This window comes from Sphaeramia orbicularis, chromosome 1 (genome assembly GCF_902148855.1).
Source record: "Sphaeramia orbicularis chromosome 1, fSphaOr1.1, whole genome shotgun sequence".
Taxonomy (NCBI): Eukaryota; Metazoa; Chordata; class Actinopteri; order Kurtiformes; family Apogonidae; genus Sphaeramia; species Sphaeramia orbicularis.
Window position 1 is genome coordinate 45,706,985 of NC_043957.1, and position 144,179 is coordinate 45,851,163.

General features: G+C 37.5%; 2 protein-coding genes and 1 long non-coding RNA gene across 3 annotated transcripts; 1 reads left to right on the forward strand and 2 right to left on the reverse strand.

Moving 5' to 3' along the window:
- Positions 1-4,036: 4,036 nt before the first annotated feature.
- fbxo41 (F-box protein 41) lies at positions 4,037-108,756 on the reverse strand. The gene is made up of 14 exons (XM_030145186.1): positions 108,656-108,756; positions 84,860-85,660; positions 83,554-83,783; positions 57,298-57,505; positions 40,017-40,090; positions 28,912-29,300; positions 16,125-16,360; positions 15,902-16,017; positions 14,183-14,335; positions 13,102-13,197; positions 12,818-12,936; positions 11,586-11,744; positions 11,189-11,304; positions 4,037-8,462 (listed from the first exon to the last, which is right to left on the reverse strand). Exons 2-14 carry the CDS (start codon positions 85,406-85,408, stop codon positions 8,400-8,402), a joined length of 2,508 nt encoding a protein of 835 aa, XP_030001046.1. The 5' UTR covers positions 85,409-85,660; positions 108,656-108,756; the 3' UTR covers positions 4,037-8,399.
- Positions 24,239-44,446, forward strand: LOC115426926 (uncharacterized). The gene is made up of 3 exons (XR_003936405.1): positions 24,239-24,386; positions 42,276-42,285; positions 44,430-44,446. It is a non-coding gene; the product is annotated as an uncharacterized LOC115426926 (long non-coding RNA).
- Positions 108,757-139,114: 30,358 nt separating the features above from the next.
- On the reverse strand, positions 139,115-141,058 carry LOC115427130 (E3 SUMO-protein ligase EGR2). The gene is made up of 2 exons (XM_030145547.1): positions 140,704-141,058; positions 139,115-140,452 (listed from the first exon to the last, which is right to left on the reverse strand). The coding sequence occupies exons 1-2, from the start codon at positions 140,858-140,860 to the stop codon at positions 139,131-139,133; spliced, it is 1,479 nt and encodes a 492-aa protein (XP_030001407.1). The 5' UTR covers positions 140,861-141,058; the 3' UTR covers positions 139,115-139,130.
- Between the last annotated feature and the right edge of the window lie 3,121 nt (positions 141,059-144,179).

The window sequence follows — 144,179 nt, forward strand, 5'->3', positions numbered from 1 at the left end:
GACCGAAACCACTCACTGATTTATAGACTAGTTGCATCACTTTATAATCTATTCAACATAATCAACAGGAGGCCATTCTAAAGATTTTAGACCTGGTGTTATGTTATGAGTTTAGAATGAGCTGCAGAGGTTGAATGTGGCTGAGTGTGTTTTATGTGTTTTCAGTGTGGATGTATGGCTGAAATCTGTATTTTCTGTAACCTGCTTTATCCCAATGGTGAGGTGAGGTGAGGTGAGGTGAGGTGAGGTGAGGTGAGGTGAGGTGAGGTGAGGTGAGGTGAGGATAGATAGATAGATAGATAGATAGATAGATAGATAGATAGATAGATAGATAGATAGATAGATAGATAGATAGATAGATAGATAGATAGATAGATAGATAGATAGATAGATAGATAGATAGATAGATAGATAGATAGATAAAAAAAAGAACAGATGTCTCTCTCTGAGTTTTCAAAGTGAGGTAATCAAACACGGTTATCATGATAATTAGAATTTAAACAGTTATACAAACCGCTGGGAATTTTACCGCGGTTTATCATTATACCGGTAATCGTTACATCCTTAACCCCTACTACTGTCTTTTCAGGTTCAGACAGTGTAGTTCACACTTTAATGGTGTTTACAATGAAATGAACTAAACTAAATTAACGGAGGCTGTGGAATGACCAGGTAAATGGTAGCTTCCATTTCCACACCTTTGTGGTAGCTTCTATGTACATGTATTTCATTAGTTAACTTAAATGCATAAAAAATGGGGCTGGTTTTAATGGACAGAAAGTCCAGTCTGTTATTTGGATAAAATAATACTTAGTGACTGGATCTGGTGAATCAGAGATGCCAGGGGCTGGATACAGATGCTTCAGTGTGTTGTGTAGTAACTGACTTTGTCATTCAGTTGCTTTCAGTTCTTTGTGTTGTGTCTTGTGTAGTGGGCCAGTGTGTGTGTCCATCTGGGTCCAGTCCAGTCTGTCTGGTTACAGGTTTATCGTCCATGTTTAACCTGAAACGGTGTCATCAATGATGGTATTCTATAAAACTAACAACTATCTTTATTTGTTTACCTATTCTGACATCTAACGGTAGAACGAGACAGTTTTATTCTGTATTTCATGCATCTTGCCCATTAGCTTTCACCCGTTTCTACAAATAGCAAACAAGAAAATTTCACTACTGGTGTTCAAAGTAGATGGAAAGAAACTGAGGTGTTTGCATTTGTTTTTTGTTTTAGTAGCTTTTCCACATTGTACTATATTGTACAACACCATTATGTGACCTCTGTGTACTTGTATAACATTAACTAAATGGAAGGGGCTGGTTTTAATGGATGGTAGCTCCAGTGAACCGTGACTGAAAACCCAAGGTTAATGTTCGTATGTAATTTTTATATGCTTTTTCCAACACTACATGTAAGTGTTTGTACAATGTGTTCTTTTAAATCACCCACATTATACTGTTACTGCATCCTGTGTTCAGTGCAGCCTAAGAATTAGCCCAATAACCCAGATAACTTTTATTCTAGAACAGGCATGTCAAAAGTCCGGCCCGGGGGCCAATCACGGCCCGCGGTCAGATTTTATACGGCCCACAGCTTCGGTTTTATATTATATTATTTATGGCCCGTTTGGACTGTTGAACAGACTACATGAATCATAAAAGGTTCAAAATGCAGTTTCTCCTTTCACCTCATGGTGGCAGCACCACTAACTCTATCTGGCTTTGTGACTTTGCCGTGAACCTTTTTCGCTAATTTCTAACCATGGCGCCTGTAAATAAAAAAACGAAAGTTGACAGTGAGGGCCGCCGCTTCCAGGAGAGATGGGAATTACAAATTTTTTTTTCACTGAAAATCGAGGTGATTGTGTTTGCCTAATTTGTCAAGAGACTGTTGTCTTGTTTAAGGAATTCAATGTAAAGAGACAGGAGCAGACAAAACATGCTAACGCATATGACAAGCTAGCAGGGAGTGAGCGCTCTGAAAAAGTGAAGCAAATTCAAGCTGCTTTAAACTCACAACAGTGACTCTTCATGTGAACCTGGGAGTTCAATGAATTCACCACCAAGGCAGGCTACCAAGTTGCCAGGTTAGTTGCCTGTAACTGCTGGTGTTATGTACTTGTAGATGTGACACAGAATATTACTTTCTGAATGATTTTGTGAAAGACAAGAGTAAGAGTCATATGTTTTCATCTTAAACGTTAACAGACTTTGTATTACTGAGTAATATATGAGTAATGATTACTCATATAAGTCATGTTTAAAATGAATGTGGGGTTAAGATTTTTATCAACTTGGAAGTTTAAGATACTCTATACAGTTTGCTCTATGTTATCTGACTCCAGATGTGAAAGGAAGGCAGAACTGTTTTGTTTTGTTTTTTTAATTTGTTCACACCTGAGTGGCTTAGATTTGGTTACATTGCCATTTTAAAAAATGATATTGTGACAATGAAAATAAAATTGTTGTAGAACAGCGCATTTATATGTAATTTTTACTGTTTAAAAAATGTCTGAAGGGACCACTGGCCCCTGGCAATGTCCACATTATCAGATCCGGCCCTCTTGAAAAAAAGTTTGGACACCCCTGTTCTAGAATGATCGTGCAGGGGGCCAGAGCTATGTTCAACTCTGGCTCAGTGCCAACAATGTGGAGATAGGTCTGGATTACAGGTTAGGTTCTGTTTAATGTCGGTTTTAAAATGCATCTTGAAAGGTTTGAACACCAGTGAACTGCTGAAAAATATTCTCACCCATTCAGCTGTCATGCATGTAAAAGGAAGTTTTTCCTCACTACTATCACCAGTCACAAGTGTTTGCTCCTGGAGGATTCTGTTGGGTTCTGTAAATTGGCTTGAGAGTCTGGTTTGGACCAGCTGTACATGTTAAGGGTCATGAGATAACTTTTGTTATGATTTGGCGCTATATAAATAAAATTAGATTGATGTGTACATTGATGTGTTCCTGCTTTTGTTGATGCTTATTTCACTTCAGAAGGTATGCACAGTTAGCTCCATCAGTCTGTCTCCACAGAGAGGGTACCTAAGAAAATAAAAATGTTTTCCATATCTAATATACATGTATGTCTATTCAATAGTTAGCCTGTTAGTAGCATTAGCATCCTGTCACCAAAACAGCTAAGTGCAGTGAAATAATTGACCAATAACTGACTCTACTGAAGATGATGGCATGGATAAGCATCTTCGTCATCTTTTTGGAACAAAAAAAAAAAACAAACAAAACTCCTACATGTGGATTAAACTACTATTATATAAAACAGCTGAAATGAGTTTAACCCTAAACATATACTGCAGTAAAATGAGTCCAGAAACATCATTATAGAACCATTTCATAGCCCAGTGAGTATTTTTACCTTTTATGCTACACTGGACTTAGTAAGGTTTTAAATGTACTTTTACCAGAGTATTTACAAGGTAGTTTCACTTAATAAAGGATCTGAAAACTTTTTCCACCTCTGACAATGAAATGTTCAATCCTGTTATTAGATTTCATCATTCACTCTTCCCTGTTTTGGTTTCTACTGTTATTCACTCTAAAGGTCTGCTGTTTATTAGGATTATAAGTGCTAAAATCGGCCCAACAACTAAGAAGTTTTAACAGTGTGAGTAGAAACTTAAAAACAATAAGTGAATATGGTTAAAATAAGATGAATATTGATTAGTGGATTTTTCTTCAAAAAATCCTCAGTTGCATTAATTGAGGAAAAAGCTTGTTCTGCGTGTTGAGTGTTTGCTCAAAGCTGTGCTGTTCAGACCCCGTGTACTCACCCTCCTCCCTCATTCAGACAGTTGGGAAGCAGAGAGGGAAACATGGGGACAAAGTTTTGGCCGGAGTCCCGGTCCAGCAGGAACACGTGAGGCCACAGAGGCAGAAGACTTAACTACTCAGATACAGATAACAAGGAGCAGTAGAGTAAGCTGAAGTCATTGGATTCACTGAAGGAAACAATATGTGAAAGGAGATAGGAGTATTACCACAGGTGTTTAAAAAAAGAAAAAGCAGCTGAATGCAGAAGAAAATACAATTTAAAGCAGTTTTATTGATGACAACAAATGAGTGAAAATGAGTAGTAAAACATTTCCATCTATTGCAGTCATCAGAGAAGGCTGATCGTCTTTTGGGAAGGTTTTCTCAGCAACAAAATCTGTTTTGTCGTAGTAGCAACATGGATGAAGTTCAATTGGCATACCTGTTGATGTCAAAAATGAATGAAAAAATTACAAACTACACACTTAATTGCCCAGATAAGTGTTGAGGTAATGTGTAAAATACTATTCAGATGAATGGGCAGAGTACAATCATTCATACATAAACTCTGTACAGAGAGGTACATCAACACTCAGACACTGCTTTTCAATATGACACACAAAGAAGGAACGCAAGTGGATTAAAAGACCAAACAAACATGTTACAGATGAACCGCATTGGTATAATCGATATATAAATCAGATGTGCGTTAAGATTAAGAGAGACAAAGATGTAGACGTTGAGCCAAAAATGTTTCTGGCGTAATTGACTCCTCTAATCTGTAGTTTCAGAGCTGTGAAACATCTTCAACAGGTCCATTTTCACAATAAAGCAAATGTACTGTTGGTATGAGGAGATAATCTAGAAATAATTAAAAAGAAAAAAAAAAAATTAACACAGATACAAAGGTGAGCATAAGGTCATATTGGCAACCAACCTAAAAAGCACTTGAATGCAAAAGAATCAGGTTCAGTATTTAACCTCCGAAACCAAAGAGACACAGATGACAGATGTGGTGTAAGAGAAAAGAGGCTAATTGGAATTCTGTTCTCTCATTGAAGTTCATATGCAACCACCGTGTTTTCCCAACCTTCATTTGTTAAACCAACAGAAGTACTCTGTCCGTTTTTCTTTCTACAGCAGAAAACGCCAAGCGCCTCACAGGCAGAAACCCAGCGTCGTTTCGGGCTTTTAATGATGACCGACAGGCCGATAAAAGTGTTCCAGAAAAAAGTGCATCATATTTTGTCAAATACTGAGAAATAGCTGAACATTAAAAACAACACTCTTATAATAAACATCTGAAATATCTTTTTTTTTTTTCTCACTAGTGCAACAACAGACTTGATCAAATAAGGAGAAACGTTATTAACCTGCAGGCAATCAAAGCTTTTTAACATCTAATAATTTTCTTGCCACAGTAGCAGAACAGTTAAGAAGGCAACTTAATGATTGATGCTTGAACACAAACATGCCAACATTATACACATCGCTCTTTTTTTATAGAAATAAATAGCTGAATTATCATCTTTATCCTCTTCTTAAATAATTTCCATCTCTATATGACTCTGATGCACATTTAATATAAAGTATCTAATACACAACTGCAATTTCAACACTACTGTTATACATAATATAATTCTCTATGTTTATCTTTCATTCAACTTTGGAGAAAATGCTTACAGAATGACAACCTGTAAACTTCAACTTGTTCCACTCAGAATAATATTAATATTATATAACATCAAACGTTCTTTTTTTGGTGTTTTTTTTGTTTGTTTGTTAATTTTTTTTTACAAATGTTATGTACAGAGGGGCTGATAGCGAAGGCAGGATTGTCTAAAACAAAATCAATAAGTGCATTATGTTTTCTCTATTGTGTCAGCAAAGTTGTACACCTTTTTCATGACACCCCCCCCTTCTCTCTCTTCCAAACCTCAGTGGACAATCTGTGCCTGTTAAGATAATAATATGCAGTACTGGAAGAACATGAAGAAATGGACAGCCACAACTGTTCTCACGTTGAACACACACGTCATTATAACAATATGCAGCTACACGAGTCCTTGGGACATTTGGATGATGAAGCAGAGTCTGAACAATCTCTCCTCATCCTCATCCTCCTCAGTGGATTGTAAATGTCCTGGAAACAGCCACCTTGCTCTGTTGCACACCCCGCCCATGAAATGTCAAGATGTGTTATAGAGGCTACGCTAGTCACCCTGTGGCGAGTAAGGAGTCCGAGGTAAAAATGAGCAACCTGTGAAAAAATGTTGTGTTGTGTGGGATCAATTTCCAGACAAGTTTACCAACTGTTTGCAGTATTAGTTTACATCGAGGTGACAGCAGGGGTCCAGTAGTAGAGTGTTTAAAGGGGTCCTCCATATTGCACTTTAGTCAACGTGTGAGAATTTGATTTATAATAATAACAAAAGGGTGGATCCAAACTCCAGGAATGAAACTAAATTCTTCAAAACATCCCAGTTCCACACACATATCCACACCCACTGTTAAAGCATAATTTCCTGTTAAAAGTAAACTTTAAAGCGAGGCTAAACTAATGAAATAACAACAAAAAAAAAAAAAAAGGAAAAAACACCGTCTAGTTTCTGGCTTTGTCATTTTAGAAGCTAAGACCTTTGGGTTTTACTTCTTACTTCTAAACATCTTAAGCTTAGCCAGTTTTATGTCAGAACAGTGCATTATGTCAGTGTTTGTGTTGCCATTCTGTCCAGGTCTGACATCATGGAGATTAAAGTCAAGCACTCAAGTTTCATATGGGGTTACTTACTCTCTTCATATTACCACAAAAAGTCTGCCACTTACGTCAAAACTAATAAAGACTAAAACAAAATTAAGATCGACTCAAGTAGAAAACCAGCTTTAAAATCAAATAAAAACCGCAATTGAAAGCAAAAAGTCAAAACAAAATAACTAATGAAAAGTTAAAAAACAAAAAAAACAAAACAAAACCATAACAACCGTGGTTACAGGCTATAATTGTTTTAGATGTCAAGAAGCTCCTCCAGAGTCGCTGTGTTGTACAGGCTGAATAGTACTCTGTTTTTTGTTGTGAAACTTCAGTGGAGCTCCTCTTTACGTTATTTGCAGCACAGTGGAGTGTACACTAAATGTCCCCACTTTGTCTGTTAGTATTGCTACTCATACTTTTTGTCTGATCCTGCATTGTATTCTAAATTGAATGAAGCTTTCAACATAAAGGTGAAAGTGAACACTGACCCCTCGGTAATTGGTGCTCGGTCTATGCTGGAGTCGGTCAGTCAGGGTGTCGTGTCACACCGTGCTGTGTAGTTGCCTGGAAACACCAACAGAGGGAGCCGGTGGATGAAAAAACTGGGATGCCATGACAAGCCCATTGAATGGCACCGTTAGTGTGACTAAGTATGAAATTCACATGATAGATAAACACCACACTTGTATACACCCAGAGACTAGTTTCCATACTAAACATGACACCTTATGTGATGTAAGATTTGCTATAAATCCACCTCATATGGTCCCTCTTCTCCCATTAATGGCACATTGGAGAAAACGCTCGCTGGAATGCAGACACACACTGTTACAAATGGCACCAGTATTGACAGAAATGCATTATGGGTCATTTTCCAGCTTTGTTTAAGAGTAAATACTGCATCCGGTTCTCAAAGACAACAGAGCTAGAGATACAACGACAATCAAAGAACCAGGAGAGTCAAAGCCCAGATTTTTGACATGATCGTTTTAACCTTTTCACATTGGAAGCAGAGGATGGTAGAAGCATCGCTGCCATGCAGTGGCAATATAGATGGTCAGTCTTCGAGGCTGTCTTTGCTCTCTACACTGTGTCTGGAGCTGGTACAGCATGTTTTTGTACTGAGTGGAAGCAGTATGTGTGTCTTCTAAGAGCTGAAAGTTGTCTTTTGTCCAGTTTCAATGTAGTGCAGGGAAGTCTGGATGAAAACCACTTATTCAGTCTAATTCTGAGAAAAAAACAGTGTCTCCTTAGATAAGAGAACTCACAATTCGATTCCCCACCAATTTCAAAGCCCTGCCAGTGTTTTAAGTTAATCTTTGTGGAAAATATATGCGGTATAATGAGCTCCTGCACATAAGCGGTTGGTATTGTAGGTTCCAGGTAACGTCAAGCATATGTATGTAAGATGCAGACGGGTAAATACAGCGCTGTCACCTGGCTCCAGGTGTTTCGACAAAGAGGTCTGGCTCAGTGCAGGATCCAATCTTATGGTGAAAGCAAAAAGACAGCTGAGAAAGAGGAATATGATAGGTTTGGGTAGTTTGTAAAGTTTGTGAAGTGTGAAACGGGCCCTTTGTCTGATATATAGTGCCACTGTCAAAATCCTCACAGGCAAAATGAGCCTTTGAAAGATTTTCATGTCTTTCCGACATTAAGAGGATATTGATTCTCCTACTGGAACAGTAAATGACTTGTTGTTGATTATGCACATTGAGCCTTGGTCCTTGTTCGTCATTGCAATCTGCTGTGGTTTCTGTTGCAGCTGAAGGCAGATTAAACCCCTGTGGAGTGGGCTCAAAACAGCTGGGTCGTTTCATTTTTGAGTGACGGCAGCCAAGATGGCGCCTCTCCAAGACGTGAAACAAGCAGCACAAAAGACGTTAGCAGAGGCTGTCTGCCTTCACATGAAGGATTTTTGAGAAGCCAGGTCTCTTCTTCAGAGCCTAAAAGAAAAGTGAGGAAGAGAGGTCAGAAATGACTTTTTCCAAAATAACCTGTGCATGAAATATCTGAATTATATGATGTTATGTGCAGTTGCTAACCCTAAAGCAGAGGAGCAGCAGGTTAAAGCTGACTGTCTAGCTTAGAAAACTTCACCCCTACATATCTTGTTTTAAAAATGTGTTAATTTAACATGAAAGAATTGCTTGTGCCTCTGTTTTTCACAGCAAACTCATAAATGAAGGGATAAAAATAAACCAGAGCTGTTTGCAGCTTTTGGAGAGGTTATCTAACCAAAGTGAGCAGCCTCACCATCCTGAGAGTAAAATCAAAGAAGAACACACTGTAGACTGAGTCATAAAAACAAAACATAAATAAAACCTGGGATTTCACAGCTTTTTATACCTCTGTTTGTGTGTGGTCAGCTACAAATGACCCAGGCCTCTCACAATAAGCCTCTGCTTGAGTGAGTTAGCACCAACACATCTACAAACAACCAATGTGGAGACTTTGCAGATTGACTCACAGTTTAAATGGTGTGTAGTTGTGATAAAAATAGACACATATTACTGTTTGTACTAAAAAATCTATTGGTTAAACTGTAGCTGTGTGTATGTAGTTATATAAAACACCAGGGACATACCAGCTAAAAATAGAAACAAAGTATGGGTTTCGGTTGGTTCGCTTTGCTAGCCTTTAAACACAGTCAGTTATACAGTAGGAAATAAGTAACCAGAGAGTGATGATGCATGTACAAAACAATGAACTAGATTTACGCAATAAATATTAACATGTTCATGTGCCAACAAAAGACCGTGAAATATTTCATCTGATATTTGGTCTGATGAGGACATTGTTTCCGTAAGTTATGTTTTATTAGTGGAAATATGTATTATAGCTTAAAATATTGAGAGGTTCAGTATTTCTACTTTTCATGTGATGGTACAAAAAAAGAAGAAAAAAGAAAGAAGAAACAAAACAAAAATAACATAGAAGCAAAAAATGAACCTCAGTGTTGTTATTTTATGCTATGTATTTGTATGTTGTTATTCTTTTACTCATTTGTATCTTCTGTAACCTGAAAAGTGCTCTAAAATATGTATCATTGATTTTAATATTTAACAAAAGTATGTATTAGACATCTTTTGCTACAAAACTACAGTGTGATATCAGTCAGACAAGTATAAATATCACCTCTTTGTTAAATGATGACAAATATGATCACTACCTCCTGCATGTAGATATTTGACAGACTGAGGTAGTGATTTCCTAGCAAGGAGTCTTCTGTGAAGTGCAAAAAGAATTAAAACGCTAATGATGTCTGTTTCTTTAGTGCCATGTATGGTTTGGTTGTCAGTCCAGAAGAGGGCATAGTTGTACACTGACCTCTAGAAATGTAGGTAGAATACAGAACCCCCCTGTAGCGTGGCTCACCTTGTAAACTTAATAATAAGGCTAGTCGAAAAAAAACAAAAAAAAGATGGAGGTCTTCCTTTTAAGGCTTTTTTATTCCAGTTCTCCCCAACAGTGACAGCTATTCACGAGTTAACGGAAAAAGGAAAACAAAAGTCAAAACCTCTTTGTAGCCTGACAAACACCCACAATGTGCTGTCAACTCTATCAGACTCACTCAACAAAGCCAAAATGGCTGACATATATAGGGAAAAGCCCCTCCCACTGGGCATAACCCACAGCAATCAATTACACAAACATGATTTTTCCTCAGAAAATCACAAGAAGAAGACACATCAGAACACAAGGGAAATAACGAAAAATACCCTCTTTAACATTTCCACTCTATATTTATCATAAACCACTCTCTACCAGAGAGAAATAACCCTAATAAGTGAAAATCACTAATTAAATAGTCAGGTCACCATTTTCCTGCCCAGCACCCCCTTTATTAGACGGCGGTGCTAGCTATGCCCCTGTTTGGCTGGCTCGGGGTCAGTCTGCAGGAAGTAGAGCGTGTGGTGAGTACCAAGCATGAATGTGTTGAATGTGTGTGTATGCTGGTGTGTAGAACGGACAAGTGTGCACCCTCGTACGAACTACAGGAAACTGTGTGTGTGTGCGCAATGTGTACTTGTTGTGCATGTGTGTGGCGTGTACCTGTGCAACACGCATTGTGTGGCGTGTACTTATGTGGCGTGTATTGTGTGTGTATATGTGTGGCGTGTATTGTGTGTGTATATGTGTGGCATGTATTGTGTGTGTACATGTGTGTCGTGTAGTGTGTGTGGCGTGTACATGTGCATCGTGTAGTGTGTGTGAGCATGTGTGTGAGTGCGCACTGTTCGCACTCAGCAAAGGGGATGCTCCGCTACACCCCCCAAAAAAAAAACACAGCATCAAAAACAAAAGACACAATACATTCAGAGTCATGATCTGGAAATATGTAAGCTAAACTACATCTTATGAACAAGTTTAAGTCTGACTGATGTTATGGTTTTCACCCTATTCAGTGCATCTACCACATCTGACTTTCAAAGCTCCGACTCAGCTCTGTTCGTTTTAATTGTAGTTTGTACATTTTGGAGGTCTGTCCTGCCTCTGTTACATGAGATGTTTGGGTATGATGAAAAATATTTCTGCATAAAAAGACAGATTATGCGACTACATGCCTCATTCTCTTGTTTGCTTTGTTTTGTCTGTGAACTGTACTGTGTGTTTCATGAGCCATTTTCCAGTGTCTTAGAGGACATTTGAGCTACAGATGTGTTCTTACCTGCAGCTTGTTGACCATCTCATCGAATAGTTTTCTAGCTTCAGGACTGTTGGGATCCTCAAAGTAGTCTTCTATACCAATCTGAACCACAATGGACTTGAGGTTGCGGCAAACGCCTACACGGGGACGAAGGAAGCATCCTCATATGAAAATCATACTTGAGGACGTGAAAAGTATCGTCTGAATTTCTATCGTAGTCGACCATTTCAAGAGACTTTCGATGTCTTACCGTGGCCTCGTAAATGACCGGATTAACTAAAACTGCGACGATGCCTGAACGTGTGAGATTACAGCTCATACACTACACATCAGACCTATATGATAACAATATTGCAGATTATAATGAACCATAACACAGTAATCCGTCTCTAATAAGATTAGAAATGCTGAAACTCACTGTTGAAGTGCAGCAGGGCTTTGGGGGTCACCGGTGTCGATGTGAGGACCAGCATCTCCAGGCCCTTCAGTCCCTCTCTGCAAACCTCTGCTGCCACCTCCTGGTTAATTTCACTCACATGGTCCAGCTCCAGCACCTGCAGACGCATGCAGTTCCTCGCTGGAGAAACATAAGAAACATTAACAATAACACTCATATATTCAATAATTCATCAGTGTTTTATTAACACAAACAATTTGCTATTTGTTTTGTTTTAATGCTGCATGCCACAAAGTTTGGCATTTTTTCACTTTACATATTAATGTCATATAAAATGTATAGTACTCTCAAATTGCAATTGAGAGTACATAAGATACCGGTACATACTCTAAGATAGCATAAAAGTTTCAGTAGTTATCTAAATGTAATGTATAAGTGTATCATTTAACAAGACAAGTAGCACAAATGCTACAAACAGTTAAATTAATGAATTATTGAAAAAGAATCTGACAATAATGATGAAATAAATAGCAAAATGTATGAATAACACTGGTCTACATGTAAAATACTTACAGAATAAAAGCAGTAAACTTTACTAAGTTTGAGTCACTAATAAAGAACAATTAAGTCAAAAATGCTGGTTGGCTGTAGTTTCCAAGATACAGTCTTAGGTCAGAATGTGAGATTCTGACAATTAATGAGAGAATGGGTTTTACTCAAAAGGAGTGTTTGTCTCAGAGCTACATCAAAACACTGTCTGCACATTAAAATACATTCACTGGACAGGTTCTATCGATGATAACGGAAGATTTATAAATCTATTATATAAATGTACATGAATCAATATATATGTGTAGTAACACTTCATCATTTACATTGAAAACATGAACTTGGCATTTGTTTTTCCAATTCATCTCATTAAAGTATGTAAAATTCAGCTAATTTAATCTCTGAGGCAGATTATTTATTTTAAAAAATTGTAGACCAGTGTAATTAGCTAAAATAGAAGGCAAATGGTAATAGTGGGTTTGCATGAAAAATACTCTAGCAAAAGACCCATTTTGCATAATTATTCTACACATATTATCATCCATTTGCAAAGAATTGAGCAGGTCAGTTAAAAGGTTCTTGTGCTTCTGAATGTACAACAGATAAAATTGGAAGGATTAAGATCCACTAATTCACGCGTCTGAAATGTCTGAAATCTCAACATGTAACTACAACCTGAATTACAACTTCTTTTACAACATTACCCAGTGAGGCGAGTCCCTGAATACCACATCCAGCCCCGCCCACTCCCAGAGCCCGAAGGTGTGGCCAACATCGCCCGATGGTCTGAAGGCATCGGTTACTGAAGCGAGCAGGTTGTTGGCTGAAAGAGAGGAAACTTAGTTCATATCAACTTATCTAAACCCAAAAAAGAAAAGGACATGACAGGATGATGAATAGAGGACAGATATTAAGTTACATATTGAGTTACATAATTTGAGTTATAGAAGAGATAGAGAGCAGAGATGAGTATGTTTCTGTATATTACCATGGATGTAGTGGTGCCACCTGGAGGGAGATAATGTCTCTACAACCTGCTCCAAGAGCCCAGATCACCTCCTGGCCAACTGGGTCTGTGGCGCTTCTGTAACACAACAAACACACAGCTTATGTCGATTGTATATTCACACCATCTGTACGGCTGCAAAAGTGCACTATGAAAATGTGAGTGTTTTGCTCATTAACCCTTAGGGGTCCACAGTCATGGCCCCATGACTGAATCACATGACATTTTCAACATGTCGTAGCAACGGAAGTCGGTCACGTAGACCACTGGGGATAATTGCATTTGAACTCTCCCACTTTTTAATTTGATGTTGATAGAGTAAATACAACCGGAGATATGCCATTTTGAACCCGGAGCCAACAAATGTGAGTAAAACTATGAAAATGAGGTGGTGGTGGTGGTGGTGGGGGCTTATATTTCTGACCATATCTTCGTCATTTTTTTATCCTTTTTCAAAACGGAAAAAACTGGTGAAATCTGCGGCTTCTAATCCATAGACTGCATTAGCATTAAAGGTAAGGGTGAGGATGACCCCCACCTGAACCAGATGCGGATCCCGGGAGGACCAGGGATGGAGTGGTGGGGGGAGATTTGAGAAAACTGGAGAAAACACCTATGTAAAGATACGCTTTTATGCCAAATATTTGAGTATAGTTTTAATTTATTACAATTTTGATTTTATATACATAGTATTTGGAACCAATAATCACTTTTAAAGTCTCTGAAAAGGTTCGTTAAGCATCTTTGTGTTATTTATGCAATAAATTATATACATTTTTCAAATGGGATTTTATATTTTTTGTGTGTTTTTAGGCCTTTTGTGTTGATATAGTAGATTAAAGTGAAAAACTAATAGGCAGATGAGATATATGAAGTTGTGCTGAAAAAAAAAAAAAGATACCAAACATGGATATAGTAAACACTTCTTTATATAGTATATAAAGGCAAAACCAAAGTACTCAAAAACCGCCATAATAGGTTCAGACCCCTAAGGGTTAACTGTATTTCTAAGGGACACTGGTGCTCTGGGTCGGTGCTGTTCGATGGTTGAGCTGTGGCCTACCTGTAGGTTACAGCCTGCAGCGCTCGGCAGTAGCAGCTGGCCAGCCAGAGGGAGCGATCAGTCAGCAGGTTGGGGCAGTGTGAAATCTTCAGTATCAGCAGGTTACTTCCTGTGGCCTTTAACAATGCCTCCAGACCCTCCTCTAGACAGCCACTAAGACAGAGATGTAAGAGAAGGTGAATGAAAAGGACAGACCTTTTATAGCACAAGCCAAAGTGTGTCAGTAACTGCACACACGACTTGCAATATCCTTTGTGCAGGCTGTGAAAGGCAGTGCAACACAAGAGTCAATAGCTGATTTTGATTATTCTATGGGAAAAGTAGCCCAATGCACTGGTGTAACTCTAACATCTGCAGTTATGGTGCATTACGGTAATAATAACAAATAGTCAAGCAGGAGCATCCATCTCATGTTATTCCTATAAAGCTCCTCCTTCCAAACTACCTTAAATATCCTTCATAAACACACATATGTTGCCAGATCTGTTGTAACACTATTTAATTTTAACCCCTAAATCTAATGATTCATTATTTCTTTCTTTGTATTTTTTGTTCTGATTAAGAAAGTGAATGTCCTGGATTAATAAAGTGCATCTGTATCTGTATTGAACTGAGCTGACTTGAATCTTCCATTTACCTTGAATATTTTAAAACTTTATTATTAGATATTTTTAATGATTCTTGTGTGTGTTTCCATTAAATCCATTGCATAGCTGTGTTGTTTCTATCAGCTGACTGAAGCTTTTTGCATGTTTCTTGTTTTATAGGAGCCCTGCTGTGCAAAACTGTTTTTACTTGTATTTTTTGAAATATGCTAGGTCCATAGGTGTTTGTGTTATGTAGTGAATTTGAAAATGAACCTCTGTCTGCTATTGCCACTGAAAAGAAATAAGTGGAAAAATCAGGTCAATTATTAAAGCTAGTCAGTGTGACGTGTTAACACATGAGCTCATTACTATTCATGAGACCACGCCCACAGAATTTGTCTAACTCAGTGACAGTTTTTATATACAGCAAGTTGGGGTGTCATAAAGGGGGGGGTTAACATGACAAATTCATGGGGCCCAGCATTCCTGGGGGGCCCATAGAGCAGTGCAGGGGGCCTAGTGGATACAGGTTAGAAGTTGTGAAAATTCCGTGTAAGATCCATCGTACAAGAGAGGCACAGAAGCCAGGAGTCAGACGTTCAAAGCATGTTAAGTTTCACTTTTGTTTCCGTCAGTTCCTCTACTTGTTGCGCAGGTAAAAGGATGCTGAAAAGCCAGGCTGTCATTGGCTAGCTGTTAGCCAATCACAGTCAAGCAGATTAGCATGTTGGATATTCATGAGAACTAGAGTCTTCCCGCAGGCTTTCTATACCACGTTAGAATGGCTTCAAACCTCCTAAACAAGGCATTTTTTTCCACAAAAAATGTCAGAGTCCATGGTAGAACTTCAGACATTACCACAAAAGTAATGAAATATGTGTGGCAGGGCACCTTTATGGTCTAAAAGAGGTTTTAATCTCAGTGAGACTGCCTGATTGAATTAAGATTACATAAACGTTATACAGTTGATGAGAGTATGCGTTCACAAGCACCAGAAAGAAAAGGTGTTATAGTGAGAGCAAACTGAATGATCTGTATTTTATTGGTATGTCTTTATTTTTGGGGCGTACAAGTCACTCTTTGAGGTTATAAATACATCTGTGCGCAAGTGTGTACTATGTTTAATTCTCACCGTGTGCTTTTAAGGTAGTCCTCCTTCGTTTCCTTTTTTCCCCTCTGTCTCGGTTTGAGGTTTTGCAGGATGAGGGAGTGCGTTTGAGTGCACCACTGAGACAATGTGCTCAAAAACTAAGAGGTAAACATAGGTACAAATCTTCATGTTAACCACAAAGCAAACAGATATAAGCACACAACATCCTGCAGCCACTGAAGCGCTACTAGGCTGTAATATACACCTTGGAAGAAATGCGTGCGTTTTCCAGCAGCACTCGCGTCCACACCGCTGGGTGACGAGCTACAAACTTCCAGTCGCGGCAGACCTCCGCGGCTCTCAGCAAGGTTTTAGTGTCCAGGTAGGTGAAGATACAGAACAGGGCTGCTCGCATCTTCAGGATCTCCGGACTGATCACCTCGTTGGACTTGGATGGGCTCTTCTCATGGCGACACGGCTTGTAGACACCTTCAGACCGACCTGTGAAGAGAAAACGTCAGAGACTGTAACTGTCGATGAAGAACCTAGGAAGATGATACACAGCCTGGCCAAAAAAAAAAAAAAAAAAAAAAACAACACTGATGTTATGTTGGAATGCTGTTGTCCTCTTTTGTGGATAATTTTTCCTGCCCTTAGTGGTAACAAAAGCAAACCAGATGAATTAGCGAAAAACAAGATGGCTGCTATCTCAGTCAAGACGTTCTATAATCATTAGAGGGGAGCGGACAGGGTACATAACCTCTCAATTTATTTTTTTTTGTTGAATTGTATTTATGAGTCCAATCAAGTGATAGCACGTGGACACATTTCGTGCTCAACCATCTCTGTCATGTAAGCAGAGTAACTTATATGCATGTATTATACAGGGTGGGAAAGCAAAATTTACAATATTTTGAGACAGGGATTGAAAGACAGTGTATGACCAATTAGTTTATTGAAAGTCATGAGAATTTATTTGCCACAAGAAAATTTACATAATAGAAAATGTTTTTATTCAATGTGTCCTCCTTCTTTCTCAATAACTGCCTTCACACGCTTCCTGAAACTTGCGCAAGTGTTCCTCAAATATTCGGGTGACAACTTCTCCCATTCTTCTTTAATAGTATCTTCCAGACTTTCTCGTAATAGTTTTGCTCATAGTCATTCTCTTCTTTACATTATAAACAGTCTTTATGGACACTCCAACTATTTTGAAATCTCCTTTGGTGTGACGAGTGCATTCAGCAAATCACACACTCTTGACGTTTGCTTTCCTGATTACTCATATGGGCAAAAGTTTCTGAAAAGGTAAGGATAATAGTGTTAGGTATGATTATGACATCAATATATGTTTGGTTTCAAAACAATTGACGTAGTGCCTGCTGAGAAAAAACAACTAAATGTTCATTGTAAATTTTGCTTCCCCACCCTGTACATATTTGAGTAGGTATTTATAAGCACTTTAATGTTATGTATAACAAAATTTAGGGAGACAAAAGTTTTAGGTGAAAAATGTCAAATTACTGCTCGGTAACACGTGGACTTGAAACGGACATCAATTTTTTAAGCTTAACGCAAACATTCAAAACATGCAGTTCTCGACACAAATTGATATCAAGTAGGACAAAACCTTTTAGATATGATGTTCAACTATACTGAAAATAAATTTTGGAGTAAAATACTGAAAAGGCATGAGAATGTGGTAACAGGTGGACAGGCTGCCTTAGTAACACGTGGACGACTCTTTACCATTGTATGCATCACCCAAAATGTTGATTTATTTTTTAAAACAACAAGCCAGATATAATCACAATGCTTTATTGAATGTATTTAATACTAACAAAGTGTTATTTACAACATGTGGTGGTCCATACTGATATAGGTAAATTACAAATAAAGAGTCATTTCTCAATAGCAGTTCACAGATAGTCTTTTTAAATGTGACCAGTGTATGAATTCATAAACTTCATTATTCAGAATTTAAATTTGTCAAAGTAATAGACAGACTTTTGCGTGTCTTTTTGTTAATTTAATGCAGCCTAGCAGAAGGTTCGGAACTTCTCCTGTACTGTGTAAGTGGTATTTTAAAAAGGAAAATAGTTCCATAAAATATAGATCTTTAGCTAAAAAATGAGCCCACTTGATTTGTGTGCAAATTTACTTTTTCATGCTGATGTTCACTTTATAACATTTGTAGTTTGATATGGCATTAAAAGTTGATTAGAAATACCAATAGTAATAAGCCACGATGCTGCTAAAGATGAAGCACTCATTTGAGGACCTTGGGGTTTTGTTACCATAAATAAATGTTAAAAGTGCAAAAGTCAGATGAGGTAGGTCGGTGATGTTTTGGGAGTAAATGAACAGTTTATAAGCGTATTCAAACAGTTTTTCCAACGTGATACTAATTGGTCTACATTAATTTTTATTTTTAAAAATGTTTTGTGAAACATTACAGGGCATATTTCTCTATCAGGAGCAGAAGGTTTGCTGAATGCAATTATAGGAAGTGTATCAAGGAGTAGATTCACTGACTTCACAAGCTCAGGCAGCAGAGACATTGGGTTTGGCAGCCTTGATCATTGAGCTTCTGGCTAGAACAGTGGTTCCCAACTTTTTTTGGCTCGTGACCCCATTTTAACATCACAAATTTCTGGCGACCCCATCCACTCAAAATTGAGACTTTTTTTTTTTCTAAAATTCATTTGATTTGATCATGCAATAGTTTGCTATACTATATTGCAAATAAATATTCATTTTAGACAACATTTAGTCTATATAATGTATATTATTATGGACAGAGGCAGAAAAGCCAGGTGTAGATTACTGCACAAAGTGAAAATTTGATTTTCCTTGGTCAGGATATGTACAGTCAGTCCAGCTTGGATTTACAAGGCTGACAATTAATACTGAACAAACAAGAACTCAAACTATGAATTATGAAAGAGCTGCAGCATCTGAAACCGACCACAATGAACATTTGAAAGATAAAGAGAAAACAGTACCACAGTGCTTCAGTTTCAGCTTCAGAGTTTGTCATGTCTTTTGTGTATTGTGATTGTCTCTCTCAACTCACCATGTATTTTTAGTAGCATTTTTTTTTTTTTTTTTTTATCAATTACTAGAAATTTCAGGCGACCCCATTTGAATTCCAGGTGACCCCACGTGGGGTCCTGACCCCAAGCTTGAAAAGCACTGAGCTAGAACCTTGTCTCCTGGTATGAAAGTAAACTGGGATCAGTTCTTCTTAAGTGTGAAAGGTGTGGATCAAATGCTGGAGAAGCAAAACTGAATGGTACAGTCATGAAGATTCAACTCACTAAAGCACTGCAGAAGCTACAAAGCAACCAAACCATGAGACGGAAAGGAAGAGGAGCCTCAGCATCAGTTACCAAGGGAGACGGAAAGGTTTGTGTGGTGAAATGGCATGACAACAAACCAGTGTTGATGCTGTTCACTATTTGTGCTGAACATCCAGAAGACACCTGCCCGTAATGGTCTAAGACAAATGATATGTGACTGTCACATGATCCAACTCCAACATGGTTAGGGTTAACTTGGTAGTCAGGAAGAGTTACTACAGAATGAGTGTCCAAACCAAAAAGTTCAATCAGGACAATTAGGATACTGATGCACTTCACTGATCTGGCTTTAGCTAACAGTTGGCTATTGTATCACCAAGACAACACTGGATGTGGTACACCAAGAAAAGACATGGTGCATTTCACATGACAGTGGCTCAGGCATTCTTGAGCAGGTCCGACACTGACATTGAACACACACACGGAGAGAATGCACCCCTTTCCCAACAAGGCCAATCACCAAGACAAGACACTCTGGTTTCTCACGTCTCAGTTCTCAAAACCACTGTTGTTGTACATCTTCCAGAGATGGTCAGCCTGACAAACCTGATGCATTGCAGGGTAAAAGGCTGCTCTGGGAAATCTTGTGTGTGATGTGTGACCTGTTACATGATGTTCCTATACTTACAATCTGAATGGAAAAGTTACTCAGCCTTTCACTCAGACCAATACACGTGACAGACTGAATTAGTAGACCAAAGGAGAAATGTGGTTTGGAGAATGGAGCAAAATCTGTTTGCAAATTTAATTTCTGCACAGCCACAATTAAGCACTGAAAAAGCAGTTTTATTCTTAAAGGACCAGTTTTATATCTTACGTATTTCCATCTTTGAAAAGTAATGTGTACTTGTGTGAGCCAGCTGACCACAACTGTTACAAAGTATTTCATATAAGCCAATAGACATGACAGACAGCAATAGACAAATGGAGATAAAAGAGTATGGAGGAAAAAATCAGCAATTCAGTTGTTGCAAATACAGTTATTCTTGTATAGCAATTTTCAGGAAAATTAAGTGTTTTATACTTTGTTAAACAGTCGTGACTTTATTGGGTTAAATAAACCCATTGTCCCCATATGGCGACATCATTTTTTCAAAAAGTACTTCCTGTGTAACGATAATACTTAGTTAGGGCTGCATCGATACCACTTTTTTCCAGACAAGTACAAGTACTTACATTTGATTACTTGTCAATACCGAGTACCAATATGAGTTCTTCATAATGCCAGTACAGTTCTTAGTTACTTTTGAAAATGTGCTTTATTGTCATTGTCATTAGTCTGACTGTAACAAAGTGCTGCTTCTGACATTTAATGCGTTGGAATGAGCGTTTCTCAATCAATCCACCAGAGGGCGCTGCTTTTAATTAACCATACTTGCTGAACGCCACGAAGAACAGCAAAGTTTTTTGAGAAAAAGAAGAAGAAAGTCATAACAATCACAATCAATCACAGTCAATAACAAATATGGCGATGAAAGAGGAGGTAATACTAAAGTGGATGCTGATGATGAAGTTGATATTGATGAGGGTAACTGGCATAAATATAACAGTAGTTTTTCACTAACTCACATAGTTGCTCTTTGAAAAGATCCGTCTGTGTCTTTACCGTAACTTGCAGTCACCCTAACTCTTGTCATCGTCGTTGATTTTGAAAAATTTCCACACTGCTGACATTACTGTGAACGTCACGCTGGCATAAAATGGTATCGGTGTGATCGTATCGGAGCACTTTTACGAGTACGAGTAGGAGTACACATGCTCACTATCGGACCGATACGCGATACTGGTATCAGTATCGGTGCATCCCTATACATAGTTTTTATTAGCTTACCGGCTGATAGGCTGTGAGATATTGCCGTCATGTGGTGTCCGTCGTCGTCGTCGTCGTCTGTTACAAAACTTTCAATCGTCTTCTTCTCCGAAACTACAATTCTGATTGACTTCAAACTTGGTATACAGCTTCTTTATGATGATGTCAACAAAAGTTAGTGAAATTATTTGGATCCGGATCTGATTCTGGATTTGGTGCAACTTTGAATAATTTCCCCATTATAAGAGATAGGAAGTGGATGGATGCAATAACTCAGTAAATATAAATGATATCCAGTGTAAATTTCTACAGTCCAGCCCTGATGGGGAGATGACCAAAACATTATGTTCACATGCTGATCAGGATCTTCTTCTGGATCCGGGAACTTACGGAAAATTTAACATGGGCTTTTATGGGGAAAAAATTTCAATCATCTTCTTCTCCGAAACTACAGTTCTGATTGACTTCAAACTTGGTATACAGCTTCTGTATGATGATGTCAGCACAAGATATTGAAATTATTTCGATCTGGATCTGATTCTGGATTTGGTGCGACTTTGAAAAATTTTCCCATTATAAGAAGTGGATTGATCCAATAAATCAGTATCAATGATATCAAGCTGGAATTTGAATTTTTTACAGATCTGATTGGAATATGACCAAAACATGGGCTATTTCTGTAACAGAATAAATACAAATATCTAGGTCAGGGGTGTCCAAACTTTTTTTAAAGAGGGCCAGATCTGATAATGTGGAGATTGCCAGGGGCCAGTGGTCCCTTCAGACGTTTTTTAAACAGTAAAAATTACATATAAAAGCGATAATTTTAAAAACAACTTTATTTTCATTGTCAAAATATCATTTTTTTTAAATGCCAATGTAACCAAATCTAAGCCACTCAGGTGTGAACAAATTAAAAAAAACCAAAACATTTCTGCCTTCCTTTCACATCTGGAGTCAGATAACATAGAACAAACCATGTGGAGTATCTTAAACGTCCAAGAAGTTGATAAAAATCTTAACCCCACATTCATTTTAAACATGACTTGTATGAGTAATCATTACTCATATATTACTCAGTAATGTAAAGTCTGTTAGCGTTTAAGATGAAAACATATGACTCTTACTCTTGTCTTTCACAAAATCATTCAGAAAGTAATATTTTGTGTCACATCTACAAGTACATAACACCAGCAGTTATAGGCAACTAACCTGGCAACTTGGTAGCCTGCCTTGGTGGTGAATTCATTGAACTCCCAGGTTCACATGAAGAGTCACTGTTGTGAGTTTAAAGCAGCTTGAATTTGCTTCACTTTTTCGGAACGCTCACTCCCTGCTAGCTTGTCGTATGTGTTAGCATGTTTTGTCTGCTAGTGTGTCTTTACGTTGAATTCCTTAAACAAGGCAACAGTCTGTTGACAAATTAGGCAAACACAATCACCTCGATTTTCAGTGAAAAAAATTTGTAATTCCCATCTCTCCTGGAAGCGGCGGCCCTCACTGTCAACTTTCGTTTTTTATTTACAGGCACCATGGTTAGAAATTAGCGAAAAGGGTTCACGGCAAGGTCACAGAGCCAGATAGAGTTAGAGTGGTGCTGCCACCATGAGGTGAAAGGAGAAACTGCATTTTGAACCTTTTATGATTCATGTACTCGGTTCAACAGTCCAAGTGGGCCATAAATAATATAATATAAAACCGAAGCTGTGGGCCGTATAAAATCTGACCGCGGGCCGTGATTGGCCCCCGGGCCGGACTTTGGACATGCCTGATCTAGGTGATAATAAATGGCATCTGGATACATTTCCCAAAGCTTTTAATATGGCCAGTAAGCTACAGGGCCATTGGTCCTATTTTTATATTTATCAGGTCCACCTGATCCCAAGTAGCTAGGCAAAATGAAAAAATGCATCCCAAACAAGCGCCTGGGTCTCAGGGGGTTAAATCATCCATCAGTTACTCATCAATGACTCATTGAAGCTTTAGGTTTCATAATAATTTCACACAACACTGGCAGTCTGACTCTTGTAATATAAAGTCCTTATTGAAATTCATTAAGGATTAAAAATGTTAAAATTACAGGCTGCATATTTGATAATTTTTTACTTAACTCTCACAAATTGCAAGTATAGAACATGTTTAGAGAGATGGTCTATATTTCCTCCTTTCCTCCAATTTTCTAAAGTGAATTTCTAAAGAGGATATAAAAGTAGATGCCTCTTAAGCAGCATTAAACAGACACTCTGTCACATGGTGGCGCCAACCTTCAACGAGTCACTAAAAAAAGATTATATAAATGCCTTACTTCTTTTCATCTTTTTAGTCTGTCTATTGCTTTATATTGGCTGATACCATACATCCAATCCAAGCCTAGCTTATTCCTCTCAGCGAGATTGCTCCTAGATGAGTCACTTCATCTCTGGCCTTGGAAGGTGTCCGCTTGAAACCATCAGGGCTATGAACCATTGCTTACACTCTCTCTTCCTCTTTTTCATTTTCTCCTCTTCTCTCACACACACCACCTACGCTCAAGACTGCCAGATGAACTAAAAAAGCAGAGCTGTGTGTTACATGCTGCGAAAAAGACTGTGCCTGTAGATACATACCATCTGATCGAACTTGGCAGAGAATCTCCCAATAAGGAGAATGACGTCAGAGCTGAGGAATGCCAGTAACATGTTGTGTGTTACATGAAGAAAAAAAAACTTTTAGATAACGGGGCAATCACTGCGGTTCATACAAATATGTCATAGGGCTTTGGCCCAGTTTTGCTCCTTCCCAGACTGCATGGGTCCTCATAGTACATGCTGCATGAACAAGCCTAACAGCAGGTGGAGGGAAATGGAAGGCAGCAGCAGTGAGTTTAAGGATCTTGGCAGAATGGGACATTGCAGGAAGAGAGACGTACAATCTGTGAAAGATCTGAAAAAACTGTGTGGCTTAAACTGGTATTCTAACTTGGCTCCCTTATGAAAGTACAAATCCACGAGGAGAAGCTGAGATGAAATAACAAGCAAACAGTGCTCTTCTAAATAAAAATAATTCCTCCTTAAGACACAGAGAGAGATAGAGGAGGACTAATATGTGACTTTGTTTACACAATTTACTCAGGCCATATATTGGAAAGAATCTAGAGATGAAATAGCACAATATCGAGGTTGCAAAACTATATGTAGCGATACTCTCAACTAAACGTGGATGAAACACTGAAAATAGGGCTGGGTGATAAAACAATAACGACATATATCACGAAATAACTTTTCCGCGATAGAAATACGAGACATGCTTGATACAATTGCGATAGAATTCATTCGTCCATGTTTTGACAGACAAAAGAACAGCCAATCATAATTAAGTACCACCGCACAGAACCAATCACGCTAGAGCCACAGCAAGTTAGGTTGAGGTACATGGAACAGGCGCAAGGGCAGCCACAATACACACACTAGAGCAGTGATTTTCAATCCTGGGGTCAGGACCCCATGTGGGGTCGCCTGCAGTTCAAATGGGGTCACCTGAAATTTCTAGTAATTGATGAAAATAAAAAAATAAATAAAAAAATACTAATAAAAGATATAGGGGGACTTGAGAGAGACAATCACAATACATAAAATGACAAACTGTGAAGCTGAAACTGAAGCACTGTGGTACTGTTTATCTTTCAAATGTTCATTGTGGTCGGTTTCAGATGCTGCAGCTCTTTCATAATTCATAGTTTGAGTTATTGTTCGTTCAGTATTAAGTGTCAGCCTTGTAAATAAAAGCTGGACTGACTGTACATATCCTGACCAAGGAAAATAAAATTCTCACTTTGTGCAGTAATCTACACCTGGCTTTTCTGCCTCCGTCCATAATAATATACATTATATTGACTAAAGGTCATCTAAAATTAACATTTATTTGCAACATAGTATAGCAAACTATTACATGGTCAAAAACAAATTAATTTTAGCAAAAAAAAAAAAGTCTCACTTTTGAGTGGATGGGGTCGCCAGAAATTTGTGATGTTAAAATGGGGTCACGAGCCAGAAAAGGTTGGAAACCACTGCGCTAACGTTTGGGCAGCAGAAGGAGATAATGAGTGTTCCCTTGGGAGAAAATCTGACCGAGAATTCAGTTAACCAGGCTACTGAAAAGTAGGATGCGGTATAGAAGCCCGGAGTTGGATGTTCAAAGCGTGTTAAGTTTCATTTTCGGGTTACGCCAGTTACAGCAGTTAAGGAACGCACCCCCACGTACATACCCTCGGCATTGTTTGACGAAGATGGTCTGTTTTGTTTGTGTTCTCTTTTAAAACTTGAAAGCTTTTACCTGCTGGTCAGATTTTTAGTTTAGTTTTAAATATATGTACCTGTTTTATGTATCTGAAACAGTTGTATTATATTCTTCAGCACATCTGTCATGTTCAACCTCTGACAGAAAATAAATCCCATTTAAATGAAAAATAACCTTCTGATGTCTTCACAACGAACTTATGAGTAACAGAAAATTTAGGCTTGACAAAAATAGTGATCCGATTTATATCGTGATACATATTGATATCATCTGATATGAAAAAAAAAAGTATATCGTGATATGATTTTTTTCCATATCACCCAGCCCAAACTGAAACTATATTATGCATGTCTGAAATGGACTATATTTCACTTTAATAAAAATGAAAGGAATAGTTTAAATAATACACACCTAAATAAATGAACACTGAACTGAAAGTAATTAATAAATAAGGGGGAACCTTCACATCAAATTAACTAAAAAAAACCTTAAGTGGTAGCGATTAATCATCCAGAAAAATTGTCTTGGTATAAAGATAGTGGATCATTAAATACAATTTATTCAAGTTCTTGACCTTCACTCAGTTTTTTTCCTTCTCCCAGCAATCTAGAAAAACCATGAACCAAACACATTTTTTTAATATCGCTTTTCTTCTTTCTAAACCAAGTATGAAAATAACCAAATTCAATGTCAGTGATCTCTCCCATCACAGGTAGGAAATCCACCGCTGTACCACATGACTGTCATTAATAGTAGGAGTGTTTGGTGGCATCAGGGACTGATACGATTGGCTCACAGCGATACACATGACTGAAGCTTAATCTTAAACTACAGGTTATCTGGAATGTTTTCATCAACAGGTAAACCAACCAGATTGCAACCTTTCATCTTAAGTCTCAATATCTTTAGTGTCTACATAGAATAAAGATCACAGTATCACCATCAGTAGAAAAATGTGATCGTGTTTACAGTTAAATGGCTGAGGATAAATTAAAGGAGTGATGTTTTGCTTTTTTAAATGGAATTATTCATTTTAAAACATTTCCCTGTGGTCTACATAAACTGTAAATGCTATGTTTGGGTCTGAATTCTTCATTAATTCAACTCCACAGGTCCAGCTTCAACCCTATTTCTGAGTAATGACACCAGAAAGGTCATTTTGAGCGCTGGCCTTTTAAATGCACATGAGCCACTTCACACCCCATCCCCTCCAGGTTGTGTGCTGCTCTGTCCCGTTCAGCCACTCGTGTTCCTTAATACAACCAACAACTGAACATTTTAGGTAATTAGCTCGAAGTTTGGACATATTCTCAGTTTTTACTACACCCGCTGCTGCTGACAAACAATTATGGCGTACTCAGAGAAATATTCGTCAGAAGTCTTGACCTTATATGTGCAAATATCGAGATGTAACTAGTTATAAAATGTAACAAATTAAGCAAGAATTGAAACAGGTTGTAGAAATCCACTCCATTTTTGCCGGAAGGAATATAAAGATAGCTTTGCAGCACCTGGAGGGTTCAAATTCAAACTTTATGAACTGTTAGGGTCTAAATACACAAATAAATGTACCAAAGACTAATAAAAGTGGGTTTAGCAAAATATGACCCCTTTAAAACACTGTTACCTAGTGTTCTGGAGACTTAAGGACAAAACGAAGTGATTCTGCTGGATGCAAACTATTAATTAAAAATCAGTAAGATCAGGTGTTTTTGAGAATCAGTACAGTCAAATAAACCATATCACTCCTGCTTATACAACACGCATTCTGACAGTTTAACACTTCTGTGGACCACAATTGCTTTAAAGAGTTAGATGTATTGACCTTATCTACCCTGCTACGCATACACCAAAAACAACAACATCAACAACAAAAAACATAACCTGCACATTTCAGATCAAATGTTGGGTTTGACCGAGAGCCACTTCTATTCCTTTCAGATGCTGACACATTTCATGTCCTTCACATGATAACAAATAAGCCATCTCCATGACAACCAGTCTTCTGGGTGTGGATCATAAATCCGCTGGGTTTTACAGTCGAGCTGCACCATTAATCTAATCACAACTGGGATGTCAGCTGGTGCCGTTATAACAGCAAAAGGCTGCAAATGAATTTCATAAAAATGTATATGTGTGAACATGTCATCCTACACTCTGTTTGTGGGCAGTTTGATTATCATCACATAATGAAGATGACATGACCTCTTAGTCTTAGTTTAGGCAGATGTGTGTGTGATGTGTGTTGACAATAACACTCAACTGATGGGAAAAGTGATGGTATATGATGATATTTTGGATTCGGTTTCACTGAGCTGAGAGGTACTGTGTAAAACATGCAAAGTGAAAGCTATTACATCATGCAAACACATGGTAATTTTTTTTCTTGTTTTAGATTTTTTTTACAGCTAGTTAAAATTCAGTCTGTTCATTTTTCTTGATAACAAGCAAGTAGCCAAATAATACTGTTAATTTATGTTATCACAAATCCCATTATTCCCCACAATAATTCATTAAAAACATGAGTTTTTCACCAAATATTTTAGACTTACACAGTACATCCTAATTACAACACTATGTATATTTGATTTAGAGAGGGGAAAAGCTGAATAATAATATTTGTATTCTGTTATTCAATGTTTGTAAATGTGGTGAGTTTAAGTCATTTTTCAGGAAATGTTTACACCCCTGTGCTACACACTGCAGTAGATGAGAGGCCTGTTTTGTCCCTAAACAGCAGGGGTGCCAAATTCATTTTAGTTCAGGGGCCACAATGTGACCTGAAGTGGGCTGGACCAGTAAAATAATAACAGTGGAAAAAAGTAAAATTACATTATAATAATGTTACGTCTACAAAGCTTCATTAAAAATGTGAATAACATGAACAACCTGAAATGTCTTAAGAAATATAAGTGCAATTTTAACAGTATTATGCCTCTGTTTACCATTTACACACGTACATTGCAACTTACAGATCACAGTGGATCTACAAATACACAAAACATTTAATAACAGGCAGAACATTGTTAAAATTGCACTTTCTTCTCTTAAGACATTTCTGGTTGTTCATATTTGTTCAGGTTATTGCCAATTTTTTTGAAAGGACAGTTTATAAATGTACACATTTTCATGTAATTTCACTTTTTTATACTAAAATGAAGAGAAAATTAAGAATTGCCATTATTTATGGGTTATTATGATAGTACTTTACTGGTCCGACCCACTTTAGATCATATTAGTCTGTATGTGGAACCTGAACTAAAACTATTTTAACATCCTTGATTGTTAATATCTTCAATGTAATTTTTGAATTTCACAAATTCATCCCATGGGTCAGATTGGATCCTTTGGCGGGCTGGATTTGGCCCGCGGGCCGCATGTTTGTCACCTGTGGTATACAGTATGGTTTTGACTGAACCGTTGTCAGTTTGTACAGAGAGCTTTGGTCAGAAACGAGGCTCCTACAAATCAGCCTGACATACATCCACACAGCCACGTCATTTCTCAGAGACGTTTCAAGGCCTTAATTCTGTGCTGGATGTTAGATCAGAATCTGCAGGAGTGTGTCTGATACAGTGAGTAGAGGCGCTCGGGTCTGACCTCACCTGAGTTTGGGTGGTACGCGGCTCTGCCATGGTGAGGATAGGGTGCGGCAGACTGCTGAACTTCAGCCACAGCTCTCCTCTCTTGCTCCCACATTTCCACCTCGGACTCAGTGGTCCGAGAGCCCACGTCCGACACGTCCCCCTCCTCCCCTTCAGTACTGTTCCTGTATGGCCGTCGCTGCCAATTCTGAATAGCTTGCTTACGAAGACCCCAGTTCCTTGATCCACCGCCGCCGCAGCCAGGGGAGCGCTCGTATCCCCCCTCTCCCAGTCTGCACTGCATGTGATAGTACTGAGCCTCGGGACAGTCCTCCATTGGATGCATCTCAACGCTGTCACTGTCGTAACCCCCAGACCCCTGGGACACAGACTTGATCCGCCCTGATGCACTGCAGCAGAAATAGAGGAACGGAATAATTAGTGACATACGTTAACAATTATGACTGAATGAATTCTGTTTGTTTATTATCACACAACAGAATCTAACAGTACAAAAATGATACAAACTTCTACATCAATTTTAGGAGAAAATTAAAATACATGTTATGTTACAAATCTTTAATGTAATTTATCAACTCATTTAAATTTTTCTACAATATTTCTGTCTATGTCCAGTAGCTGCTGTTCATATTTAATACTATTAGCATAGTTTTAATACAACTTGACCTCTGTGACCTGGAAATTAACCCCCATGTCTATGTTCCATGCAGCACAGTGCACAGGGTAAGCAAAGTCAGATTTTTCCTCAAATGTACTGACATTATTCCATGGATCTGATGTCAAGGCTCACGACTCACAGATAACTATTGAGCCTGTTCAGAGATAGAAAAATGTTCCTTACTGTCGCTGTCATGTATGTTATTCATCTCATCATCTTTTGAGATGTCACTTTTCTGAAGGGTTTAACTTTGCTCTTTTAGTCAATATCCACGCTATATCTCATCATGAGCCCCCTGAATTTCCATCTAAAACCCCTTTAAAACTCTCCTGTATCATCAGCCTATATTCTCCACCAGGATTAAAACATGTGGGCCAGAAACAAGTCATGCTGTAAAATGCACTAAATCACAGAAATTTCAGTTTACACCAGACTAATATTATCTCAGTTGTTTACGTTCACTGAGCTAGGATAGGTGTTTTTTAAAATTATTTTTTATGTTACAATTTACAACATATTGTAACAGATTCAGACAAGATTAAGATCACTGATGACCACTGGAGTTACTACAAATTACCAGAGGCCCACAGGTAGGTCTAGTCCTGTGTGAATCAGCCCAAAGACTTAGTTTAACAAGAGTTGTACTGTTTTTAAAGTTACTTGTTGCAACATTATTTCTTCATTCAATGAAGACATTTCTGAGACAAAATCAGAACTTTTTTCAAAGTTTATATTCTTTTAGTTTCTCAAAACATCAGACTTCTTATCCTTTATCCATCCATTGTATATGGAGAGTTTTTGCAAAATATTGGTGTTTATTACCCTGCCCCCCAAAGGGGAGGTATTGTTTATGGTTTGGTTTGTTTGTTTGTTTGCAGCAAAACTATTGGTTGAATTCATACCAAATTTGGTTTATAGATTGCCAGTGACCCAGAATGGCTCTCATTACATTTTGGGAAAAGTAGGTCAAAGTTAAAATTTTTTATGAATTTTTAAAATCTTTTTTGTTTCCAGTTACTTATAATGGGCAAAAATTCACGTCTATAGGAGCAAAACTATTGGTTGAATTCATACCAAATTGACTTTATAGATTGCCAGTGACCCAGAATGGATCATTACTTTTTGGGAACAGTAGGTCAAAGTTCAAATTTTTATGAATTGTTTTAAATCTTTCCATTTACTTACAATGGGTGAAATATGCGTGAGAGGTGGGGTTTGTTGTGCCTGGCAGCACTTGTTTAATACAGGAAAGCAAAACTGGATCGAAACATATTGTTCATGTTTTGCAACCATTGATTATATTTCTGGGAACCAATCAGACCTACTCTACCTTTATTTAGTCCTCTTTCTTTATAAATACTTGATTTTTCTCATCACATACTACCAGATCAAGTGTGGGGTTTTTTTTTATACGTTTCCATCTACTTCAGAAGAAGAATTAAATTAACCCAGTCTTAACCCAGCACACCACCACACACTGCAAACTAGGAGCAGTGGGCTGCCATGTCAGGCACCCAGGGAGCAAATGGGGAGTTAGTGCCTTGCTCAAAGGCACATCAGCCAACCTTCTACACCATTACTGCCCCATTAACGTTTTGATAAATATGCAAGTGCCTTCTGTTGTTATAGTTCACTTTATTCATTTGTAAATGGTCATATTAAGACATAAACCCTCTAAAGCTTTCACATACAAATCCACAAATGTTCAAGCCAGGTGATATTGTTGCACCTGACTCTTTGCTTCAGTGAAAAGTTCTTCTGCGTTGTGTAAAATCCAGTGAGCAAATATCTGTGTTGATATTTCATTTGCTTGGAAGATAATGCCCTGAGCCACTTCCCAAACTAAAATGAATCACAAATAGGTACTGGCAAGGAACAGTGGCATTTCAGAGGATTAATAGTAGAATGAGGGCAGCTATTGTACATACACACTGTAATGGTACTAAAATAACCTCTCAGCCAACACAAGTAATGAGCAGTTACAAATATGAGCCTCACAAAAACTGGGACATTCTTCTTATTCTCCCTGCTTCTTCAGTCTCAGTGCTCAGTCTTTCTCTCAGCATAATAAAAACGAGTACATGAATCTGCATAAAACACTTCGCAAATAAAAATGAGATGCAGGTTGACTCCCGTCTGTGCAGTAAAGTGAGAAGTATGCACAAAAGATAGGAAGCATTTCAACGGACTAACCTGGGACCATGACAACACCGAGGCTCACTACAGACTAATTGGAAGGTTGTAAAGTTAATAAAAACTACAGCAGTATTTTAATGTTCTGTTGACATTAAATTAAAAGCAAAGCACCATGTGAAAGGCGTAATGATACGAAGTCATCTCCATCACAAGCAGCTCGTGAGCAGCAACTGCTAATTAATGATCTAAGTATGTGTTCAGGAAGAAAGTAATGACAGATACTAAATATAAAACACATTAATAATCAGTGGATGCACTTCTTCCTACATCATCTCACTGCTACTGGCTTTTCCTGCTGTATAAACATTAACCCATAAAGACCCAGTGGTACTTTTGTGACAGTTCCCTAATGAATTTTTCTCTTTTAGGACTATTAGTAGGATATTATTGTCTTACATGAATAATTTACTGGCACACTCATGCAGTTGATGGTGGGTTTTTCTGGCCCATATATAATTAAAAAAAAAAAAAAAAAATCATTTATCATGTCATTTTATTTTAAAAAGGTTGAAAAGATCCAGTGCTACTTTTTTGGCACTTCCAAAATTTATATTTTTCTCTACATTTGACTTTTCTTAAGTGATTTATCATCATTTATTGTACTATTATCTTCTGTATTTCGTAGATGCATTAGATGTGAGGCCTGTTTTGTCCATATACAGCAGGGGTGTATATGGACCATTAGTGCTAATTTTGTTTACACTGCCATCTACTATTTCAGAATGAGCTTGTAATTTCACTTCAACATCATCATTTTCTTTTATTCCATTTCTTTTAAATGTTCCAGGGGATGTGAGAGGATGCGTATCAATAGGAATAAAAAAAAAAGGAATATGTCTGGAAACAAAAATTATTCCAACTGTATTCCGACTCATAAATACTCATTTTAAACTACAAGTAACCATCTGGTTTCTTCAACTGTCAGTCTGGAAGAAAAATCAACTTCACAGAAATATCAGTTCAACTTTTAGTGTGATAATTATTGACAACTGGCACAAGTGTTTTTGTAACAGTAATTTTTCAGATCAGTAGAACTGGGAAGTTCTGTAAGTTGTAGGTGTGATGTGGTTCAATACATTTGCCCATTGAGTGAATACCATCACAGGTAGGGAACTGTAGTTGCTGAATTGTTGAAGGGTAAGGTTGGTTGCAAGCACTATGAACTTAATTTTTTGTCTGCGTTTTCTTTATGTTGAAAATTAAAGGTGGGGTATGAGATTATAGAAAAACAGTTCGAGCAAGCTACATTTTGAAAATACTCAATTCAAAAGTCCAAACCCCTTTCTTCAGACATCCCCCTGAAGCCACGCCTCCAGAGTACTGGCACGCGCAATGCTTGTTCTCGAGGGTACACGAGCGCTGCACAGCAACAATTTGGCCCAGCTCTAGTGGCCCTGGCGGCTCCAATAACCCCAGCCCTGGCAGCACTGGCGGCCCCAGCAGCCCCGGCGGCTCCAGTGGCCCCAGTCCTGGCAGCCCCGGCTCCGATCCATGCATACCTCATTCAGTCTCCTCCAACACCCCCGCTCTTACAGAACAGCCCCAGTTCATACCTATCTGAATTAATGTTACATTCCCTCGTGATTTATGTTTGTGACCAAACAGTTTGCTGGTGAACTTTCCCTCCTAATATAACTAATACAGCCAAGCTCTGGTTCTGGCTTCGTTTCCAGTACCAGTGCTCCAAGCCTCTGAGAACGCAGGATTCATGCACAAAGAGGAGTATGCACAGAGGGGGGAGGGACAAATGGCAGTTGAGTTTGACAGACACATCACCGTTCAATCCTTTCAATTGGGCGCTTAAAATGATTGGATGGTGTTTTTTCAGTCCTGTCCGTTCCACAGGTGGCTACATTTTTTTTTTTTAATTTTTGTGTTAGAGTATTTAATTAATTTGTTGTAATCGGGGTGTGAAGGGGATTTTAAGCAATACAGTAAAAAAGGCTCAAGGAAAACATCTCGCACCCCACATTGAAGAGATTTTATGCCCACACTCAAACTGTTGTGTATGTGGAAGGATCATTAATTTGCATTTGAGGGCCATAAGCCGATATTCACATATTTTTATGAAATAAAGAGTTTGGATGGGTGACTATTGTATTTCTGATTGGCTCATATCCAGGGTTCCTACAGATTTCTACAAGTTAGATCTAAAGCTTTTAAGACCTTTTTAAGACTACTTAGAACAGAATTTAATGCCTATTTTACAGCCATACTGGCAAAAATTTGTGTCTCCTAGAATTTAGAAAAATGTATGTATTTAATCCAACACCTTGATTCCCACCATTCCATGTCATTTCTCACTGGGGTAAAGTTAGCAACAATTGTTTCCTTATTTAAAAATAAATTGTTGGGTTGGAACGTGTAGAACTGAGTAGACTAACGTTACTTCTTCTGCAGTTTGCACATTTCCCAGACACATTTATTGCAGTTTATGGAACATAATTTAAGACCTACTGTATCAAATGTAATACCTTTTAAAGACTTTTATAGGTTATTAAATACAGATTTGTAAATTCAAGACTTTTAAGACTTTTTACAACCCCACAGGAACCCTGACATAGTATTATTTAGTGCGTCTAGTGCATGTCGACTACTAAATGATGCATATATTAGGTGATTATAAACACATGATGAACACAGTTGTGTACTTTTCCTACACTTTGATGTGATCTCCAATTAAAAGCTTTTAATAAGCCCTGACAGAAGGCACCAAGGGTTGTGTGTCATGCAGTGATTCAGTGGGGAAGGCCTGACAGATCCTCTGTGACGTCACGTTAGGAAACACATTCACATACCAACTGATGGGATGGCAGCTGTGTTAGTCATAGTACCAGGGCATGTCCATGTGCCTGAAATCTCCAGCAGAGGACCCAGAAATACTTCACTCACACCTCATGCAGAGAGACGTCCAACCTGCACCTCACTGCTGCTGAACGAGCCTCAGCCTGCGATGGGATCTGTTCTAACGCTGCAAATGCACCTACGTACGGGCTCTTTATATTCTATGGAGGAGGATGTGAATATTAAAGAGACAACACGACATATCTGGCAGATTCACGTTTGGTTCAGTTCAGTTTAGGGACACAGGCAAATAATGGATTAGCTGATTAATAATAAGCCCCGTTGACATGTTTTTTTTAAGACTCAACTTAACTTGGAGTGGGAGAGGATTTATGTTTCACTTCACTGAGATGTGGAACTAATGTTTGTGGAAGAAATGAAATAGTAGACGGTGTTTCAGAAACTGAAACAACAGAAACTGCTCCAAACAATTCTGTGCAAAAAAATCGTACTCATCTGTACACATGTCTATACATATAATTATGTGTGTAGATATGTGTATATAGGTGTCCGTATGAGTATCTGCCCTATCTCCTCTATCCAACCTGTGGCATGTACAGCATGTCCACAGCTGTCAATAGTATTTATAGCTTTTTTAATTTGTCTTTATTTTTGATTTTGTTCTTTTTTGCTCTTGTGTGCTTTGTTTGTGCTCCACTCTTGCTGCTGTAAATCTGGAATTTCCCCTTGTGGGACTAATAAAGGAATATCTTATCTTATCTTATCTTATCTTATCTTATCTTATCTTATCTCATCTCATCTTATCTTCTCTTATCTTATCTTGCATGGAAATCTGTACATAGCAGTCAGGAGCTCCTCCAAACTGAATGCATGAAAAAATTAATCATCAATGTTCAGAAAGTAAGTGTTGCCAAAGTAAGACAGCCTGAAAAAAGTCAGAGCCTATTTTACCATGTCAGGACATCCCCAGACAAAGACTAAGTGGTACAATGATGTCCCTAAAGGTAATAAAGGACTTTTATTTTTTGATCAGAGTGCCCTATACTTGTATATTGCTGTTGTATGTTTGCTTCACTTACTTTCTACTTACTTACTTTTTTTCCCCCCTTTTCAAATGTTTATGACACTGTTTTCAGTTAGGTGTTGCATGTGCTAAGTCTGAAAAATTGTGTAAAGTCTTACTTATTATTCTTTCAGTTTGGGTACAGGGCATGAATCAACAGTGTCCTCACGACTACTTGACTTAAACTGGATCTACTGTATTAAAACACCCGTCCCTAGTTCAGTTCCACACTTACCTTTCCCATAATGTTTCCTTTCTTTGCATTTTACTTTCAAATAAAAGCAAAGAAATCAACATACATCATCTGACTCTAATATTACATATTAATGGACTTCAGCAGACAAACTGTATTATATGATACAATGTAAAATTAGCTCATATTATATATAGTTCATATTTAGGTTATCAATTAGGTTATAAACTCTATAAATGTTCTTTTCAACTTGAAACAAAAAAACATCAATTTTGTGCATGACTTTTCATCTATGAAAATACTGTCTAAAGCAGTCTTCTGTTTCTTCTTGCTCTTATTTTTGTTTTTTTTTCATCTCGCCTTTTTTGCATGTGCTAGTTTCTGTTGTCGTCTCATCAGCATTTTAGCCAGTTGTCATCATCTGATACATACTCTACCCCAATGTTGGGCAGTAGCATCACTACTTGTAGCGAAGGGACTGAGTTTTATTCTTTTTTTAAGTGGCCTCTTATATATTACCTAATTAACAGACAGCGTTCTATGTATGTCACTATTCATCTATTGCCAAAGCCTTTTTGCCTGAAATGATTCACAAGTACCATATATTGTATATATCAGTTGTTTGTGTTTTCCCAAAAACTAGAAAATATGACTTATGCCAATAGTTTAATAGGATGACGATATTTAAATAAACTTTAAAGGAATAATTTTTGTATTGAATTTATCTTGTTTTACATAGCATTACAGTTAATGAGATCAAAATGTTCTGTTTTACTTCAATAATCACTGGCACAATTTACCCTAGAGTATTCTCCCTCTGCACCACATCCTGAAATCTATGTACATACTTACGTTTGGAGGCATTACTGTCATGGCCTCACTTTAAGGTCACCCTGAGTAAAAACTGGCACAATTTACCCCACTCTCCCCTACTGGCCACAGACGCAGACCGCATGAATGTAAATGAATTCAACATGAGGAAAACATGGTGTTTCAGTTATTTGTTGAACATTTATTTAACTAAAATACCTAAATCTGAAGTTGACAATGCATCCTTGTTCATATTTCACCTTAGATAAATCATTTTCTTCCACACATCAAAACCAATCAGATAAACTCAAAAGTGCACTGTCTGTGATGTGCACGATGTGGTGATGCAGGACGTAGAGCCCCGCCCCCTGGGTGAAACACCTGGCTTTTAGTGAGTCCCCTGTCTGCACCATAGACATATATACATAGATGCCACATTGACTGCTATTGATAAATAGTAAAGCTTCTTGTAGTAATAGTGAAGCTTCTTTCATGGCAGAGTAACTGGTTGCTTAGCTCACTACAGTGTCCAAGTATCTTGCACAACATTGCATTTAACATGAGTGGACACGATGGGTTACACACGAAACCTGGAATGAGATTACCGATTCATGAAAAACCTGCATGTCTGGATTAGAAAAACCACTACGATCATCAAATTTAACACAGTGTCTTTATTTATAGTGGTATATAAGACCATTTCAAGCCATGCGTTCCAGATCAAATGCACTGACACCTAGGTAGCTTTTCCTGTCCCAATTTTGGTCCTATTTTTGGCTCCAACATTTTATCAAATTTCATTAATCTTGGGATGGCTCAGAGCAAGAGTATAATTTTTTTGTATTAATCTGAGGTCATCATTAGGTACATCCTGGGGGAAATATGTATAAATGTCTCTTTTATTATTGGGTCTAAAAAGCTGGCAAAGTACCAGGTACCAAAATGAACTCAGTTTCATAGAAGCACCTATTTATAAAGGTATTCTTATTGTAAAGCAGTGACAAAATCCCCTGTGAAAAAAACTCAGCCTCCTGAATTGGATAAAACACAAATTTAAAAAAAAAAAGGTTGTCACTGTAGTCTTTTCAGTTTTTACTACTGTTTCTCTGAGGTACTGTAACTCCACTGCCGTGTTCGCAGACATTTCTACACAGGACTGACACGTAGCCCTGAAGGCCGGGGGCAGTGAGCGTGGTGGAGGGCGGTTAAAGGCTCAGAGGCTCCAGGGGGCTCCGCTGTGTTTCCACATAACTGACAGATTGTGTTTCACTACAGCAGCTCTCAATAGGTAAGAAAGATGAGGTCCACTCAATTCATTTGACAGCCGAGAGCCACAAAATCTCCAGCTGGACCAGCAAACCACAAAACTGCTTTCTTTACAAATAAAAAGCCAGATTACCAGACAATACAAGATGAAAAGGCAGAAAAACTACTGAGTGCACTGTAAAGCTCCCTAAACAGCTGAGTCTGAATTAATCTATCGCTAAATCTTGAGTTCAGCAAAGAGTTCAGACAATCCTCACTTTAACCCATAAAGACCCAAACAGCCACCAGCAACCACAAGCGTCTACTGATGCAAACTGTTAAATACCTGTTGATCCACTAATCCTATCAATACATGTAAATAACTGGTGTAAAATACAGTTTGTCATCTTCTCATGGTCATCAGATATGACCCATTTGAACGTTCAGAGGCTTCGTTGTGAACGTGGAAACACCGTCATCTTCTACAACATTGATTCACCAATAAAATCCATGGAGTTGGATAAATGACAGTGGATGGAGACACTTGGTTTCAGTTGATAGATTTTAGTGAAAAATCCCTTTTTCTTCAGTTTTCTCTGTTTTTGATACATTAGCCCTCAACTTTGCTGTGAGCTTTTATGAAAATCTACATGATCAGTGAATTAAATAAAGGAAAATACATGATTTTCACTGAAAAAACTAAAAATACACAGGATAATATTATAATAAATGGTGATAGGTTGCTTAAGAAAAGTCAAGTATAGAGAGAAAAAAAACTATTTTGGAAGTGTCACAAAAACAGCACTGGGTCTTTTCAACTTTTTAAAAATAAAATGACATGATAAATGATAAACATATATATATATACAGGGCGGGGAAGCAAAATTTACAATATTTTGAGGCAGGGATTGAAAGACAGTGTATGACCAATTAGTTTATTGAAAGTCATGAGAATTTATTTGCCACAAGAAAATTGACATAATAGAAAATGTTTTTATTCTATGTGTCCTCCTTCTTTCTCAATAACTGCCTTCACACGCTTCCTGAAACTTGCGCAAGTGTTCCTCAAATATTCCGGTGACAACTTCTCCCATTCTTCTTTAATAGTATCTTCCAGACTTTCTTGTAATAGTTTTGCTCATAGTCATTCTCTTCTTTACATTATAAACAGTCTTCATGGACACTCCAACTATTTTTGAAATCTCCTTTGGTATGATGAGTGCATTCAGCAAATCACACACTCTGACTTTCCTGATTACTCATATGGGCAAAAGTTTCTGAAAAGGTATGTATAATAGTGTTAGGTATGATTATGACATCAATATATGTTTGGTTTCAAAACAATTGACGTAGTGCCTGCTGAGAAAAAACAACTAAATGTTCATTGTAAATTTTGCTTCCCCACCCTGTATATATATATATATATATATATATATATATATATATATATATATATATATATATATATATATATATATATAGGCCAGAAAAACCCACCAAAAACTGCACGCATGCCAGTAAATTATTCACATAAGACAATCATATCCTACGAATAGTCCTACGTCAGTTTTTCCTACAGACGTTATTGTTAAGGAAATAAAAACTCCATCTCCATCATAGAATCAAGAACAGTTTTGACCAAAAAGCAAGAGCAAAACAAATAAAACAACCACAAATATTTATATAATCCAAGAGGAAATGGGCCAGTTTTCAACAACAAAAGTCATCTCATATCCTGTTCGTGTCCATGTTTTTTTCATTCTTCATGGGAGCTGTTCCACCTTTAGTTGTGATGCGGTGATATTTGGCCATTACCTCTTAGTTGATATTTACTTTCTCGTTCTTTATATCTTTACTTTATTGCTGTGTACATGAATTGAAGAAAGTCAACCATAACTGTAAACTTTAGTGCTTGACGTTCAATAAAGACATGATTTGCTGGTTCTATGCAAGTGTTTTTTCAATTTTATAGCTCTTTTTGTGAGTAAAATCTGGGTCTTATACAGTGTAAATTGTACTTGTATCATATAAAAACCCACTTAAACAAGTTCCTGACTGCAGGTGAAAGACTGCATTAGCGTGTGAGGGTGTGAGAACCTCATTGAACATTGAACAGAGGCATTGTGCTGACTTACCCTGTGCTTGGAGAGGAACGTCTGTCTGACACTTGGTACATGCCCCTTGTGCTCCCAGAGATGCTGGAGTTTCTCTGAGGGGAGACACAAACATGTGGATTAGACGGGACAGAAAGTCAATGCAGTCAGGAAAAGAATGCAGACGTAAAATGTACCTGTGTCATTCTACTCAGATGGAATAGCAGGGGGTAGTGTATGTAAATGGGGTAATTTTTAATGAAAGAAACACGTCTGTTTATGTGATAACTTATCACAATCCACCTAGAGTTAAAACACAGCATCTTTTGCATAAAACTGTTATCATGATTATTCAGCGTTATGTTACTTACATAATTGCTTGTTGATAAAAACACAGAGAAAACAACCAAAAGTAACTCTAACTGCAGCCTGTTTCATTATCATCATGGAGGATTATTTATTAATGCATATATTTAATGCAGCAATATTTGCCTTTTTAAACGGAATTATGCATGTTAAATCATTTCCCTGTAGTCTACATAAACTGTAAATCCTCTGCTTGGGTCTGAATTCTTCATTAATTCAACTCCACAGGTCCATCTTCAACCTTATTTTTGAGTAATGACACCAGAAAGGTCATTTTGAGCGCTGGCCCTTTAAATGCAAATGAGCCACTTCACACCCCACCCCTTTCAGGTTGTTGGCTGTGTTGCTCTGTCCCGTTCAACCAACAACTAAACATTTTAGGTAATCAGCTCGAAGTTTGGACATATTTTCAGTTATTACTACAACCGCTGCTGCTAAACAATTATGGCGTATTTGGAGAAATGTTCGTGGGAAGTCTTGACCTTATATGTGCAAATGTTGTGACGTAACTAGTTAAAGATGCAATAAATTAAGAAGGAATTAAAACAGGTTGTAGAAATCCACTTGATTTTTGCCAAAATGAAAATAAAGATAGTTTTGCAGCTAGGGATGCATCGATACCACTTTTTTCCAGACCGAGTACGAGTACTTACATTTGAGTATTTGAGTACTTGCCGATACCGAGTACCGATACGAGTGCTTAATAATCCCATTCCAGTTCTTAGTTCCTTTTGTAAATGTGCTTTATTGTCATTGTCATTAGTCTGACTGTAACAAGGTGCTGCTACTGACATTTAAAGTGTTGGAATGCGCGTTTGTCAATTAATCCACCGGGGGCACCGCTCTTAATTAACCATACTGGTCAAATACCACGAAGAAGAGTAAAGTTTTTTGAGAAGAAGAAGAAGAAAGTCAGTAATAACAAACATGGAGACGACAGAGGTAACACTAATGTGATACTAATATTGCAGCGTTTTCGCAAGTCAGGTTTAAAAGCTTAGCTTCAGGAGGTGGGGAAAAGATAAATGAGCGATAAGTTTCATTTTCACTTCTGCCGGCAGTGGTCCGCACTGCTCCTTACCCTCGGCCCAGGCCTGGGTAGTTGTCATAAATCTGTCAGTAGTTTTTCTCTAACTCACACAGTGGCTCTTTGAACAGATCCTCTACCTCCACAGTTCCCGCTGGTATTCTCTGTCTGGGTACGCATCCGCCAGCCCCTGGAAAACGGATGGAATGTACACAGAGGACGAACAGAACGCTGCGGCCGTATCTATCTGTGTCTTTAACGTTACTTGCAGTCAGCGTTGCTTTTATCACCGTCATTTATTTTTAAAAATCACACTCCCCACACAGTATTCCACCGCCGCGTACCTGCTGCACTGAACTGTGAATGTCACACAGCCCTAAGTGGTATCGGTGCATTTGTATCGGATTACTTTTATGAGTACGAATACGAGTACACATACTGAGTATCGGAGCTGATGCCCAATACTGGTATCGGATTGGTGCATCCCTATTTGCAGCACCTGGAGGGTTCAAATTCAAATTTTTGAACTATTAGGGTCCAAATACACAAATAAATGAACCAAAGACTAATAAAAGTGGGTTTAGCAAAATATGACCCCTTTAATATGGGCTCTAGGATGTTTGGGTAATGGAGAGCAAATAATAACAATCCATATTCAGATTAGGAATACATCAATCTCACTTTTTCACTTTTTCATCCAATGACTAGTAGCAAATCAGAATCAGAACCAGAATCAGAGTACTTTATTAATCCCAGAGGTAAACTTGTACATCTGTACATGAACCAATACCAGTGTTTAATTCATAAGTTGTTCTCAGTAACCCCCACCCCTCATATCACACCATCTGCATGTGCAACCACAATGTAAATATATTTAAATTTATAACTAATTTTACATAAATACTTAGATAAATAGCAGTTTTTTTCCTTCTCTTTACAAGTGTATATTTTCTGTTTTCTGTCTTCCCTGCACTTTACTTTTGTATTTGCTGCTGTCAACTGTGCAATTTCCACATGGTAGGATCAATAGTGGTCCCACATTGCAGAACCGAGAACGATGCAGTGATGGTTGTTGTCTTTATAGTGCCTGTGTCTGAAATTTAGTTTGACCATCGCATGGTGTGACTGCTGCTACGACTCTTAACAGAAATTAAACAAACAGGAAGTCCGCATGAAATCATGGAACGATCATCACTGATCACATAGGTTTATGCAGCTGAAGACACTAGCCTCAGCTGTTTTTGCAAAATTGTCGTCCTAAGTTTCCCCGTTTTCCCGAGTCCTGAGCACTCATTCTTCTCATCCCTATTGACTCTGGAGGTTTTTACTGTATAAATAAATCCCATGTTTGTAACAGCACAATCAATAGCTTAGCTTTATTCTTTTCAACTAGGTTTCTATTACCTTAGAGGATCAAGAGAAATATACTCCCTGCTTTGGGACTTTAGGAATTCTGTCAAAATCTATTAAAGATGTAGCAAATATCTCCAAAAAAGCAGACCCTTTGTTGATACTGTAAGAAGAGATATATTTTTATGGCTCAGAACACTTAAGTAATTTAATGAGATACATATTTTAACAAGGCTTATGCTGTCGGGGACCGACAGAAAGGGTATATCCCCAAAATCCCCCCGATCCTCTGCTCCCTCAACCATTTGTAAAAAACACCTGGTGTCAATATATGACATCATGTAAACTCAAGGTAGTGGCAAGAAGAAAGATAATTGTACAATCGATATGAACTCAATTTGAGCTACATCAACCCGATAGTGGCAGAATAATGGTCAGAGAACCAATTTTTCCCCAAAAATCTCCACCTAGTGAATGAAAATGACACCATATAAACTCTTCATGGTAGCCTGAAAATGGACATTTGTAAGACGATCAATATGAAGCAAATTTCATGTCAATCAGCCTATTATTGCTTGATTTATGTCCAAAAAACTGATTTTCGACTAAAGCGCCCCCCTTTGGATGACTTTTAATACTCATAGAGAAGCTGAAATCAATCAGGTTCTTCCACTAGGGGTCCCCTATGTTGGTTATCAAGGGAGAAGAAATCCAACCAGATCTGTCCTAGTTATCGTGTTCACACAAAGGATATCCGGCAGTGGCGGATCTGGCGGCAGATCTGGTGGTGGCGTTCAGGGTATAACCAGTATATGCCTGAAACTCCATTTCGGGGGTATAAATGTTGGTGATTAGCAGATTTTATGAGATGGGATATTATAGTTTTTAGTGTGTAGATTGTTGTAGTCATGTAGATAAACATAAAATTAAACTGAATAGACTGTCCTATGTAGAGCTGAAATAATTAATTGATTAATCGACTTGAATCGATTTTAAAAATTATTCAAGTGCAGTTTTCCTAAATCAAAGCTTTGTTTACTTAATTTCACTGCAGCTAAAACATTGGTTCCATTGTTGTGTTTCACACGGACACTTATTGTGATGCACATGACACCAGGATCAACACAAACAAAATGGAGTGTAGCTCAGAAGAGACGAGGACAAAAAGGCAGAAAATGTCTATATGTTCAATGTTCTTCATTGGAACCATCACTTACTCCTTTAAACTTTCAAGCTTTCACACAAACATTACAAATACTTGGATTTATCTTTTTTAAGTTGTATTGTTAGCAAGAAATGGAAGAAATGTGTTGAAGACTGCAGTGCACATATTGTAGATAGATGAGATAGAAGATAGATAGATAGATAGATGAGATAGAAGATAGATAGATAGATAAGATAGATGAGATAGAAGATAGATAGATGAGATAGATGAGATAGATGAGATAGATAGATAGATAGATAGATAGATAGATAGATAGATAGATAGATAGATAGATAGATAGATAGATAGATAGATAGATAGATAGATAGATAGATAGATAGATCGATCTTTTATACTGTTGTTATTTCTATACAGATATTTTTATGTACCCTTTTACTTTTATACTTCTTGTGGTTGTTGTCTCATCTGGTTCTGGAATAAAGGACAAGTTGTCACTTTCACACGTCTGTTTCACATTACTATTTTTTTTCACTGAATCGAATCAAAGAAAATAATAATAATAATGATGACAAAAATAATTGATAGCTGCAGCTCTGGTCTCATGGATGGGAGTTACTGTTAGTGATACCTCCGGCTGTTTGGGTCAGTATCAGACCAATATCTGATACCAGTATAGGATCAATGCATCCCTACTTCAAATACAGACATTTGGCACTTAGTTTGTGTAGTTTGTGTTCTGCATCTCACTTTAGCTAAATATGACCATGTTGGACTGAGGAAAAGTCTAATAAATGATAAATAGCACTGACTGACTTTTAAATAAAGTATAAAAAAGGTTACAGACAAGAAGAAACTAGCTTTTTACAGGTTGCACAAAAAGCGCGGTTTCTGTTTTATGTGAATGAATACTGTGAGCTTTGTGAGCCTTCATGCCTTTGAATGACAAAGTTATCTGTATGTTGGTGTTAGAAAAAGAGCTAGAAATGTCTGCAATCTGAACAGTGTGAAACTAGGGCTCAACTTGGATCACCATTCAAATAAATTTAAAAAAATGTTTGTCAGTGGATCTTGAAAAATCTTGTAGGTACCTTTTTGGTATTTGGCATTTGGTTTTTGGTATGATACTGCATAACATAACGCTAAAGATCAGGATATTAAAACATTATTCACTAGGAACTATGAAAATCTAAACCAAATGTCCTGGTGTCTGGGTTTTACTTATCCGGATATTTCTTTCTGATCAGTCTCAGATGGAAGGAATATGTGATGAACCAACATCAGTGCAAAAAGCCTTTACATTTATGCAGTATAAGCTGTTCTGCTCCAGATCCATGGGTGATATTGTATATTTTGCTTACAGCTATGCAGTGTGACTCTCGCTTTTTCCTTTTTCCTGGAGGCTAAATCCTCCCAGTCACTCTTTCATACACCACTCAAAGCTGTCTGTGCATGTAGGTATACGCTGGGTAGTCCTGCATTAGTCTGTATATCTATATGTGTCAGGTGGAACTGTGTGTACCAGACGGGCAATGTGCCACTGAAGGAAAATTGCACAATCACAGACCCAGTCACTCCTTTCCTCTCTCTCTGTCACCGCTTGAGTTTGGTTATTTGCCAGTAAAAATGGACCAGGAAGGAAACGGCAAACATTGTGTGTACAAGACTCCTATCTCTAAAGGCCGAAAAGGCACAGATGTAACAGAAAACAGTGAAACACAATGAATTCATGAGAAGGGACTGTAAAAGTTATTCTTTGACTGAGGTCCTTCTCTTTTCCTTTATTTCCCTCCTGTATTTATGGTCTAAAGCTGTTCAAAAAGGGGCAAAGACATGGGTGAAAAGTTCAAAAGTATTATGACAAAACATTTTCATCATTTGAGATCGATAATTATCATGATAAATATCAAACTTATTCTTTTTCAGTTTTAATGCTTTTTTTTCCTGACTGAAAAAGGGGTTAGGCCTTTTTTGTGCTTTTAAGTTACATTAGAAACCAGCTCATTGACCCATGGGGATCCACGGGTTCAAGATGTGGTAGTTTTTATGCTGTTGTGTATTCATGTATGCTGTACCACATTTGTCCAGCAGTCACCGCCAAAGCATTCTGGGTATAGCAACGTGATTGTAAGACTAATACATTCCAAAATCACTAATATCTCCCAAAATATTGGCCCTATCAACTTCTTGTTTTTGCTTGTCTGTTCTTTGACAAAAAAAAAATAAGTATGCCAAATTGCAGCATTCAGCTCTTACCGGATTTTATGTGAATCCTGAGACACACACACGCACACAGAGGCCACTCGGCTTTTATAATATGGATAATTATAACAAAAAGAATAAATGATGAGTCAAAAATTATATAAAAGACAGGCCAAGACAATCATGACAAAAGATGAAACAAGATGGATCAAGACCATTTTATAATATATTATTATTATTATTATTATTATTATTATTGTTGTTGTTGTTGTTGTTTTATTTTAAAATCAAAATAAAGAAAATAAAAAATCTATGTAAAGGATGGTTGTTTGTAACTCACTACTTAAACTATAGTATCCCTTCAAAAAAAAAAAAAAAAAAGGCCTCCTTTTCTTGGGTCGCACATGCTTCCAGCTCCTGCATTGTGTCAACTTTACATTTCTGATATTTGAGCAAATGTGTACACTGGTCAACCTGGACTTCAAACAGTAAACAGTTAAATCATTGCACTGGAGAATTGCTACAGTTATTATTCTTATGTTTCAGCTGCAACAAATTGTTAACCATAACTGATGCAGTAGTTTCTCATTTCTTAAACATCCATCAGTTTGATAGAGAGCTCTAAGATTGGACTGTGTTTCAATAGATAAAGGTCATGTGGTCTGATGAGTCCAGACTGAACCTCTTCCAGAGTGTTGGATACATCAAGGGTGAGAAGAGAAGTGGATGAAGTTATTACCCATCATGCCTAGCATGTACAGTACAAGCCTGTGGGAGTTAGTGTTATGATCTGGGGCTGGTTTAGTCTGTCACTTCAGTGACATTATGTGTCAAAAACATGACACAAATAAATGCTGTGATATTAAATAAGCTAATTGATGCATTGATGATGCTGTGGCAAATGCCTAAAGGTGGTTCCATTAACTATTTGAGTGTGGGACTTTTATTTGGTCAGAATACGACAAACACATAACAAACAACAGAACATTTCAAGAGACAGAATGTTGAAAGCTATAATAATAATATAATCTATGTTCAACACCAAAATATACCCGTTTAGAGGTGTTTTAAGTGAGACTGTCTACCAAATACACTCTAAAGATAATACAAACATTTATATAATGATAATAAAATATGAAAATAGCATTATTGTGATATACATTATATGCTAGAATTAATTATCTTATCGCCCAGTCCCTTTATCTTGCACTTCCTCTACAGACAGCCATCAGCTTTAGCTTAGACCGAAACATAGAGTGAACAGGAAACGATCCACTCATCCTGTCTCTCCCTTACTGTCAGTCTGAAAATATCTCAGTGCCTCTAAAAACCTGTCTCCTAGGAGATAAGGCTGACCTTGATGGTGCCATGACATACAGAGATGGAGATTGAGGTTGTAGAGATGTGTGGTTGGGTGACATCTCTGGGCTTCCCTTAGCAGTGTAACAAGGTGCCAACCGGTCTGTGACTCCAAACTTGTACTTGTCATGTTGATTATTCACAGCCTTGCAATGATATATGAACACAGAGACATGAGACTGGGTGATGTTTAAATACGGAAAGAACGTCTAAATACAGATGAAGTAGCTCCTTTACAGGTCAAACATGGGTGAGCAGGCTCATTAATAAAGCTTAGATGTAGAACTATGTATGTACGGTACTTCTTTAACGTTGGAAAAATAAAAGCCAGGGGTGTCAAACTCCTGTTAGTTCAGAGCCACATGCAGCCCATTTTGGTCCCAAGTGGGCTGGACCTGTAAAGTAATAGCATAAATAAAAGTAGAAATAATGACAAGTCCAATTTTTTTTTCTTTGTTATAATGCAATAATTAAATTACCAAAATGTTTATATTTACAAACCATCCTTTCACAAAAATGTGAATAACCTGAACAACCACAAACGACCTCTTAAAACAATTTCTTAAGAAAAATATGTTTCTTTTAACAATACTATCCCTCAGTTTATCATTTCCACATATGCATTTCAGCTCAGTGATCATAGTGGAAACACAAAGACACAAAACATTTAATAACAAGCAGAATATTATTAAAATTGAACTTATTTTTCTTAAGACATTTCAGGATGTTCATATATCTTCAGTTTAGTTTGATATTTTCATGCAATTTAACTTTTTTGCACTGAAAGACAAATTTGGAGTGGTTATTATTTATATGTTTATGTGCTATTATTTCACTGGTCTGGCCCATTTGAGCTTTATGAAGTGAAATAACTTTAATTGTTAATATCTTGAGTGTAATTTTTGCACTTTGCAAATTCAACCCACGGGCCGGATTGAACGTGCTGGTGGTCAGGTTTTGGTCCATGGGCCATGTGTTTATCACCTCTGGCCTAAGCCTTATTTTGCTTTGGATGAATGTAGAATATTCAATTACCTTTACAACAGGCCACTTCACTGATTAATGAGACATTTACTGCATGGCTTTATATGATGTGAATGAGCTGGGGATGCCAACAATATCTTTGCCCACACAGATGATCTGAGAGGAGTATTTATTTATTTATTTATCTATTTTTACAGAGAACCACTTAAATAATGAGTGAAAATGAAACAGTGCGTTTGTCTCAGTCAGATCTATGCTACGTTACATCTGATCCAAAATCTTGTTGGAACCTTGAACAGGAATAAGGAGCGGTTACCATGGCAGCGAACAGATCTGTGCTGCGAAACAGGTCGCCTCTTCGCCGTGCAATCTCAGAATAATTTGAATAAGTGACATTTTTAACAGAGATTGTCGGCTGAAACATTTTTATCAGCACATAATGAGGTAAAGTAGAGAGGAAAAGTACATCAAACAAACACCTGGTTTCACCTTCTTGGAGCCTGAGGAAGGTTTTTACATAATAATAAACTTGCTGATCAGAATATAGCCTACAGTTCTACCTCTATATCTGGTAATCCTATGGTGAATCAGCATCAGTTCTTTGCAAGACTAAAAGGCGCACATACATACACCATACCAGTGGTTCCCAACCTTCCTACTGTCATTTCATTTCATTTATTAAGATCCCCATTAGCAACTGACACATCAGTTACTATTCTTCCTGGGGTCTCCTCTACATTACAAGTTTAATTATTTACATTAATTTTACACCATTCACACCCATACACAAACACATAATAACATATGATACAACAGCCCAATGTAATAAAAATTAATAAACAAAACATCTGCTATACATTTATACTCATTCACCAAGCAATAGCTGTCTGATACAAATCATCACACATATTTCAATATTATCAATACTCTTTCAATATCATGTCTATTGTGTGAAGAAGAAAAGTTTTAATTTCTTTTGAAAACATTCTCCATTATTTTCCAACACCAGAAACCCTGGCAATTTATTCCATGCAACCATGGCCCGATAAAAAACTGATTTGTTCTGCCTTTACACCATGTTTCACTGGTTTGTCTAACAATAATTATGTTGATCAGTAAAAAAAAAATGACTGTTTTCTGGAAATAATTTATGGAGTTTTTGTTGCTATAATATTATAAATAAATGATAGTAAAAAATAATTCAATCTATGTTTTACAGTTAACCATGCCAAACTGTGTCAAAATCATGACAAGGCCCCCTGTGTGTCAAATAAAAAATTCCAGGGTCTCCCGTGTATAACAAAGACGATTCCCTGTCTGTTTACATGCAAACTAAAACTCTGATTTCTGGAGTTATCAGATTATTCAAGTGATCATATAAAAGCATAATCGGATACGAAAAATCAGACCACAGCAGTTATCTAATTATGAGAAATCAAATGAACACACCTGGATTTCTCCCCATTACTCCGATGTGTTCATGCATGTACACCCGTTAATCTGACTTATTTCATTCTTTTACATCTGTCCATGTGTCAAAAAAAGAAATCCTAGAAAAAAGAAGTGATGTAGTCCAACATGAATACAATAACAGAAAATTTGAGTCTGCTGTCATCATTACCATCATTACATAATAATAGCAAAAAAAAATCTGATAATGGACTGAAACATCAAAACCAGGTTTTATCGATTATTGCATTTCTGAAGTGCGTATAATGCGTCATATCCAATTATTACAGCTTTCTGATTACTCTCAGTTATCAGATTTTTATGGTCATTGTCAATCATTTCCCCTGGGCTTAATAAAGTATTCTGATTCGGATGTAAACGGGTTTAGTAATAACAAAAGTGCGTTCTTTCAAACTAACATTTATTTAAGTGCATACTAGGGATGTAACGATTACCAGTATAATGATAAACCGCAGTAAAATTCCTGATGGTTAGTATTACCGTTTAAATTCTAATTATCATGATAACCATGTTTGATTATGGCACTTTGAGAATGAGAGAGAGAGGCCCTGAAACAACTCAAACTTTATATGGTAAAAATGGTCAAACAATGGCCATAAGGTGCCATTTTTAATGCACATTTGTATGTTTGATATTTACATGTTAATATTTAAATGTTTCTGCCACAGAAAGTACATTGTGCCTTTTACACTGGTCTACAAGGAAAATGCTTCCAGAATAAAAGTAATGAAATTTTACCACATGAGAGTCACTGATAAAGAAAAATCAAGTCAAAAATGCTGGTTAGCTGAACTTTCCAAGATACAGCCTCGGGTCAAAATGTGAAATTCAAGAATTAACGAGAGAATGGGTTTGACTCAAAAGGAATATTTGTCTCAGAGCTACAAGATCTACTTCAAAACACTGTCTGCACATTAGAATACATTCACTTTACAGGTTCTATTTCGTGGAAGATTTATAAAACTATTATATAAATGTACATAAACCAATATATATGTGTAATAACACTTAATCATATACCTTGAAAACATCAGCAAACCGGCACTTTTGTCATTTATTTTCCGATTAATCTTATTAAAATACGTAACATTTAGCACATTTAATCTCTGAAGCAAATCATTTCTAAAAAATTGTAGACCAGTGTTATTTTATTTGATTTTTTAGTTGTTTTTTTTTTTTTTTCAAAATATAACTTTATTAAATTATTTCACTGTGTGTATAAGTACTTTTTGAACATTTTGAGGACATTTCAACAATACCGTGATAATAATGATAACCGTGATAATTTTGGTCACAATAACTGTGATATGAAATTTTCATATCGTTACATCCCTAGTGCTTACTTAAAGTGCACCTGTACTGGTCACATGCTTAGGACTTTAAATGTGCTTTGTGTATTACTTATAAGTGAAAGAGGTGAAAATTCAGCCAAGCATGCATCACACTGAACCTTTTAATCATGTGAATTATGCGCAGGGGTAGAACCCTCATTGTTCCACCGATCATCGTTCCCGGGTGATCGAGTGCGAGTAAACAAGCAGTAGTCAGTGAGCCAGATTGAGTGGAAAGCATGTGTTCACGCTTGTTGTTTGTGCAGCCGTAAGCTTTGCACTCCACCATTGTCCTAGAAACCTAGCACTGGTTGATAATGTGTCATCTTAGACCGGTGTCTGCTGCACTGGGTCAGTGACCAGTCCATCACAACCCAGGTTATTGGACAATACAACTCTGTGTCATTACCAGTACTGGAACAGCCCGTGAAGGAGGCAACTTGTCACTGACCATGACTGACTGATGGAGCAGTGACTATGACGGCCTATGACAGAAGTTACCTGTCGAAACCACTAGTATTATACGTGATCTTTTGAAATAGCTAGCAATGAAAATTCACTACAGGTACCCTTCAAAACAAATTCCATCTGTAGGAAAAGCACAGCAACAGTAGTGTAGGCAAACACTGTGGAGCTGATGGAGTTGAGTGAAACCACCCCAGGGAAATACATGTGATCCTAGTGTTGAAGTCTTTGCTGCACCAGAGTCATTTAAGCACTTCATTATTTTTATTTAAGTACACAATGGGAGAAAATTCAGAGGTCCTGATGACAGGGACCTGAATGGTGTGCACAGTTAGGCTGCTGCCCAACACTGCATTTTGATCTATCTATCTATCTATCTATCTATCTATCTATCTATCTATCTATCTATCTATCTATCTATCTATCTATCTATCTATCTATCTATCTATCTATCTACAGGGTGGGGAAGCAAAATTTACAATATTTTGAGGCAGGGATTGAAAGACAATGTATGACCAATTAGTTTATTGAAAGTCATGAGAATTTATTTGCCACAAGAAAATTTACATAATAGAAAATGTTTTTATTCTATGTGTCCTTCTTTCTCAATAACTGCCTTCACACGCTTCCTGAAACTTGCGCAAATGTTCCTCAAATATTCGGGTGACAACTTCTCCCATTCTTCTTTAACAGTATCTTCCAGACTTTCTCGTAATAGTTTTGCTCATAGTCATTCTCTTCTTTACATTATAAACAGTCTTTATGGACACTCCAACTATTTTTGAAATCTCCTTTGGTGTGACGAGTGCATTCAGCAAATCACACACTCTTTGACGTTTGCTTTCCTGATTACTCATATGGGCAAAAGTTTCTGAAAAGGTATGGATAATAGTGTTAGGTATGATTATGACATCAATATATGTTTGGTTTCAAAACAATTGACGTAGTGCCTGCTGAGAAAAACAACTAAATGTTCATTGTAAATTTTGCTTCCCCACCCTCTATCTATCTATCTATCTATCTATCTATCTATCTATCTATCTATCTATCTATCTATCTATCTATCTATCTATCTATCTATCTATCTATCTATCTATCTATCTATCTATCTTTATTTCAGACTCAAAGGTCCATATAACAAACATAAGAAAACCACCACACACATACAGTAAAATGTAAGCTTACAGTACATATAAGCACCATCTCCAGTGCCTCCATAGTCCAGATGTGTACCTGACACTGCTCTCCCCAGGTCTGACCACTGTATTTCTAATTTTATTCTGCAACAGCTCCAGTCTGCCCATAAATATGTAACTCAAGTTTCTGATCACAGCATTAAGAGTGGGAACAGTATTTTGTACAAACAGCTGACTGGCACTCACCCACAGTGGGACCTTCAATAGTAAGTGCAGCGGGTCATTGTATGTAACCTGCAGCTTCTTGAATGTGGTTCTGCTGTAGTTCCACCACAAGTGGGCAGTGTACAGTGGGACACAGTAGGCTTTGAACAAAGTTACTTTTATTTTATTCGTACACAAGCTAAAATTACGTGCCAGCACAATTGCTTGGGGCATGCAATTTATAATATTGCCTTTGTATATCCTCATCATCCCAAAGATCCCTCCTTATGACACGACCAAGATATTTAACTAACTATTATTGGGTTGGACAGTTATTTTATGCAAATAAAGCTATGACTATTACTATTTTGTCAAGTTGATAAATGTTTTTCTTGTTATTTTGAATATTTTTCTGTATTTTTCTGAGAGACATTCGTAGCCATCTCAGGGCCCCCCTTGCAGCTCTCTGAGCCCCCCTAGTGGGTCGCCGTCCCCCTGTTAAGAACCGCTGCTCTATACTGTTCCTAAATGAGCTCTATACACAGCTCTACTACCTCCTGAACTTCAGGAAGCAGCAGACACACCTGGGTTAATCAGTGTGTCCAAGAATGAAAGACAGGAAATAAAGGAGCCACTTGAAGTTAAGGAAGTAGTGGGGCTGTGCACAAAACCCATTGTGCTTTATCAGGCTTGGGTATGGAAATGTTTAGAACATTAATTTTGAGCACCCATTCCTGTTTCAATATGTTGGTATTAAGTCAACAGAAATAATTCTAGTAGTTTTTTTGTTGAAGAATTGGAAAAAAAAAATCTTGGCTCCTCTTAACAAGACATTGTTTACCCTAAAGACATGACTGAAAATTTTCTTCATCTCTAAATAACAGTATGCTATTTTTTTTTTTTTTTTAACCATGCATTCCCTATTTTTCTATATCCTCGTCATCATGGATCATGCATTAAATCCAGCCGTTACTGATGCATGATTCATATATGAGGATGATTCATAGCAAATACACTTTAAACCTGCCAGAGCGGAAATCAGAAGGGAAAAAAAAAAACAAAAAACAAAAACAGCAGAAGAAATAAAAATAAACAATCTAAGCGCAAGGGCAGATTAACCAAAGCCAGAGGTGTTTTCCAGATCACAAACAGCTGATACAACATGTAAAGAATTTCATTTTCCTTAATGTCCTTAAAAACAGAAAAAGGAGAAGATTTTTGTCAATAATTTTGTCGTCATTTTCTCAGTGACAATCTTCACATGTATTTTGTGGTTAGTATTATTTATGAGGAAAATGATCAATAAACATCATATCGAGTCCATGATTCTGTAACTGGTACATCCACATATAGTGGAGAAAAGTGAGCTCCTCAGAGAACATTTGTACAGTTTGGACACTACACACACTGTAAGCCCACACACTGAACACACACATATTTAATTTAATTGGACTTCTTTTATTGTCATTACGCCTTCTGTTTTTGTTTGCTTTTCTGTGATATGATGCAGTATTTTTACTGCTTCTACCAAATTTATTTATCCGTTATTTTGATTTTATTAAGTTCTCAATCTTCTTGTTTACATCATCTGCTGTACATTTTTAAATTTTTATCATCTTGATTTTAACTTTATCATTTCTGACTTGAAATTGTTTGACCATAGTTAAAGCTTTCTGTTGTTAAGTTACCTTCTGAGTTTCTAATTTTTGCTTTGTCCATCAAAGCACTTCAAGAATGTTTATTGTTTTGTACAATTATTATTATTATTATTATTGTTGTTGTAGTAATAATAATAAGAAGAAGAAGAAGAAGAAGAAGAAGAATGCCAATTTGTAAAGGTTTATAATGTATTAACGTTAGTTTATCCCATAAAGACCCAGTGCTACTTTTAGGGCAGTTCCCAAAATAATTTTTCTCTATATTTAACCGTTCTTAAGTGATTTATTATATTGATAATGTAATATTATCTTCCTTATTTAGCATTTTTTCAGTGAAAATCATGTATTTTCCTATATTTAATTTACTTATCATGTAGATGTTTGTTAAAGATCAGAGTAAAGTTGAGGGCTATCAAAACCAGAGAAAACTGAAGAAAGAGTGATTTGTTCAGCTAAGATATCAGTAACTGAACATAAAAACAAGTCTCTCCATCCACTGTCAGAGATTCAGCTCCATGGGTTTTACTGGTGAATCAATGTTGTAGAAGATGACGGTGTTTCCACGGTAACTACGGAGCCTTTGAACATCCAAATAGGTCATATCTGATGACCATGAAAAGATGACAAACTGTATTTTACTCCAATTATTTACATGTATTGATAGAATTAGTGGATCAGAAGTTATTAAACATTTTAGATCAGTAGATAGTTTTAGTTGCCGGTGGATGTTTTGGGTCTTTAGGGGTTAAACTGATCATTTTATGATTATATTGCCATACTTCTATATTTTTGTTAGACAAACACTTAAAATGCACACAAAACCTCAAAGACAAACTCCTCTTAAATAAATGGCGATATTCTGAGGTAATTCCACTTTCCGGTCGGTGTGTGAAAACATGAGCGAGTCCTGGAAAGTCACTAATGTGGAGCTCTTTAAAGTAGAGTAGATTTGTTGTGTCAGGACTCTGAAAGTCTATTATGAGTTCGACCTGTGGTGCATTGCAGGGACATTACTCAATATAATCAATGCTTATGCACTATTCAAAAGCAAAACACTATTCTGTGAAGGACGGCTGGAAAGAACCACTCTGTGTAGTTGTGAAGTGACTGGCTAATAAAAGAAAAATATGCTTTTCATGGTTGTAAAGAGAATGAAATGTGAAAATATCAATCAAATGAATTATGGTGTGTGGCTCTAAAATGGCTGTTTGATGAGAGACTTTTATGAGGTAACGCATTATAATGGTCATAAATATGAGTGTTAAAACCCTTCACATGTACAGATACTAAATTACTTACATTTTGAATGTGTGATAACAGGAAATGTCTTATATCCAGGGTTCCTACAGGTTTCTACAAGTTAAATTTAAGTCTTTTTAGGACCTTTTTAAGACTACTTTGGACAGAATTTAAGGCCCATTTCACAGCCTATTTCACGGCTATACTGGCAAAAATTTGTGACTTCTAGAATTTAGGAAAACTCGTATCAACCAGGTGGAGAATGATCTTTTCTTTTCCAACCAGGTATTATTACATTTACACTTCCTCATGGTTATTTTTCACTTGGGAGCCGTCCCTTAAAGTTCCCTAAGTCAGCTTTCTCTGGCGACACGTGCCATTAACAACTGCATGTGTGTTTCGGACTGAATGTTCTGTGATCATTTCTCACCGAAGGCAAAGTTAGCGATAATTGGTTCCTAATTTCAACATAAATTGTCAGGTTGGAACGGGTGGAACTGAGTCGACTAATGTTATTTTCTTTGAAACTTGGACATTTCCCAGACACGTTTAAATCCATTACAGCCAATAAGTTTATGACAACAAAACTTAAGACCTTCCATATCACATTTAATACCTTTTGAAGACACTTTCAAGGTATTAAATGCAGATTTGTAAATTCAAGAGTTTTTAAAGGAGTGATATTTTGCTTTTTTAAATGGAATTATACATTTTAAAACATTTCCCTGTGGTCTACATAAACTGTAAATGCTATACTTGGGTCTGAATTCTTCATTAATTCAACTCCACAGGTCCATCTTCAACTTTATTTCTAAGTAATGACACCAGAAAGGTCGTTTTGAGCACTGGCCCTTTAAATGCAAATGAGCCACTTCTCGCCCCACCCCTTCCAGGTTGTTGACTGTACTGCTCTGTCCCGTTCAGCCACTTGTGTTGAAAAACTGAACATTTTAGGTAATCAGCTCGAAGTTTGGATATATTTTCAGTATGGACTACAACCACTGCTGCTGACAAACAATTATGTCGTAGTCTGAGAAATGTTTGTCGCAAGTCTTGACCTTATATGTGCAAATGTCACGATATAACTAGTAATAAACGTAACAGATTTAGAAGGAATTAAAACTGGTTGTAGAAGTCCACTCGATTTTTGCTGGAATGAATATAAAGATAGCTTTGCAGCACCTGGAGGGTTCAAATTCACACTTTATGAACTGTTAAGGTCCAAATACACAAATAAATGAACCAAAGACTAATAAAAGTGGGTTTAGCAAAATATGACGCCTTTAAGACTTATTAAGACCCTGTGTGAACCCTGTACATCCCTTACATCTCAGCAGCTTCAGTGCATCCAGCGGTGTGTTTTGACTCACCTGTCGTCCGTTGCCTTTGGACGCCTGGAGGCTGCAGCGCCCCAGGCTGCCGTTGGGGCTGGTCCCACAGCTGCTGATGATCTGCAACTGTTTTTCGGCGCGGTCGGCTCTGTCCAGCAGCTCCTCGATAAACTGTTGTAAGCGCACCTTGGCGTTGGCCTCTCGTGCCGCCGTCTCCTGAAGAAACTGGTCAATCTGGGCAACTTCCCTGGACACACACAAAAAAAAAAACAGAAGATAAAGGAGAGCAGGGTTAATAGGACATTTATTTTATTTCCCTTTGACTCACTTTTCATGCTCTGTCTGAATTAAACATCTGTCTCAGTGAGCTGCAGGACCTCTGCTTGGGCGATCTGTTCTGCTCACACCCTTGTGTATTAAACAAACTGTCCTTTTGTGACTGAAGGACACATTTTTTGCATGTCTCTCACATACAGACCAGCTGCTGCCTTGTCCTTTTTCCATGCAGACACCCGGCTCTACTGCCAAAGATAAATACACAATATAAATACAGAGCATAAAAAAGGAAGAGGGGGATAGAGGGTGAGAGAGCAGCTGGATATTCATACCACTGCAGGCTCAGCGGGTTCTTGTCATTTCTTCAAGAATGTGTTACCCAGATACAGACACAAACAAGCCAGGAATTATTTGCAGCGTTACTTCTAGCTTTACCTGCAGTTAACCTTTTCAGTGTTATCCAATGAAAATATGCTAGGAATGAGAATAAATTATACACAAGGCCGTAGCGCTAGTGATGTCCCGATCTGGATTTTTTTGCTTCTGATCAGATCCGATCTTTTTTTAGGATTAGTTTTGCCGATACCGATCTGATACTGACCCAATACAGACTTTTTACAACTAAATTTTGGTTTAAATTTGGAGTCATTATTTATAGGTTATACTATGGTTTTACTTGAGATCACAATTGGGCTGAATGGAACCTGAACTAAAACAAGTATGACACCTTGGACTCTTAATAACTTCAGTATAATTTTTGCACTTTCAAAATTCACACTGTGGGACAAATTAGAATCTTTGGGCTGTATGTTTGCCACTGCTGTAGCCGGTCTATAGACAGGTGTGTGTGTGTGTGTGTGTGTGTGTGTGTGCATATACATATATTAGTGCTGGGCAGCGATTAAAATTTTTAATTGCAATTAACTGCATGGATTTCTGCGATTAATCACGATTAATCGCAGAGTTATATTGGTGGGTGGGTGGGGGGTGGGGGGTGTTGCCAGCATCAACAGCATGTATTGCCTTTAAGTGATATTTCAGACTCGAAGTACTCCGGTGATAAAAAATAATTCCACACTGCAGTGCCTTCAAACAACTGTGTCCTTCTCAACCCCACCATCTGAAGACATTTAAAATGAAAATGTCCATGTAAAAGACCGGTACTTTTCTCCATGTTTATGTCCCCACCAGTTTATTTCCGGTTGTGAGTGACTGACAGGAGTCTTAAGCCCACTAATAAGTACTAATACTAATAAGCCTAATAATATGTAATGTTCAGTTGTTAAAAGCAAGCAAAGGGGGCCCTCTAGTGGTCAGAATAAGTTGCACTAACGTATGTTTTGTCCTTTCGGTGTTACCGTAGCCAGTTCGGACATAAGAAGGAACTAACAGACACGTCTCTTTCACTCTGTTCGTATGGCCCCAAAAATGTTTGCCTGTGAGTATTTTATGTTCAGCTGTTGTGGGAATGGATAGTATAAAATATCTCTGATGTGAACCTTTGTTGCTGGATAAAAAGACGTTGTAAATCTTAAATTAATCTGTAAATGCTAATCATTAGCGTGTCTATGGATTTTCCCATTCAAGTTAGCTTTGAGCTAGTGGTCTTTTTCCCATTCATTTAAATGTATAATGCCATGTAAATGTACTAAGGTAATGAACAGAACTGTGACATATTTTGTATGTATGTTGCAGTTTTACAGCGAGTCTCAAGTAAAAGATTTGGACAGAAGTTTTGGGCGTCCGGCTTTTCTTGGGCTTTTCTTGGGAAACCTGTTGTTTATCTGCCGAGCTAATCGCTACACGCACACAAGCAGGGCAGAAGAATATGAGTTATAATAAAACGGCATTAACATGTGATAAAAAAAAATTGTCGGCGTTATTTAATGAATGCGTTAATGTGGTAATATCGCATTAACTTGCCCAGCCCTAATATATATATGAACAATATTATTAGCCAGTATCAACACTGAACACTGACACTGGTGATCAACATCTTACCGGGGATGTCAAACTCATTTTCTTTCAGGGGCCACATTCAGCCCAATCTGATCTCAAGTGGGACAGACTGATAAAATAAAAACATAATAGCCCAAAAATAATGACAATTCCACTCTTTTGTCCTTGTTTCAGTGCAAAAAAAAATGACATTAAATAATTTAAATATTTACATTTACAAGCTATCCAAACAAAAAAGGTGTGAATAATCTGAAAAAACTGACATTTCTTAAGAAAAATAAGTGCAATTTTAACTATATGGTCTGTATGTGGCCCTTGAACTAAAATGAGTTCGACACAATTGACTGTTAATATCTTCAATGTAATTGTTGCACTATGCAAAGTCAACCTACGGGCCACATTGGAACCTTCAGTGGGCCGGTTTTGGGCCACGGGCCGCATGTTTGTCACCCCTGATCTAAACAGACATTTGACAGATGGAAGTTTGAATTTGTGGTCAACATTTAAGTAATTTTTATACAATAAATATTTCTTTGCTTTCCTGACACCAAAGGGAGAATAAAAAAGGTAAAATAACAAAGGTAGTGGCATCAGAAAATGGGTCAGTATCAGAATTTCACAGAGGGTGCATGAAAAGCTTTAATTGTGGAATCAGTGAGCATTAGATATATCTGTTAATAAACCACTAAAATGATCACAATCCAAACTTTGATCCAATCTTTTTCTAATCATTTCTGCAGTACTTTCGAAATACAGACAAATGTTTTCATTTCTGAATCTCCTGCCACTCCTCCGCAAAGCTTTCCTCTTTGTTTTGATGCATGTTAACGTGGAACTGTGTCGCTGTAGGACTTGTGCAATTCCCAGAGGCTGCAGACGTGCCTTTTTTCCATCTTCAAACATCTCTGTTTTTGTATTTATAAACCGCTGAAGCATCTACTGTCTAAACAGTGCAGTCAGGAGGGCTTAACAAGGCAGTTGAGCCATCTAACCTTGAAAAGCCAATGGAACCCATAAAGGCTGAGACTGCAGCAGACAGAAAACAAGCACACAATACAGTATGAGGATCCATTTGTTTTTCAAGAAGATTGGTCTCTCTCACACTGCAAACATCTCACACTTTAATGGCTGAAAATTCAATAACTACCCATTATATAATCCAGATTCCATTTCACAACAGCACAGACCATCACTGTGAATACTCTTAAAATGGGGTCATTGTGAGATAAAAATAGTTTGGTGTCTGGCACAGTTCAATTTTCTTATCTTTAGGCAAAGAATCCAGAAATATGACTCCAAACTTAGTCAAGGTGCAGAGGTGAAATGAGCAAAGATATGCTAAGAAAACCATGAACAAATAATCAGTGGATGAGTTAATGACCAGAAAATAAAGTGGCCTTTCTTCACACTGGGTTATAATTGACGCTTTAGTATTAGTTTTTCTCTTGGCAATTCTCCGTAATGTGAGATAAAATGATTATTATCAGCATCAGGCTCATGGGCCATATTCAAACTGACTGAATGAGATGCATTACTGTGAGATCTAAACACACACAATGAATGCCTTCAAACCCCAGTTACAAACTTTACATGCCATTTATATTTCTCGTTCTCCAGGTGCAGTACATGTGATCCCAAACTGGATCTTTATGGATTCCCCCGATATAGAAAACAACTGGAGACATGGAGCTGAATAGGGCTGGACGATATTGGAAAAAACTGACACTGCGATTTTTTTTTAACCCTGTGATATATATTGCGATATGAAAAACTATTCAGGAGGATATAATAGCCGTGTGGCGCCGACGTAAATGGTCAAACAAATTAGTTGTGTTTCCTCTTGTTGTGGCGACAGGTGCAAGGCACTGCCGGCACAGAACACGCGTTTCAGTATCATCCTTCTTGTAGCCAAAATAATTCCAGTTAACTGAAGTTGGATTTCTTTTTGCCACCAAGTCTTAGTTTTCGGTGATTTTCTCTTGTAGGTTGCACATTTTTCAATGTTGTTACCAGTGGCTCTGAAATATTATTTTAACCCTTTCATGCATAGTGGTCACTACAGTGGACAGTTACTCTACAGCTTTAATCTTGTATATTCATGGGTTTTGTTGTTTTAGTTCCATATCAACCAACACAGTGGACACTTATGCATCATCTCATAAACTGCAATTCATACCATTATTGTAACTTTGCTGTTCTTGATTGGTTCTTGAGTGGAAATCAATTGTTAATATTTATTTTTTGCATATTATCTCCATGAAGTGAGTAATAACTAGTATTAGAACATGTTAAAATGTGAGAAAACATCAGATTAGCTGCATTAAACATGGTTTCATTTCACTGTTTGCATATCACTTTATGATATTGGGTTTTAAATACATGTTTCTTTGCTTCAAGAATAAAATTCATGGTGTAGCTGAGTGGACATTTTTGTAACTCCATGAAAAACAGGTTGATTTAAAAAAAAAAAAATTCAATCACATTGGGGGTTTTTTCCATGCCTAAAGAGGAAGAAAAACACTCAGGAAAAAAATCTTGATTAAGGTTCTCATAATTCATGCATGAAAGGGTTAATTTAGATAGTTGAATTCTTAAATTTAATCACATATTAGTCAGTATTAGGATTCTTTTGTGTCACTGGTTAGTGTTAAACTTCCTTAGACAGGTCACATCTTAGTCACATACTTTACCTTAGGCACACTTTTAAATACACATGCCCACAGACGATCGTAAACAACTAGAGATTAATTGGTAAACACTAAATAGGGGGTTTTTACATTGAGTTGAGGTATTACATCTGCTTGACTTTAGAGTCAGATGATACCAGTCCATGTTCTATGACCCAGCCCACCTAGCACAAGGGGGTCAGCCCATAGTTTGGAGATCAGTTTAAAAGGATTATAAAAGTGATGTGCATTGGAATGTCTTGATCCATTTCCCTGCTCAGGGTGTGGATCCTCAGCTGAGTTATAGTTTGTTTGTGATCAGATCAAGTCAATAATAAATTTATAAAAATGAGACCAAAAAGAATCCGGATTTATTCTTGGAACTTCCAACAAAAGAACATGTCAACAGCTCCCTCTATGTGCAGGGGTGTGGTCTGCTTCGGTAAACTGATTAAGAACGATTGTGATTGGTGGATCGCTGTGCGCAGTGTGTGTCAGGTACCCAGGTTGAAATTAGATGAGAACACGTTGAGTTCATTTGCCTCCTACATTGCAGGACCTGAGATGTGACTATTGCGCACACGTACATTGCGATGACGATGCTCAAACGATATATTATGCGGCTCTAGAGCTGAGTCAATTCTCCCATTGGACTCCAATCAAACAGATGGGCCTCTGATTGAGGACCCTAAGGCTGGTTAAGGTTAAAGGTTAAAGGTCAACTCACGTTATTATTCCCATAAGAAATTGTCTTAACATTGGAATCTTGTATCTTTTGTCTGAAATGAATTGTTCTGGATGCACTGAGGGAGGATTAATGCACTTTTTAGAACTGATTTTCCTTAGTCACGAGGGTCAAAGACCTGTTGGTAGTAATTAGGGGGCGGAGCTAGATGTTTTGCCTTGAATATAATTAGTTCTAATTTGCTGCATCACAAGATAAGGACTTTCTATTTGTCTATTTTTGCCTGGAGGCCACACTGAGGTGGGGACACTAGAGAATGGGCAAATATGACAAATGGGCAAAACAGATTACAGACTATATTATTTAGAACAGTGTTGAGAAAGAAAGAGGTTTTAAACTTATCTTTCTTGTTTATGCCTTGTAACTTAATTATTTCCAGACATGCGTTTCCATCACACATAAATCTGAGGTCAAACATTACCCTCCAAATGCACTTCAACAACTACTGGATGTATCGGTATGATATTTGATACAGGTATCCATGTCTTAATACTATAAGATCCACTTGTGTTGCAGTGGTCATGTGACTGCATAAGGAAATTACATTTCTGCTTAATCCTATACAATGCATTTTACATCAGTGCACAAATAAGAATGAATTATTTGGATCTAATGACTGGAGCTGTATCTAATATGATGTATGATTAAGCAGCCTGAAGCGGAAGTTTACTCTCATTATTCATGTTAATAAAAGAATGTGACAGTGTTTGAGCATTGTTCATTAGTTTGTCTTTCAGTGGGGTAATATATAGCTATCTGAGGATTGCTATAAATAGTGTGGTGAGTTTGGGTTGTATGTAGCTTAGATTTAGCTTAGATTTTGCATCCAAATTTAGTTATGTGACAAATCACCATTAAAACCCTTGTAGTCTGACAAATAACAGTGCTTGTGGATGCTTTTTTAGGTTCATTTAATTATACGTTTTGCTTGAAAAGTCCATTTTCTTCGATTTTCTCTGTTTTATACAATAAACTTTGAATTTACTTAGAGCTTTTATAAACATCTTCATTGTCAGTAAATGACATAAAGGAAAATGTCTGATTTCCACGCCCCCCAAAAAATGCAGAAGATAATAGTATCATTAATTGTGTCAAAGAAGAGATAGATAGATAGATCTATAGATAGATAGATCTATAGATAGATAGATCGATAGATCGATAGATAGATAGATAGATAGACAGATAGATAGATAGACAGATAGATAGATAAAGCCCATTGACAGACAGACAGATAGACAGATAAAGCCCACAGACAGACAGATAGACAGATAAAGCCCATAGATAGATAGACAGATAAAGCCCATAGATAGACAGATAAAGCCCATAGACAGACAGACAGACAGACAGACAGACAGACAGACAGACAGACAGATAGATAGATAGATAGACAGATAGATAGATAAAGCCCATTGACAGACAGACAGATAGACAGATAAAGCCCATAGATAGATAGACAGATAAAGCCCATAGATAGATAGACAGATAAAGCCCATAGACAGATAGACAGACAGACAGATAGATAGACAGACAGATAGATAGATAGATAGATAGATAGATAGATAAAGCCCATTACAACCAACTTGGAAAATACATAGAAGAGTGTATCCCTCTGTTTCTCTGTGTTGGGAAGTAATGCACTGATGCATCACACCACCTGGCTGTCGACATACTCAGCTGAGGAAACCTCACTCACTGGAGTGACTAAAGAGAAAGATGGGGGGAGGGGGTGATACTGTGGACTGTGAAGAGGAGAAAGAAAATAGAAACTGGATTGCATGGCATGGGAGAAAGGGCTAGGACCTTAAAGAAAGAACAGAGAGATGCAAAACCAAAAGCACAAAAAATAAAAATAAAAAATGCAGAGCAGCAATGCAACAGACATCCAACAGAAATCTGCAGTCAAGTAGAAGCAGAAAACACAGGGGCTTTGACAGAGAAGAGGAGAAATGGGACAAGGCTGCTTCCTGTTGTCAATCCTAATTTTTACACACACACACACACATACACACACACACACACACCAACATACTCCCTCTCTCACAGCATGACTCACACCAACACTTTAGAAACAAAGCCTCAAGGTGACAAACATGCCCGCGTGTTTATCCAGACGCCGGGGGAGCTGGGAAGGCAGACCGCCATCTTTTCTGGGTGATGATGAGCATGCAGGTTGTAAGTCTACGACACGATTCAGAAAAAAACGAGCTACTCACTGCCATCTTCATAATACAGATTCATGTTTGTGGGTGAGGAGGAACAATTTGTGACCCCATGTTCATTGTGTACTGACAGTGAAACAGAGCCTTTCCATCTTTTTCCAATCTCAGGCTCATTCTTATGCTCAGCAGTCAGACAGACTTAAGAGTTTTTGCCACATTTACAGCATCCAGTTTCATCCAGTTTCAGAAGCTGACGTTTTTCACCATTATGTGATTAGGGATGTAACGATTACCGGTATAACAATAAACCGGGTAAAATTCCAGACGGTTAGTATTGCCGTTTAAATTCTAATTATCATCATAATCGTGTTTGATTACCGCACTTTTCCAGAGAAAATGCCTATGTAAAGATCTGCTTTTATGTCAAATATTTGAGTATAGTTTTAATTTATTACAATTTTAATTTTCTATGCCTAATATTTGGAACCAATATTCACTTTTAAAGTCTTTGAAAAGGTTCATTAAGCATCTTTTGTTATGTATGCAATAAATTATATACATTTTTCAAATCGGATTTAATTTTTTTTGTGTGTTTTCTGTCCTTTTATGTTTTTATAGTAGGTTAAAGTGAAAAAATAATAGACAGATGATATAGACGAAGTTGTGCTGAAAAAAACCAAACAAACATGGGTATAGTTAACATTTCTTTATATAGTATATAAAGACAAAATCAAAAGTACTAAAAAACGGACAAAATAGGCTCAGACCCCTAAGGGTTAATATCTGAATGTTTCTGCAACAGAAGGTACATTGTGCCAATTATTTATTTATTTTTTTTCAAAATACAACTTAAATTATTTCAGTGTGTGTATAAGTACTTTTTGATCATTTTGAGCACAATTTCAATAATACCGCGCTAATAATGATAACCGTGATAATTTTGGTCACAGTAACCGTGATATGAAATTTTCATATCGTTACATCCCTATATGTGATATTTGATTAAAAAAAAACTGAGAACTGAACTGTGGGAGGATAAGCATATGTTTTACGACAGTTTTAGGCTTAAGAGATGAAGAATGACGGAACCAAATGCAATACTTGTATCTAAGGACTTTGGCTCCAAAATGAAGCCAAACAGAAGAAGTATGTTAACCCTTTCATGCAAGAATTATGACAACCATAGTCAAGATTTTTTTCTTTCTTCTTGTTTTTATCCCCCCTTAGGTATGAAAAAAAAGCAATTGAGTTTTTTTTTAATGAAGTTACAAAAATGTCCATGCGTTTAATTTTTGAAGTAAAGAAACGTGTTTAAAACCCAATATCAGAAAGCGAGATAAAAACAAATGAAAAGATTTTAGTCCTACTAATCTGATGTTTTCTCACATTTTAATGTATTCTACTGCTAGTTATTTCTCACTTCATGGAGGTAACATGCAAAAAAAAAAAAAAAACTTTTTGTCTAACAAATAACAATTGATTTACACTAAAACATGTTACCGCAGATCAGGTTTATCAAGAACAGCAAAGTTACAGCAATGGGATGAATTGCAGTTTATGGGATGATGTATAAGCGTCCACTGTGTTGGCTGATATGAACTAAAACAACAAAACCCATGAATATACAAGAGAACAGCTGTAGAATAGCTGTCCACTGTAGTGACCACTATGCATGAAAGGGTTAAAGTTGTAAAATAATTGGCGACTCCAAAATACAGCCTGGCACTCACAGACTTACATTGAACTTCTTCCTAAAAATACACAGTGAATAATTCTTTCACTGGAGTCATTCTGCTTTTTGTTTTAGTTGGGACATCTAGTAAGTAAGTATTGCTCTGTAAATAAGATCTCAACTAAAAAGTTTTAATGCGTGTTGTGTCAGGCTTTGGTCAGCTCGCTGACCTGTTTATTATTTAAAGGGGTCATATTTTGCTAAACCTGCTTTTATTAGTCTTGGGTTCATTTATTTATGTATTTGGACCCTAATAGTTCATTAAGTTTGAATTTGAACCCTCCAGGTGCTGCAAAGCTATCTTTATATTAATTTTGGCAAAAATCAAGTGGATTTCTTCCTGCTTAATTTGTCACGTATATAATTACTTACGTTACAACATTTGCACATATAAGGTGAAGACTTTCGACAAACATTTCTCAGAATACGCCATAATTGTTTGTCAGCGGCAGCGGTAGTAATCCATACTGAAAATATGCCCAAACTTCATGCAGATTACCTAAAATGTTCAGTTGTTGGTTGAACAGGACAGAGCAGCACAGTCAACAACCTGGAGGGGGTGGGGCATGAAGTGACTCATTTGCATTTAAAGGGCCAGCGCTCAAAACCACCTTTCTCATGGGGGAAATAAGGTTGAAGATGGACCTGTAGAGTTGAATTAATGAAGAATTCAGACCCAAGTATAGCATTTACAGTTTATGTAGACCACAGGGAAATGTTTTAAAATGCATAATTCCATTTAAGAAAGCAAAATATCTCTCCTTTAATAAACCATATTTCTTCCTTAGAGATGGCTTGATTGTAGTTGTACTTAACAGGCTGCACTAACATGACAGTAACATGATTTTTTTTTTTTTTACACTGTGCTTTGTGAAGTTTACAGTTTTATTCACATTAAGTTACCTAGCATTTAACATTAGCTTATCACTTACCCCTTGAATACAGCTCTGACCCCTCATGCTCCAACAAATATGATCACTTTTGACCCCAAAAATTCCATATGGAGATAGTTAAATCACAAACTCTAGCTTCAGAACAGCAGTTCAGTACCCAGTATGGAGCATTGTTCCAGTTCCTCCATCCATTAATCCACTAATAACATACAGTACATACACTACCAGTCAAAAGTTTGGACTCACCTTCTCATTTAATGACATTAGATGGACCACAGATGGCCAACAAGTGCTCAGGATCACTGGGAACTCCTTCAAGACTTTTGGAGAACATTTCAGGTGACTACCTCATGAAGCTCATCGAGAGAAGGCCAAGAATGTGCAAAGCAGTAATAAAAGCAAAATGGGGCTGTTTTGAAGAATCTAAAATATAAAGCATGCATGCAAATTCATAGTTTTGTTGCCTTCAGTAAGAATTGACAACGTAAATAGTCATGAAAATAAAGAAAAACCAGATGAGCCCAAACTTTTGACTGGTAGTGTATGCTTTTATCTTTTTATCTATACAGCCCTTATTAAGGCTCATTTATGCTCACTTTATGTACGTAAATGGGTACTTCCGTTTCAAACGTTGTCAGACGTCACTGCCTTCATACTTCCGTGCATCCAGTGCGTTGGAATGAATGTTTCGCAATCACTCCACCAGAGGGCGCTGCGCTTAATTAACATACTGGCCAAATGCCACGAAGAAGAGTAAAGCTTTTTGAGAAAAAGAAGAAAGTCAATAATAACAAACATGGTGATGACAGAGGAGGTATTACTAATGTGGATACTAATGTTGATATTGAGAAAGTAGTTGTTATAAATATGTTGGTAGTTTTTCACTAACTCATACAGTCACCCTTTGAAAGCTATTTATGGAAATGATTCTCTTCAAATCTCAACACTGCCTCCATGGTTCCCAGTAAATGGGAACCATATTCTCAATCTGGGTACGCATCCGTAAGCTCCCGGAAAACTGACAGAAATACATATGTGACGTCCATGTCACATATGTGCGTCCATGTCTTTAACATAGATCATAAATGAGTCCTTAGACATTCACTGCCCTATATAATATCTACAGGGGTTGGACAAAATAATGGAAACACCTTAAAGCATCAACAAAATATAATTTAATATGGTGTAGGTCCGCCTTTTGCGGCAATTACAGCCTCAATTCTCCCAGGTATTGATTCATACAACTTGTGAATTGTTTCCAAAGGAATTTTAAGCCATTCTTCAGTTAGAATACCCTCCAACTCTTTTAGAGATGATGGCAGTGGAAATTGACGTCTTACTTGAATCTCTAAAACTGACCATAAATGCTCAATAATGTTGAGGTCTGGGGACTGTGCCGGCCATACGAGATGCTCAACTTCATTAGAATGTTCCTCATGCCATTCTTTAACAATTCTAGCTGTATGGATTGGGGCATTATCATCTTGAGGTGAAGGTGTTCCCATTATTTTGTCCAACCCCTGTATGCTCAGCTGAAATAACAGGACCTTACAACATTACCTCAACTAACCCTCTCATACTTGAACTCAGGATTACAAACCCCTTCACAACAGTGAGTCTGTTTTAACTGACTTCAGTCTTGCTTTGAACTGTTTTAATTGTATTTCAGCATCTTAGAAAATAAAGGAAACTTCAATGATCTGCATGTCTTCAGTAAAGAGCTGAATCAATGAATTACATGAAGGTGTTGTAATACTAATGGTGACTACATACAAGTATTTAGGTGTTATTGTCTTTTAAGACACATATTGGGGGTTAACTGAAACTACTTCTTCAGGAACAAATCATGTTTTTCCTCCCTGGTAAGAAAACATCTAATCTCTGCAACTTCCTTACCCTTGTTGGATTCCAGTAATGTGCTCTTTATGAATGCACCTGAACAGCATCTAAAGAAGTTGGAACTTTTATCACTGCTGCAGAAATTGTGTTCACTACTGTATTCTGTTGGCTGCTGCTGCCCTCTTCTTCATGGATGAAGGACCTGAAACTGTCAGAACTTGTAACTTTGGGGGTATTTAAGTCTATCTTAAAGGAAGAGAAAATGCTTAGTCAGTGTTGTTGCTTCTAAATTTAAAATAAAATCATTCTCAAACACTATTTATGTTGGTCTTTTACTGTATTTAACTAGATAATGTATTTTATTTATTTGTAGTGTATGAAAGTTGTTGGTTTGCTGTGTCTTTGTTGTATGTCTATGCTGCTGTCTTGGCCAGGTCTCTCTTAGAGTAAAAGAGAAAATTTAGAAGAGAAAAATAAGACAATAAGACAAATAATAAGACAGATAAATCTCATCTGTGTGGATAAATCCCAGAGTATCACATATTCTTGCATCTAACAATAAGTTAAAAATTTAAAATAGTATTATTTTAGAACAAAAGCCTAATACCCTATGAGATTAAAAAAAAAACAAAAAACTAAGATCTGACCTAAAACTTCATATGTTACAGCACAATTTAACAGCGCACTTGGGAATGATACTGTTATCACATAAGGGATTATGTTTGTTTGAGAAACATTTACAATCTGATGGTTTCTGTCGCTATAATCTCTAGGATATTAAAATAACACAATACCGTCAGTCTAGTCTTTATGTCTTATATGTATCTACAGCCGACACTCTATGCTATTATTTCAGCAAATTATACATCAAATGGTTCGTAATGACAACTGATGTCTCATGCTACTACTTCATGTGCATAGAGGTTTAATGAATAGTTAACCGTGTTTAATTTTCGTGCCACTTAACAGCCATCACAAACAGACGGCTTAGCAAAGACATCCAGCTGTACCAGGCATGATTAATAAGGCATGATCTTCTGAAGGATTCTGTTTAAATGTTAATTACAATCACTGGTCAGCTTCCTTTCAGAATTGTCATCATCCCTGGCCATTAATTCAGAATTATTCCTCATTAATATTTAAGAGCAGAGATGATTGACTGAAAGGCCTGCATGAGGAAGCTGCTGCATGAATACAAGATTTCTCTGGCTGAACAAAGACCAGCTGCTTGTGCGTCATTCTGTTGTGAAACCTGTATCAAATAGTGTTTTTTTTTGCAGTGAGACACATTAAGTGGATTGTATTGTCTCAGATTGTATGCATAGCAAATGGAAACACAATGGAAAAGAAGCAGAAGAAGAAGAAGAAGAAGAAGAAGAAGAAGAGGAAGAAGAGGAGCTGTGTAGAAAGCATAACAACATGAGAGGAGATGTGAGACAGACAAGGATAAAAGGGTGAGAAAAAAGGCATGATGAAAGACACACAGGCTGAAATGGACCACTTTCAAAGCCTCTTAGAAAAAAAAAAAGCATGACAGGTTTCTCGAGAAACCACTAATCCAGGTCTTGGCTCTGATCAATTACGGGAAAGTAAATATTTTATTGTGGCCAGACTAGTCTTTTAAAATTCTAAGTCCTGTTACAAATTACACACAGTTGAGTCACCCTGAAAATGCACAGTAAGATGAAAATGTGGAGCATCTCAACAAGCATGAGGAGAGTAAATTCCTCTTCGCACAGGACTTGTATTTCCTGTGGACCTCAGGTAATTTGTTAAAAACTGTGCAGGTTGTCTGATCTTAGTCTTGTGTGAACCTGCCATGTCTGTAATTTATAAAGTAAAAATTCTACTGCAAATTACCTGCCATATTTCAGCAAAAAACAGATGTCCTGTGATAATACTGATTCCATGCAAATCAGTATCACTGTAATTTACATTTACACATTTGGCAGACGCTTTTTTCTGAAGCGACTTACAGGAGAAAACCAAAATTTAAAATAAATAAATAAATACATACATACATACATACATAAAAAAAGAAAAAAGAAAATACTACAAATTTAGTGGTATATGCACTGTTTTTTTGTTTCTGCTGTGCATTTATTCAGCCTATTTCCTGATAGAGGATAATAGAGACAGCACTGGAGAGGAAAAACAAACGTTCAGGATACTTATACTGTATTGTAAAATGACCTGGATGTTCACCGCAGTAAACAGCAAACAGAAAACTTATCTTTCAGCAGAGGGACATCTGGAAAGATGGATGCCATGTACGACAGCTACAATTACAATAACAATTCTGTCTTTCAGTAGTTATCTGTAAGTAGAAGCTGCCCTTAACATCAGGATCAGAGAACAATGTCAGTGAATTTGAGTAAAAATCTGATCCTGTGTGAATGCGCTGCATAAATCACCAATGTGAAGGGTTGATTTCCAAAGGTCCACAGGTTATACAAGTCCTATAGAGCTTCAGACTGAGGTTATTTTCAGCGCTGATCAATCTGTAGATGATTTTTATGATTATCAATGAATCAATTCTAGTGCTGGGTGTTATTTCTGTCAGCCAGAGGTCACGTGTTCATGTTGTCTTTGTCATTTAAACAATAATGCCAGACCCTGTTAGCAAACGAAAAAATATTTCTTCCCATTTCATTCTGTGAATTTAGCTTTTTTCAGTTCCTTAATTAATCAGCTAATCAGCTTTCAGCTCTACAGGAGATTTATTATAGAAAAAGGACAAAATGACAAATGACAAAAATTAACTTGTCCTTAAATACAACAAGGAAAATAATTCTAAAAGTAACTGGAAAGAATTACAGGCTAAAACAGTTTCCATGAATACTAGTGTGAAACAGTGCTGGGTTCAGACTATTTCATTCAGCCTCAAGGACATAATAGTCACTGTCTTTCTTGTAATGATAGACACCTACAGTCTTGTGCTCATAAATCCTGCTCAAACTGAGAGCTAACATTCACACATCATCCATGCACTTCAATATGGCTTATCTTATTATATGTAGAATCTCTTTTTTCACTGTGATATGATAATGTCACAGCTGGAAACCTGAGTACATAGTCTGTGTTTAACGTATCGGCTAAATATAGAGTCACAAGTGTCTGGTCTGTAGCTCAGCTGAAGTAAAATACAGAATGTACGCTTGATTAAGTATGTAAAAATGTAGAAACTACTAAGGGCCGGCTCTACTAAGATCCCAATTTGCTTGTACTAATTGGGTGTGCAATTTAGAATTTTGAGTGCGGGGTTGAACCACAGTTTGCGGGTGATTTACTAAGATTGCTTGAGCAAATAACAACAGGTGCAAAGTGCTGGAGACCACCTTATTTAAATGAGGATTTTGTGTGCGCTGCTGGTTGTCGTCATGGAGACATTACACTGTAAAAACAGCTCTGGGATACACCAGCAGTAATGGCAACAGTGCGCTGAAATGATCCAGAGGCAAGGAAATGTAATGTTGGAGGAGTTTTGTCATAGGAGGTATTGCATGACTCCTCCTTGTGACTGGCCCCAAATCATCCCCGTGTTCATCTAGAAGTTCTAAAATCGCATTGCTGGGTAGCGGCGCCAGATTCATTTTAGAGGTGGCGGGGGGGGCATGGGGGTTGTTGAATTGAATGACTGTCAGGCACACATAATATTGTCACACTGTAGCCTAATGTCAGTGCATATTTTCAATCACAATCATCAGATCAAGTGGAAAAGTAGCCTTTACAAGAGTCCTGTAAAGTGTGTGTGTGTGTGTGTGTGTGTGTGTGGTGGTGGTGGTGGGGGGGTGTGTGAAAAATGTGTTCTCTGCATCTTGTTTCATCGTTTCCATGTCTCCTTCTGGTGTAAATAACTGCAGCCATGTGTGCGCAATTACACATACAAACCGTTTGCACCTCCCTTTGAAATGTGTTAAATACAGACGCAATTTCTATAAGCAAAATTGCTTTCAGGTTTCATAAATCACTTTGCATGTGTTAAATTAATACATTTATATTATTTTCTCAACCCCCGCAACATGCACAATTGCGTGTAAATGTCCCATATTGCATATTCACTGCGGCAAACATACTAACTGGACACAGACGCGCTATTTTGCACCTTTGAAAGACGCAACCCTTAGTGCGCACTGTTAGTAAATCAGTTTGTACATTTTTTTGTGTGTGCAATGAGTTTGCACATGTTTTAATACACACAAACCTTTAGTAGATCCAGCCCAAAATGTGCAAATTCTTTAACACTGCATAGCAACTGAGCTTGACACAAAGTCTCTACAGAGTCCATGCCTGCATTTTTTATAATACAAGTGTTTGACATTAGTACAACGATGCTTTTTCAGTTATCCAAACAATTTACTGGCTTGAAGACATCTGTGCATTCATGGTTTTGGCTAAAGTAAAGTGTCTTTTGTTTTAATGCTGTATTTGACATATTCTACTTCTGAACTGAAAATTGTAGTTAAAATCCAAGCTGGCCTTTATTCGATCTATGTTAGTGGCAGGTGCCAAAGTCATTTTCAAGTCGATATTGGTCACACTCTCTCATGCTCCTTCTCAGATATCATTACATTAGAAAGCTTTCAGATGTCCCACTTTGCTTATACCACATGCTCCTCTTTCTCAGACACAACAGTTAATGAGGCAAGTTCTCTTTCTGACCTGACAGCATCACTTTGCATTCCAGATTGGTGCTCGGTGAAAAACAAGCTTGTTTTTGAGGGAGAGGCAGTGACGGTAACAGAAAGACTTCTGCTTCTATGTGCTGTGGTGCCTTCAGATGCTGCACAGGGCACTCATACTTTATCATAGCTTGTTGTAGGAATAAATCAAGCCTCCGGGTTAAATCCTACTGCAGCAACTGTACACTATGTGCACTGAATATGATATGAAAATGTGACAAGAGTTTTCTCTGTACTGCTTGCCTCGCTCTTTTATATAGAGAGCAGAGAGAAGGTCTGTCCCTCCTGTGTTTGTACATATATAAGAAAAAAAAAAAATCTATGCCACAAAACTACCAATTGCTTATGATCATCTTACCACCACAGTCTTTTTAACAGTAAGTAATGCAGTAATATGTGTTCTGAGTTTGCCCCACCAACAAAGATTATTATTAAAATGGGCTATAAACCATCCAAAACCAACCAAAAATAGGACCAGTAGCCCTGTACCTCACTGAGAAGAATCAGGAATCAATCACAAGTTGAATTTTAGGTTGTCAGGTTCTGCTGCTATGTTTGAGAGGATCAATCTCCTAATAGAAGTGTGTGGTACATATATGACTTTTATCAGTGTTCAGTAGCAACTATGTTGATATCTGGAACCATTTCCATCAAAATATGGCCCATTATAAGTAAAGGCAAATTTTTAATACTTCAAAGATTCGTCAAAAATGAACATTTCTCAAAACTCTTAACAAACCTTATAGACATTGCCCCAAGGAAGCTACATATAAAACAGTAGTTTCATTAGAGAAGATGTTTGAAGAAATTACTAATGAAGATGATGACAAAGACTAAGACGACAACAAAGACAACGATGAAGACGACAAGAAGACAACGACAACAAAGAAGATGATGACTAAGACGACAATGATGAAGACGACACCGGACACTGCGCTTTCACAATAGCTCATGGCCTATCAGCCGGTGAGCTATAAACCACCAAATACAAAAGTTCAGTTTCAAAATCATGAAATAATGACCTGTGTTCTCTGCTCTGAATGAGTGAAACCCTAACCCAACTACACGAAAGGTGCAGCCCCTCTTACATGTCAAATACCACTATGACCTGAATATGGATGCATGAGGGACTGATCCATCATCAGTAGTTTTAGAGAAACCAACTGAAGAACTGGTGAAGCAAAGCTGTGAACTAGAGGTCGACAGATGGTGGAAGTTAAAAGGCTGATATAACAATGATTGCTTGGAAAGGACAAAAGCTGGTGATCAGAGTAGTCAGCTGACATAACACCCCCCCCACTCACACTCACATGCACACGCACACACACACACACACACACACACACAAAAAACATGACAATGAAAAATCATTAAGCATGTCTAACATTAATGATTTTTCACTTCATTATGAAATGAATGAACTGTTAAAGTCTAAATTACATTTAAATTAATGAATATTAATCACTGAACATCAGAGTAATTAAAACCCTGTGTATGACTTTGGCTATTTTCCCTCAGAGTCAGTATTTCCTGTTCAGAAGTCAACTTCTGATGGCTGTGATGATGTATAGATGTTCTATACAAGTGCTGCTGGAGTTCTTAACCTGCTGTTAGCTTCTCATTCTCCATCCATCTTTGGAACAAGTTGTGCCAGAACCTTTTACTTTGATTCCACATCTGACAGGCCTTTTTAACTGGAAGCTGAAGGTGTTAGACCACCTATGTATTACAGCTATCTGTCTCAAGTTAATATATCATCATTAAAACTACCAAATATCTCTGATAAAACATGATAAATGTGTTAACTAATATATTGATACACCTGCCACCCCATCTATACTAACCAACTGAGGAAGCAACAAGCCAGCAATGTCCATGTTTTACAAGATAAAATTACTTCAGTTTCATTCCAAAAAAGGGCTGTCTGAGTAAAGTAAAGCACTGAAGACATTATAAATACTGACAAACTGAAAAGTATGTTTTTCTGCTGCACGTTGATACTCCTGTCTCCTGAAACTGGAGACATCCTGACATGCATGAAGAGCGCAGCCTCTCACTTGTGTCAAATCTATACCAGTGACTGGCATCACCTAGTCATAATCGAGCGGGAGAACAGAGTACTTTTGATAGCATTATGGGAGGAGTTGTGTTGAGTATAGCTCTACAGTGTATCACCGAGCTACCATTTTAAAAATACCAGAAAATCTTAAATACAAAAATGATGTGAAACAGTTCAGTATATTTTATAATACAGTATCTATAATACACTGCCCTGCCAAAAAAAGTCGCACATGCAATTATTTGACTGTACCACCTTTGGTTTTGATTACAGGAGACATTCACTGTGACATATTTTTTGCCACATAAATGTAGTGTCACAATAAGGTTCATTATATTTTTTTTACATCCATAGTTGCATTAATTTTTGATTATTGATTTTGGAGAATTGGGAACAGCTGTACAGGGCTGTAGCTGTAACAGGACACATTATTAACCACTGCAGTACTTACCGATGGAAGAATCTGAATTATTTTCTTAGTTAAATCCAGGCAGTTACTTTTTTTTTGTCCAGGCGGTTTATTTGACTCTAACTGATGCAGTCAGTAGCCTCTCATGTCTTGTCTTAGGACTGATCAGGGTCATCAGGCTTGTGACAGAATGGTTCAGGGAGAATGAGACATCATTTACACACATGGATTATCCTCCATAAATTCCAGACTCTAATTTGAGATGTGATGAAGACTTGATGCAGCAGTCCAATTCTCCATCATCAGCAGTCAAAAATTAATGCAACTAAGGATGGAAAAAATATAATGAACCTTATTGTGACACAACGTAAACATTATGTGGCAAAAAAGATGTCACAGTGAATGTCTCCTCTAATCAAAACCAAAGGTGGTGCAGTCAAATATAGCATGTGTGACTTTTTTTTTTGGCCGGGCAGTGTATATTTCAAAGCAAATCTGTGAATATATTTTACAGACTTCAACATTACTGTTTTACAAGCAAATATTTATCATGAGAGGTCTAGAGGGATGATGTATCCACCTTCTGGCCTTCTTATATAAACTTTTGAACAGAAAAAGAGGACAGTTGTCTATTATAAAAGAGCAATGGTTGGCTTGTTCTGCTGCATACTGTGTCGCCCAGCAGGAGGACTAAAAGAGAGCAGCAATTAAACCGATCACTATGTGAACTGCTGCATTATATTGCTGACAGAGATCAAAGTTAATGAGAAGTAGCTCCGCAAAATTATCTTTTGGAACAATAATATGACTGTTGGCCTATTAACACTTGAAATAATTTCACTACAACGAAATACACCTTACAGGATGTCATCAAGTAATTATTAATGCCTGGAAAAATTTCAAGAATACTCAACATATTTCTGTGAAGGACACAAAATGAGGCTGCTTTTCTAAATTGAGTCTATCTGAAATGATACACACTGCAATGATGGAGATAATCATCCCACCATTTTTCATTTCTCCTCAGGCGCCAGTTTCTGCTGATTACTGGTGCTCTCATTTAATCCAGCAGCTGCTATTTAACCACTTAACAGCCATGCTTGAGGGACTCTTGTTCAGTCAGTTTTGACTTCCACAGTGTGGTGTGACATTTATCATTATGTATTTTCACAGATACTCTGAGTTTTTGTGTATACTGTTGTTTGTGAATGGATTCTGCTCCAAACTAAACAGCTATGAGATAATAAAAAAGGCTGAACTGTACCTGAGGCATTTTGTATGCTTTTCGTAATTATTTAGAGGGATTTCAAGTATGGAATAAATTAATATGCTGGTGTCACAACTTTATGCCTAATACTGCTAGCAGTGAAAACCAGTTGAGAGAACATTTCTGTAGTTGCATAGCAACTCAAATTTAGCCGGCTCGCCTTTGACACCACTGATGGTATCTCCTTAAAATCACAAACACTCCATAGTCAGCTTTAGAGTCAGCTGAGTGAATAGGATTGTTAGGCAGCCATGTTAAACCAATAAGCCGCTCTGTGTCTGTTAACTACTGCTTAGTCATCAGCTCGGCTAACATTCACCGACTGTGATGCTCTTTTTCCACCTCGGAGCTACTCGGTATTTTAGAGTCTGAATGAGCTTTCTGTTTAACTGCCAGCTTTTCCTCTGAGATGGGGAGAAAAAAAAGGGAGTGAAAGAGAGACTGGTCTGCTGGCATGGCTGTGAGGCAGCTACACAGCAGGCAGTGCCTTTAAGACTGTGACCTTCCAAGTTTGATACTCACAGGTTTGGGACGCATGACGACAGCTAATGTAAGATTTACAACAGCCGGAGAAAAAAAACAGATATTCCTATCACATCAGCCGTGTCAACAGTTATTAGAAGTTTCTTTCCCTGTCTAGTAAGTCTCTCTGTTAAGAATTTTAAACAATAAAATAATAGAGCCATGTCATACAAAGAGAGCATTGTGAATGGAAGCACTGGTATCAGTACTGGTTTTAGGACTTTTCAGTTTTAATGCCTGGTTTAAAACATCCGCTACAAAATGAATCAAAATATAAGAAATTACATTTACTTATGTCGAGAGTTACATTACTTACTGTATTTTAACAGAGGAACTAGTGCTCACAACTTGTAACAAAATATACAAATCATCATCAGCAAATTTTATTAACTAACAAGTGGTGCCAGGCCCTCTTATCCCCAGCCCTCGCATTTATTTAGCCCATTATAAGTAAATGGGAAGATTTTTAAAAAATCATAAAAAAATTTTAACTTTGACCGACTTTTCCCAAAATGTAATGAGATCTATTCTGGGTCACTGGCAATCTATAAACCCAATTTGGTATGAATTGAACAATAGTTTTGCTGCTTAAGTGTTAAACAAAGAAACACAGAAACAAACAAACCAAACCAAAAACAATACTCCTTGCCTCCCCTTGGGGGGGCGGGGAAATCAACAACAATTCTGCTATTCAATTACAAGTTATTATAAAGCCTATTATAAAGGACATTACAAAAACAATGCATCAGCTGCTTTGTTAGATGTTAACTTTGGTTATAAAAATTTTGTTACACTATTTATCCCCCTTTATGACTCCAGTTTGGCTATTAAATGGTCAATGCGTTAGTTACATAAATTATGTGCCATTCAAACCTTAAAAAATAAAATTGAATCACTTGAAGATGAAGGCACTCACATGCAGTGCAGTGATGTGTGCAGTGTGTGTTTGGTAATGAGATTAGAGGTTGTCTGTCTCCAACTGACTGTTGACATTCTGACCTGATAAGGAGACCAAAGAAAAGTGATAATAAACCAAGCGGAAGATAAAAAGGCCGGCCATTCTGACTGATAAAGGCAAAGCTCAGATACTGCAGGACTTTAATATATGCCCTGAATGATACTTGTCAACATTTGTTGATCATATAAACAGAGAAATATATACAAATAAAGACATGGATACAAAAGCCAAAGAAAATTACAAGTGATAGTATCTACTATGTGATAACTAAATCATAATTGACATAAATAACAAATTGCATAGCCTCATTTTCCTATTATTATCTATATTATAAAAGGGAAGTGGACTCTGTGTGTGTGTGTTTTGGGCATCACACAAAATCTGGAAAGAGCTGACTGCTGCAATTTGGCATATTTATGTATTTTTGGTCAAGGAAGAGACTAACAAAAAGGGCAAGTGGATAGGACCAATATTTTGGGAGATATTAGTAATTTTGGAATACAATAGCCTTACAATCACATATGCCCAGAATCATAGAATCATCATTGAAGTGGGTTACCTAGCAACAGATAAACAATAGGGTCATATTGCCATGGTATCAAATGTCATGTGCTGAAACAGACATGCCAGCTGAGAGGCTTTTCAACTGAAAATGACAGTGGAATTTACCAAGAAAGTAAAGGAATGAACTGTATCAGAGGATCTAGAGCCCGTGGTTCCTCACAGGTCAACGCGTTAGTATTGTCACATAATGTTTCATGCCTACAGACCAATCAACAGTACATAAACACATTATTTTCCTATGAATTTGTAAAAATAAATAAATAAATAAATAATAAAATAAAATTAGAAAGAATAAAAAAGGGAATTTTACGTAGAATAGTGCAAGAAGACGCATTATTTCATCTTGTTAGTATACATTCTAAAATAGACTTGTAGTGAACGTTTTATACATTGCTCATTACCGCTCAGAAATAAAAATAACAACACAGTTTCAACACAATGATAAACTACTGTGGGATCAATTTCAATAAAAGTTAAGCATAAAAACAAAGCCTGGTTTTGCTCACACTTTGTGACATGTGTGAGAGTCTGCACTATGTTTATCAGACCCGGAGCCAGCGATAACTTGCTGATTTATAGCCAAGTTCTATTTACAGCAGGCAGCCATACTTTATAAACTTCATAAGACAGCATGGCAGCTTTATAGAGGTACTGGTCAGAGAGAAAGGCAGGGGCCAGTGAGAGCAACTAAACACACCACTGCTCATCCAACAGACACTACACAACCCTGCATTCAGCATGAGCAGCTACCCACCCTGAAGGGCTCTCACATATGGAGACAGCAGGAGGACAGATGTAGATGACATCTGGTGGGTGGATATGATGGAAAATTACACCATCAAGGGAGAGGTAGAGGTGAAGGAGAGGAGGATAGAAGACATTGTGTGTTATCAAAGGAGGAGTAAAAACAGGTTAAAAACTGACTACATTGAGGTCAAGCGTAGAAAAATTGATATCTGTCCATTTTTCCACCCACCCAAAGGGCAACAACTTGAAACACAGCTTGAAATTGAAGCCAAAGCTTAAGTTCAATAAAAGAAATGGACACTAAATGCCAGCTCTAAATGACTCCCATTCAAGAGATGATGATTTCTCTCTAAAAATACTAAGTCAGTAGTTTTATCCAGGAGTCTTTCTGGTCTCACTTACTTTACTTGGACCCTCTGATAAGTGCACTAGTGGTCCTTGTGTAAATTATTATATCATTAATATGGTTTTTGGCAAATACAATGTTTTAATATCTTTACTTTCAAATGTCTCTCTTTACTGAACTTTTTTTTTCCCCTAACATACAGTTATGCTATGGATGTGAATAAGACGTTACATTGTCAAGACCATCAGATTCTGTCAGGGAACTGTTTCACCAAGTTACAATAAAATACCAAAAAAAATATAACACTGTACCAGCAATGTTAGCATAACAGTACATTAGCTAGTGTTAGCTTTAACTGAGTATTGCCTTAAATTATCTGACAACTAGCTAATCTGTGTGTTTATACAATGTCAGAAACACACCTGTATGTGTGAACTGCCATTTAACATTTCCTGGTCATCACTGAAGTCAGTCAATGTTTTAGGGCATTTTCACACAGCGTACTTGAGTCTGTATCCAAGTATACTGGACCCCGAAGTCCGCTTAATTTTATCCATGTGAATGCAACCATTCTGTACTGGAGTACCGTGCCTGATGTCCAGGTGAGAAGGTAGTACTGGGTCCGGACTGCCCGTACTCCAGCACAGTACGTTGCAGTGTGAATGCAACCCAGAAGGGACCTAATCACCACTCCGACAACAGAAGTGGGTTAATCACCATAAGACCATAGACGGCGCTCCTGTTGTCTCCTGAAAAATCTTCGGATCCGCGCAGCACAGGCTTGCTTTATCAACCAAACCACTCTGTGTTATATATGAGGGACAACAAAGGTCGCTCTTCTTCTCTCTGCCTCAAACAGGTTAAAGGTGGGGTCTGAGATCTTAGAAAAATGGTTCGAGCAAGCTACATTTTGAAAATACACAATTCAAAAGTCCAAACCCCTTTCTTCAGACGTCCCTCCGAAGCCACACCTCCAGAGTAGTGGCACGTGCAATGCTTGTTCCCGAGGGTTCACGAGCGCTGCACAGTGCACAGCAACAGTTCACTGGCTGAGGCTCTGCTCTGTCCCCGGGTTACGCTCCAACACTGTCTACGGTCCGGTCCGGCCCGGCCGAACAGTCTCCGACACCAGCTGAGGCTCCGTCCCCTGCTCCGGTCCCATACGCCTCAGACTTCTACCCCGACTATGGCCCCAGCTGAGCCTCCGGCTGGCGCATCCATGCATACCTCATTCAGTTTCCTCTAACACACCCGCTCTTCCAGAACAGCCCTAGTTCAGACCTATGTGACTAATGTCACATTTCCTAGTGATTTATGTTAGTGACAAAACAGTTTGCCAGTGAACTTTCCATCCTAATATGACTAATATAGCCAGGTTCTGGCTGCGCTTCCTGTACAAGCGCTTCTAGCCTCTGGGAACGTGCAATTCATGTACGAAGAGGGGTACGCGCAGAGGGGGGAAGGGGGGAGGGGTGAATGGCAGTTGAGTTTGATAGACATATCACCATTCAATCATTTCGAGTGGGCGCTCAAAATGATTGGATGGTATTTTTTCAGTCCTGTCTGTTCCACAGGTGACTGATTTTTTTAATTTTTGTGTTAGAGCAGGGGTGCCCAACTCCGGTCCTCGAGGGCTACTATCCTGCATGTTTTAGATGTATCCCTCTTCCAACCCACCTGATTCAAATGATAGGCCAATCATCAGGCTCTGCAGAAGCCTGATAATGACCGTCAGGTGTGCTGGGAGAGGGATACATCTAAAACATGCAGGATAGTAGCCCTCGAGGACCAGGGTTGGGCACCCCTGTGTTAGAGCATTTAATTAATTAGTTGTAATCGGGGTGTGAAGGGGATTTTAAGGAATATAGCAAAACATACTCCAGAAAACATCTCAGACCCCACCTTTAACAAATAAATAAGGATTTGTCTTCTTCTGACTTCTGTGTTCGTAGGATAGTGACAGAATTCCTTCCATACTGCCACCAACTGCTTTGGCCCTGTAACACCCATTCGTACTCGGGCATGGGCCATGGTACGTCCTTGTGAACACAACATCTGCGGTGTGAACGTATCCAAGTACAGTACAGACTCGAGTACGTTGTATGAAAACGCACTTAGTGCAGGTTAGTGTGGTGTTTGCTTGGTTAGTTTCACTCATCACCTTTCACATTTCTATATCTCCTTCCTCTTGTCCAAATATAGTCACTTCCAGGCTGCAAAAAGCCAATATGATGTCCGCCAAAATGCATGTTCATCGCTTTAAACACTAAATACACAGACCAATGAGCGATGCCATCATGGCTTTTAATCTATGGCTTAGAACATTCGACTCCTCTACAGGATCAACCAACAGACTTCACCTCAATACCAACAGGCCCTGACAATAATAATGTGACAGATGTACATAAGCACAGCAAAACTAAATCCACGGTACATTCACAGACAAGAACAAACAAAGGTACAAACACTTACTGCTGTTTGTGGGTGAGCTCCGTCTCCTTGTTCACCAGGTCCTGTTTGAGGTTAGCGAGCATCTCCACTGAGACGTCCACCTGCCGAGACAGTTCGGACGCTTTGTCCTCCAGGTCTTGTTTCTCCTGGCTCAGCCGCTCACTCTCCTGCTTGGCTCGCTCTAATTCTGAACTCTTCCTCTCCAGCTCCGCCTGAAGACGACCTACACGGGCCGCTATTTTTTGTTCCACCTACAAGACAAAAGGGACTTGATTGATTGTGCCATTGAGATCATTGACTAATACAAAATAATTACAACATTAAACACATAGCATACAATTTTTGCCACAAGATGCCCCTGTATCAGGAAAAAATGATGATGATGATGATGATGATGATGATGATGTGAAGCACCAAGGGATCTTGTTGTTTCATGATGTCACTCATGAAATTATGTTTACAGACAAGCCTTACTGAGATGTTGAAAAGTGGTATGCAAATAACAAAAATATACAGTTTGGCCAAAATACCAATGCATTTCAATTATAAATGTTTACTGTGCTTTTTCAGAATTGGAATATGATGATCAAATTAATTCTTCTATCACAGTGACTACAATCACCTGATCTGGATCTAAATCATGTTTGAAATATCTGATACATGTGTACAAGTTAATAATGACAGCCTTGTAATTTGAAGATATTTTGATGTGTAAATATTGAATATTGTACCTTTAAAGAGGTTCTTGTCTGCAAACCCTAAATATCTATTGTTGGTGCAACATCTATCAAACTCCTTAAGTCCTTAAATTTCATACGTGGAAGGAGTATTGTCAGTGCAACCAAACTTCCTTCAACCTACAACCCTCTGACATATAAATAGTTTAATGTCAGTCAGTCATCTAAACCACTTTATTCTTGAGATGGTCACAGGGGTGCTGGAGCTATCCCAGCTACCTACAGGCGAAGGAGGGGTTACACCTTGGACATGTCGCTAGTTCATCACAGGGCTGACATATAAAGATGAACAACCAATCACTCTCACACCTATGGGCAATTTAGCTTAAACAATTCGTTATTAGTACATGTCTTTGGATGGTAGAAGGAAGTAGAATACCCACGCAAACACGGGGAGAACATGCAAACTCCACACAGAAAGGTCTTGGTGTTGGAATTGAACCCTGGACCTTCTTGCTGTGAGGCAACAGTGCTATCCACTGCACCACCATGCCGCCCCACTTCAGTGTTATTGTACAAATATCAATTACACTTGTTTGAAAGAGGATCAGTAGTCTCTAATCACATCCTAGGAGTAATGGTCTTTTTACCTCCTCAGACAGTTTCTCCAGCCTCTCATCCAGCTCTAGCCGCTCAAAGGCCCGTGCTTTAAGCCTGGCCAGGCCTTCTTCATAGGCTGCCTCCACTGCGCTGGCTGCTACATTAGCTGCCACTGCTACAGCTGTGCTGGGGTTACCATGGGGACCCGGGTCTGTGGATGTCATAGCTTTCTTCATGAAAATCTCCCCCAAGGGAAACTCCACATTGGGAAGATACCGGGCTGCAGTGTTGGAGTTTGCTGGGGTTAAACTCAGGTCGTCTGCACAAGGAAGTTCACGGCAAGGGAAACGTCTCTCCTTTAAAGCAGAAGGTCGCAATGGCTCAAAGGGGTCGTTGTTGTTGGCAGGGGTGAGGAGAGCTCCCTCGGCCACTAGGGGCAGCAGAGCAGCGGCGTCACATACACTGTTGGATTTGGAGAGGACGTAGAGGGTCTCGTACGTGTGGTTGTACTCCAGATGAGCGCGTAAAGACGACAGGCTTCGGAAGCGCTTGTGCTCCCCGCAGCGAGGACAGCGGTATGGCAGGTCCAGAGAGGCCATTCCGTGCAGTAACTGCCGGAAGAGAGGGGGCGCTCACGCAACGCAACGGTAGCGCCAGTATGAGGGCACAGAGGTCGAGCACCTGACAGATCCTCTCATGGTGAAATCTACCGGGCAACTAGATCAAATCAGTAGGAGGAAGAAAGATCCCATGTGCTTTAGAAGAGCCCAGCTCAGTCACATGACCACACATAGTGGCAACATTCAGGACCCCCTTTCACTTCATCACTTATGGTTCCCCTGCCTGAGGTCCTAAAACAGAGAAGAAAGCACAAGTTAGAGATTAGCTACTACATATTTCCAAAGAAAGTGTACATAATCAATTTAAAAAACAGAAGATTATACGCATGTACGCATGTAAAATACAACACTGAGGAAGATGTGCCTGTGAGCCCTTTTCTATAACTGTATACAAACATATACAATATACAAAACAGCAAATAAATCCTGTAATCTTAACTACTTCAGCTGCTGACTGAAATTAATAGGTATCTTTGATTTATGTAGAAATTGTTAACCATTATGAAGTTGTAAAAAAAGAAAATAAACCAAACGAGCATTTATTTGCAACAACTAAATCTAACTAAAATCTGTCTTTAATAATTATATAACACCATTACCTTCCAAAAAAGCCCTTTCTTTTGTCCTATTTGGACTAAAATGCCGTAAATGGATTGCAAAATAAGGTGTGTGGACTGAATCTTAACGCACTACTCCATCTCTCTGGATGCACAGTCAGCACAGCCCATTCTGTCTGAATTGTCTGAGCAGAAATATTGATCATAAGTTTAGTGGTCAAGAAACATGAAACCTACGAGTGAGTAAAGGTTAAGTAGCAAACTCCACTTAGATCAGAACCATGAAAGACTCTAAGAGAGACTAGAGGTAGAGTGGGAAAACGGAAAATGGATCCATTAGTGAGAGTGTTTGTGAGAGCCAGTGCGGCTTTCTGAAGCCTACGAGGTCAGACTGGACAATGGTCTTAAACCTTTACAAGGGGATCTGGGAACCCACAGTAAGACAAACTCCACTATCCTTTATCTGAGTTGGATCTTAATGCAACTTTTACTTTTTTGCTCATTTATTTAGTAATAGTTTGCATTAAAAAAATAGAAAAGCAAGAAAAAAGCACAACAGGTGACACCAAAAACCCCATGAGGTTTATAAAATTACCTCACATAAATGAACATAAACAAGACAATAACCTAAGAGGGTCATTATAATCCTTTAGTCCTGCAATATTTAGATGGTACTACTTTAATTTTCCAACTAAAAACAGTGTCATCTTTTACTGTTTTCTATTTAATGTTGTGTTTTATTACCACCAAATTGTAAAAAAACAAACAAACAAAAAACAATACAAAGCATCACTTTTTTTTTTATAAGCTGGGAAGTCTCAAATGTTTAACACTGTTTAGCTGAGTGAAAAGCTTAGCAAATGAGGAATGTGAGCAGTGGTGTTCCTAAATCTACAGAATATGCAGTACAGGCGGAGAGAAGGGAGTCTGCAGGTATGTGCACCACCACACACTGACAGTGGGTCCAAAATTACCATTGAAACGGTTAAAGGTTAACTCACTTTATTATCCCTGTATGGAAATTCAGTCTCTGCATTTTACTTATCCTAATACACATAACACCTAGTATTAGCATTAGCACATTAGGAACAGTGAGCTGCCTCTGAAGGCGCTTGGGGACCAACTCCAGAGTACCTTGGTGAATAGTACTGGAGAATTAACCTACATATACATAACCTGTTTTTGATGGTAGGAGAAACTGGAGAGGAGGCTCCGGTCCAACTGGGACCTGAGCATGGGACCTGAGCATGGGACCTGAACATGGAACCTTCTAGCTGTGAGTTGGAAATGCAAACCCCTATGTCACCATACCTCCCAGAGACAGATTATTATTGAGATTAGTATGATTAGTATGTAGTGTTTTTACTTTAAATATTAAGGATGACCAAATTAGGGATAAAACAATGAACTGAACATTCATTTTCTGAGCTGCTTAGTCTTTGACAGGGTAACAGGTGGGGTGTCTAAATGTGCCATCACTTCATCACGGGACCGACAAACAACCATTCTCTCACATTAACACCTCAGAAAAGATTAGACCAGATTGACCAATTAATAATACATAATAATAAATAGTGCACACCTTGTGTTTTACATTTTACCTGCTATTTTTGCAGCAAGATGCACAGTATGCATGTACAGTATATATATATACATATATATATACATTATATATATATATATATATATATAGACAACTGGCACTCCAATCCAATGTTTAAACTTTGAATTTCTCTAGTTCCATTTCTTGTGGTTATTAATGTGAGCTGCAGTAGGCAGACACATTGGCAGTGTAATCACAAATCACTGATGCAGACCAGTCTTCACACAGAATGAGAGGCTCACACACTGGAAATCCCCAGAAGTCACTGAGACTGTTATTAGAAGTCTGGTTAGGCTGGAAAAGGGAGTGTACTGGCAAGTTGTGCCCACTTATTAAGGAAGGAGGATCTCACAGACGCAGTCACTACACTGTAAGCAGCAGGCATTCCCATCTGCTTAAAATTACTAAGTGAGGTATTTAACCAGCCAGGAAATGGATGGAAGTGAGGCTGCTTGGTAGCCACATGTCACATCCTGTCAGTGGTGCCCAGATGAGGCTTCCCAGAAGACTGTTTTTAACGTTTTATTGTGATTTTGCAAATACTGGAGATGTATATCACATAAAGGATACAGATAATTACAAACAACATCCAGGGATCCCATCTTTATTGAATGCGATGCAAAAAAATTACAATATATACATGTGGTCTTTTGAAAGTCAAATTATTTTTATATTAATTTAAAATGTATCTCAAAGAGGCAAAATCTACCATTTGTACTGCGAAAGTTCTTGAATCTTCAGAATTGAATATTTTATTGAAACTGCACTATCCCGCCAATGAGAACACAAACTGTATGAGACTTCCTAAAAAATAAATAAATAAATAAATAAATAAAAAAATAAAAAAAGCATAAACCATGAGATGAAGAAAAAAAACTGTGTCAACTAATCAACCCCACAGCTTTTGTAAAAATTAACAAAAACTGACACCAGTGGTAAAGGCGAACGTCCATCCTCCAGGAGTCAGGATCTGCTTAAGGTTTCTGCCTTTTTAAAGGAAGTTTTTCCTCACCACTGTCACCAGTCACAAGTGTTTGCTCCTGGAGGATTCTGTTGGGTTTCTATAAATTGGCTTGAGAGTGTGGTTCCAACCGGCTCTATATGTAAAGTGCCATGAGATAACTTTTGTTATGATTTGGCGCTATATAAATAAAATTTGATTTGATTTGATTTGAATCTTGCCATAACACGTTGTTTCTCTGTCTTCAAGGCTCTGCATTTTAACTACTAAGCTCTAATAGTGATCTAAACTAATGCAAGAAAGGCTCAGTGCTTCTTCTTCATCCATGCACAGATCAGAGGCACATCCCAAGGCCACATTTTCTTTTATGGTGCTATTTTGGGAAGAAAACAGAGACAGAATGACTGTAATGACAATTTAACGCAGCCAACTGAAATTAAGGGAAGTGATCAGAACAAGTGTGCAATTACTTAACATTAAGAGAAAGAATAAGGGGTACAGCGTATTCTCAAGGTTCAGTAATGCAGTTTTACACTGTATTACTATTATGAGAAGTACTATCACTAGGTTTACCTTTAGTATGCATTCACATTGTCTATCTACTTAGTTTAGTTGGTCTTATTGGCTGTTAAAAATACATCTGAAGCTTGACTCTAATTGGTTCATCTGTTTCCGCTCCTTTGCTTGGTCTATTGTGCAGACTTTTAATGGAATTCTCTGTTTTTACTTGGACATACTAACAATCTCATTATCATTCTCTGTCAATCCTGTACAAGCCATCAGACATTCAAGCGAGACGTTTAAGTCCGTCCAGACTTACATAAAATAGAGCAGGGGCTTTGGTTGAACATGCTTCTTTACAACTAGGTCATGAAAGATAGTGAAAGTATCAGAGCTTAAAGGCTCTTTATCTATATCTTGGCACGAACCTGAAGTAAAGGGGTATTTTAAAAAAAAGGAAGATTTACTGAGACTGCGACACTGCCATCTAGTCCACCTCGACCGCATAAGGGAAGGTTTCTAGCAGCTTCCACCCAAACTGAGAATGAAGATAAAGGAAGAAAGGTGATGAGAACAAGAGTGGAAAGGTTGACAGGCAGGGAAGCAAGAAGTGTGGGTGAGAGGAAGCTGCAAAAAAGGAACAGATAGAGATGGCATGTCACAGTGACAGGGAGGGGTATACAGGGATAATGACTCAGCTTTAGAAATCATTAAGAGGATGGCAAGGGCAGCTAAATGTTGAATGGAAATATGTTTAAAATACTTACATTTTGTTTAAGCAGGTTTGCTGAAGTGGCACAGTAACATATGTAAACTTCCAGCTTATAAACAACCCACTCAATTCATGTGAGTTTAGTTTAAGTAACAAGTTCTGAAGCCACATGGAACTTGACTATGATAATGGCTAATGTGTGAACAGCCTCCAGTAGCCAGGTCTGTAAGAGGACTACTTATGTACTCATGGAGTTGAGTTACATCCAATAAACAGAAGGTTCTGCAACCTAAACAAGAGACAGTATATGAGAAATGAACAGAAGCACCATAATGTCACCCACTGCATTTTTATAAAGTCACAAGTGATCATTCTTGGACAAAAAGTGTGAGCTAATGCTAAACATTAGCTTACTGATCTTGTTAAGTGATAAATTTCAAACATTTGCTTAATAAAGTCATTTTACAGTGCTGCTAGTGTAACTTATTAACCACAATTGCCATGAAGGTATGGAAAGAAAAAAACAAAAAACAGAAAAACGTCCAACAGCAAATGAGAAAGTTGTCATAAAGACAGACTGAAACACTTATTAGAGCGTAAAATGAAATGACTTCAGAATGACTCCTGGAAATATAATCAAAACTTGGTATCTTGGTAAAGCTTGGTAAACCTTTTTATGCAATAACCTCCTGGTACATGAGAATTCTCATTTAATATGCAAACCGCTGCCTTTTTGATGGTAATAAGTGAGCTCAACTCAAGTTAGCATGCTAAGAAATGCTAACTGGTAATCACGAGTAAGCTAATTGCTAATTAAAGTAATGTGCGTTGATGATTACGTTGATCTTAGTCCATTTACAGAGAAAAGACTCAAAACGTTACAGCACAAGTCATTGTTTTGTCTTAGAGTTACACAGTAAAAGGGATGGATGTAGTATCAAATGAAATATTTTAATCAAGTATAAATATATTTCTACAAATGTATTATTTATTTATTTGGATTTTCAGTCTGATAGTACTCAATAACTGTTTTTTAGGGCATATGACACAGGTCATGTGGTTTATATCAGTGTAATATGGTTAGATGAGGTCAAGCCCCACAGTTCACCTGATAAGTAAATAGTAAACTCCTCTCAGAACCTAAAAAATATCCTATGTTGATCCAGATATTGTTTCAGAAATCATCCTTTCATTTGATATTAGTTGCAGATCCATACACAAAGTCAAGTTAATGTCACTGGCATTGGCTGACCAATGAGGATGACATTTTGAGCAGTTCCATGGTCAATAGAGTATGAGCATCGAGATTACCATTGACCTCAGGTCTGCCTACAGTAGCACAGGCTCAGCATTGCAATCATAAAACATAACGTGCTGCACACTTTTAATACCCCTCAGCCAAATATAGTGTGAGATTCTATTGAGAGTTGAAACTGCCCTATAATTTACATGAGATTGTCTGTGTAAATTTGGCGCCGAAATCTCAATGTATTCTTCTGATAATGCTATTACATCGCTGAAAGAATATGTCACCATTTGACCTAGAAAAAGCAGGTCCTGGTCACCTATTTTCAGTAGGCTTCTGTTCCATGCCAAGATGCATCCACAGTTTAAATTTGGTGCAGATATGTCGATGCATTCTTCAGATAATGCGATTACGTTGTTGAATGGACAGATGGATGGACGGATGGACAGACAGACAGACGACAAAACGATTACAATACCCCTTCAGTCTGAAGTTGGCCGAGGGGTAACTATCAAACACACATTCTTATTCATTGTCACCCCCTCTTTTCTACTCAAAATCCATGTGGTCAGTGGCGTTTAGTTTGTGTACACACCTGTTTTATAATTTGAAAAACTACAAATGAGATATTTTAATACAGCTCAGCGTAACCTCTGACTGTACTGGCTGAGCTGATGTGTCCAGCATTTAGACCTATAACATTTGCCTCAAACAACCAGCATGCAGATGCAGGAAATCATTTAAATATTTCAACCCAATAAATATCCAAACCATAGCTATTCCAATTTCTGTCAGAACCTGCTGAAGGTCATTGGGTGGCTCCTTAACATTCTCTACTAGGACAGTATCCTTAAAGGTGGGGTCTGAGATCTTAGAAAAACAGTTTGAGCGAGCTACATTTTGAAAATACTCAATTCAAAAGTCCAAACCCCTTTCTTCAGATGTCCCTCTTAAAGCCACACCTCCAGAGTGGTGGCACACGCAATGCTTGTTCCCAAGGGTTCATGAGCACTGCACAGCAACAATTCGCCAGCCGAGGCTCTGCTCCGTACCCAGGTTTAGCTCCGACGCCGTCTACAGTCTGGTCCGGCCCGGCCGAACCTTCTCTGGCTGAGGCTCCGTCCCCTGCTTCGCTCCCGTACGCCTCAGGCTCCTACCCCGACTACGGCCCTGGCTGAGGCTCCGGCTCGCGTATCCATGCATACCTCATTCAGTTTCCTCCAACCCCCCTGCTCTTCCAGAACAGCCCCAGTTCAGACCTATGTGACTGATGTTACATTTCCTAGTGGTTTATGTTAGTGACAAAACAGTTTGCCTCTGAACTTTCCATCCTAATATAACTAATATAGCCAGGTTCTGGCTACACTTCCTGTACAAGCGCTCCAGCCTCTGGGAACGCGCGATTCATGCTCAAAGAGGGGTACACACAGAGGGGGGGAAGGGGGGAGGGGTGAATGGCAGTTGAGTTCAATAGACATATCACTGTTCAAACATTTCGAGTGGGCGCTCAAAATGATTGGATGGTGTTTTTTCAGTCCTGTCCATTCCACAGGTGACAGATTTTTAAAATTTTTGTGTTAGAGCATTTAATTAATTAGTTGTAATCAGGGTGTGAAGGGGATTTTAAGGAATATAATAAAAAATGCTCCAGAAAAACATCTCAGACCCCACCTTTAAATGTTTCTCCAGCAAATGCTCTTCCTAGCATTTGTTCCTATTTAATGAATACTCTGTTAAAGCATTCTATTTTTAGCAACAGGTTGCTAATTTATTATATCTAAGCAGGTCTTCTCTGTAAAGGCCCACAGAAACACATCTGTACAGGACCATAGAAATAATCCATTTTGCTGCCAATCCTCTCCACTGCTCAACAAGACAGAGAATAAGTACATAAGTGAATCCGAACCCTTGAGACTTATTTTCAGTGTAGTTTTAGATTTTAATTTGTATAATTACACATGGTTTCCCTTTGATTTACAATAGAAGCAGACAGTTTACTGACAGTATTGATGGACTAAGCCCCTTATTGCTTACATTTGAAGAGATCAATATATGTCATGACACCTAAATTTTGCTTAAATTTGACAAAGAAGGTAGTAGTGCTGTATGAAAGAGCTGCCATTATCTGATATTATCTTAAACTCAGCTTTCTAAACTCGTGGCTTTTGATACAAAAACTGGTCACCGACTTCTTCTAAAAGGTTCGAGGGAAAAACCGCTTAGGTTTTTCATGTGAGACTTTTATTTTGACACATTTGCATAGATACAGTTGTCAGAGCATGGTAACAGTAACGATTGAAAAATGTTAAGTTATATTCATATTGTTGTTTGTAAGATGATATTCAACTGCATCAACAACTCAGTCTGTTGAAAGTGGATTTTCATACATATTGATAATAAAAAATGCTCAAACTAAAGGTGTTTGATCATGAAACCATCAACACTGAAACATTTTTTAGCATAACAGCCTCACAAATGTTGAGTAAAAACAGCCTCTTAAGGTTGTTGTTAGTTTTATTATTTTTCATAAAATCAGCCACACTTGTGATGTTCACTTAGTTTACATTTCGTTAAAAGAAAAAAAAAGCTCTTTTTGATTTTGTAACTATTGTTAAAAATAAATCAGTATTGATTTCTACAGAAGTGGGTGGTGACTTAAACCTGCAGTGCTTGATAGTTTTATGAGATTACATTAAGCATGTTATAATTCAAGTGGTCTTACATTAATTAAGAGATCTGCATCTACTCCTTGCCTGTTTTAGCAGGCTGCTGAAAATCTACCCTATGAAGGTGCAATTTTTCCTGATCATGGGTATTTTCTGAAAGGTAGGGGGTTAAATAGATGATTGGCAGCAGAAATTACAGACTGCCTGAATATAATTCTCCTGCTCTACTCCAGGCCTTGGAAACATGGATTTACTTTTCCAAAACAGCATGAAATGACATCAGATCATCTATATTTACATTTTGTGCTTTGAGTTGGACGGAGAAGGCAGACATGCAGAAGGAAGGTGTATATTTTGGAATTATAGGGTTTTTGCTCCATGATTTCACCTTCTGCAGTTTAAATGATCAGGTAAAAATGTAAGTCCAACGATGAGACGAGGTGAGAAACCACTGGACCAGACGTGGAGATGCAAAAATAATGGATTTAAACTCCCTACAATACAGGGTGTATCAGAAAAAAGTAGAATCTCAGAAAAAAAACAGCATAAAACCAAAATGCGAAGACATTTTGAAAATCTGGTCATATGTGTTTATTGACCATGTGATTCTCCCTTGATTGACGCCAGTGTCCTGGGTCAGTTTTCATGCTTCAGTGAACAACGCTAATTTGAATTGTGCAAAATAAGTCTTTTGTGCATAGAAGTGTAAGGGTTAATATGAGATCTGTCGCCATGGATGACAAGTTCCATTAGTCTTTACTTGCATACATAAAAGAGGAAAAAAATAATGACATGTTAACCCCCTACCATCGATACAAAGATTTCACATTAACGACAGGTTTGAGTCTATCATGCCAAACACAAGGGCTTAATGCTGTTAGTGAGGATTCTTTAAGCTTGTTTTGAGCTGACCATTTGAAATTTTAAACATTTCAGTCAGCATATGTAATTCATTGCATCATCACAGCTGAAGTGGAACTCCTGAGGCAGGACAGGGGTATGATTAGGCGTACCATCGCAGATATGTTGAGGAGGGCACAAATTTGCATAGCAAGGAACGGGGTCTATGTGGAAGACTACACGTGCTGGAATCCTTCGACTAACAGAAGTGTGTGCCTTCAATTCAAATCCTGAAGTGTAAAACCCAAATCTTGACTCACTAAGCAAATTTTGCTATTAATTTTCAGTTTTTTATGAAATCTTTGAATCAATAGTAGGGGGTTAACATGTAATTTTTTTTTTTTTTCTGTTTTATGTCTGCATGTAAAAGACCAATGGAACTGGAACCATGGAAACAGATCTCATATTAACCCTTACACTTCCACCCTGTAGAATATCTTCACTCTACATGAGACATTACGTTGAAACATCAGCTTTCCCTCGGGCTACACTAATGACATGACTGTCAAAAGTTCAGCTCTAAATGTCCAATGTCAAATGATCAAACTAACCTGAATTCATTCTTAAATACATACTGAAAAACCTGCAGCAGAATACCACTCAGCCTCAGAGTCCTGATTCACCGGCTCTGGTACTTTATCACACAGTCAGGTGAGATTTATTTCTGTGTTCCCATGGTCTGTGATAAAGATTTGTTTTGCTTGGAGGTGTGGGAAGGCGAGTGAGTCAAGGTGTATAACAGCCATCATGCCAAACCTCTGCAAAGCTTCAGCCACAGATGCTGCGGCACTGAACTCAAACTGGCAGTTAGCAGTGCGCTAGTGTACATAATCCTGGAGGTGCCGGCGGTATGCGAGGTGTGACACGAGCATCAGCCCACGTTTCAACAGTGGAGCTCTCACAGCTGCTGAGTTTTTTCATGTGAAAAATGTGCTGCTTCAACTTAAAGGTTGTTATTTTAGAGGCAACGCCTTAATTATTGTGTGTACTGGAATAGATAAAATATTGGGGAAAAATCATTTACACTAGTCACTTTTCCATTGACCCTCAAATTGTGTAATTATAACTTACGCATAAAAATTTACCTAATGGAAAAACTACAATTTCGCCAAAAGTTTCATTTTTCGATTAAAAGTTTTTGCGCTGGCAAGAGGTGGTTTTTCGGGCGTAGTGCAAATGCTATATCACACAAAAATGCAATGGAAAGACCTCTTTTCGCAACTAGAGTCAGGTGAATTAAAAAAATGGAAGTTGACGGATGTTACAACAAGCAAAGAAGAAGAAGAAACATGTTGCGGTATGTGTGGACACACCAGGAAACCCAATCATTTTTTAATTTAGTACGAGATAGAGGAGTAATATATAATAATAATAATAATGAATATATCTGTAAATCAAAACCATATTTACATTCGTCGCCATGTTTATGGAATGACTTCTCGTGTCATCTCACGATAATAAATAAACAAATCATCGCATTTCTGATTTAATGGAAAAACCGACATTACGCACTTCTGTTTTTTCGACATTTAGTAAATATCGGTAAAGTTTTGCAAATATGTCCAATGGAAAAGTGACTACTGTCAGTCTTTCTTCATTTTGTATGACATATGCTAAATGTATGCTAAGGAAGGCAAGCATTCTGACAGCGGCTGACATGGACACGAAGCCTTCAGAGCTTTGACATGTTATCAGACAAGCTGCCTACACTATAGAGACTCATTTATAAACTGAACGAGAGGTTTAGTTAAAACCCCTAATGCCTTCGAGGCTCCAACATGAGCGTGTCAAAGACTGTTAGCCCTGAGTAAGTCATGGGACTCCCATGACAGGACATTCTCACAGCCGGGAGCTCCTCACCTGACAGCAAAGGGCAAACCTCACCAAGGCACTCTGACATTACACAAAGAGACACCTTTTGGAAGATCAGACACAAAACACTGACTCTCATGTGTCAGTAGATGTACATGCCAGAATAAAAAGGGGTACATGATACATCTGATTCAAAACACATGTTTTAAGTGAGTTCTCTTGCTTGTAATTACTATATTGTTGGAAATATTTCAATTAAGTTTACAATAAATCTCAAATCATCTTTCTTCTCTTTGTATTCCACACCACCATTTGGCAACATGCACACAAATATTCCTGTTATTCCTAATAATACACTAAATTTGATATACATTACAGTGTGTTTCTATAAAACAAATTAAATGAGGCTTTGTGGGATGTGTTGTTTTATTTGGATTATAGAAGCTTTCCCTGTACATGAATAGAACGCATTCAGAATATACATCTCATTTGGGTTTTTACTTCCATCCACTTCCAGTACGCCTCCTCTGTGTTTATGGTCAGCACCCCATATTGTACACAAACCAACTAGCTAACAATTTGCAAAGCACACGACCAAAGAAAGGCCCACATTTCTGGTTGGAAGGCAAAGCACAACAACTTTCAAACATTAGATTTCAAACATTAAATATTGAAAATAAATATTAAATTCAGCATGTTTTTAGAAATGATCACACATCCCAACATCAAACTTTTCAAGACCTGAGTTGAATGAATGTACGAGGAAGGACATGGTTCCACTGTGGGACAAGTCTGCCACCCTTAATGCAAAGAAATAAAACTGTACAATCAGCTGCAGCCATTATGTTTCATTAACTGGATATCATGTTCACTAACCAAGTCAACACATTAGCAGGGATACTGTTTTTGCTTTTCAGAATAAGATAAAAAAAAAAAAAGAATAAAATAAAATAAAAACAGATAAAGACTGCTAAAAAAATAAGCATTTCAACTACACTGAGTCTTCATCAGGGATTTATGCATGTAAACTTAGTCAGTGATGACTTTGCCTGGCCTTCATCAGGGTTTGATGGGTGTCCCTGTGGATCATAAAGGATTTCTACATTTGTATCAGAGTGCCTCAGAATTTTTTCTGGCTGTTATTTATTGCTTCTTTGTTTTTAACATTGACTATTAATTATTTGTAACAATCCTTACGTTTCTGGTTTTGTTTTTTTTGTTTGTTTTTTTTAAATTATGGTCTAAAAATATTGTGTTTAATGTACATAAACATAGTCAGTGATGCCTGACCTGAATCTACTTAAAGTCTCAATATAAAGCTGTTTCCTTTCTTTGCGATTTACTTCCTGTATTGGAGTAAAACACAAAACAAGGACTGAGAAGTAGCTTTTAAGGTAAAATGATACTTTCTGGACTAGACCAACTTTAGGTGACACTGCAAATGTATGCATAAAAGAAAGAGGGATACATATATATTATTAATAATATTTTATGGAGTGGGGGCAGGGTTAAATAAGTTGCACTTCTTCCCACCCCTTTTCGGGCATGTAAATGGAACTATTGTGCTGTTCTTCTGTCTAAGATTGTTATGATTGTTGATATCTTGTTATTATTTGTGTTTGCTTGTTCGCATTTATGTTAAATTTCATTGCATGTTCAGATAAATCACTAAAAAATAATAATAATAAAGAAATGACTACATAACAGTATAAAAGCACTTGTACGCAGGGTTATAATAGTTTTGGATTTTTCATTATAGTTTAGTTTTTACTTTTTTTTCTCTAATTCAGTTCGTTTTAATTCATTTTTAGAGCAGGTTTGATAGTTTTTATTAGTTTTTGTAATTTTCTAAATGCTTAGTTTTAGTTTAGTTTTAGGGGGGGGGGTTATATCTTTTCTCTTCTTCTCTGTCGTATTCAAATAAATCCCAGACAGGACTCTGCTGCTTTCTCCCAACTTTAGTCTGCATGTTTCCAGGTAGTGTGGGGACCAGAAGACGACTGGAAACCACAAGTGACAAGAAGTGACAGACCATTAAATATCAAACGGTGCCAGCAGCTAAAATTGCTTGAGGGAAATAAATCGATTTCATATCAATCCGACATTGACAAGGACAAAAACTAAGGGAATTTTATCCATAATTTTTTTCTGTTTTAGTTTTTGTAAACACATAATACAGTTTCAGTTAGTTATCGTTTTTTTCTTTTAATTCTAGTTTTTATTTAATTCAGTTAACAAAAATGTTTTACAATTCTAGTTTTCGTCATTTCGTTAGTTTTCGTTAAAAATAATAACCTTGCTAGTGAGGTTGCAAACCACCACCACCCCCACCACCACTTTCTTAAAGTAGCAGGCTCACTCTGAACAAATTTGAGTAAAAGTGCATACGCTAGTGTCTAGGTTTCATTCTAATGCTGTTTTAAAATATCGTCTACAGATGAAGGTTGCAATACATACTTGGTGACGACTACAAACATTCTCTTTTATAACAAGGACACAGGGAAGACAATATGTAAATGTTTTTTCATATTTTATGACACAGCACCACCCCACTCCCCTTGAAGTCGTATTAACATTCAGTGTCCACAGTGAAAATGAACCGAACAAGAAATCCCAAGCTGCTCTCCTCTGCCTGAAGTGACACAGAGTGAGTGTCATTACTGGAGCTGAGGCCGGGACGAGGCTGGGATGGTGAATGAGACTGAATGACTTTCACGAATGTGAGCTGATAGACAGACTCACCACTGTCTACTATTGATCCAGACGGCGATCCACAGTAGCACTTATCTGCCAGTGTACACAGATCAACAATGGATGCCGGAAGGATGTTGTTAAACACACTAACTTCACTGGTCCCTGGTGTGATTATGTATTTCTGAGAACATATAGGATGCAAGTTGTGAAAGTAGCTCTGTTTGTGTTTTGATTTATTTCCATTCATAAAGAAGGGAAATGAGATCAAGAATGAAACCCTCGAAGGCCTTTAAATTATATAACTCTAAGCCACTGCTGACTGTACGGATAGCCCTCTAACATAAATATTTCTCAACTATGTTACAGAAGTAGGGATGGGAATTTATAAGAATTTAACAATTCCATTATCGATTTTGCTTATCGATCCAATTCCTTATCGAGTCTCTTATCAATTCTCATTCAGTGATGGAATAAAAGAGTATGAACTGGTTTGTTTGCATTAACTGTCTTTTATATTTCCATCTCTGCACAGAAAATATAACGTTTAGGCTAGAGTATGCACAAATAATAATAACAGATGACGCCAGGCCCGGTTCCAGATTGTCATATATGAGGTGGCAATCAGAAATGTTAAGGAGGCACATCACATGCCAGTGACAGAAGCAGCAACGGAGGGGGGGGGTCACACCATACAACTGTACAAAGTGAAAGTGAAACTTAAGGCACTTTACTAATTCCTCTATGTCTCCCACTGTTGTGCACCTCATTTTCCTTTCCCCTACCTTCAGAAACCACCCCCCCCCAGAACCAGATGACACCCTGGTGTTTGCTATGCCGCTAAGTACCTTATCAAACACGTGACATTCCTATGAACTGCATGCTGTGTGGACAAATGTTTGATCAAATTGGAGGGATTTCCCCCCTTTGAAGAAATGGAAGATTTGCAAGTGTTACAAGTGGCCCTGGTGTCATTTTTTCATATAGTCATACTTTGCCATACTTTAAATATAGCCATACTTTGGAGCATTTCTGACTCGACGCTATGTTGGATACATTCTAAACCAATCAGTGACAGCATACGTGCAACGTCATCACGCACATGTGCAACAAAGGCAGAATCGATGAGTAGAATTATTAAGCAGGCAGGCAAACAACTCCAAGGAATTGAACTACTGGGAACCGGTTCTCAAACAGAACTGGTTCTCGATTCCCATCCCTATACAGAAGGGTATTAAACCATGTAAGATAAGATCCTCCTAGATATATATATGTGCTCTTAAAATAACACAAACAAGCTTCTTATGAACTGCACATACATACAATCCCCTGTGATAACCTAAAGAAGACCAGGACTATACTTTCGATGAGGACATCTATGGGAAATGATGCAGAAAATGGCCACTGTGATTGGTTGCCACATTTTGATTGTCTCTGAGGTCCTCTTATACTCATTTATCCTGAGCCTGTAGTGGCATGATATTCAAGATGCTGTTAGATGGCTGAAAATCAGCAGAAGATTAATAATCTCCTATCTTCAGAGCTGACATATGTGCCTAAAACGGATGAGACACTTCAGATAAAACCATTGAATAAAATATGCTAAGACATGACATTTGTTACGTTGCATGTACCATCCATATGTTGTTACTGTGTTGAATATTGCATGGAAACACGCTGCTCATTAGTATCAGTATTTTTCTTAATTCAACTTTCGGCTTCAACAATCTGTCAAAGAAGTTTACATACCCTGAGGCCAGAATCATGTGTCTGATCCTTGATCTTTCAGAGATGGTTGGATGAACACCATTTTACAGGCAGGCGGAACAATAACAGAACCGCCTGGAGACGCCTGAGCCAGCTGTGCACAGTAACACACACAGTCTTCTTATAATACAAGTGAATAGTGAGGCTGCCTCTTAAATTAATGATAAGCTAAAGGGGGAACACTCAAATCACATGAGAACATCCCCTTGTATGATGAATCTAGACAACAATTATATACTACTGTGCTAACTTTTCCAAAACTGTGAGAGAAAGGAACATTTTTTTTAAGTGTTACCCAAGTGTCTTACATCAAAATCTGCATTCAGATAGCAACAGTTTCACAATATCCTTCATTTGCATCCCAGTCCTATTAATGAACCTCCCATGTGTGGATTACCTTCTTTCTCTGGCTTATATCATCGTAAAGTAATCAAGGATAGAATAGTGATATGTTTTTTCAAGGCTGATACTGATAATTTGTAATCAATGGAGGCTGATAACTGATACCCGCAGCTGAGATGTATGTTAGATAAAGATGAAAAATTGTGCTGCCAAAATTAAGAGCAACACAAACTGCAAAAGAAAACTTTTAGTAATTTCCCAAAAGCACAATTAAACGTTGAAACTGCGGGATTACAAATAATAAGTGCTATTAAGTAAATAGATGTTATTCTTTTACTTCAGTTTTGATATGACTCATAATGATATATCAATCAGCTCACATCGCTTAACCCATAAAGACCCAAATATCCACTGTCAACCGAAAGCATCTACTTATCTAAACTGTGCATCCACCAATCCTATCAATACGTGTAAATAATTGATGTAAAATGCAGTTTGTCATCTTTTCACGGTCATCAAATATGACCCATTTGGACATTCAGAGGCTCCGTAGTGAGCGTAGAAACACCGTCATCTTCTACAACATCAATTCACCGGTAAAACCCAATTAATGATCAATTACAGTGGATGGACACACTGGATATATGTTCAGTTAATGATAGATTTTACTGAAAAAGTCACTTTTTCTTCAGTTTTCTCTGTTTTGATATAATAAGCTTTGACTAGGGATGTAACGATTACCGGTATAACGATAAACCACGGTAAAATTGCAGACGGTTAGCATTACCATTTAAATTCTAATTATCATGATAACCGTGTTTGATTACCGCACTTTTAGGGGAGAAAACACCTATGTAAAGATCTGCTTTTATGTCAAATATTTGAGTATAGTTTTAATTTATTACAATTTTAATTTTCTATACCTAATATTTGGAACCAATATTCACTTTTAAAGTCTTTGAAAAGGTTCATTAAACATCTTTGTGTTATTTATGCAATAAAGTCTATGATATTATATATTTTTCAAATTGGGTTTTATTTTTTTTTTGTGTTATCTGGCCTTTAATGTTGATATAGTAGGTTAAAATGAAAAAATAATAGGCAGATGATAGAAATGAAGTTGTGCTGAAAAAACAGATCCCAAACATGGGTATAATAAACATTTGTTTATATAGTGTATAAAGGACTATCAAAAGGACTGAAAAACGGACAAAATAGGCTCAGATCACTGAAGGTTAATATTTGAATGTTTCTCCCAACAGAAGGTAACTAATATTTTATTTGTTTTTTTTTTTTAAATACAACTTAGTTAAATTATTTCAGTGTGTGTACTAGTACCTTTTGAACATATTGAGCACAATTTCAATAATACTGCGATAATAATGATAACCATGATAATTTTGGTCACAACAACCGTGATGTGAAATTTTCATATCGTTACATCCCTAGCTTTGACTTTGAGCTTTTATGACCGTCTACATGATCAGTGAATTAAGTGTAGGAAAACAGATAAATTCACTCAAAAAAATGCAAAATTCAGAGGATAATAGTATAATAAATCGTGATAAATCACTTGGGAAAGGTTAAAGAGAGATAAAAATTCATTTGGGAACTGACACTAAAGTCGCATTGGGTCCTTATGGGTTAAGACAGTGGTGAGTGAGTTCTTGTGGTTCAGTGATGGAATCAGTTGTTTTCTTTGCCAACAACTTTATAACATGAAAGACGATGTATTGTGACGAGATGCTGTGAATATAATTCTTCAGTCAGACTCTGCTCTAAGCCAGACAACATCCTTTTGGCTTTGTCAGACCTAGCTAGTGGTGCCGGTTCTATGACAATATTGCCAAAGTGTCATTTTAATTGTAACTTAATTTCACTGATGACATTTTTGTCATTGCAGGTGATTTCATGTATAGAACGTGTTTGAACCACAAGAACGTCATTAATTCTAGCTACAGATAGAGAGAGAGGTGGCTGCATCTGATCCAAAGGAGTGCTTCTTGTATTTTACAGGATAAGTCTTTTAAAAGATTCATAAGGCAATGGTAAGAATGTGAAGACTGGATCTGATAATGAATCTATCCCTTATCTAAATATATTCAGATTTTGAACTGTTAGTCAGATAAACAGATAACAGCAGTATCACAAAATCTATCTTGACATGGACCAGTGAATAATGAACCCTGGTGTTGTAGCTGAACACAGGCACATAGCATGTATATGCATGTTGTGAACTGCTGCAGTGCAGATACAGAACAGGTGTTTGGGAAGACAGCAACTCTTCAAAAAACAGCAAAGAAACTCACAATTCTAATTCCTGGCATAAGGCAGTATCTAATCTCATATGTAGGGATGTAACGATTACCGGTATAATGATAAATTGCAGATGGTTAGTATACCGTTTAAATTCTAATTATCATGATAACCGTGTTTGATTACCGTATGTTTAGGGGAAAAAATCCTATGTAAAGATCTGGTTTTATGTCAAATATTTGAGTACAGTTTTAATTTATTACAATTTTAATTTTCTATACCTAATATTTGGAACATAAGCATCTTTGTGTTATTTATGCAATAAATTATATACGTTTTACAAATCAGATTTTATATATTTTTTATGTTTTCTGGTCTTATGTTTTTATAGTAGGTTCAAGTGAAAAAATAATAGGCAGATGATATAGGTGAAGTTGTGCTGAAAAAAAAGATCCCAAACATGGTTATAGTAAACATTTTTTTATATAATATATAAAGGCAAAATCAAAAGTACTGAAATATGGCCAAAATAGGCTCAGACCACTAAGGGTTAATACTTGAATGTTTCTGCCAACAGACGGTACATTGTTCCTATTATTTTATTTCTTTTTTTGTTGTAGTTGTTGTTGTTTTTTTGTTTTGTTTTTCCAAAATACAGCGTGGTTAAATTATTTTAGTGTGTGTATTAGTACTTTTTGAACATTTTGAGCACAATTTCAATAATACCGTGATAATAATGATAACCATAATAATTTTGGTCACAATTACCGTGATATGAAATTTTCATATCGTTACATCCCTACTCATATGTTTGCATGTCTTCTTCAAGTCTCTCAGCTTCTTGCTCCCTTCAGCATGACTGCTTTAACTTTGGACCATCTGTACAAACGCTGCAGCTGCATACACTGTAAGCCCGGAAGTTGTATTTACTAAAATGCTTTCATTACAATGTACAGTACTTACATGAATTAAGTTTTATTACATTACTATAAAATGTTATGTATATTCTAGTAATTTGTAGACGTAGTTGAAAGTACAAAAACAGTTTAAGTTGAATGGATTTAAATCACTAAGTTTTAGTCTTGACCACACCTTTTTATCTCTGCATTGTATTGTGGGTACTGGGCACGTTGTTGAAAATGTGTTATTTTTCTGTGCAGGGGTTCAGTGGGGTTGTGGTGTTAGTATTAATTTTGATTTAATGTGTGTATGACAATGTTTATTGGCCTTTTTGTGTTTGTTTTTGTTTTTTTGTAGAGCTGCACCATTAGTCAGAACCATAGGCTGAACAATGGCTTTACTGTTCATCTAATTATTGTTCTTGTATAATAAAAGTTTTAATGCCTTACTAAATTTAAAGTACTTCTTGTACTGACAGATGACACTGAGCTAACTTCTTTAACTTCCATCCATGCTATAATATATCAAGGTGAATAAACATACTAAGCACTTTACATTGCAAAAGATTTTAATGTCATTTTATTTGGAATTGAGTACAATGAACTGATGATACTAAGTTTAATGATTATACAAAGCAATTGACATTCCGTGCGTTTACATGACAACTTTTATTCCTGGTTTAATCTGAATAAATGTTAGATCCTATTTCAGATGACCATGTAAACACCTTAATCCAGTTGAAAAAGAATAGTTTGGAATAAATCTTAATCCGAATAAAGTCACTGGTTTAATCCCCTTTTAATTCCAAACTAAATTATTCCTCGGACATGTAAACCCTTTATTCCGTTTGGACTTTATTCCTGCCATTCTGCGCATGCTCGTTGTCTTGTCCTGTCGCGATGACGCACACATTCTGCGCTGGTGGAAGAATATGCAATGCAGTCTAGTCTTACCAAACTGTTCCAGTGGGTTATTCTGATGGGATCTACCAGCCTGGAAAACCCTGAAGGAAGAGTCCGTCACCTGTTTTTTTATTAATTCATTTGTCATGCACTAATGAGTTCGATAAGTGGGCAAATCAGTTTGCACTGCAGTGCACCGATTGCCTTGTTCTTGCAGCCCTTCCGTTAGCTTAGCTTAGCCTAGTTTAGCATAATCGCTTCATTCCTATGGTCAGACGTAGCCAGGCTTTTATGGGTGATCCGTAGTATTTTATGAGTGATTTAGTGAAATTCAGTTCTCCCTAATCATTACTTTAGTCCGCTGGGGTCAATATGATCACAAATTGAGGCTCAAATCATGACGATGTGACTTACTGCAGTAACAAAATCTTGGGAAATAAAAACTAATGCAAACCTAAAACAGTAAAGCAAAGCTAATTTAGCGCATGCATCCCTTCCAACAAAAAGATTTTCCAACTTCCGTCAACACAACAGTCCCAAGATTGTATGAGTGCAGTAAGTCGCAGATCTAAAGAAATAATTAGGGAGAATCGGATTTCAGAAAATCACTTACAAAAGACAACAAATCACCTTTAAAAAACTGGCTGCGTGTGACCATGGAAATGCAGTGACTATGCTAAGCTAAGCTAACAGAAGGGCTGCCAGAACAAGGCAACATGAGCACTGCAGCGCAAACCCTTTTACTCACTTATCTACCTCATTAATACCTCATGTAAACCTTTATTCAGGTTTAACATTTCCATGTAAACAGAAGAGAAAATACTTTAGTTCCGAATTAATTTCTTCTGGAAAAATAAATCGGATTTAAAAAACATCATGTAACCGTACCCATTGCAACAAATTTTTAGTTCAATTAACTTGGCATTTAGTGTGTTGTACTTAAAATAGCAATTCCATCCAAATCAAACATTTAAGTTTAATATAGATTATAGCGTATCACCAGTTAATCAACATCGGCCAATATGTAGCCGATGGAGCCGATATACTAACTTTTTTTTGCTGTGCGGAGATTCTGTCGCTCGCTGCTCCTGTGTGTGTGTGTGTGTGTTGCCCGGAGAATAAGAGGAACTTTAAAGCAAGTTAGTTTCACTTTCACTCCTGCTTGGACAATGACGCTATCACCCCCCCACACACAATCACATAATCACACACACACACACACACACACCCCCCGGCTCCGCTCCAACCCCCACCCCGACAAGAATGAACCGCTAATCCCCCCCTACCCCAGCCCACGCTCCAAAAATCACAGACACACACACACACACACACCCCACCCCAACTTATGAAGTATTCACCCCCCCACACACACCTATGTCCGTGCACTTCCTGTCTCCCTCACAGTTTCATTCTGCAGGCAGGCCTGGGTGTTAATAGTGTAGGGGAGACTGGGGACAGTTGTAACACGGGTCACTTGTAACTCTTGCAATTGCTCCAATCAGGAACAACTTAGGACTCACCTAATTCACTCTGCACATGCTCAGTTTAGTCCTTAGTCCACATAAGAAGTTGTAGTGCCATGAGGTAGACACATCAAAATTTGTGAGTGAAAACATAATTGTGTGGTAAGTCATATTTTTTGCTCTAATTATTTTTGTGATTGCATAGTTTGCATTTGAAAGTTATGGAAATTATATCTTTGAGATAAACAAAGATTTATGCAACAGTTTATCCACCTGTCCACAATTATCTAAAATGAGATTATTATATCCTGTGTAGATCAGTGTTCTTATTTTATATATCGGCCAATATATCGGTTACACTGGTCTACAAAGAAAATGCTTCCAGAATAAAAGTAATGAAATTTTACCACATGAGAGTCACTGATAAAGAAAAATCAAGTCAAAAATGCTGGTTGGCTGAAGTTTCCAAGATACAGCCTTGGGTCAAAATGTGAAATTCAAGAATTAATGATAGAATGGGTTTGACTCAAAAGGAATATTTGTCTCAGAGCTACAAGATCTACTTCAAAACACTGTCTGCACATTAGAATACATTCACTTTACAGGTTCTATTTCGTGGAAGATTTATAAAACTATTATATAAATGTACATAAACCAATATATATATGTGTAATAACACTTAATCATATACCTTGAAAACATCAGCAAACCGGCACTTTTGTCATTTATTTTCCAATTAATCTTATTAAAATATGTAACATTTAGCACATTTAATCTCTGAAGCAAATCATTTCTAAAAAATTGTAGACCAGTGTTATCGGCCAATATCAGATATTGGCCGATATATCGGATATTGGCTTTTTTTAAGCCCCCAATATCGGTATCGGCCCCAAAAATCCCATATCGGTCGGGCTCTAGTTGAATACACTCAAGTTTTCATTATTCATTGCTGAATTTTTTTTGAAGTATTTTTGAAGTAAACTCAACTCTTGGGTCTTACAGTGTATGGGCTACGGCCTGATGACTCTGACTGGGATTTCTCAGATGACAGTTCCCAGAACTCCAGCAGCAGCCCAGCTGTTTGTCACTTCAGCTGTGTGCTGCCTCAAGAGCTGTGGCACACCACTAAGAGTTTGAGGAGTCCCAAGAGAATATTATTATTAGAGTGTGAATATTACAGAGTCCTAATGTGCTGTGAGAGTGCTCAGAGCAACATTAAACACCTCTACTGTGCAGGAGGACTTCATGACAACAGCAGATGATGCATGTATGCACTGATCATCTTTTCAATACAACAGACTTGTGAAGGCTGTCTGCACTATGTAAACACCATGCACTGAGGCTCATCTTAATGTTTGTAAATGCAAATGATCAGGCACAGTCCCCACACATCCAGGCCAAAAACAGGCCGGTCAAAGTCTCCTGCAGCTCCTAAAGGCTGATTCATGCTTTCGATTGATAACCGCTTACCGACGTGACAGTAAACACTGGCACATTCCGCGCTTGAAATCATTGATCCCCATATCTGCACTGCACATGGATCAATCTGAAGCATCATATAAATGTGGGTGTGGACGAGCGGCATCACCAAATGTCATCTGACAGCGATCAACAACGCCACGACATGAAGAAAAGGCACAAATAAGCCGAGGTGAGGTTCATTTACACTGATGCTCATGGCAGCTGGCTGTGCCCTCTCGGAGGAAAAGTGGGGGGACAGCTTTGGCATGAACCCGATTTCCTCCTGTTTGCAGAGCACTGGCACAAACGCTGGACTCCGCGACGTTGCATAAATTCGTTGCACGGGAAACAAGCGGCGGCAACCGAAGGACCGAGAAGATCACAAACAGCACAACACGGTCTCACCGACACGTCCGCGCAAAATGTGTTCTGAAGAGCTGGTTGTAAAGAAAAAAAAAAGAAAGAAAGAAATGTGTGCTCACTCACCTCGCTGTCTTCTCCCCATTTTTTTCCGCTTCAGCCAAAGGAACCGCTCCAGCACGGAGTGACGTCACGCAGCCCCTCTCTGCAGCAGAGAGCAGCAGGCCTGCAGAGGACGACCAGGGAGGAGAGAGGAGAGGAGAGGAGAGGAGAGAGGGGAGGGAGAGAGGAGAGGAGAGGAGAGGAAGAAAGGAGAGGAGAGGGGAAGAGGAGAGGAGAGAGGGGAAGAAAGGAGAGGAGAGGGGAAGAGGAGAGGAGAGAGGGGAGGGAGAGAGGAGAGGAGAGGAGAGGAAGAAAGGAGAGGAGAGAGGGGAAGAGAGGAGAGGAGAGAGGGGAAGAGAGGAGAGGAGAGAGGGGAAGAGAGGAGAGAGGGGAAGAGGAGAGGAGAGGAGAGGAGAGGAGAGGAGAGGAGAGGAGAGGAGAGGAGAGGAGAGGAGAGAGGGGAAGAAAGGAGAGGAGGAGAGGAGAGGAGAGAGGGGAAGAGAGGAGAGAGGGGAAGAGAGGAGAGAGGGGAAGAGGAGAGGAGAGGAGAGGAGAGGAGAGGAGAGGAGAGGAGAGGAGAGGAGAGGAGAGGAGAGGAGAGAGGGGAAGAAAGGAGAGGAGGAGAGGAGAGGAGAGGAGAGGAGAGAGGGGAAGAAAGGAGAGGAGAGGGGAAGAGGAGAGGAGAGAGGGGAAGAAAGGAGAGGAGAGGAGAGAGGGGAAGAAAGGAGAGGAGAGGAGAGAGGGGAAGAAAGGAGAGGAGAGGAGAGAGGGGAAGAAAGGAGAGGAGAGGGGAAGAGGAGAGGAGAGAGGGGAGGGGAAGAGGAGAGGAGAGGGGGAGAGGAGAAGAGGAGAGGAGGACCAGGGAGGAGAGAGGAGAGGAGAGCAGAGAGAGGAGGAGAGAGGAGGAAAGGGGGAGAGGAGAGGGGGAGGAGAGGAGAGGGGAGAGGAGGAGAGGAGAGGAGGACCAGGAAGGAGAGAGGAGAGGAGAGGAGGAGAGCAGAGAGAGGAGGAGAGAGGAGGAAAGGGGGAGAGGAGAGGAGTGGGTTAAAGCAGGGGCCACCAATCCTGGTCCTCAAGGGCCGGAATCCTGCATGTTTTAGATGTTTCCCTCTTCCAACACACCTGATTCAAATGATAAGCCTATCATCCAGCTCTGCAGAAGCCTCATAATGACCGTCAGGTGTGCTGGAAGAGGGAAACGTCTGAAACATGCAGGATTGTGGCTCTCGAGGACCAGGATTGGTGACCCCTGGGTTAAAGGGAAGACTCAAACAGATGCAAAAACATGCACCTTAAACAAACACACCCTTCCCATCCTCTGATTAGGAGGGTCCTGCTCCTGTGCTCTGTGAATGCAAATTTAACACCCTCAGAGTTGAAATTAACACCAAGCCAGGGTTTATAAGGGAACCACCAGTTAAGTGTTAAATTAACACTTTTGAAAGTGTTAAAATGATTAACACTATGACAATGTTCAGACAAACTCTTTAAGTGTAAAATATTAACACTACAATAGATGAAAAGAACACTAGATTAGTATTCAAAGTTCATTAATTAGTGACACCAACAGAGTTAACTATTCAACACTGCACCAGTATTCAAGTAACATTCCATGGTGTTAAATGTAACTTTAGTGTTTACTATACTACTCATATGGTGCACATTGTCCACTGGGATTAACACAATTAGAGTTAAAAATGTACAATCTGTTAGTGTTAAGTCTAACCATCCACCACACATGTACAATAATCACTCCAAAAAGTACTGCAATAATTTTTTTTTTTTTTCTTTAACAGGGCTCCTAATGCAGATCTGCTCCAGGTGTGACAGGTGCCAGCAGGTGAAGTTGATAATGAGTCTGAGGGAGGGGTCTGTGGCAATGCAGGACTGCACCATGACAGTTAATTTGCCATTGTAAAAAATGCAGTGTCAAAGTATTTTAATTCTTTCGGAGTTATTCCAACAATGAACAGAGTAAAATTTAACAAGATAACTTCCAGTGTTGGTGAAAATAACTGGAGTTAAGAGAGGTTGTAAGATTTGTTGGTCTTCTTACTTTAGCCAGGGAAGCCACAGCGCCGGAGTCAAACAAAAGCCATTAGGAGTTGGAAAAATACTTAATATTTATTTTTTTCATGCATCAACAAAAATACAGCAAACCAGCAGCATCTTCCCCCTTCACAGGCATCAGGAGAGAAAGAAAGAAAAAACAAAACAAATATTTACAAGTCTGTAGACCCCCTTTAAATAGACCTGGCCCACTCCACCACCCTCTCATCCACAGGTGAATCCAGTACGGACTACTTTACAAGCCTGAAACAAACATCCACCTCACTTAAACACATCTACAAACACAAACCTAAATATCAACCTTAGTATTTAAATTAATGTATTATCTCTAAAAAAAAAATGCACCCCTTGTGGTAACTTTAATCCTGTCCTTCCCTGCTACACCTCCCCTCCGTTTGAGCTCCATGGTCTGGCCTGATCAGGCCGATCATCTGCACCTGGCGAGACTCTGGTGGCTGAATGATCTGGACTGATCAGGCAGATCTTTTACACCTGCTCGCACTCACATGTGCGCACTTCCATGTGAGTGCCCCACCCGCTGACCTCAAAAGGAGAGAGAGAAAACAAAATGAGCAAACTTTAAGTGAAGACAAACTAAATAGGTACAATCTTAGATGTCAACACAAAAAGTGGTCATCAATAAATTAGATGACTAAATACCAATACTGAATAATTAAACTAAATAGGTGCAAGGATAAATACAAATACTAAATGATTAAATTAAATGGGTGTGAGGTGGATGGGATACACCTGGTTAGTGAGGGGGGGTCACTACAGCTCCCTCACAGAGGTTTTACACTGTCAGTGTCATATATTCAGTGTTAAAGTAAATTGACTCTCTCAAAGTTAATTCAACACGGATAAGAGCAAGATATCTTTCAGTGTTCAAAAATAATGACTCTGAAAAGCCCCGCCCACAAACCTCCATGCTCAAACTGAGAGAGAAGTTGGACTCTGGCATCGCCATCTTCCTCACATCAAAAAACTGCGTTTGTAAGTTTGTGTAAATAAACTATTGCTTTTGTTATTCCATCCAAGCAGAATCTGTGTGCAAGAATAAAGTTATGTCGTCGTTGTCAATGTTGGGTACGTGTTTTCAGATACCGAATTTCAAATGCATAACGTGATATCAGGTCGGTGGCTTTCATTTACATGTCATTTTATGTTTACTTTTAATTGCAATATTTAATTTTTACTCGGAATAAATTGGGTACAGAAATAATTGTATCTTTTTTTTTGCCCCTGCAGACACAGACTATAGTACATCATATGTAACACTGGTAGGAAGCAGTTAAAAATCAACACTCTTTGGAGTAATTTATTTATCAACATGTAGTGTTAAGTAGGTTTGACACTGGAAAAGTTATTTCTTAACACTTAACTCTTCAGTGTTGAATGTGAATAACACTATGGGTGTTACTTCTCACATAGTGTAAAACTTGATTGACACTAATTAGTGTAGTGTGGTGTAAAATATTAACTCTTACTAGAGTAAAATTGACTCTGGAAATGTAACTGTATGTTCAGTGTAAATTTTAAACTTTGTAGATAGGGACCATATGTTCACTGAGGTAGTGTTAAATTTAACTTTTTAAGTGTTATATAAACACTGGCGATTTTACTGTGTATTTGTTCAATAGCTTTGCTCTCAACTCTTGTATGAATTGTATGAATTGCCTAAGACTACAATGCAAGAAGCTGTCGAGCTAAAATTAGCATGTTCGACGTTCTAAGTTTACAACAAGAGTTAATTTTAGCAGCTGGTTAGGAAGTTGGTCTGAACAGAAATATACACATTATGATACTGACAGAGATGACAGAAAAGTTCCTTCCAGCCTAATAAATAGCCTTGTTTCAGAAGTAAAATGGTACTTATACGGCGCCTCATATGACGTCCATGAGCACACTGGTCTTCTCTGTTGATCTGTCCAGAAATCAACACCCATTATGGTGTTCAATCATGCTCCTCAACACCTGGTAAATGTACCCCGAAAAAGGACACCATCAAAGAAACAAGCTGACTCTGCGAGTGTTAGTTTTTATGGATCAATCGTTATATTAACTCTGAATGGTGTTAAATACAAGTAACACTGGAAAATCAACACTGGCAGGTTTGCAGTGTGTGAAAGTACATAGACCAGGGGTGTCAAACTCATTTTAGTTCAGGGGCCACATTCATCCCAATTTGATCTCAAGTGGGCCGGACCAGTAAAATAATAAGAGTGAAAAAAGTAAAATTATATTCTGATCAGGTTTACATCTACAAAGTTTCCTTAAAAATCTGAATAACATGAACAACTTGAATTATCTTAAGAAAAACAAGTGCAATTTTAACAATATTCTGCCTCAGTTTATCAGTTCATCATTTACACATGTGCGTTACAATCGCACAAAACATTTAGTGACAGGCAGAATATTGGTAAAATTGCATTTACTTTTCATAAGACATTTCTGTTTGTTCATATTTGTTCAGGTTATTCACATTTTTTGTAAAAGTATTGTTTGGTAATGCAAACATTTTCATGTAATTTTACTTTTTTTACACCAAAAACAAAGAGAACATTTGGGGTTGTCATTATTTATAGGTTATAATGATAATATTTTACTGGTTCTGACCCACTTGAAATCTAATTGGACTGTATGTGTCTGTATGCCAAACCTGAATTAAAAGGATTTTGACACCATTGACTGTTAATATCTAAAAGCAGGGGTGTCAAACTCATTTTAGTTCAGGACCCACATACAGCCTAATATGACCTGCAGTGGGCTGGATGATTAAAATAATAACACAATAATACAAAAATATTATCAATTCCAAAATTTGTATGTCTAATTTCTATGTTTTAGAGTGGAAAAAAGTAAAATTATATTATCAAAAAAATTTACATCCTTTAAAAAAATGTGGAAAAACATGAACAACCATGACCAAAATGAAATTTATTAAGAAAAAAAGTGCAATTTTAACAGTTTATGCCATTATATGGCCTCAACTTCTCATTTTCACATGTTCATTACAACTTACAGATCACAGTAGATCTATAAATACACAAAACATTTAATAACAGACAGAATATTGGTACAATTACTCTTAATTCTCTTAAGACATTTCAGGTTGTTCATATTTGTTCAGGTTTTTCACATTTTTTGTGAAAGGCTAGTTTGTAAATGTTAACATTTTTGTGTAATTTTACTGTTTTTTTTTTTTTACACTAAAACAAAGAGAAAAATTTTGGTTTTCATTATTAATAGGTTATTATGATAATATTTTACTGGTCTGACCCACTTTAGATGGAATTGACCTAAATTATTTTGACATCCTTGATTGTTAATATCTTCAGTGTAATTTTTGTGTTTCACTAATTCATCCCAAGGGCTGGACTGGCCTCAAAGGTGGGCCGGTTTTGGCCCCTGGGCCGCATGTTTGACACCCCTGATCTAAAGTGTAATTTTTGCATTTCACAAATTCATCCCGCGGGTTGGATTGGACCCTTTGGCGGGCTGGATTTGGTCCCTGGGCCGCATGTTTGACACCTGTGACATAGACAGACAGAATATCCATTTATCAAACTAACTAATCTTGGTCCTATACCCTCTGCTGCTTTTGTCCACAAAGTCAACATGAGCTGAAATAATGAGGGGTGGGATGGGATGGGGGGGGGTTACCAAAGTGTCATGCAGATACACATCCTGGAAAAATGGAACTTATTGGGTTTTGGAAGTGTCACTGATTTCTGCTACCTGAAATGAATTCACTTCAGATTACTTTTATTGTTTTTATTCATTCTTTTATGTGTTTATTGGGTGTTTATGTCTGTGTACACCACTTTGGCTAACTGTGTTGTTTTTAAAGTGCTTTATAAAAAAAGTTGACTCGATTCTCTCCTCAAACAAATCCCTTTTTTTGTTCTGTCCTTCTGTTAGCTACAGCTGCATTTCACCCAGTTTCCTTGCACTTGATAATGCTTTGCTTATTGTACTTTAGCACTGATGCTTAATTTGATCCTCTCTTGTGTAAGACGCTTTGGATTACAGTGTCTACCAAATGTAATGTAATGTAATGAACCTTATTGTGACACTACATAAGCATTATGTGGCAAAAAAAGATGTCACAGTGAATGTCTCCTGTAATCAAATCCAAAGGTGGTGCAGTCAAATATTGCATGTGGGACTTTTTTTCTTCTTTTGGATGGACAGTGTACATCGTGGTTTGTATTAGATCAAGGTTAAGGGTGTCATGGATGGTTTAGGACAAATATTAAGACAAATATTACACATAATTGGAAAGGTCTAAATGCCATCTTAAACATACTCAAAGAACAAAATTTAGTTTAAAATAATTTAAAATGAAAAATATCAAAAACTACTGCTTCACGGATGGAAAAAAAAATTAACGGCTATTTTTTGCAAGAATTACAACGTTGTCAAAAGTGAAGTTCCTATGACATTTTCATCCTAAAATGTATTCAGTATATTTAACCCTCTATTCTATAACCTAATAACTGGATAGAGGACAAAATATTTCATCATACCTAAATAGCACAAGTTTTGACAAATGGCTGGTCAATAAAAATAAATATCAAATTAAACATTTTTTATTTCAACTATCAATATCATATACACTTTTTTTTTCCCACGATATTTACAACATACAATAATATTAACATTATATTCAGATGTATTTTCCATAGATATAAGCATTTATTAATTTAAACACTGTGTTTAGAATATGACATAAATAATATAATAGTCAAATATCAATGTATTTGGAATAAATTTAGTTTATTTATGAGAGTTTATAAAATGAACCCAGAATGACGGCAGAAAACTGTCATTTTCCAAACATTCACACTCATCAAACTCCTCAATTTTTTTTTTTACACATTTTTTTTCTCATTTTACTGAAAATATAAGTAATTACCGACGCAAAAATATCAGTTTGGTGTAGATTATTGTAATTACATTTTTTTGACCAATGGGCAGTTGATATAATAGAAGGTAAAATATAGTAAAATCAACATACATTGGAAAGGATCAGATGTGTTGCTATGTTATATAATTACATTAGTTCATGCTTTTTTCTCTCTTCACAGCCATTCATGCCACTACAATATTTACTTTCAGACACAAGGATATCAAAATAATTTACAAATAATCCCATCCTGCAGACAGATATACGGCATCAGTGTCATTGTGTAGCTGTCTATCTATCTACTTTAAATCTATGCATGTTTATCTGTGTTACAGTGAGGGTCATAACTCTTGAAACTATATATTATGTTGCTATGTGGTAACAGAAAAGAGAAGAAAATAGTATGAAGTTGACCCAGCAGGACCTCGGCTTCCAGTGATTTACTTTACGACTGATGTTTTGGTCCCTTGCACCACAGCCTAAAGATGTTTTCTGTTCCGATGATTTAAAAAGAGGCTGTGTATGTTTTGTTAGAACAACAGCATAAACTTATTCACCACATGCACTTATTTCCAGACACGTAACTGTATATATCACATGCTCAAACTTTTTCTCATTTGTTGACTGGATTGTTATCATGCAAAGATACTATACTTAGTATTAAACTTGTAGAGAAAAGCATAAAATGACATAGAAATGTGCCTGCAGAGCAAATTGCATTTCTCATTGTAAATGCATCAAACTAGTGAAAAAGCAGATTACAAAGCAGATTAAGTAAAGGTTTATAAAAGGTGGGAAATCTTACCTGTGTATATTTTATCCAACTGGGTTCACTCAGAAACAAAGGTGGCACAGTTATTATTTTATTTTAGATTATAATGTCATTTTTTAGATTAGGTTACGCATTTTTAATGGCATGTTGGATGTTTTTATGATGCATTAATGTCTGGTTTATTGAATAACTGTCGAACCTAAAACAGGCCTGCTGAACCAGCTGCCCATGGACCAGATACGGTCACTGTGACATTTTCTATGACCCTTAAACAGATGTCTATTTGTTTATCTCTATAGTCCAGTGTTTTTCAGCATTGGAGTTGGGACCTCATGTGGGGTCGCCTGGAATTCATATGGGGTCACCTGAAATTTCTTGTAATTGATAAAAAAAAACAAAAAAAACAAAAACTTACTAAAAAAAATATACGGTGAGTTCAGAGAGACAATCCCAATCCATAAAAGACATGACAAACTCTGCAGCTGAAACTGAAGCACTGTGGTACTGTTTATCTTTCAAATGTTCATTGTGGTCGGTTTCAGATGCTGCAGCTCTTTCATAATTCGTAGTTTGAGTTCTTGTTTGTTCAGTATTAATTGTCAGCCTTGTAAATCCAAGCTGGACTGACTGTACATATCCTGACCAAGGAAAATCAAATTCTCACTTTGTGCAGTAATCTACACCTGGCTTTTCTGCCTCTGTCCATAATAATATACATTATATAGACTAAATGTCGTCTAAAATTAACGTTTATTTGCAATATAGTACAGCAAACTGTTTTACTATATTCATGTGGCTTTCTATATTTATAAACATGGATCTTTCAGAAATGCACCTCATGTCTACTCAACATAACATTTTTTGTTTTGTCACGTGTGGAGCCTTATCTAGCGTTACTTAAATAAATGAGGGTCGTGGGCAACAGCACAGCATGAGGACCACTGATTAACCCATAAAGACCCAAACATCCACTGGTGACCAAAAGTATTGACTGATCTAGAATGTTTAATACCTGTAGAACCATTAATTTTAATTTAATCTTAATTTATTTATTTGCCCATAATAAAAACAGCAATGGAAAAAAACAACATTCAAGCAAGTAACAAAATTGTGCAGGAGAGGTTAGAAGCCATAAAAGAAGGCGTATAGGAATACCTCCCCCGAAATGAACAATACACAAAAAAGATTTAAAAATTACAATATAACTGAAATAATAAACTAAAATAAAAACAACAAAAATGTAATCCACATTGCAAATCATCAAATACAAATCAAGTGATATACAGCCTTACATTTTTTCATGAATTAAAGTCCTTTTCAGATGCTTTAATTCTATCAATCCATGTAAATAATTGGTGTAAAATGCAGTTTGTCGTCTTTTCATAGTCATCAGAAATGACCCATTTGGACGTTCAGAGGCTCCGTAGTAAACGTGGAAACACCGTCATCTTCTACAGCATTGATTCACAAGTAAAACCCATGGAGTTGGATCAATGACAGTAGATGGAGACACTTGATTTATGTTCAGTTAATGACATATATTGCTGAAAAAGTCACTTTTTCTTCAGATTTCTCTGTTTTGATATTATAACCTTTGTGTTTACTTTGAGTTTTTGTGACCATCTAAATTGAATATTAGAAATTTAACATAGGAAAATACATGATTTACAGAGAAACATTCAAAATACAGAGGTTAATATTGTAAAAAAAAAAAAAAAAAGAAAAAAGATGATATATCATTTGAGAAAGGTTAAATAGAGAAAAAAATTCATTTGGGAAATGACACAAAAGTAGCACTGAGTCCTTATGCATTAAACTCTTTTATTATTTGTTTTTTCTTGACTTCTCAAACTACAAAACATCCCTCATCCATCTTTTTAAACCTGATCCTATGGCCCAGACAACAATTATACCAACATAGGTCCACAGTTTAAAGACTAGATAAAATTCTCATCTGAAACTATGGGAGACTGTAATAATGACAAACAGTGAAAACTAAATATATTCTATTATTTAAACCTCTTATAGAATTATAGGATTTTGCCATTCTGTATCAAGGACCTAAACATCTGTCAGTGACTGACAGCATCTACTGGTCTAAAATGTTCAACACCTTCTGAACCACTAATTCAATCAATACAATAAAATAATTTGGATAAAATGCAGTTTGTCATCTTTTCATGTTCATCAGATATGACCCATTTGGACGTTCAGAGACTCTGTAGTGAACATGGAAACACCGTCATCTCCTACAACATTGATTCACCAGTAAAACCCATGGAGTTGAATCAATGACAGTTGTTGTAGACACTTGTTTTCATGTTCAATTGACAATAATGTTTTGACTTTTTCTTTAGTTTTCTCTGTTTTGATATAACTTACTCTGAGCTCTGATGAACATCTACATGATCAGTAAATTAAATATTATAAAATACCTGATTTCCACTGAAAATGCAGCATGCACATGTATATTATTTTATAATAATTTTTGTCATTTTCATTTCATTCATATTCATTTCATATTTCAAACATGCAAAGAAACAAAATAAAACATAAAACCCAAAACAAAAATATGACAAAAACAAAATGACATTTACATGAACAGAATCTATTTTCAAGTGCGAGCAAGTCTGATGCATGGTCAAAAAGGAGCGGGAAGAAGAATGAACTTATTTAATCCTACCCCTCAAGTACTTTTACACCTTCATCAATAACTTCATTCGTGAATCAAACAATTTTTCTTAATTTACCATTCAACCCACAACTAATACATAATACAGTCATTAAATTATGCACAACAGTATGATCATGGCAATACATTCATATGAACAGACTCAATAGTTCAACAATTTTCTTCTATAATCACAGCATATTTATCAAGAAAACATTATCCATAAACAAACAGCCCTCATTGTCATTATTAAAAACTATACCTAAGAATAAAATCTTTTAAACTGAATTATGTTTGATATTTGTTTTATCTCCATACACAGTTTGTTCCACAGTTTTACTCCACAGATGGTAATACAAAAGCTTTTTTAACATAGGGTGCACTTTATGAATCTTTAACTTTCCCCTTAAATCATAACCTCCCCCTCTTTCATAAAACATTTTCTAACTATTACCCGGCAGTAAATTATTCTTTGCTTTGTACATTGTGAATTATGAAAGAGCTGCAGCATCTGAAACTGACCACAATGAACATTTGAAAGATAAACAGTACCACAGGGCTTCAGTTTCAGCTTCAGAGTTTGTCATGTCTTTTTATGTCATGTCCCAGTCCCAGGATCTGTTATCTTTACAGGTTCCGAAAGTCAGAATAGAACTAGGAAAGAAAGCTTTTAAATACTCTTCTCCCAGTTTCTGGAACAACCTACAGGAGGACAATAAACTGGAGGAACTGGTCTCTTTTAATACATTCAAAGTCATTTTAATTCAATGGGAAAAGGACAAATGTGGGTGTAGATGTTTTTCCAGTTGATTGAATTGGGTTCAGCTTTGAGATGCTTTTAAGGAATATTGTTGTTATGCTTTTAGTACCCTGTTAAAAATAATGGTGATGTTTTGTATGTATGTTCTTATCAGTTTTAAGTTTATTTTTGGCACTGACTTTCATTGTGTTTATGTATATTAGTGTGAATGTATGGCTGTGATTTCTGTTTTGTGTAACTTCTACTGCTGTCTTGGCCAGGACACTCTTGAAAAAGAGATTTTTAATCTCAATGACCTTTTTTTTCTGGTTAAATAAAGGTTATAATAATAATAATAATAATAATAATAATAATAATAATAATAATAATAATAATAATAATAATGTATTGGGATTGTCTCTCTCAACTCATCATACATTTTTTATTAGTAAGTTTTTATTTTAATTTTAATTTTTTATCAATTACTAGAAATTTCAGGCAACCCCAATTAACCCTTTCATGCATTAATTATGAGAACCTTAATCAATATTTTTTTCTTGAGTGTTTTTATTCCTCTTTAGGCATGAAAAAAACAATGCAATTTTTTTTTTTTTTTTTTTTTTTTTTTTTTTACCTATTTTTCGGGGAGTTACAAAAATGTCCACTCAGCTGGACACCTTTCATTTAAGTTTTGGAGCGAAGAAACATTTATTTAAAAATCATCATCAGAAAGTGATATACTATGTAAAAACTATGAAATAAAAACATTTTTATGCTGCTAATTGCTAAATTGCTACTGTTTTCTCAAATTTTATCATACTCTAATATTAGCTATTACTCATTTCATGTAGATAATATCCTCCTGAGACCCAGGAAATTGACAGTTTTAGCTTCTTTACACTAAAAAAATTGTCTTGATTGGAAACTGCATAATGCAACAGTTTTTTCAGATACATTTTTTAAATTATTTTTATTTATTGATTGATTTTTTAATGGAATGTGCTTTGCAATGCACAGCATTTTTAAAGTAAAACTGTCAAACTTTTGTGCCCTATAGAGGACACAGTGCATTGCTGGCTCTCAGGTGGATATGCAAAAAACACAAAACAAAAAAAAAACGTTTTGTTTCAGAAAACTGTTAATTACAGTCTAATATCAATTAGCAATTGACTTATACTAAAACATGTTACCGCAGATCAGGTTTATCAAGAACAGCAACGTTACAGTAATGGTATGAATTACAGTGTATAGGATGATGCATAAGTGTCCACTGTGTTGGCTGATATGGAACTAAAACAACAAAACCCATGAATATACAAGAGAACAGCTGGAGAAGAACTGTCCTGTGTAGTGACCACTATGCATGAAAGGGTTAAATTCCAGGCAACCCCACATGGCATCCTGACCCCAAGGTTGAAAAACCCTGGTTTAAAGACAGAACAGACAGTCAGAAAAGGCGAGGTGGAGCTGGGGTTTCCCGAAATCCCATTTAAGAGCTTAAGCACCACTCACTGTTCAAACAGGAGAAGTGCACCCTGCTCACACTGCCATTGAACAACACTGTTTTTGTATATTTCACACCTTGCCAGCTGAAAAATGTTTTCACTTCCAGGTGACAGACATCATACAAAAACTAGAACAGCGATGCAGAGTCAAACAGAAACACTATACATACTGAAATGGATCAATGTATGTGACTGTAGAATCTGTGGAGCTGTTTTCATTTGCAACACAAATTAATAATTCTTCACAATAATAGCAATTAGAGGTCAACAGAAAAATAAACCAGCAGAAATTACATTTTGTTTATAAGTCGTGTCTGTAAATAAGACATCATTTCACAGATGGCAATGCCTGATGTTAATCTGTCACGTTGTTTCATGAATGATAATGATTGAATTTGTGCTCATTTAAAGATAGTGTGATGACAGCCTTACACACATACAGGTGTCAAACATGCGGTCCGGGGGCCAAATCTGGCCCGCGGGATGAAAGTGCAAAACTTAACCTGATCAGTCAAGGTTGTCCAGATCCTTTTGGTTCAGGTTCCACATACAGACCAATGTGACCTCAAGGAAACATAACAACACAATAACCCATAAATAATGACAACTACAAATTTTCTTTGTGAAAAATTATGTGGAAAAAAATTGTCATGAAAAAAAATTAAGATTACACTGTGAAAATATTAACATTTACAAAACTATTCTTTCACAATAAAATGCAAATAAATACATAAATTAAAAACAAAGATGAACAACCCGAAATGTGCAATTTGAACAATATTCTGCCTGTTACTAAATGTTTTGTGCATTTATGGATCCACTGTGATCTGGAGTTGTGATAATAATAATAAGAGATGGAATATTGTAAAAATTGTTCAGATTTTAGTTCCAAACTCCAAAATTTTAACAATATTCCGCCTGTTACCAAATGTTTATGTAACATTGTGTGTAATGTACATGTATAAATAATAAGTTGAGGCATAATATTGTTAAAATTGCATTAATTTTTCACATGAAATTTCTGTTTTTTCAGATTGGTCACATCTTTTTTGTAAAATGTAAATATTTTCATGATTTAATTGGGGGGTTTTGTACTATAACAAAAAGAAAAACTTGGATTTGTCATTATTTATAGGTTATTAAGTCATTATTTTCCTGATCTGGCCCGCTTGAGATCAAATTGGGCTGAATATGGCCCCTGAACCAAAATGAGTTTGACGCCCCTGATTTAGAATTAACATTTCTTTGTTTCCTTGTTATTGTGAACATTAGTATTGGTCCACTGTTTCCCAATTCATGTCAAATTAAGAGACTGTATTTTTATCCATATTGGAAATAAACTTTATTTATTTATTTAAACTTATTATTGTCTAGTCTAGTGTGTAGTTAGAAAGTAAGGTCTGAAATGTACACAAACACTGTCAAAATCTTGAAACTACAGCCCAAGTGTCGTGTCCTATTGTATAATATATATGTATATGACATTCAATCGTCTCCCAGTCTATTTCAGTCTACTTTTCTGAGTAAGTGCTCCGAACATTAAGGTGTCAAATGTGCCATAATTTATCACGCTTCTGAAACCGTCAAATTATTCATGCCAAACGCTAACATTTTCCTCCCTGTGATTTTCCTTACTTGTTTTCTCTAATGAAACATAAAATATAGTGGATCCTGTATGGTCACTGAGTGTTCAGCATAGTGGGTTTCTGTCTCAAACACACAATATTTAACCCAAAACACATGTTGCGTAAACCTAATCCTGCTACACTGTTGTCCTTAAAAAGATCTTTACCTCCCCAGGAAATGATTGTGACAATGTGATTTATTCTTAATAAAAAATTCTCTTCCAAATAAAAGTGGACCAGGTCAAAGGTAAATACTGACGTGTAGAAACATAAAAGAAGAAATGTGTCTGAAAACAAAACGATTCCAACTTCATGGGCAACAGTGTAGTATCAGAAAAACATCTGACAACACAAGGGTTATTCACTAATGTCTGAGCAACCATTGACTTTCTTTTATGTCATTATGTCAACAATATTTAATTTTTGAATTTCTAATTCAAATTCTTTATTTGTATAAATGCATATAAATATAAATAGGTAAAAAGGTATATAAATACCATCTTTCTTATTTTTTCCCTTCTATTTCATTTTTCACTCGTTTGTGGTTTTTCTACCTCTCTCTACACTTAATTGTTGTATTTTGCTGTTGTTAACTGTGAAATTTCCCCATGGTCTTGTCTTGTCTTGTCTTATCGTATCTTATCTTATCTTATCGTATCTTATCTTATCTTATCTTATCTTATCTTATCTTATCTTATCTTTACCTTACCTTACCTTACCTTACCTTATCTAATCCTATCTTACCTTACATTTCCTTATCTTATCTTATCTTATCTTATCTTATCTTATCTTATCTTATCTTATCTTATCTTATCTTATCTTATCTTATCTTATCTTATCTTATCTTATCTTATCTTATCTTATCTTATCTTATCTTATCTTTCCTTTCCTTTCCTTTACCTTACCTTACCTTATCTTACCTTACATTTCCTTATCTTATCTTATCTTATCTTATCTTATCTTATCTTATCTTATCTTATCTTATCTTATCTTATCTTATCTTATCTTATCTTACCTTACCTTACCTTACCTTACCTTTCCTTTCCTTTCCTTTCCTTTCCTTTCCTTTCCTTTCCTTTCCTTTCCTTTCCTTTCCTTTCCTTTCCTTTCCTTTCCTTTCCCTACCTTACCTTACCTTACCTTACCTTACCTTACCTTACCTTACCTTACCTTACCTTATCTTATCTTATCTTTTAGCCCTAACATAACAACAACTCCCTTAAATACAGAAAACAGGCTCTGTACAGGCAGTCTACATAAGTAAACTAAAATACTAATTTAAACATTAATTGATACCTTTTGTTTCTGATATGAAGACGATGTATTATGCGGGTAATTTAATCAGTAGTTATACAACAGAGGCTATGGTTAAGCCTACTTAAGTGCTGATGAGACTCCCCTCTGTGGATGTGAGGCCATACATATACATCTATCTAAGTGGTGATTTCCATATAGGCTATTAATATTTAAATGAAGCAACAGTTCAGATGCAGAAGTGTCTTTTCCTTATATAATTATAAATTGTCTGCTTTATCCCTTTCGATTGTCCTGCATTTTACAGTAACAGCTGACACCTTAAGACAAATGTTCAGTATTACCCTTCCTATAATTAAAAACAGTAAAAACCCAAACCTCTTACATCAATCTCTACCCCTCTACGCCCTCTACATGCTGCACTCATCCAGTCATGACAGGAAAAGACTGACACACAAAAGCTTAAAAACTCTATCCCTCAGGAGATTTTGATAGGATGAATATGATGCTGGGCCGTTCTCTCCTTCTCACGTCAAGAACCGTGGCAAATTTAGACCGAACACCTTTATCCATCCCTCCTTATTCATATTTATGAGAAGTGACTGACAAATTCATTGTCTGTAATTACAGTGTGGTGAACCTTCATTGTCTTTAGATTGGTAGAGACTGAGACATGCTGTGCTTTGGCTTACTGCACTAATGCAAACCTCTTCCATGTAGATATTATTAGTCGCTGTTTGCTTAGCAACCACAACACATGTCTGACATTTTTGCACAATGAAAACGTTTTGCCTTGAGTTTATTTTATTTTGGCTGTGAAGATGTGAAAAAAAAAAAAAAGGGGTTAAAAAAGGATGAGAACACTGAGAAGATACATGCAATCTTTTATATTGTGTAGTAACTTCAGTGTGGCAATGTTGAGTTATATTTTTAAACCAAATATGAAATGAATACAAGCTCTAGTAATCACACATCTTATAAAGAGAAATCTGTAAAATGTATTTTTGGAATATCCTAATAAGCTGACACAGGTAGTTATTGATACAATGATAGTAAAAACAGTTTATTTGACCACAAGATCAATTACGATCAATAGGTCATGTTAGATTATTCTGCACTTTAACACATCAATAAGCTATGGATGCACAGTTTATGTGGATGAGTGTCAATTTTTAGTAATAGGAAGTAGTTAAGGCTTTGAACAGCAGGGGGCACCAGTAATATGCAAGGATTAGATGATAAACATTACAGTTATTAAGAGAAATGTTACTTTTTAAATACTCAAACCCAAATAAGCGGTTGAAAATGTAAGTAATTCCAGCACTTACACAGACATTTTGCACCAACAGTTCAATATGAATTGTTTCCAGTCTATTGTTATTATTTTTATCCCTCAAATAATACTGCATTAATGATCAAAACAGATTAAATTGCTCTATAATGTAGATTGGAATTGAATTGTCATATCAGTGTGTGTAAATACTGAGGAGATATTTCACAAAGCAGTGTACTGACTGATCAGAGACCACACACATGGCAGAATGACAGCCAGCCTGGATTCCTCACAGGATGTGGAATTCTTGCTACATCAGTAAGTCAAATGGACTTTTGGTGTCTGTTAACACTCAGCGTTACACAATAGAACAACATACAAGCCTGTAGGAACTCAGCCAGTGTCAATATATCACCTCAAGTGCCAATTATACTCATTGAATGGATGAAATGGGATGAAACAGGCTAACAGCTTAAAAATCATTATCACATTCACTGCATGCAAGTCGACTGAAAGTGTGCAGTTTATTAGCAAGCAGTCTATGAAAATGAATGTGTTTGCAGACAGGCTGGGAGGCCAAACAGTGGGCAAATAAAAAAAAAAAGATCGTAATCAAGTCAGTTTTATTGACACTTGGGATTCTGTTAGTACTTTGCAGAAACTCTAGTGGTAGTTTTATGAGGTTTTACAATGCAAATTTTGCATAACAGCAAAATAAGTTCTTCAAATACATCATGCAGTCACACATAAGACATACCAGAATGAGTTTTGTTGTGCTCAATCCCTTTCCTTAAGCTGTTACTTACTGCTGCAGTTCAGATCAAATACTCTTTAAGAGCAACACTTGCCATGTGATAAAACTGAAGAACAATTCGAATTTTCTTACATCTCAGTAACTAATGTCGCTTCTGCATGATATCCAGTAAATGTTTCATGTGTTTTGTCAGACAATCTGTGAAACACACTTGAAAAATGATTCATCATTTGTGTAAACTGCCACAATATTGTCATTTTTTTAAGTGAGATATAGTGATGGACAGAGGCTTTTGTGTTGAAGGCAGCTCAGTCCATGTATAGCCATTGTTAAGATGATTTCTGAATGGAATGCTCACCGTAAATGCATTAATGTCCCAATATAGTAATACACGGGTCTTATAGCAAACCCAATGTATCACAATGACAACGATTATCCAGATCTCTGCATTCTTAGCTTGAGCCATGGATGTTGCCATAGTAACACGAGTATGTCTTATCAAGTACGGCCCTTGTGATTTTTCACTGCAACTTATTTAGGCTGTTCACTGTAGGTATGACAACAGGCTATTGAGTTGTTGCATTCATTTCCATGCTAATAGAGTTAACAGCCATTGTGTGCTATCTTAACCTTTGATCTTGCCTTGTCAAATTACTGTCAGCTAATATTAAATTAGGCCAGTAATAGAGGCTTTTTTTCTATGAAAACGTTGTAAATGCTTTTAAACTATAAATAGGGATAATTCTGCTGAAAGCTAATGTGATCGACTCTGTGATATGAAAACATTTTCCTGCATTTTAATGAACACAAAAAACAATAATTCATTAAAAAAATAACAGGTGCTGGACATTTAGATATGCTGACTTCTTCAATATTCATATTCTGTTTTTTTGATTTAATATTGTAGTGGTTATGCACATTTAAAGCCAAAATCTGCAGGTTTGTTGCAGAAAAAAATGGAGAATTAGGATGTCCTGCTATTTAATACCTGTAAATATAAGTGAAAATGGTGACTTGGTGCTATGTCACTACTTTAGAGAAATGTTGTACTTTAATCTCTACAGCATTTAACTTGTATAGCATAAGCACAAAGTACAGATTTTGTTTGAACTTGGTAGTCACTTTGTAGCTCCAACTCGTCACACACTTGCGCTTCCTCTCTCGTTGAAAATAATGAGGCTGTTTGATGTGAGACCACTACGAGCTGTAATGAGAGGAGTAGACTGTTCAGGACACATGAAAGCTCTTCAGTCCATTTGGACCATGAGCGGCCATTACGATGTGGGACCGAGACACCGTGGAGGTCTGCTGACTTTATGAAGGGGGGACAGGATTTAATGATGGAGGCAACAGCTAAATCTGTCACCCTTTTAACTTCTCTTGGAAGGAGGCAGAAAATGTTTCAGAGGTGTCAAACACAGGGAGACCTACAACATTCAAGGGCATGGTGAAGGGGACGGATGAGCAGAAACATAGTCACATTAATAAAGGCTGTACTGCAGGAGCTTACAAATGAAGAAAATCTGCTACATAAATTAAAGTCCTTGATTGAGCCGGCTCTGCGACTGTTTTAAGTGATTGTTCAACTTCAAACATACTTCTGATTTCGTCCATAATGATAATTTCTTTGAGGGTTATTCTGCATTTTAGAAAAAAAATTATATATATATACTGTTTCACGACCCACAAAGTGATGAGTCCATAAATTATCTTTTCTCGTCCAGAGGCAGGAAGCAGCACATCTACCTCTCATCATATCAATCTCTTCCTCCTTCACAAGACGCCACTGTCAGTGGTGCCAGAAGAGACACAAACACAGAGAGTGGTTGAGTAGGAGGAAAGTAAAGCTGATGGTGATGGAAGGATCAGCATCTCATCATTTATTTGCAGAATGATAGGAAGAGCCCCAGCTGTGATGGGGTTAATATTTCTCCAGCAAAAGTTCTGAGGACATGTGATTTGTCACCTCCGTAGTAGGCTCAATGCCAAGTATCTGGTTAATGGTTAGTCAGAGCATCCTGCCACCGGGCACCGTTTTGACTCCATAACAAAGGAAGACCCTGCCTCAGCCACCAAATACTGCCACTATCTGTCTCCCCAAAGATGGCAGTTCCTGATCAGTTAATAGTTAATGGATGCATCAATCCTGAGGAGTGACAAGATGTATAAATGCACAAATACACAGACGGTGGGAGACCAATGCTGATGCTGTAAACAAATCTTGTTAACAGGAAGCACACCCGATGTCACCACAGAATTGACTGACAGGATCACAGATGACTTTTTTTTCTCTTCTGTTTCTGAATTATGCTTATTTCAGCTGAAATCTGATGTAAGCATCATCTATTTTAACAATTCTTTGACCTGATTTAAAACTAACCATTGGCAGGCAAAAGATCATTTTTGCACTTTTGATAAAGAGTGTGAATTAAAGCTATGAGTGAATCCCAAACATGGCTCTGTTTCTCAGTTTTAAGCTGTATTTAGTGATAACATCCTCTCCAAAGCTACAACAGCAATTACAAAACCCACAACTTAAATCACATTGTTAATTCACATGCTGATTGCGTACAACACAGAACCAGGGAATTTGGGACCTGCGATGAGGAAAGTGTTTTGGTTTTTAAATGTGTGCTGCTGATCTGAGTCATACATATGAAAGACCCATTTAAAGGACCAAGAATCACAAGGGGGACAAAACATGCCTCTTTAGGTTTCCAACTCTCTACAGGTTTGAGATCAGAGACAGCCTCTGTCTGATATACGGCCTTAGCTTTTAAAGCTTAGGAAACATACTGTGCCATATACACCCCTGGGTGACCTCAGCATGGCTCCTATACACTCAGACAAGAAGAGACGTCACTCGGTATGTGCTTCCCCCGGTGAAGGTGACAGTCCATCACTAGCTAAAAGCCACAGGGGAGGGGGGCAGATCCTGCTATTATGCCCTTTAGAAGGGCAACAGAAGAGGGTGTGTGAGAAGCTACAGTTCTGCTCTACTTTCAACCAGGTTTCTCAAGGGTTTGAGCAGAGGTGATTTCTCATAGACTGCAAGGGAAGCTCGGCTTCCCCTAAAATTATGAAAATTAAATGGTCAAATATGTATGGTTGTGTTGACATTTCATTGACTACAAATGTGTAAGAACATGTTCATCTCAAAGACGAGTTCGTTCAGAATCAGCTTTATCACAAATCAACAGACGGGATGTTGTTCACTTCTCATACATTCCCGTTGCGCTGTTTTCTCATACAATCTATAGTCAATGCATTTGCCCGTAGACGCTCGGCATCCATGCACTTCAATGCCATGATGTTGTCCCGCCCCCGGACGCTCGGCGTCTCTGGGGGTGAATGAAGCTGTGGGCGGAGCTCGGCTGGGCTGGACACCAGGCTTCCACGTGCTGATTGGAGGATCAGTTGAAAGGCTGAATCCCGTTTGATTGACAGCTGTTTTGAGATCTACTTCTTCACTGACACAGTTCAGTTTAATACCGTCGCACATTCTGCTGTGAAATCGAGAGAGTAACCACTACGAAATTACTTGTTCATTTCTTGCACTGTAAATAAAACCCACTCATTGGACTTCCTTGTTTCAATTTAACATAATTTCAATGATTTCTTGTTTCAGTTACATAATTTAATCATTTCTTGTTCGAGTTTAATATCATTTTGTGGATAGTTAAATCAATCATACTGTCGGCTAGGTCGGAGTGAAAGGAGCATCTCTAGTTTAAAAAGGCTGAAGTCTTACACCCACAACACAATGGGCCAAGGCAATCTAAGCAGCCCAGCTCTGCTGGACATTGAGAGGACACTGGTCCAGTCCCTGGAAATGATGCCTACTTGGTACAATAAGGTCACTGACCATTTTCTTAAAAAGGAACGGAGGGCCAAATTTATGTTTAAATAACTTGACAATTTTTTTGATGTAAGCCGACAATGAGCTTCCCCTGTCTGAAGGACAAGTAGCCGCCACTGGGTTTGAGTACACGCAAACAGAGGCTGAAGAAGCTTCTCAGGTCATAAAACTCAATGCACAGAAATCTATGAATACAAATTACAAAAAAACACCCCATATTCAAAAACATACAGGCATAAAATACGTCTAAACCCCTTAAGGAACTTTTTTTGTGGTAGCTTCTGAATTAATTTATTTCTACATTTAACCTTTCATAAGTGATTTATCACCATTTATTATAACATTATGAATTTTGTACATTTTAGACAAAAATTGGCTATTTATCTGTATTTAATTAACTGATTATGTAGATGTTTATTGAAGCTCAGAGTGAATTCGAAGGTCATTATATCAAAACAGAGAAGAAAAAGTGATTTTCAGTAAAATATATCATTAATTGAACATAAAAAATATCTCCATCCACTGTCATTGATCCAACTCCATGGGTTTTACCAGTGAACCAGAGGTGCCGAAGATGACAGTGGTACCATATTCACTATGGAGCCTCTGAACGTCCAAATGGGTCATATCTGATGATGATGAAAAGACGACAAACTGCATTTTTACCTGTATTATTTACACGTAGTGGTAGGATGAATGGTTTAACAGTTATTAAACATTTTAGATCAGGAGATGCTTTTGGTTGGAGTTGAGTGGTTGGACCTTTGAGGGTTAACATTACAAAATGATTTCCGTAATATTTAGATACATTTATGTCTGTATTTTCATGAGGTGCAAATAACTTGAAGTAATGATATATTTGCATCACTACAGTTTCACATGAAATCACTGATCATCAGTTCAGAATGGGTAAAGTTGTTAGAGACTGAAACCAAGCTTTTCATCATGTACATAACATAAGCACTACTTTTCTACTACTTTCTTCTGCTTAACCCATTAAGACCCAGTGCTACTTTTGTAACAATTCTCAAATAAATTTGTTTCTTTATTTAACCTTTCTGAAGTGATTTATCATAATTTATTAAAATATTATTCTCTGAATTGTATGATTTTTCAGCGGAAATCAGGTGTTCTCCTATATTTAATTTTCTGATCATGTAGATGTTCACAAATAGCTCACATTAAAGTTTAGGGTTATTATATCACAAACAGAGAAAACTGAAGAAAAAGTGACTGTTTCATCAAAACTATCATTAACTGAGCATAAACCCAGTGTCTCCATCCACTGTCACTGATCCAACTCCATGGGTTTTACTGGTGAACCAGTGTTGTAGAAGATGACAGTGTTTCCACGGTAACTATGGAGCCCCTGAACATCCAAATGGGTCATATCTGATGACCATGAAAAGATGACAAACTGCATTTTACACCAATTATTTACACAAATTGATAGGATTAGTGGATCAACAGGTATTAAACATTTCAGATCAGATAATGGTTTTGGTCATCAGTGGATGTTTTGGTCTTTATGGGTTAAATATAACTATAATAATTATATAAAATATAATTTCATTGTATACACAAGCAGAATGGGAGGTGTCTTAAGGGTTCAAGCCATGAATGTTGCCTTAAAAGCCCTGAATCCTTTAGGCAAAAAATATTGTCAACTCATTATCTTTTCTGAAGATAACAGATACAGTCGCTGAAAAAATTATTAGACCACCCTTGTTTTCTTCAGTTTTTTTGTTCATTTTAATGCCTTGGTACAACTAAAGGTACATTTATTTGGACAAATATAATGATAACAACAAAAATAGCTCATAGGAGTTTAATTTCAGAGCTGATATCTAGTCATTTTTCATGTTTTCTTGATAATAAGCAAAATCACTTAAGTTCTAACATCAGTATCTATGGCATTGTACTGACAAAAACAGTGCTTTTAGGCATTCCATGTTTTGTTCTCTGTCTGTTTTAGTCACATGATAGACACAGGAGTTAGTACTTGATTGCATAACCATTGTTTTTGATGACTTTTGATGGTCTGGTAATTTTTTCTGTGACTGTAGATAACAGAGATAGATACCAGTTTCTTAGAGCTAAATCATCTCAGGAACCGCATTCAACAAAATGCTGAAGTTACATCACATTTATAATAAAGTAAAATAGAACAGACTAAAGCAACTGTAAAATTCTTGTTTTCAAACACCATTTAGGGATCATTTTTGCCTTCCTTGGTGTGATTTACATCAGCTGTAGACCTGTTCACTGTGCTTTCTGTTATTCTTTAATATGGTTTACGATCATAAACCTGCGCTTGGCATTGAAACAACTGTTGCTACTACTGCTGCTACAAGCTATTGAAGTAGCTATATTTTGCATGCATTTCATGGAGCTCCAAAGAGTAATGCTTGATTTTGATGGTTAATTTAGATGCATACTGTAGTTGGCGTTGAGGTTGGTGTGCACATGCAAATCATTAGCCGGCTTGACGGGAGGGTTCGCTGTATGAGCTGCATGAGTGTGTTCAGCCCACTCATTTTATACTACAAGTCTTTATGTCCCAGCCTAGCCTCCTCTCTCTCAGTCTCTGATTCCATCTTGACAATGATAGACATGCAAATACACACACACACACACACACACACACACACACACACACACACACACTGTAGACTTCACATACACTCTCAAACACTTTCCCTCGCTCACTTTTTTTCTCTCACTAAAACACACATGCGCACAGTTTCCTCAGACTTCGACACATTCTCTCTGCATCTCTATGGGTGAGCCATCATTATCTAGAGAGTGCCAGTGTTTGGCCACAGTATGCCTCCTTCCCAGCGTTGAACTGAAGAACCGAGACATAGGCTGCTGGTAGCGACACAGCTGTCACAGACATGCCTCATTACTGCTGTTGCAAATGTCAAAGCACAAAAGTAATCACTCAGCTCTCTACTGGACACATGGTCATATAGTTAACAGTTGTGTGTGTATATGCTGATGTTATATAGATGAGTAGATTTTACCTTTTTTTACATGTTGGAGATACTTTGCGTGATGGCTGCATGCTAATGTGACAGCAAGTATCTGGATATTTGCACCAGCTAATAGAATGATAGACTGTTTTTTTTTACACAGGCGCAAACTTCCGTCAGAGTCATTACTGTCAATCCAGGATGATTTGGGCTACATTCCTCTCATGCTGTGATGATGGTATATATCCTTCTAAAGGTGATTTCCTCCACACATGTCAAAGCTTATGTACCGGGCAGTTCATTGTTATCAGAGTTTTCTGGGTTTTGTTCCAACAACAAAGTGACGAGAGCATATGAGAGCATAGGTGGGATTTTTTTTTTTTTTTTGTGGACATGGCAGCTGACATCTATCATGACTGATCTGAATGATCGTTCATTGTTAGAGGAAGCTGTAGTACTCTGCCACTGGCTGATCGGGTTAATGGTTAACATTTCTTCCTGTTGTCACGACCAGCCACTGTCACAGCCATCCGAATTGGGCTGGACCACAGTCAGTAGTGTATTGTCACAGAAGGAGGGGGAGAGAGACTTAACAAGACTGTGTTTTTGCAACAACGTGAACAGGTTGTCTTGATGGAAAACATGTAATTGAATTTACTTGCTTTTCATTTATTCTTTACATATGATCTCCATTTGGTATTACTGTGGTAACTACTATCCTTAGTAAGACACTGAAACATCCAGTCCTGGGTGATAAAGCACATCAACTGGTATAGTTGTTCTAATTGCCCATAAGGTATAGATTTTTAATATACAACATAACTGTTGCATAGTTGAGGCAACAGCTAGCACTTATGAGCAGTAAAGTACATACTATTATAATTTTGTTTCCTCTTTGCAGCCCATATGGAGCACTATGCATGACTGTATTAAGAGGGGACCTACTAATTAAAATAATTAATATTTTGTTTCGGAAAGTCATTAGCAGATCACAATATATTTTTATGCTCTCTTTTAAGTATTTTACTTTAAAACCACAATTACAGCTGTTTCATGGATACTCTTCATATATTGTATAATTTTGTGAGGTTGGCCTTCCGTATTTAAAATGATGTAAATATTTATATGTTCCATGTACTCCTCATGGCAGAATGACTCACACACACACACACACACACACACACACACTACATATATATATATATATATATATATATATATATATATATATACACACACACACACACACACCTACACACACCTACACACACACACACACACACACACACATATATATATATATATATATATATATATATATATATATATATATATTTTTATATACATACATACAAAAATAAATCCAGTCATGCAAAAGAAAAACCCATCCAAAAGTCATAAATGAAGAAAAGAATTCTGCACTCTGCCCTGTTCTACTAACCCTAACCATTAACACTGTAGGTTTACAGACTAAGCTCAAAAGAGGTGAATGTATGGTTATAGAGCTGTTTGTAAACAGGGGCTATTATTTCAGTTGACCGCACAGGGCCTTGAAGGTTGTCACAATATACAAAGCTTCAACTCAGTACTCCAGCAACATTGTAAGGTCTGGAACCTGGCATATTCCAAGGGCAGCTATAAATTTTCCTGAGTTACAGAATTGCTATGAAGTCATTCAGCTAGCTCGGGTACTTTGCATTCACTGTAGGTGCAGTACATACTGCAAATCCTTTGACGTAGTTACCATAGAGATTGTGTGGACAGGATAAAACTAGGAGACTGGACTCCTTGACCCTAGAGTTGACTTGTAATTTATGAAGGAGCCAGAGAAGGAGTTTGGCTTTTTAGTCTTGTGCTTTGCCTGATCAGTAATACAAATGAAGAATTTGGAAACCAGAACAATGGAAAGAATTAGGCACTTTAAAATGTTTGCATAACGAGCTCCTTTTCGCTGCAATGGTTTTCTTCTTTTTAATCACCTGCGCTCTCCAGACCACCTACACCGTTCTTCATGATCAGATACAGGACCAATGGGCTGATGTATGATCCGAGGAATTAATCTCCTAAGCCTGATTGCCATTACCACTAAGCGATTATGCACCTTGATTACCGAGTCCACCCCAAGGACCATGACGTGCGCGGGTGCACATTTTAAAGGTATGCATAAAATTATGTGGTGATTACCCCACAATAGATCAATCCAGTAGCAAATGAGACTGTGTGGTCATATAGACCGTCTCAAGTAGGACTGTGATTATTAATAGGTACTTGAGGTGACCTGATACGTGAAGCTGGAACCACTGAGAGTGCCTTTAATCCTCCGTATAAGCAAATAAATTCAGTTTCATACATTCGGAAAGTCATTATTGGATTATTGTTGTAGAGGTAGGATTGTTTGGAGTTCAAGGATGGAAAAGGGATGCTGGGTACTTCAGAGACAACCTGGCCTGTACTTGTACCTCTTAAGACAGAACTCAAGCATTTAACAGCAGCACAGATGTGGATATGCTTGACACTGAAGGGGAGCCTTTATCATATATAGCTCTTGCAGGTCAGTAATTCTTTTAGTATGATGCAAAAGACTTTAAAAATATACTATTATGAAAAAAAACTAACTTTTGTGTGCCAATTAGAGGAAAAAGATGCCTGTGCTTACAAGTAGTGAACATGTAAGTACATATCATTCTGCAGTGACAGTTATCCCCAGAATTTGGGCCCAACTAATCCTTCACTGTCATTTTTAAGGATTTTTTTTATTTAATCCTGAGCCAAAGTACTCATTTGGTACAGCAGATAAATAGTCCCATTGATTTATCCAGAAGCAATCCTACATCAAGCGATTAATTGGATGAGACAATGAAGAAGTGAAGCCACATCTGTTCATTTTTTTTATTCCTGGTTACATATGAAAGATATTAGTCACACAAAAACACTACCTTGAATAAAGCCTCAATGCAACAGCGCTAATGTTAACATGTTTGCATTAGTAATACTCTGGCAAGGATTTAATGGACTTGATGTGCAGCCATTCACAGCAAAGGTCCACATTCTGAAACAACGTGCTTCTCAGTGGTGGTCAGGTACCCTCCCAGCACAATTACTTAATGGCTTCAGCAATTACACATATCTACAGTCCTTGAAAACATAAATGTCAGTCGGCGGAAAAGACCTGATTTATGCCTTTTGTCTGTATCAACATGTGAGTTATGAAGCTTTATGACACAGTGAACGTATATGTTAAAGACAAACACAGCTGTAACGGCACTCGGATTCCGTAGATTTATCAAGCACCATTTACTGTATGCAAATGTGAATTTGAGCTTCCAAATGCACAAATGCAGAAATTCCATCACTGGCCAGAGTTCAATAACTCTTCAGTCTTGAAGTGTCTGGATAATGGTCACTGTGACTGCACATTGCTGCAATTCAAAACCTCAACTATCCATCACTGGACAATGTTTGCCACTAAAACAACATGGGTAAGGGAGAGCATGTTGATGTTGGTGCTATTGTTAGTGATGATGAGTGATGGACAGGAGAGGATGGGTACATACTATTCACAGTGCTCCATGTGGCAGCTTGCATTTTCACACTGCTACAGTATGTTTGTCAGCTACAGAAAACACAGGCACTTACGCACTGCCGTGGGCAAGCAAAGTAGTGTTATGCCAGCCGACTGCGTCACGGGCACATGCATGTCCTACGTACCACCATGGAGTCCCTGCTATACATGTCTATGAGCGTGCATATTTAGCAATGACAGATTGTTAGGACTTGGCGTCGTACAGAGACACTCAGAGCAGAAAGTGCCCTGGAAACCCATTTAAGTGTGGAAGCTACAGCCTTGTCTGTCAAATCTATTTGCATGTACACTTTACACCACAAATGTAAGAGTCATACCTACTTGCATTAAAACTACTTGTACAAACTCAAAGTGTATTTCACTTCACATTTAGGCCTTGACATGCTAACATGGAAAATTCATTACTTGAAATAAGTGCCCTCATGGCCATAAAAACAAATAATTTTTTTTGTAATACTGCTCTCTTTTTGTATTTTTATGCCATTTAAAATGCTTCTAGGGCTGAGAATATTAACTGCATTGACAAGAATGCAAAGGCAAGCATGACAAAAGGGGAGTTCAGTCTGTAAGAGAAAAAAAATATAATGGAGCATAATCGCGTTACGCAATTGAGTGGAAATTAATATCTCTTTATTGTAACAATGATTGAGTGAATGAATAAAGGAATGAATTAAGTGAAAGCATTGGATCATCTTGTGGTATGGCAAAAAATTATCCTGTTTAACAAGTTTCCTGTAGAGCTCATGGTGTCCATCTCAACATATTTGAAGTCAACAGGATTCAGAATCACAGCACTGACTAATCGGGCATTCACTTTAATGTTTTTGAGTCAAAAGCATTGTGGGCAGAGCTGTGATGTCTAATGCTAGGGCCACAGAGTGATGCCACAGGTTGCTTGGCCTAACCATGGCTACTTCCATATTTAGCATGCATATTTTTGGAAGGCTCACTGATTTTTACCACTCTGATGGAGAAAAATCCATATTGTATGGAGCAGATTTATAAAAAAAAAAAAAATAAATAAACACAGCAAAGCCAGATGCTTCTAAACAATACACAAGAAACCTGTTGCTTCCAGAAATTTTTTATTTTGTTCATAAATTTTCATAAAAATAACAACATCAATATTAATTTAAAGTATTGTAGAAACTGTTTATGTACAAAATCTTACTTGAACAGTTAATATAACTTAAGGCGAGTTAAATTACTTTTTGCAGTACCCTGTCGGTGACAATTTCACCAAACTCTCAACATTGTTTTTTGCTAAAGTGAACATATCAGCATACAGTATCTCAAGCAAAAGATACCAGGAGTCAAAACCCTTTCATCACCCAGTTAAAGTCCAAAGAAACTCGCAGCAATGTGTGCTACCTGATTACTCAAAAGCAATGTTTATATGATTTGCTAGCATGTCTAGCTTGATTACACATACTTCTGTACATACTGGAAAATAATTTTTTGTTGAAAAGCAGAACCACAACTGGTGAACATTCTGGTCCCCTTTAAATTTGATCTGCAGTTCAATGAAGTAACTCTTATCATACCAACAGTGGGATGAAGTGCGAAAAATGCTTCTGATATCAAATTGGTACATTTAAAATATTGTGTTACTAAACAATAGCCCTCGAAAAAACCAAGACATTATTAACGATTTTGAATACATTTCACCTTAGAAATGATGGTCAAATGTGATAAATGTAAAATATACAGTTAGCTATAAAAATACAAAGAAGTACAGTAATACAAATATATTTATTTCCCATTTATGATATATCTTTCACAATTGTAATAATCCAAACAATTGTAATACAACACAAAGACCAATGACTAAAACACTGACAGCCAAATGATAAGAAGTTAAACAAACACTAAATCTGGGCAAAGATGGACAGCTTTATAGTCAAAGCCATAAATATGTTAGTCTACATTCATGTCAATAACCTTCACTGTTGAGTGAAGCAGTACCTTGACAGTGATTGATATTTCGGTTAAAGGGAAGAAAAAAAAAAACAAAACAAAAACACTGACATAAACATGCATTTTAAGAAACATAGTCCAAACCATTGCTCTATGAATGCTAAAAGCAGAAAATAGGAATCTTAAAAGGAGATATTAATAATCTATAAGTGCAAACCATCCAGGCTCATGAGGTGGATGGAGGCTGGAGCTGTCCAGATGAAGAGGTGCTGAACAGCAGTCATGCAATGCCGCAGCAGAGAGGTCTGGCTCTACTGACAGTAACAGCAACAAGTCACTGTTGATCTGTTTACCGACTTTTACAGCTTATGCATCCTCGCAAAAAAAAAAGTCTGCAGCATCAGCAGCAGGTAATAAGGCCGAAGCACACCTCTTTCTCCTTTGCTTGTTGGCTCCTCAAAACGGCAATATTAGCCAAACCTCTTTAATGTCAGCCTGTGGTCAGCTGGCTTCTTCTTCTTCTTCCAAGACGGAAAGGTGCTAATATTGTGTGAGTGTGTGAACATACAGCCTTTTTGGGGCGTTATCACTCTTCAGATTCCCTCGGGAAGAGTGAAGGGCCATGTACCGGTGGAAACCTGTGGCTTTAATTCCATTTTCTCCTTTTGTTTCAGGTGTACGCGTCCGTGCCGTTTCCGTTCGTCGCTCCGGGCGAACCGTTTACCGCAGACGTCGCAGGAAAACGGCTTCTCCCCAGTGTGAGTCCTGGTGTGGGTAGTGAGGTGATCGCTACGACTGAAACTGCGCAAACAGATGCGGCACTGGAAAGGTTTGTGGCCCGTGTGGATGCGGATGTGACGGTTCAGCTCATCTGAACGAGAGAAGCGCCGGTCGCAGCTCTCCATGGGGCAGGTGAAGGGTTTCTCTTTGGCAGGACCGTGGGAAGCGGCGGGGCTCTTTCTGGCCCTTGGGGGTTTGGTTGCACGAGGGGTGTAACTTTGGGCGAAAGAATCTGGCAACAAGGAAGAGTAGAGGATTGAGTCTATGGTGCTGGGTAGAGCTGGTGATGTGTATAAGGAGTCGCACTGATTCGATGGCTGTGAGGGTTCGGGGAATGGTTTCAGGTTTGAGGAGAGGCCCATTGGAGGTGGGAGGTAATTATTATACAGAGGACTAGAGTAGCTCTGAGAACAGGTGTCAGAGAAACACGGTTCTTGTTTGATACCTCCCTCCACTTTAAACTCCATCTCCGGGTTGGGACAAATTGGGGGGAATGTGTCCAAAAGTTCCTTTACGTCCACTTGCTGGTCTGGGGGGAAGTCATTTGACATTGGGAAGGTTTCAGACTGGAAACCCGTCTCCAAACAGTCAGACTTATTAAACGTTCCCCATTCGTAGCAGCTGCTTTCAAACTCATTCTTGACCACCACAGGAAAAGACGCGGCCTCTGACTTTGGTTCAGCCTTTTTCTGATTTGGAGCTCGGGAGGAGCCGCCGAAGCCCAGCTGGGAGGTGGACGGCTCTTGGGCCTGGCTACCGGCCTGATCGTCAGCATATCTCGGGCACGTCTGGTCTGGAGTGTACACGGGGGGAGAGCAGGTGTACGGTTGCCTCTTTACACCGGGGTCTCCAAAATTGCCAGTGCTGTTCTCCATCGGCGCAGGCGACGGATAAGTTCCCCGACTGTTGGCACTCTGTTGCATTTCTGAAAGTGGCAATGTAGATATCCCCACAATCTCAGTGATCATATTTAGAAGTGTTTCGGTGCTGCACGGCGCTCCCTGAGATGCCTCAACATAGAAACTGCCAGAGTAGGCGAGCGAAGAGGGGGTGTAGGTATCTTTTGGGCACTCGCAGGGGTTAAAAGCAAATTCCGAGTTGGAAGCTTCGGTTTTAAGGGTTGCGGGAGCTCCTTCTGTTGAATTAGAAAGAGAGAAAACTTTGTAATCACGACTGTTTTATTTTAAGAATCAGCGCCAACTAAGCGAATGAGCAAATCGGCGTTACATAAACACTCGTGCGTATTTTCCATGGATGTATAAGGCTTTGATAAGATGCCATGGTGTACGCGATTGTAGGAACAAACCTACCGATTTCCCGTAATATTTGATATATATAAATTCTAATGCATGCTCATTTATCGACTATGCAAAGGTGCGTACTCACCGTGGCCAAACTGGGCAGGTACCCCCCGCTCTGCATCGACATACACCTCCTGGTTATCTTTCCGCGCGTTGTTTTCCATCCCCAGAGAAGAACTGTTGCAATTCTCAAACTGAGGGTAAAAAGAATCTTTAGCATTCAAATCCATATTGTTCAACATAATGATTCACTTAGAAGTCCGTCTCTCCCAGGGAAAAAGGTAGAGGGGAAAATGTAAAAGAAATTATGCAGATGACTTGTTTCTTTCAACTCCCCCTTTGATGGTTTCAACAAATGATCCAAATAGTCTGAGTCAAAAGGTGGGAAAAAAAAAACAATTAAAGATATTCCTTTTCGTCTCTGCTCCTCGGTAGGTATTTGCTTGCTGTGGATTTCACATTAGCGACTTCCCCTCTTTCTCCTTATATACACTTTGGCAGCTCCCTCGGCCCTCCCTCCCATTCATCAGCTCCAGTGAGAGGATTCCCCGCTGCGTGTAAACTTCATGCCCATATATGGACAGAGGATGTGACGGAGTCCCCCCCCCCTCCACCCCTCATCCTCCCTTCCCCCTTCTCCTCGCCATCTCCAGTTCTCCCTCCTCCCATCCTGGAGAGATGGAGTCTGACGTTGCAACAAGTGGCGACTAGTGATGGATGGTTGGTAAAACGTTGTAATGTTGGCATTTCTTAACGGTTTAACATCCACTTAGAGGAACATTAGAGTCAAACTGAACTAAAACAGAAGGTCATTATTGTAGGTGTCACCCCCCCCAGCCTCACAGATCACTACACAATACCCTGAATATAGAGGATTAGGTGCTTCCATTCCTCCATCCGCCGATTTTGGCTGTAAACTCCTGTGAGAGATATAAAATACCCATGTGTTTTTGAACATAACATGAGGCAATATAACAAGTATAATCACATAGACAGACCTCGTCAAATTTTAATTAAATGATTATTATTAGAGTCACTTAAGGCTGGCAGGTGCTCAAAAACAATACAACAACATAATGCTGTCAAACATGTCCACCCACTGAAGTTATTGACATATATAGGCGCAGATCAGTGCCATAAAACAACATCTATACATTAACTCTTTACCGGTTAAGTGACTATTTTTGGTAATTTCCGCACACATTACAAGACAGTGGCAGCAAGAGTTCCAGTGAGGACAGTGAGTCAACAATCTCAGGTCCAATGTGGTCTACAGGGTCTGTAAGGTCCACCTCTGCATGAACAGTGAGTGTACCTGCTTTGTTAGGTACCATGAAGTAATGGTACTAATGTAAGGAATGATGTTCAAAGGGAGAATGTGAATGTGGACAGGGGTCTGGATCAGCACTTATGTGGTTGGAATGTTCTGAAATATATGTTCCTTTCAGCTTACATGTGTATTTCTTGTATTTTTATATATACTTCTTGCATTTATTTATTTTTTTAATTTATTGCCACATACGGATAAGGACTTCATTGACCTTCATTTTCTACATAACAATAAAAATTTTGAAAAATTTCACAAAATTAATAAAGTCTCGTTAGGTCCTCCAATAACACACTAAAGTTGAAGTTTTGAATTTCAGAGTATTTCTATGAGTGACCTATAAAGGGTTAAACTTCAACGTCCAGGTCATGTGAAAATAAAAACTCAGAGTGATATTTAAAGAACTACAGCCAAGATGACAGACTCTAAAAACATTTATAACAAGTGGTACCAGGCACAACAAACCCTGCCCCTCACATATATTTTGCCCATTATAAGTACAGTGAAAGATTTAAAACATTTATAAAAAAAAAAAAAAAAAAAAAAATTAACTTTGATCTACTGTTCCCAAAATGTAATGAGATCCATTCTGGGTCACTGGCAATCTATTAAGTCAATTTGGTATGAATTCAACCAATAGTTTTGCTTCTTCTTCTTATTATTATGATTATTATTATTATTATTACTATTATTGTTATTATTATTATTATTATTATTATTATTATTATTATTATTAAAGACATGTGAAATTTTGACCATTACACTGGTCTACAATTTTTTAGAAATGATTTGCTTCAGACATTAAATGTGCTAAATGTTACATATTTTAATAAGATTAATTGGAAAATAAATGACAAAAATGCCAGTTGGTTGATGTTTTCAAGGTATATGATTAAGTGTTATTACACATATATATTGGTTTATTACATTTATATAATAGTTTTATAAATCTTCCACTAAATAGAACCTGTAAAGTGAATGTATTCTAATGTGCAGACAGTGTTTTGAAGTAGATCTTGTAGCTCTGAGACAAATATTCCTTTTGAGTCAAACCCATTCTCTCATTAATTCTTGAGTTTCACATTTTGACCCAAGGCTGTATCTTGGAAAGTTCAGCCAACCAGCATTTTTGACTTGATTTTTCTTCATCAGTGACTCTCATGTGGTAAAATTTCATTACTTTTATTCTGGAAGCATTTTCCTTGTAGACCAGTGTTATAAGTAAATAGGGGGGAAAAAAAGATTTAAAACATTCATAAAAAATTGAAACTTTGACCTACTTTTCCCAAAATGTAATGCAATCTATTCTGGGTCACTGGTAATCTGTAAACCAAATTTGGTATGAATTCACCCAATAGTTTTGCTGCTACAGACATTTGAAATTTCACCCATTGTAAGTAAATAGGGAAAAAAAGATTTTAAAAATTCATAAAAATTTTTAACTTTGACCTACTTTTCCCAAAATGTAATGGGATCTATTCTGGGTCACTGGCAATCTATAAACCAAATTTGGTATGAATTCAACCAATACAAATAAACAAACAAACCGAACCAAAAACAATACCCCTTGCCTCCCCTTGGGGAGATTTATGGAGCTGACCCCCGACAGTGTTACATTGTGCAATTCAAGGACACAAAAATACAGATGTAAATATAAAAGTACTAAATGGATAAGGAAAAAAATACTTAAAGCAACAGTTAGTTTCAAGAATTAGTTTGCCATGATCTGTAAGTGTAAGTGCAGACACAGTGTTCCAACTATTAAGTTTCCTTTCCTCTGTATTAGGCTCATGTCTTGGTCAGTCTGTGTGGCGCATATAGATGTTTCCGACAGTCACACTCAACACCTTTTTTCCTGGCTGGTATTGGACTGATTTTATTTGCTTTCACAAATTCACTTCCTCTCCTGTGGCCGCTGGAAATTGTGGTCGCTAACACTGTCTGAGAGAATAACTGCAAAGCCCGGTCTGAGGGAACCCTTGGCCTTTAAAAGCATTGAAAGGAGTCGATAACACCCCTGAGGTGTTCAGTGGTTGAACCCAACTGTTCACATGACATTTCAACCCCCAAAGCATTTTTTTCTGTTTCGTATCTGTTGCTGGGTGCCCTCTGTGGTCACACTTCCTATTACAAAACGTCGATACTCTTTCATAGGACGTTACAGTCTGCAGCAGACCTCTGCCACCCGGTTGGAGGTTCAGGACCATGGACAGCTCCGGCACCGCATTCAGCCA

Excerpts from the sequence above, each read along its gene's own strand:
- fbxo41 (XM_030145186.1), bottom strand. The coding sequence starts at position 85,408 with ATGGCCTCTCTGGACCTGCCATACCGCTGTCCTCGCTGCGGGGAGCAC. Across the intron at positions 57,506-83,553 it reads GAGCTCACCCACAAACAGCA|GGAAGTTGCCCAGATTGACC; the intron begins GTAAGTGTTTGT and ends GTGTGTGTCCAG. Across the intron at positions 16,018-16,124 it reads ACGCACGCATTTCTTCCAAG|TTTTTGAGCACATTGTCTCA; the intron begins GTGTATATTACA and ends TTTACCTCTTAG.
- LOC115427130 (XM_030145547.1), bottom strand. The coding sequence starts at position 140,860 with ATGTTGAACAATATGGATTTGAATGCTAAAGATTCTTTTTACCCTCAG. Across the intron at positions 140,453-140,703 it reads ACCTGCCCAGTTTGGCCACG|AAGGAGCTCCCGCAACCCTT; the intron begins GTGAGTACGCAC and ends CTAATTCAACAG.